Raw genomic sequence first — 139,642 nt, forward strand, 5'->3', positions numbered from 1 at the left:
GATGGACCCCTGGCCAGTTCCCTGTCCATTCCTGCCTGTTCCCGCCCCTTCCTCTCGGATGCCTGCCAATCAAGGGTTGCCCTCCCTGATTCCCGCCCTATGCATGGAGGGCCCCTGTGGGCTGGTGTCTACATGTGTGAACACCCGTGGACATGGTATGTGTGTGTGTGTGTGTGTGTGTGTGTGTGTGTCACATGTGATGTGTGTCGCTGGGGTGGCAGAGAAAAGCCAGCGAGGCCCATAGGGCGGCCTCACCGCCGCTCCCCGTCGTCTGCCAGTCCCTCTGTGGTCCACTATCTTTTCATAAGTGTGCGTTCGCTTTGCTGTTTTGGAGACACAAGTCAAATGGAAGAGCCATTGCCCAGCTCACCCGCAGGCTGCTGTCCCCAGCACGAGGGAGCCGCGTGGGGGGCAGAGTGGATGGAGAGAGTGCTGTGCGTGACTGGGCACGATTGATGGGTGTGTGCCTGGTGGGTAGTGTGTGTGTGTGTTTTGGGTTGTTTTTTTTTTTTTTTTTTAACAATAAAGTAACTTTTTCTACTGTTCGTTTCGGTGTCATTGAGCCTGTTTCATGCTGGGTAGGGGGAATGGCGTGAGGGTCCAGTCTCTTACGAGATCAAGTTCATAGAATCTGGGAGTTGGAAAGGATCCGAGAGATCGAAGTGAAAACAGCCCCCGTGGGGGCCGGGAAGGGGGCTTAGGGGTGGAGTGCTGGCCTAGCATGCATGAAGCCCTGGGTTCAACTCCTTCGTCCCACATAAAAAGAAAAAGCCGAAGTAGCACTGTGGCTCAAGTGGTAGAGCGCTAGCCTTGAGCAAAAGAAGCTCAGGGACCATGCCCAGACTCTTCAAGTACTGGAACTGGCAAAAAAAAAAAAAAAAAAAAAAGAACAGCCTCATCTATGTGGGCCAGATACAATCAAGAGACTTCAATGGGGCCCAGGATACACAGAGTTCAAACCTCAGTACCGGCACGCATGCACACGCATGTGTATACACACACACACACACACACACACACACACCTTCCTTAGATTCTTTAGTTTGCTTTCTGCCATTCCTGGGGCTTGAACTCAGGGCCTTTGCTCAAAGCTAGAGCTCTACCACTTGAGCCAACAGCTCTACTTTCAGCTTTTCTTTTTTTGTGATTAATTAAGCATGTCACGGACACTCTTGCCCGGTCTGGCTTCAAACCACGATCCTCAGATCTCAGCCTCCTGAGTAGCTAGGATGACAGGTGTGAGCCACCAGCACCCAGCTCTTAAAATAGTTTTATTCAATTTGAAATGACATTCACTCGTGGACGAAATGATCTGTGGCTTGCTAATATTTTTCCTAACACATAGGAAAACACCTAACTTCAGATTTTCTTTTTCTTTTTAATGGAAAGGTCCATAAAAGAGAAGGAAGGGTTCACTCCTAGCTTCTACTCTTTATCCCTCCCCCCTTCCCCAAGCCTGAACTTCCAAAGGAGACCACCAGATGGCGCGCAAAGAACAAGAACTGACTTGGGGAGCCCAGAGAGCCCACTGAGGTTCCCAGGGAAATTCTCTTTCCCACAAACCACGGGGCAGCTGGTTCCACACATCCGGAATATGACACAGCAGGCAGATTTTACAGTTCACACAACCTCCTCTCCATCCCCGGTCTCCACCTCTACAGCACCAAGCACACCACCGTTCCCACACATTATTCTCTCTGCGTGGCATGAGCCCTGGGAGGCCCAGCCCTGAGCTGACTGCAGCCTGCTACCTCCCGAGTGAAGACCAGAAACTTCCTCAGGAACCAGGCTTTGGGGTTTTCTGAAGATTCCCCAGCAAGAGTACAAGGTCCAATCAAGGGAAATCCTTGGTGAAATGGACACCAGATTCCAAAGGAATACAATGACATTAACGGCTCGCCAGGCCAGACCGCGGCGCCAAGGAGACGGCACTGAGTTGAGTAAGCTGGCCAGTTTCAGGGACAGGTAAGTCCCAGGGGCTGTGCCAATCTAGCCTGACCTAGAACAAGTGCCAAACACAGGGTCCCTTGGTACCCACAGAGGAGTGGCCCAGGATCTGAAGAGGACACCAAAATCCCAGATGTTCTAATCCTACATGCAAGCTACACACACATTTTTTTTTGGGGGGGGGGTCGGTCATGGGGCTTGAACTCAGGGCCGTAGGTGTTGTCCCTGAGCTCTTTTGCTTGGGCCACAGTGCCACTTCTGGTTTTCGGGTGGCTCATTGGAGATAAGAGTCTCACAGACTTTCCTGCTTGGGCTGGGCTTTGAACCACGATCCTCAGATCTCAGCCTCCTCAGTAGCTAGGATGACGGGTGTGAGCCACCAGTGCCCAGCATAAATAATCTACACTAATTTCCAATCATCTGTAGATGACTTATAAGGCCTATGAGAGCATCGCTTTGGTTTAGGGGATCATGACAAAGGGGGTAAATGTCTGCATGTTCAACACAGATGTGGATAATGGAAGACAGACGTCATCGTGTCTCTCCAACACATAGGAGGCTAAAGAGAAAAGCAGCCAGTACACATTGCTGAGGAAGGAGTTGTAAATGCTGTCTAAACCAGCCGAGGAAGGGTCTAGAAAGGAGCAAGCAGCCATCTGAGATGAGATTTTTTATTTTTATTTTTTAAGTGAGCCGCAGGCCTTCCCTAGGCCTTCCAGCTAGGCTGAGATGAATGGCTTGGTCCGCTGGAGGAGGCAGGTTTACTAGGGTTTGTGCTTTAGGGGCTAAGGATCCTTCCAGGATTTCTTCTGTACTTCCGGGCTGCCATGATATAACCAGCTCTGTCCCTGACACACTCTCTGCCACAAAGGACCCTGAATCATTGCATGGTTTCTATTAGCGATCCAGTCACCATGATGATCAAACTCTTTTTTTTTTTTTTTTTTCTGGCCAGTACTGGGCCTTGGACTCAGGGCCTGAGCACTGTCCCTGGCTTCCTTTTGCTCAAGGCTAGCACTCTGCCACTTGAGCCGCAGCGCCACCTCTGGCCGTTTTCTGTATATGTGGTGCTGGGGAATCGAACCCAGGGCCTCATGTATATGAGGCAAGCTCTCTTGCCACTAGGCCATATCCCCAGCCCCGATCAAACTCATTTTAACCTAAGATCCAGTAAAGAGATCTGAGTAACATTTTTAGTCTGTGTTTGTTGTTCTTTGGTTGGTTGGGGGTTTTTTATTGTTTGTTTTTTGTGCCAGTCCTGGGGCTTGGGCTCCGAATCTGGCCACTATCCTTAAGTTTTCTGTTTGTTTTCTTTTGCTCAAGGCTAGTACTCTACTATTTGAGCCACAGCTCCACTTCTGGCTTTTTTGGTGGCTCATTGGAGATAAAAGAGTCTCAGCGACTTTCCTGTCCGGACTGGCTTTGAACTGTGATCCTTGGATCTTTGCCTCCTGAGTCACTAGGACGACAAGTGTAAGCCACCAGCGTCCAGCAACATGATTATTAAAAAAAAAAAAGGGGGGGGAGGGTGGTGACGTACAAGAACAAAGACACAGACTGCAACCTGTCAAAAATAAAAATTAAACTTCATTTATTGAAAGGGAAAATTTTTGACACGCGATCCGCGCGCACGGCCCCACGTGGTATCTGCTACAAGCCGTGGTGGTGCACCTCACGTCTGTACACACACCAAGATGGAAAGGCCAGCCCGCCCGGGCATGGAACCGAACCTGTGTGGCTGCCGGGACCTGCCGCTGACATTTACAGCACCTGACCCTGCTCCCTCAAAGCAAACCGCATCTCTACCATCATCATACCACCAGCCACCTCCTGCCCTTGCTTCTCCATCTGCTCACCCAGACTGCCGACCAGAACCATGGATCGCTTGTGACCAGGCCCAAATCAATAGTACCCAAGAAGAGGGGGCAGTCTCGATCCCTTTCTTCTCCCCTAGTGACCTGTCATGTACTTTGGAAAACGCCATTCCAATAGAGCAGACTTTGGGCCACCCTTCTGACCACGTCTCCTGTCCCCTTGTACCATCTTGTCTCCTGAGGGGCAGGCAACGTGTCCCCTTCTAGGACCGAGTGACCAGCTACTGAAGGGAGGGGGAACTGAAATCCCTGCACACAGAGCCCCAGCTGTGGGCAGGGGATGACAGCAGTATAACAAAATAAGACGTAAACTGACGTGTTTATACTTTCTGAGCTAAGTCCACGTGTAGTGTTCAACAATGATTTTGTAAGCAAGAGGCAGCCGCAAGAAGAGGAGCTAGACTAATCCGGCGAGAGGGAAGGAATGCCATTCGTGGATGGCGGAGTGAACAGTCAGAGCCTGCATCCGAGAGTGGGGAGTGGGGGCATTGCACAAGGGGACCCGGAAGCCTGCACCCCACAGTGGCACACGCAGGAGAGGCACATGAGCTCTGGGTGCTTCCTCCAGCCCGGCAAGTGTAAGGCCCTGACGTCCCATCCCCAGGACTGACGGACAGAAACACACCAAGGAAAACCCACCAAAGCCACACCTCCGAGCCCACAGGCACCTGGAGCCTAGGTGGAGAAGTATGGCGGCAGCGGCCCCTGGTTTTGCCTGTGGTGTGTCCAGCAGATCCTTGGCCCTGTCGCTCTGCCATCCATTTTTTGTTTTTGTTTTTGTTTCCATCGGGGTATTTTTTCTTTGCTTTCTCTTTGGCCAGGGCTCTTGTGGGTCCACCTGGGATTTCTAAAGGGCCCTACAGTCAGGCTGCATAACCCAGGAGCCCGAGGAGGCCAAACACATCGGCCACGCCAAAGCGGCCTTCGGAAACCCCAACGCCGTCACCCTAGCTACTCAAGAGGCTGAGATCGGAGGGTCACAGTTCACAGCCGACCCACACAGGAAAATCTGGGGGACTCTTACCTCCAAATTGCCAACACACACACACACACACACACACACACACACACACACACACACACAGAAAGCCAGAAGTGGAGGTGTGACTCAAGCGGTTGAGCACCAGCCTTGAGTGACAGAGCTTGGGGCAGCGCCAAGGCCCTAAATTCAAGCCCTAGTACCAGCACACAGACACAGACACAGACACACATACCCTAAAGCTCAAGCCGGCTCCCTATACAGCACTTCCTGGGGGCTGGGGGCTTCAAAGCACCAGTGTATCACCTGCAAAGGATGGGTCAGTGTTCTGCCTCAGGACTGCCCCCCAGCGGTCACCTGCAGGACTGCACTCGGCAGCCCCGAGCACACAGCAGCTGTGGACAGGACCCTGACCCGCCTCCTCCACAAAGCAACGCTCGCTCAGGATGCCGCCTGACCGGCCACACCCGCGGCTGGACCGCCGGACCTGCCTGCCGGGCCCGGAAAGACGGGGTGTGCCAGTGTCGGAGCCCACTTTGGTCATTTCTAAGTCATGGAGAGGGCGGCACTTGTGCTGATCCCGGCTGAAAGCCAGGTCACATGAGCACCTCAGACACCCCACCCCACTCCCCCAAACGCAGAAGGGACCGGGGCAGCCCTATTCCCCTGGGGGAGACCCGGCTAATGACCCCTCCGCCTTGGAAGTCATTTGCACTCGGCTGCCTTTAGAACGGAAGAGAAAGAGAAGGCTGGCTGAGCCATGTCGGGGGGGGGCAGGAAGGGAAGGGGGGGCGGGGTGCTCACAGCTTTGGAGAAGCACAGAAAGCAAAAACCCTGATCGATCCTGGCGGCCTCCCTCCCACGGCACTCGAGGTGAGTGACCGGTGTGACGGGGGCACGATGACCCCGGTCACGCGGCACGAGCAGTGCTGTCGGATGCCCTCGGAGACCCTCCCGACACACAGGGAGGGAAGAGCCGTAGCCCCCCACCTCCCCACGGAGGAGCAGCCCCACGGGAGATCAGATCGTGGTGGTACAGGAGGCTGGCTGGGGGAGGGGGAGGGGGAGGGGGCGCAGTTAGTGTTCAATGGCTTCTGCCAAGTCCAGCCTCTGTCCTCCCGACTGCAGGCGGCCCGGCACCTGCAGAGTCCGGTACTACGTGCGGTGACATCGCGGCTCGGCACGCGGCCACACGGGCGGCGTCTACCACCACCGCTCCAAGTTAGTGATCGTGGCCGCCTCTTCTTTTGCCAGCGACACCGAAGCGCAAAGCGGTCACTCCTAAGCCTGCCTTGATGGGACGCTGTGCCCTGGCCCCTGCCCTTCCCCACCCCAAGTCACCCAGTCCTGCCGAAGACCTGGGCGCTGGGCCGGGAACCGGAAGAGCAATATGGGGTGCCTCCCTGGGTGGAAGAGAAGTCCTGGGGTAGAGCAAAAGAAAAGAGATCACCCTGATTGTCAGCCAGCGACTGTGAATGAAGCCTACAGCCGCGATATAAATACACCAACCGACGGTGCGTCCTGCGACTCAGAGCGGAAGGAACGGGGAACACAGACAGGGAACGGGGAACACAGACAGGCCAGGGACCCGCGTGGGGGAACATGGACGGAGGACAGTGGGCGTGGCCTGGTGTGTGGTGTCACAGCAAGCCAGAGAGTGTTGTGGGAGAGAGGGAGTGAGGAGGGGGGAGGAGGGGGGAGACTGCTTTGTAAACCACTAGGTAGGTCCCGACACCCTGAGGGCTGAGTAGTTGGAGGAACATTGAGGTCCAACCTGGGGGGGGGGGGGTGGGGAGGGGGAGTTGAGAAAGAAGCCTGGCTTGAGAAAGAAGGGGGACACCCCCCACTTATTTAATCCAGGCCTGGCCCGGGGACGGGAGCGAAGTGTGAGTGGCGGGAAGCCCCCTTAAATAAAGCCCGCCTTAAATAAAGTGATTTAGTGCAGAATAAATCTGACGGGGCGGGGCGGGGCGGAGGGGGAGGATAGGGGGAGGCAGAGATAAAGCCACCAGGGGAAGCAAGCGCTGTCCCTTGGGTCTGCGACCTGCCCCGGCCCCAACCTCAGCCTCACCTGGCCTGCGGTACCCACCCCCCGCCCCCACAGTGTCCCCTTCTCTCCCAGAGGCTGGCCGCACGTGAGGCTCTGGGGGGGGGCAGGGAGGGGGGGACCCTGCAGGTGCTGGCGATGTCTCCCAGATTCCTACGCAGAGGCGTGGGTGGCGTGGAGGGAGACGGGGGCGTTGGTCGGCTGGATCAGCTCGTAGAGGGCCTGGTAGGTGCCCACCGCGAAGCCCACGAGGCCCAGGGCGCTGATGAGGGCGTCCTTGGCGACCAGCAGGGGGTTCATGCCCTCCGCCCAGTACGTGGTGATCTCCAGCAGGGGCGGGATGATGAGGGCCAGCGCGCTGCTGCTCACCGAGCCCACCAGGGAGATGACCAGGTCCAGGCGCGGGATGAGGATGGCCAGCACGCCTGCGGGGAGAGGGGAGCGGGGTGGGCCTGGTCAAGCCCGCCCGGACCTGGGCGAGGGCCGAGGCCCAGCCTGCCCACCTTCCGGGATGGAGAGCTTGAGGGAAAATGGAAATCGTCTCTCCCTTCCCTTCCCTTGCTTTCCCTTCTCTCCTTTCCTCCCTCCCTCCATTCCTTCCTTTCCTTTGTTCCTTCTCTCCCTCCCTCCCTCCTTGACAGATGCCCCTTCTCCCTTCCTTCCCTTCCTCCCGTCTGCATGTTCTCTGGCAGGGCAGATGATGAGATGGGCCTCGCCTCACCGTCCTCCTGCCCCTGCCTCCCTGCGTGCTAGGGTTGGACAGGCTTGACTGAGGTCTCCCTGCGCTACATCCCAGGGCCATCAGGGGTGTGCGCCCTAGGAGGAAGGGTGTAAGAGCAAGTGCTCATTGCCTGGCTACCCAGGGTACTAGCAATTCAAAACCTCAGTCTTCCCCTACGCTACGATGATAAGCCCACGACACACAGAGTGTCTGCGAGCTAGCCTCTGACCCGGAACAGTGGGCTGTCTCAGGAAATGCCCCCCCCCCCGGCCTTCATACAGAACACCAGGCCCCATGGGGACTGGCCCCGTGGGCTCCCCGCGCCCAGGGTCCCCACCTATGTGGTCTTCCCACCGTGCAAGCAGCGGCCCGCACGCCGCTATGGTCTAGGTGAAGGCTGAGTGTGAGCTCTGGGTTCACATTTTACACTCCAATCCGGTGCCGTTCACCAGTCAGGAGACACAATAGGAGTACTACGATCACACAGGGTGGTGATCCCAGGATACGGAGGCACAAAGGCCACCCACCTGCGGGTGGACTGTGTGGCTCCCACCGCAGGGTTCTCTGGACAACCGGGCAGGAGACAGCGCTCCGCGCTCACCCTCACCCCAATGACTCCTGGGGTTCCCTCTCCACAGAGGAGGTAGCATTCTGAACTTGGGTATTTTGGAAAGTGGATGGCACCACATGGTGTGCAGATGAATTTCGAATCCAATACACTCCTCCTTCCTGGCTAGGGGTTCCAGAGTCTCACCAGCCACCCGCTGGGGGAGACTCCACCCCCTGATTACTGTCACCATGGAAACCAGGCCCAGAGGGGCCAAAGGCTGGGAGAAAGCCAGGAGGAAATGAGGACCTGGGAGAGATCGGAGGAAGGAGAAAACACAGCAGGACTCCTGGGGGGGGGGGCTGAGGGGGAGGGGGGAAGGGCGAAGAGGGATGGAGGGACCGAAGGGGTCAGCAGAAAGCAGGGGCCAAGGCCACTCCAGACTCTTCTCATCTGGCAGGCAGGGAACCCCATAAAACATGCCACAAACATGCTGAAAGCTGGCTCTCAGGAGCTGGGGGGCCAGGGGCGGAGCCGCTTACCCTCTCAGAGACTGTCTTGTTGACCTGGGAAATAAGGCACCTCTTCAGATGAGATGATCTCTAAGGTCTGGCATACCTAACCGGACGTTTTAAGACACTGCTCCGCCCAGATTTAAGAATGGATCCTGGGCTCCACCCCGCTGTGTTCTGCCCATGGGCCCCCCCTAGAAAGAAGCCGCAGTGGGTACAACTGCAGATAACCAATTCCATCGAAGATCTCAACGCCCAGGCAGGAACATCTGTAAGATTCTTACCTCCAATTAACCACCAAAATGCCAGAAGTGGAGGTGTGGCTCAAGTGGTAGAGTGCTAGCCTTGAGAGAAAACAAAAAAGCTCAAGGACAGTGCCCAGGCCCTAAGATCAAACCCTGGGACTGGCAACAACAACAACAACAAATCAAATGCCATATCAATCAACCTGGGTCATTTCTAAGAAGACCAGAGCAGCAAGAACAAAGCAAACTGACAAGGAGCCTGCAGGCAGCCCCTGCGGACCTGTCCAATGACTTCAAAGTCTCTAGGAAGCGAGGACGCGGAGAGCTTTCAGAGACGAAGGGGCTGCCTTTTTTTAAATAGGATGACGAAGGTGCCAGATGCTAAGCCACGATCACAGAAGGGAAAGGCAGACGCATGCACTTGAAGATCAAAAACAGCTAGAGCGCTCTCTCTCTCTCTCTCTCTCTCTCTCTCTCTCTCTCTCTCTCTCTCTCTCTCTCTCTCTCTCTCTCTCTCTCTCGCTCAGTAGAAGCAAGGTGAGACCCACCCCCGCGGAGCCTGGAGAAAAAGTATCCGGAGAGAACAGAAGAGGTCTCTAAGGATAGCACAGGTCCTCCAATCGGGGAGCCAGGCTTTAAAGGCAGCCCTGTTTATTTTTTTTCTAGTGGATCCACTTAGTTTTTTGGGGGGTGGGTGTGGGGAATAAAAGCAAATTATTTCAATCATTCTCACAACTTTCTTTCTTCTGACACCCTGCAGATTGACAAACAGGAGAGCTGATGACACCATAAGCCACTGCACGTGGATCCTGTCCTCATTATTGTTTTGTTTTGTTTTGTTTTTTTGCCAGTCCTGGGCCTTGGACTCAGGGCCTCAGCACTGTCCCTGGCTTCTTTTTGCTCAAGGCTAGCACTCTGCCACTTGAGCCACAGCGCCGCCACTTCTGGCCATTTTCTGTATATGTGGTGCTGGGGAATCGAACCCAGGGCCTCATGTATACAAGGCAAGCTCTCTTGCCACTAGGCCATATCCCCAGCCCCTCCTGTCCTCAGTATTAAGCTCATCTGTCCACAGAGAATACACACACACACACACACACACACACACACACACACACACACACGATTCAAACCCTCAGGGGCTGCTGGCAAAGGGCAGGCAGCCCACACTCATTAAAGCAATGGATCAAGAAAGTAGGAGACGGTGTGTTCTCCCCTTTGCAATCACTCACTCCCCAAATTAGCTGCCCTGACGGCTCTTCCCTAAACTCTGCCCAAAGAAGAGCCACAGGTAGAAGAAGCCAAGGGTCCCATTGCCTGCCGAGGGCTCTCTAGAGCTGGTGAACCCGAGCTGTCTCATCCTCTCTCCTGCCAGCCCCACCCTGCCAGAAGAGCTAAATGGGGAGGATTGCTGTGTGAGATTCAATCAGAAGGGCAAGGTCATCTCCTTAGTTCTAGGAGACTCGGGAGATGCAAAATGAGAAAGCAGCAGGCAGCCCTCCGGGGTCTACTACAGACAGACAGACGCTGGTCGGGTCCTGTTTCTTAGGTGGGTAAAAAGATTACCTTAGGGACTGGGAAGGTGGCTTAGGGGTAGAGTGCTTGACTAGCATGCATGAAGCCCTGGGCTCAACTCCCCAATACCACAAAAACAGAAAGAGCTGCAAGTGGCGCTATGGCTCAAGTGGTGCTAGCCTTGAGCAAAAGAAGCTCAGGGACAGGGCCCAGGCCCTGAGCTCAAGCCCCAGGACTGACAAAAAAAGAATAACTTTGGCATGGTGGCTCAAGTCTACAGTCCTATGTGGAGACGGTTCGAAGCCAGCTCCAGGCATCAAATTTCAAAAGACTCCATCTCAACCAATGGCCAGGTACAGGCGTGTGTGCCCATCTACCCTTGTCTGCAATGGAGATGCATAAGTAAGAAGATTCAGTCCAATCTGGTCTATGCAGACAGAAAGACCCTATCCTAGTCAGGTGCTGGTGGCTCCCACCTATAATCTTAGCTATTCAAGAGACTCAGATCTGAGAATCGAGGTTCAAAGCCAGCCAGACTAGGAAAGGCTCTGAGACTCTCATCTCCCATTAACCATCAGAAAAGCTGGAAAAGGAGCCGTGGCTCAAAGTGGTAGAGGACTAGCCTTGAGGAAGAAAAGAAAAGAAAAGAAAAACACTCAGAGAGAACACCCTGGCCCTGTGTTCAAGCCCACAAATGACAGAAGAACAAAAAACTAAGACCTTATCTTGAAGATAACCAACAGAAAAAGATGTTGGGGATGTGGCTCAAGTGGGAGAATGCCTGCCTTGAAAGAATGAGAGGAAGAGAGAGAGAGAGAGAGAACGAGAGAGAGCCTTTCGTTTGCCTGCCTTGCGCTGACAGCCAACACGTCATTTCTGCCTCCGACAAGAAGCAACATTCAACCCATTCATCTTGAAAATACTCTACTCTGTTCTAATTCGAAGTCCTATGAGCCAGGCACGGTGTTGGGGACACGCAGCTCTTCAGCATTCTACAGCACATCCATCAACTACTGTCCTCACTCCCGGGGTCCTGTAGAGTACAGCCAAAGCTGTCCACGCGGGGTGTAGCAATCCCTGGGTGTGCCTCAGCTCTAAAGCTGTGGTCATGTGGTTCCTCGTCTGCCGAGAGCACAGGTGGCCTCTCCAGCTCTGTCTCTCTCTCTCTCTCCCTCTCTCCTACAAGCGCCAGGGACTGGGTATCCTCCGATGGTGGAGGGAAATAAAAGGCCTTCGATACTCACAGGTGAGGCAAACCAGCATGGTGCGCACAAACAGGTCGACGGGTAAGCGGCAGTGATCGGGCACCCGGGACACGAAGAAGGGAATGATGATCTCCGCCGGGACGTAGAACTGCAGCGCGTAGGTGAAGAAGATGCCGAAGGAGTAGAGCAGCTTGACAGATTGGTACAGCCTGCGGAGGAGACCAGGACGGCTCTGTCCCCCGATCGGCCGGCTCGGGACCCTTGCAGACACCTGGCCAGGCCAGACCCTGTGACCTCCAACCCAGCAATTTCACGTCTAAGTGCTCAGCTCGTACGCACATGTGTGCACGGACACAGACACGGAAGCCCCGAATAGGTTAGGACTGGAAACAATGGGAATGTTAACCAGCGGGCAAACGGGTGATCTAGTGCATGGCGCTCAAAGTGGTAGCACGCTAGCCTTGAGCACAAAAGCTCAGGGACAGCCCCCAGCCCCCAAGTTCAAGCCCCAGAACTGGCACACAATGATGTAACGGGAATGGTGGGGTGCGGTGGGTGGGGAGGGAATTCGCGATTCTCGGTACTGGGGGGGCTCGAGATTTCCCAAAGGGAAATGTCTTCACAGATAATGGCTCGATGCGTGAAATCAATGTAAAGCTTCACAGATCGGAATCACGCAGCGTGTGAGGGATGAGGAGCTCAAGAGAGGAGGAGAGGAGGGTCCTCGTTCTGCCACCACCCCATACCTCCATCCCCACACTCCCCACATACCAGCAGTTGGGCAGGTTGAGGGTAAGGCTGCCTTGGATGTTGGCACCGAACTGCAGGTACCCCAGAGACCCCAAGCTGATGTAGAGGGTGGTGACAATGGCCATCCCCACGAACAAGAGGAGTGGGAATTTCTGGGGGTCCTTCATTTTGTTTTCAAGGGGCAGAACCTGCGAACAGGAAGAGAAGAGGAGGCAGAGCACAGAAGATGAATCACAATGGTAATAAGAACAACAGGCACTCAAAACATTAACTATCCGGAACAAAAAGTTCATCCTCAGACTCCCCAGAATGCATTTCCCTCTACTGGAGAGGATAAATAAATACATCAAAGTCATTCCATCAGCATCTGGAAAGGACTAGAAGGGACTCCAGAGCTGACCGTCTAAGTGAGAGTTCTGAGACATGGAAGGGAAGGTGAGGCACGATGAGACCAGGGGAAGGGGAGGAGAGGGGAAGGGAGGGGAGGGCAGGGGAGGGGAGGGGAGGAGAGGGGATGACCGTAAGGCCTTTGTAATCATAAGCTGCCACTGTTAGCTCAGGAGAACCAGAGCCAGGCCAGTCCAGGCAGCCAAGTCTACGAGACTCCATGTTCACAGGAACAAGCTAGGTATGGCGGTCCATAACCTGTCACCCTTAGCTCAAAACAATAACCTGCACACACACAAAAAGAACAGGATGGAGGCACGGACCAGTGGTAGAGCCCCCACCTAAGCAAGGAGGAGGTTTAGCTCAAAAACACTCACCCCTAAACCCGCCCCCCCCCCCCAAGAAAAACATCGGTGCTGGCAGCTTCCATGGCATTCCGCAGCACTTAGCATGAAGTCGGACGGTGGGGACGGGGAGGGTCCCAGGGGATACGGGGCAAGCAGCACAGATTCCCAGGGGGACACTGCGGGCCCAAGCCATCAAGCCACTTACCATTCCGATGCTTTCAAAGGAGAAAATGGCCGTGCCAAAGAACAGAGGGTAGGTCTTCCACGATGCCACCAAAGGCAGGTGGCTGGGGTCTGGGATCCTCTGAAAAAGAGAAATAAAGAAAAGCCAAAGGTAAACAGAGAGTCGAGATCAAACACTCCTCCCCACCCCACCCCAATCAAAGAGGTTACACCTTTTCTGAAATCCAAGATTCCTAAAGGGAGAAAGCCTGGCCAGTGATGGTGATTTGGGAACCTATATAACCTTTTCTCTTTAGGCTGAGAAGACTTCATTTGCTCAGGGGAAGTCTAGCCCAAGGCGCCAAATGTTATCCTGAGAGTGGGTGGTTACAAAGCGAGGCTGTGTTTTGTTCTGCTCCGCTGGGAGACTCCCCATCCTCCAGAAGCAATAACCGAAATCCACATCCACTCTACATAGGAGCCCCTTCCTGGCATTCTTAATGGATGTTTCTAAACTGGCGTAATTATTGTGTTGCTTTACTTTCCAGTCACCGTGACGAAACACCTGAGACTAGCCAGGTAAGATGAGGAAAGGTGTACTGTGGCTCGTGGTTTCGTAGCACCCTGTCCATGGTCGGGTGACGGCATGCTGTGGGGCCTATGTCTAGTGCAAGATGGCGAGGCACGCCTGTAACCGAGAACGGCTCACCTCACGCCACTCATGGCAGACAGGAAGCAATGCCGCCCCCCCGAGGGCCCGCCTCCAATGACATCACTTCCTTCCACTAGGCCTGAAGGTTCCACCACCTACTCAGGAGCCGCTAGGAGATGGTGAGCAGACCTTTAACAAGAGGTCCTTTGCAGGATGTTTACCTAAACCAAGTCACAAAAGTGACATTTAGATATGCAGGGAGCACGCTCTGAGAGTGTGACAGAATCATGTGGAGCGAGGGCTGGGGATATGGCCTAGTGGCAAAAAAGTGCTCGCCTTGTACACATGAAGCCCTGGGTTCGATTCCTCAGCACCACATATATAGAAAACAGCCAGAAGTGGCGCTGTGGCTCAAGTGGCAGAGTGCTAGCCTTGAGCAAAAACAAGCCAGGGACAGTGCTCAGGCCCTGAGTCCAAGCCCCAGGACTGGCAAAAAAAAAAACACCCAAAAAAAACAGAATCATGTGGAGCAAAGCAAAGGTCTAGTGCTAATCTCTGCAGCAGGCTTTTCTTTGGAAGATTTCAAAACAATGATATGATAAACTCTTGAGGATTAAAGAAAAAGAAAACAACTCCCCCCCCCCCAGATCCTGCTAAGAAATCACATAGATTTGTTTATAAGAAACATTTCAAGCCAGGCACCGGTGGCTCACGCCTATCATCCTAGATACTCAGGAGGCTGAGATCTGAGGATTGCAGTTTGAAGCCAGTCCCCATAAGAAAGTCGTGAGGCTCTTATCTCCAATTAACTACCCCCCAGAAAAAGCTGGAAGTAGGACTGTGGCTCAAGTGATTGAGCACATGGAAACTCAAGAATAGCTTGAGTTTAAGCCCTAGGACCAGCACCGTCAACATCAACAAAATCTCTAATCTGGGCCCGTCTATGCTTCATTCATTTCACTTACTTCCCTGATATCTCTCCAGGGCATGAGAGGCCCGGAGCCCATACCTGAACGATGAACTGGTATATCATCACCAGGCTGACCAGCATGCTGACGTTGGCCAGCAGGGAGAAGATGGTGAGGGCCCGGAGGTGGCGGATGAAAACCAGGAGCACCAGGAAGGGCAGGAAGGAGAGCATGTAGAGCCGCGAGTCCATGGTGGGGGTGAGGACCACGGTCTCGTTGTGGTGGCAGTTATTGGTGGTGCCGTTGGCGGCTTCTATCACCTAGAAACGAGGGCAAGGAAAGGAACAAGCTCTGAACAAAGCCGCGAGCTGAAGTCCCCTGCTGGAAGAGGATCCCGAGTGAAGGCTCAGGTGGGGGGGGGGAGGGGAGGGGGCATCTGCATGGCTATCATGAGCAACCCAACTGTCTGAGCTAGGCTCGATCGTGTGTGTGTGTGTGTGTGTGTGTGTGTGTGTGTGTGTGTACACCAGTTCTGGAGTTTGAACTCGGGGCCTAAGTTCTGTCCCTGAGCCTTTTTCTTTTCTTTTCTTTTCTTTTTTGCTCTATAACTTTGAGCCACAGCTCCATTTCTGGCTTTTTTTTTTTTTTTTTTTTTTTTTTGTCTAGTGGTTCACTGCAGATAAGACTCTCATGGACTTTCCTGCCTGGGCTGGCTTTGAACTGAGGTCTTGGCCTCATGAGTAGGTTGGATGGCAGGTGTGAGCTACCAGTGTCTAGCCATCCTGAGGTTTACGGACACCCCAGATCTTCAGGTGACAACTAAACAAGATTGTTTACAGGAAGAGTAAAACCTAAACTTGGCTATTGACAAAAATTGGCTTGGGAGGAACCCATTCGTTTAGTGGCATATTCTCCCCCGCCTCTTCTCTCTTTGAACCAGATCCTACCTGTTTAAAGTTGTCAGCCAGGAACACGAAGTAGACACAGCAGAACCCCAGCTGAGTGACAATCAGGAAGAAGTCTACGACGTGCCTGTGGGGGAGGATGGACGCGAGCATCGGTACAGGAAAAGCAAGACTGCTGTTCAGCCCACCCCGGCTTCAAACCCCAATCGTCAGATCTCAGCCTCCTGAGTAGCTAGGATTACAGGCCCATCAGCACCCAGCAAGCGTAGAGCTTTGATGTGGTTCACTTAATTTTTAAAAGGCGAGGGGGTGGGGGGGAGCTGGGTGCTCACAACTGTAAGTAACCCTGGCAACTCAGGAGGCTGAGATCTGAGGATGGCCATTTGAAGCCAGCCTGAGCAAGGAAGTGCAAGTTCATGACATTCTTATCTCCAATGAACCACCAGGCAACCAGAAGTGGTGCTGGGGCTCAGCCCTTCAAATTCCTCCCTTGTGGCAGGACACCTGTCCCATCTCTCCTGACATTCAAGGCCCAGAAAGTGGAGGGTACCCACAATTCAAGGCCGCACAGCTTGACACCAGCAGGGCTGACCCCAATGCCACTCTCCCTCCCCCCACAACCCTGCCCCACGTGCCCCCCCCCCCCCAGTTGCAGGAATCACAGGACACCAGTCAGTTACCTCCCCCAGTGGGCGTGGCTCCGGACCCAGGCGCTGGGGTTGGCTTCCAGTCCATACATCACGGTGTCGCCATAGTCCATGTAGGGTTTGTTCAGCCTGCGAGAGGGTGGTACACGGGAGGGCAGAGCGGGTGGGTTAGACACTCCAAATGACAGCCGCTGGTACCCAGGAAGACCCTTTTGCCTGTCATCCCAGCTACTCAGGAGGCTGAGATCTGAGGATCAAGGTTCAAAGCCAGCCTAGGGCAGGATAATCTGAGAGATTCTTATCTCCAAGTTACTACCACCAAAACAACAACAAAAGCTGGAAGTGGAGCTGCGGTTCAATGGTAGAGCGCTATAGTCTTGAGCACAAAAGCTCAGGGACAGGGCTCATGGCCCTAAGTTCATGCCCCAGGACTAGTGCATGCACGCGCATACACACACACACACACACTCACACACACACAGAATGGGGCCACATCCACTGGACTTGAGTAAACAACCCACGACATTAAACACACCAGGGGGAGGCGGCTTGGGGGGACTCTCACCTGCGGCAGAAGTGGTGAGCACATTTCACCAGGATGCTCATGCAATGCACAGCCACAACGCTGATCACCAGCAGGCTGAGGGGACCCAACTGGAAAGAGAAAGGGTGGGGGGGAGCGGGTACAATCAAGACTGGGCTCACAGGAGATGCGATCTGCCAATGATCACATGTTACCCCGGCATGGCTAGAGGAGGCAGAACATGGGGGGGGGTGGGAAGGGGGCAACATGGGAGGAAAATGCGCTGGTGGGAATCAGTTCAGAGTGATGGGCTCCTGGCCACACCTACCCCAGAGTTCATCTTGCAGACAAGACCAGCTCGGGAGAGGTCTGTGTTAAGCGAGCTGCACAGGGACAGAACGGAAGCTCCCCCCACCCCCCGGCTCTGTGGGCTAAAGGGTGCAGGTGGGGGGGGAGAAAGGCAACCTAAGCACGAGCCCCCATGGGGGTGAGTAGGGGGGCTGAGGACAGACAATCCCCACCTTTGAAACCGACAATCTGCACAAGGTGAATCATGAAAAGGAGCTAGATAGATAGACGCTTCTCAGGGTTGGCCACTGAGGATGGGGCTGGGGACTGCAGAAAGCGAGCAGACACACTAAGTTCAGATTATGGACAGAAACTGCCCGAGTCACAGAGAGCCTCTTCTCTCCTCTCTCCCAGTGGATCGCCATGTCGACAGGGGTCTCTGCTGACGGGCTGAATGCCCGGATGTAGTCTAGGCGCCTGGTCTGGGCCCTGGCCACACAGAGGGGCTCCAGTCAAGGGCCGTGGATGAATCGTGCCTGAATATTTGCTTTTCTTGGCTGAGTTTAAAGACAAGGACTCAAGCCAGGCTCACATCCATCATCCTAGCTACTCAGGAGGCTGAGATTTGAGCATCGTGGTTTTGAAGTCAGCCCAGGAGGGAAAAAAATCTCGATCATCATTCTCTCGATCATCAAGGAACCAGCAAAAAGCTGGAAGTAAGGGTGTAGCTCAAGGGGCAGAGTACCGGCCTTGAGCAAATACAAGCTAAGGGACAGTGCCCAGGACTTGAGTTGGAGCCCCAGTACCGGAACAAGGCAAAACATAGATACAACCAAAACTACCTTGTCCTCCCTCTTCCCTCCAGTGGCACGGGCGCTTACCAAGATGCCGGCGTTCTTCACTGCTAAGGGCAGCCCCAGGAGCCCCGTGCCGATGTTGCCTTTCAGGAGGTGGATCAAGGTCTGTAGCAATCTGAATAGGGACGGGCGAGCAGGATAGGTCAGCTGGACACAGAGGGACACAGCTGGCACCTGCTCAACCCTTCCCACTGCTAGGCACCAACACAAGGCTGCATGTCCTCGCTACCCCGACCCTGGATACACACACACACACACACACACACACACACACACACACACACACACACACACACACACACACACCACCAAACCCGCAATAACAGTCATGATAGAAATGAGGCTCCTCCGGATAGAGACTCAGCTCTGGAACTCAGTCATGTCTCAGAGGACATAAGGGAGGCCCGACGTGGTTATAAAGAAGGTGCTTATTAAGAAAAAGCCTGGGAGAAGTGAAGGAGGGGGGCACCCCCACCAGGGGGCAGCGGTTGGTGACAAGACCCCCGTGAGGAACCGGGGTACACTGGGGAGCCCCTTTGGGCTTAGCAGCCACCTGGGCGTGGGGACGGCAGGGCAGGCAGGGCAGACAAGGCAGGTACAGGGTGTCTCTCTCTCCTCCGGGGGGAAAAGGGGAGATGGGAAAGACACCAGGAACGGGCTCGTCTCCCTACTTCCTAATCTCTTCTGACCTCTTAAAGAACAGGCAACAGTTCAAACTCAACACCACTTAGCCCTAAGTCACTCAGGCCTCTGGCACGATCTAGAATTCTGCAGAGAATCTAACTTCTTCAAAAGTGAGGGCCGCATGCTTTTTCTTTCTTCAACCTGCCATTCAGAAGAACCCAAAGATTTCATTTTTATTTTTAATTAGTTTTTATTTTGTGCCAGTTCTGGGGCTTGAACTCAGGGCCTACCTAGGTGCTATCCTCTGAGCTCGTTTGCCGCTCAAGGTGAGTGCTCTACTTGAGCCCCAGCTCCACTTCTAGCTTTTTGTGGTGGTCAACTGGAGACAAGAGTCTTACCGACTTTTCCTGCCTGGGCTGGCTGCGAACCATGACTCTCAGATCTCAGACTCCTGAGTAGCTAGGAATACAGGCATGAGCCACCAGTGCCTAGCAATACATCTCCTTGTTACCCATTAAGGCCATTAGTAAGGGCTGTGTACACTCCTGTGCAAAGACATCTCACATTAACCTCTCTCCCCTTCTGCCATTAGGCAGAAAATCTCCTATTTCCCAGCTGGCCTCCATATTTCCAGGAAGGATCAAGGAATGCCTCTGGCTCTCATGCAAGGAGCCCACAGCGGAGGGTCTGCATTATCAATGGACAGTAGCCAAGAGACAAAGGGCCTATTCAATATGTTCTTGGCAAATGTTTAATCCACTGACATGCAAAGGTTAAGTGCTGTTCCAGACCCTCTGCCTGACCAAGGCCTTCTTCAAAACATTTCTGAGCCTGGCTTCTGTGGATCCTCTGGTTCTAGCTCCCCATCACCCCCCCACCAAGGGTGATCCTCACCCTCTCTTTCTCAGGGCTGCGGGTTCACCTGTGAAGTGAGAGAACTGGGCCGGATCAAGGTGGGAACCCTGGTCATTCAACTCAGAAATGCCAGGCTTCCGGCCCAGAGGCCACAACGATTCTTCCCAATAGATCACCCTAAGCTGAGAGCACCCAACACAAATCCAGTGCAGGGGGCCGTAGGTCACAACCAAAGCGGGGGTGACCTTTCCCAGGGGAAGGAGAGAGCCCAGACAACCCCCCATAGTTCCATCTGCCCCTGGGGTCAAGTACATTTGGTTTCAGGACCTCCTTCTTCTCTGATAAATCAAGGAACACCCCCCCCAAACCACCATAAACCTTCGCCTGTGGATTCTATCTGCAGCTATGCATCTGATTTTACACATATATAAAATTTAAAAATAGGGGCTGGGGATATAGCCTAGTGGCAAGAGTGCCTGCCTCGGATACACGAGGCCCTAGGTTCGATTCCCCAGCACCACATATACAGAAAACGGCCAGAAGCGGCGCTGTGGCTCAAGTGGCAGAGTGCTAGCCTTGAGCGGGAAGAAGCCAGGGACAGTGCTCAGGCCCTGAGTCCAAGGCCCACGACTGGCCAAAAAAAAAAAAAAAAAAAAAAAAAAAAAAAATTAAAAAAATATATACATATACATGTATATATATGTGTGTATGTGTATGTGTGTGTGTATATGTATATATATATATATATATATATATATATTTTTTTTGCCAGTCCTAGAGCTTGAACTCAGGACCTGGGCACTGTCCCTGAGCTTCTTTTGCTCAAGGCTAGCACTCCATCACTTTGAGCAACAGCTCCATTTGCAGCTTTTTTTGATAGCTCCTTGAGGAGAAGAGTCTCACACACTTTCCTGGCCCAGCTGGCTTTGAACCATGATCCTCAGATCTCGATCTCCTAAGTAGCTAGGATTACAGGTGTGAGCCACTAGCTCCTGACATGGCATATTTTTTTCACAAAAAAGCAAATCCATCTTTCCAGAGAAGGAAATGGGAGGGAGAAGGGGTGGTACTGTCTTACTTTGTGAATAAAGAGTCTTCTTGGATGCCTTGAATAACAGAAGATGGTGCGTGCCTGAGTCTGCGTTCAGTATCTATGACACACTGTCATGTTCATGGACATGAAGAAAAATCTGTTGGCTTTTAGACACCCAGTTTGAGAAGGAAGGGTCCTAGAGGCTACAGATTCAGTTATGGTCCTTTTTCTTGGACACTACTCCAAAATGAAGTGCAAGATTGTTTCTTCAGAGTCAGTTACAACTATAGAATCCAAAACTTTTCATATTCCTTTTTTTTTTTTTTTTTTTTTACAGTCCTGGGGCTTGAACTCAGGGCCTGGGCACTGTCCCTGAGTTGCTTTTGCTCAAGGCTAGCACTCTAATCACTTGAGCCACAGCGCCACTTCTGGCTTTTTCTGTGTATGTGGTACTGAGGAATTGAACCCAGGGCTTCATGCATGCTAGGCAAGCACTCTAACACTAAGCCACATTCCCAGACAACTTTCTATATTCTATCTCATTAAAAACTATTGGTGCTGGCCAGGCCCCAGTGGCTCATGCCTAGTAATTCTAGTTACTCAGGAGGCAGAGCTTTATGGGTCTCAGTTCAAATCCAGCTCAGACAAACCTTGAGATTCCTATCTCCAATTAGCCAGCAAAAAAAAAGCCAGAAATGGAGACAGGGTTTGAGTGGTAGAGTGCCATCTATGAGTAGAATAAGCTATAAGAGCACAAGGCCCTGAGTTCAAGCCCTGGTGCCAGTACACACACACACACACACACACACACACACACACACACACACACACACACCCCATACCACCAACAATATATCAGTGAGCATGCAACTTTGAATACAACTTCCTAACATACTTTGGTTACTTGGACATCTTTATTAGTCCTATGAATTATGAAACTCTTCTAAACATGAGTACCTTTCAGTATATAACATTGAGAATTCATAAACATTAATGTCATCACAAAGCCCATTAGCAAAGTTTATATGCAGAGGAAAACAGCCAAGTTCACAACACTAGACATATTGGATTTGGGTTTTCTTCTGTCTAATTTTGTTTGAAAGCTCAATATTTTTATGTGGGTAGCAAATACTGATGTTTGTCTTAAGTGCTTATTGGTTTGTTTCCGTCATATTCAAAGAACATGCCAGGTACTAAGGTTTGAAGAGCCAATTGCTCACACCTGTCATCTTACCTTCTCAGGAGGTTGCGATCTGAGGATCATGGTTCAAAGCCAGCCTGAGCAGGAGAGTCTGTGAGACTCTTATTTCCAGTGAAACACACACACACACACACACACACACACACACACACACAATCCAGAAGTGGAGCTGTGGCTCAAGTGGTAGAGCGGTAGCCTTGAGCCAAAAAGCTCAGGCCATGAGTTCAAACCCCAAGACTGGCACTGATTTTTTTTTTTTTTAAAGGGGAAGAAAGGAAGGATTTCCCTATAAGGAGATGACTTCTTTCTGGAAGAATCTCCAGCAGGAGTGTAGTACCTTCTGCCTGGGGTCATCAATGGGGAGGGGAGTTCCGGTTAGAGGAAAAGAGGGGAGGTGGTACCCACTGTTGCCTTTTATTAAAATTGCTGCCGCCAAGGCAGGGGATTTCCAGCAGAGCACGCCGCCGGAGAGGAACACGCTTAGCAGGCAAGCAGAAACGAGCGTGTGGTGGCACGGGGCTAGTCCTGTAGATGAACCTGGGGTCACCCCAGGTCACAAGACGAAGATGTCCAGGCCGGAAGAGAAAGCCCCTCAAGGGGTGGCTCTGGGACAGGGCTCCATAGTCCCAGGAGATGGCTTAGGCCTCGGACCCAAAGGTGGGCTCTGGGAGTCCCACCCAACCCACCAGGGCACTTGGGCAGGGGGACGGCTGAGCCCCCAGAGGCTGGGAGAGCCACGGCGGTGCTGAGAAACGTCACAGGCTGGGACTGGGGCACCCCCCCACCCCCCCACCCCCCCACCCCCGCCGCACCATCCCGGCTGCTGGGCCTGACCAAAGCCAAGAATAAGGAAGGACCCAACCGTGGCAGGTTCGCCTCTGGAGGGCAGAGGATCCAGGGCTACTCACGTGGTGCTGTTTCTCTCCCCGAAACGCTGGTAGGAGCCGGAGGAGAAGTTGCTCAGCCCTTCCGAGGGGCTTTCCTCGGGGCTCACGTCCGTGGAGCTGTAGTCGTGGTAATCTTCATTCCGAAGTCTCTGCGTGGACATGGTGGTGGCTGGGGGGAGAGGGTCAGAATTAAGATCTCCGCTGGCTGGGGCCTTCAACTCCATGGCTAGGGGTGGGCTCGGGGAGGGAAGCGGTGGCTGTCTCGGCCGCCCGCGGTGCCTGCCCTGGCAGGACGGGATACGAGGACGCCTGGTATCCGAGGGAGATAAATGCAAGAGGTGCAAAGTACACCAGGCAGACTGGGCATGCTCGGCCTCGGCCTCTCCTCCCGCCTGCTCCCCAGGGGCGCCACTCGTAAATGTCTAAATTTGTCCCCATGTACCTGAGCAAAACAGAGAGGAGGCAGGGGCAGGGCAGGGTGGGGACACTGCCTCCCGGAAGTCCTCCGGGATTCCTTGGGTGACTTCCCGGACGGAGCCTCCTTTCCCCAGAGCCAGCCTTCCAGGAGGGAGACCATTTCTCTCCTCAGCCTTCATTAGAGAACCTATGGCTCTCAAGAAATCCCCTCCGCATGGGGCTGGGAAGGTGGCTTTGCGGTAGAGCGCTTGCCTTGCACGCATGGAGCCCTGGGTTCGAATCCTCAGTACCACGTACACAGAAAAGGCTGGAAATGGCGCTGTGGCTCAAGTGGTAGAGCGCTAGCCTTGAGCAGAAAAGCTTAGGGACAGAGCCCAGGCCCTGAGCCACAGAATCACACTCCTCTGTACAAGAACCCCACTCCCCAAGCAGGCGGGAACCCTGCAGGGGTCACCGTCCCTTCCCGCTTCTCCCAGAGGGCCCAGAGGTGTCCAAGGAATCCGAGGAAGGAGGGACACGCTACACAGAGACGCCACGAAGGAACCTGGAAGGCTGGGTGCCCTCCCGCCTCGCCCTCAGCAGAAGGGCAGAGTGGCTCCTTGGAGCCTTTGTCTCCAAAGCTGCCTGGGCCCGCAGGAAAACTTGGCTCCCGCGTTGGGTTTTTCTCGTTAACCCGTCTTGTCAACAGTGACCTTCACGCCATGAAGGGGACAGGCGGGTGTCACACCTTTTCTGCTCCCACCCCCCACCCCCTTCTTGGACTTTTGTAGATCTGTTCCTGTTTAAAGAGGATGAGTAGAGAAACTTCTGGCTACGTGGCGGTGGGAGGTGATGGGTACCCCCCTCCCCTATTGCTTCCTCCAGCAAAGAGAAGAAAGACGAGGGCGTCTCTGAGGAGCCTAATAAGGGGGTGCCCTCTGGGAGTGGATCTTGGAAGCCTTCACAGGCCTCCGCCACCCCTGGCTTCAAAGGGGGGGGGGGGGCCCGACTGGTGACAGCTGGAAATGTCTGGTGAACGCAGGCCGGGTGCTGTGAGCAGGTATTAAAATAAGGTCCATTCCCTGCCCTCTGAGAATACTGCCATTTAAAAACAAGGAATAAAAATCCTCTGACCCGGGGGCAGATCGGTACCAGCCCTGCCCGCACGCGGCCTGACACCAGCCGGAGTCTGAGGTGCTCTCTCGGGAAGCTGGGGAGCAGACCACAGATCGCCAACAGCCACCCCCCAACACCTGCGTCAGAGGATGGCTCTGGGCCAAGGGCACCCACGGGCCTCGTCCCTCGGGACTCCCCAACTTTGATTACACCCCCCACCACCACCAAGATCAGATATGTTCCCACCAACAGTGCTGGGCCAAGGACTCCAAACAGTCCACGGACCTGTCTTAGTCCATTCGCCGTGCAAGGGCACAGCACCAGCATCTGCTTTATGTATACTGTTAAAAAAACAAAGCCAGAGCGGCCGGGAAGATGGCCTAGTGGTAGAGTGCTTGCCTAGCACACATGAAGCCCTGGGTTCAAGTCCTCGGTCCCACATTAAAAGCAAAAGGTGAAAGTGGCGCTGTGGATCAAGTGGTAGAGTGCTAGCCTTGAGCAAAAAGAAGCTTAGAGACAGTGCCCAGGCCCTGTGTTCAAGCCCCAGGACTGGCGCGCACGCGCACACACGCGCACACACGCGCGCACACACACAGCAGCAGCAGCAGCAATCTATAGCACCAAGGTCAAGTAAATAACTATGAGATAGTGGGAGACACGGCTTAGCAACTACTAAGGTGGCTCACACCTGTAATCCCAGCTACTCAGGAGGGTGAGAGATGGAGAATACTGGTTTGAGGCCAGCTTGGGCTGAAAAATCCACGAGACTCTATCTGCGAGAGAACCAGCAAAAGGCCAGGTTGGAGACCTGGCTCAGGTGACAGAGCAGGTTCAACATGACTGACAAGCTGGAGCTACAAAGCTGTCATTACAGGCTGGCTTGCAGGTTGGGCTTGTTTTGGAGAAGCTTCAAAGGTTGGCCAAACCTAAGATCAGACAGAAGATGAAGGGACGTAGAGTTGGGGCCAGACATAAGGGAAACGCATCTATCAAAGACAGCGTGTCCCCAAGGACTAGTGGCTCACACCTGCCATCCTAGCTACTCAAGAGGCTGAGGTCTGAGGACCAGGGTTCAAATCCAGCCTGGATAGGAAAGTCCATGAGACTCTTATCACCAATCAACCACCAGAAAACCAGAAGTGGAGGTGTGGTTCATGTGGTAGAGCACCAGCCTTGAGCGAAAAAGCTAAGGCATCAGTGCCCAGGCTCTGAGTTCGAGCCCAACCACCACCAAGCATCCAGGCAGATTGGCTCAGCTACCTTCCCACACAGGAGACAGGTCCCCTTCTCCTGTCTCTAAACACGCCTGCCTGGACGAAGCCTGTAATCCAAGATCGTTGCAGCACGGACCAGTTCTGGCCCGTGGGAGATTTTAATGGGCTCTATTAACTGGGGAAATGAGTGTTGAAATATGTGAAAGTTGAAGCCCAGCTCGTCCTTCCGGTTCTGGAAGGCAGGGGAGGAGTTTACAAGATTCTGTGTGGTCCCCTCGGCATTGGTTCAGGTTCCCCTGACACTGAGACGCCCCTTCTCCCTCCCCCACCAGAAAAAAAGAGTGTGCTCTTATGCAAAGTCTGTGTCTGGTAGGGGGAAAAAAAATTTAAAAACTTAACATCTTCAAGAGTACAGCCAACCAGAATGACATTCAAACGGCACCTGTGGGTCTCTCCTTGATCTCCTTCCTTCTTTGTGCCTATATAAATTGTGTTGATCCAACTCCCCCATCCAGAGATGATGAGGGTTGAATACCTAAGCATATGGATGGTTAATCTCTAAAATATGTTGGTTTTCCATGGCACGCACACACACACACACACGGACACACACACACGGACAGGTGGACTGGAATGTGGCTTAGCCATAGAGTGCTTGCCTAGCATGCATGAAGCCCTGGGTTCGATTCCTCAGTACCACATACACAGAAAAAGCCAGAAGGGATCCTGTGGCTCAAGTGAACAGAGGAGGCCATTTCCTGCAAGGGACACTGTAGAGAAAACGAAGTAAGTTCTGTTATAAATTGAATTAAAAATATTTTTTTTTGGTTTTGTGTCAGTCCTGTGGCTTGAACTCGGGGCCTGGGCACTGTCCCTGAGCCTTTCCTTTTTTTCTTTTGCTCAAGGTGAGTGCTCTACCACTGAGCCACAGTGCTACCTCTGGCTTTTGGGTGGCTCACTGGAGATACAAGTCTCATGAACTTTCCTGCCGGAGCTGGCTTTGAATCATAATCCTCAGATCTCAGCCTCCTGAGTAGCTGGGATGACAGGCGTGAGCCATGGATGCCTGGCTTTGCCTGACTTCAACTTCTCAAGACATGAAGGAGGTCTCGGACTGGGCTGCTCTCAGCGATCTCCAGGAAGGAAAGGGTTACAGGACTCCATCCGGGGCTCCAGCAACCCAGACTCAGGCCAGAGTTAAGTCTCAGACTGGACCGGCTAAGGCACAGCTGCTGAGCCTAGAAACAAACTCACACCTCACCGCCACTCACAAAGATCACCATGTCTGAGGGCAGGCGTGGACCCACCAAAGACCCCACCAAAGGCCCCACTCAGGCTTCTCATTTAGAGAAAGGACAACCAGGGCCCCAGCCCTCGGGCCGCCCTGTCCATCCAGACCTTGGCCGGCTGAAGATCTGAAATTATAATCCAGTGAATCACAACAGGGCTCTATCAATCCACGAACTGCCCGCCCGGCCTAAAATGTCCACACCAAAACCCACCTCCAGAGTCTGGGGTGGGCAGAATTTAAGGGACTGGGAGTATTGTACATGATTTAAAAGAAAAATAATTTCAAAGTACCCATCTTGGTGGAGGTGGGCAGCTCTGGCCAAATTCACCATCTGAGAGATGTCCCCAGATCCCAGCCTGGCCCTACATGGCTAGGAAGATAAGCTGAGTAAATAGGAGGCATGGTGCCTGGCCCACAGTGGTCCCTCATTAAGGAAGCAGGTGTGACTGTTGCTATGGAGACGTTCCCAGATGAAGAGCAGTCAGTAGGAGAGCAGCCGCTGAACCCTAACCCTAGAGAAGCCTGCTACAGGCAGACACGATGCAGGACTTTCTTGATCTCATCCTCTGGTCAGCTAAGCCAAGTCCCTATCTTGAAAATGGTGGTTTCAAGGAAGACCACGAGCACCCTCAAGGAGCCCAGAGTCAGGGGCAATAGCTCATACCTGTAATCCCAGCTACCAAGGAGGGAAAGAGGCAAAAGATCTGGAGGATGGTGGTTCAAGGTCAACCCTAGCAAAAAAAAAAAAAAAAAAAACACAAAAGTTCACGAGACACCATCTCAATCAACAAGCCAGGCATGGTGGCACTCAGGAGGCTGTAAAGTAGGAGGACTGAGAACTGAGGCTGGCCCAGAGACCCTATTCAGAAAAATAACTGGTAAAACAGTTAAATCTGCCTCGCAAGCAAGAAGAAGAAGGAGGAGGAGAAGAAGGAGAAGGAGAAGGAAGAGGAGGAGGAGGAAGAGGAGGAGGAGGAGGAGAAGGAGGAAGAGGAAAAGGAGGAGGAGGAGGAGGAGGAGGAGGAGGAGGAGGAGGAGGAGGAGGAGGAGGAGGAGGAGGAGAAGAGAGAAGTACAGAGGTGCCTCTTCTATAAGGCAAGGTCACTAAGAAGGTCATTGGGTCCAGGATCCCAAGAGAAATGAGGTGAGGGGAGCAAAGGAGGGAATGGTGGTTTCTATCCGGGTATGGGGGGGTTCCACCCTGGGATTCCACCATGAAGCAAGGCTGGTTTTTCATGCTCAAGCCAGGAAAGCCAGGCCAGGGAGGGAGCTGTAGAATCCCAGCTCCAAGGCCAGGCTGTGGTAAAGAGACGCAATACATGAGATTCCTCTATGGGAAGAAGAAAAGCTGCTCCTCCCATTGTCAGTCAGACGCTTCTAGAAGGAGTTATGAGCATGAGGCCAGCAGAGCTAAGGACAGAAGAGAGCAGGGCCAAGCCAAAGAAGTGCAGCATCAGGCATCAAAAGCAAAGCATCATCCCGGGGCCGGGGGCTCACGCCTGTCATCCCAGCTACTCAGGAGGCTGAGACCTGAGGATCACAGTTCAAAGCCAGTCCAGTCAAGAAAAGTCCATGACACTCAAATCTCCAATGAACCAGCAAAAAGCCAACAGTGGTGCTGTTGGCTCAAGTGTTGGATGCTAACTCTGAGCACAAAAGCTCAAGGGACATGGCCCAGTCCTTGTGCTCAAGCTCCAGAACTGGCATAGATTAGATAGATGATTCGATAGACAGATAACAGACCAGGATGCAAGAAGCAGGGAAAGTATGTTAGCCATTCCGTGAGCCCTATTATCTATACACTGAGAACCCTACACTCAGGTGAGGCTGGATAGCCCCTAAGGTGGCCCAGCAAGTGGCTGGCAGGTGGAAAACAAAATCTCTCCATTCCCAGGTCCCAGTTTGCTCCGCTGGACAGCGCTCTGCCTTTAGACAGCAAAGCCTCCAATGATGACAACATCCCCTCCCTTTCCCAGTTTTCCCCACACGCAAGACAAATGACAGAGAAAAGGAAAAACAATAAAGCGAAGGGCTGTCTTTCCATTCTTCAAGTCCATGCCTGGGCTTGCGTGAGATATTCTCTCTCTCTCTCTCTCTCTCTCTCTCTCTCTCTCTCTCTCTCTCTCTCTCTCTCTCTCTCTCTCTCTCTCTCTCTCCCTCTGTCTCTCTGTCTCTCTGTCTCTCTCTGTCTCTGTCTCTCTCTCTCCCTCCTCCCCCCCTCCTCGCTCCAATTCCGAGTTCTTATTTTCAGATGACTTCCACCAAAAGCAGCAGAACGGTTAGAAAACCCAGCCAGGCGACAGAGATGATGAGTGTGCAGAAAAAATCCTGAACCAAGGAAACCACACCCAGACCCCAGAGAGGGGAGAGGACCCCGGAGGGAGGGGAGGGAGGGGGGAAGGAGGGAAAGAAGGAGGGAGGTAGGGAGGGAGAGAGCACCTCCACTCCTTTCTCACGGTCAGGTTCCCCGCAGGTGGACCCCAACACACTCGGGGCCACTTGGACTCTGGTCGCAGGTCGGCTCACAGGTGACCCTCCCCCCTGCCCCAGGCTCCTTCCCTGCCTCAGTTTCCCCGGCTGTGCGAGGACGGAGCTGCGAGCAGATGATTCCTTCCCCCCCCCACCTGGGGGTTCTGGCCATGGTGTGACCCCCAAACGTCATCATCCACCAACCCCAGGGCCCGGCTCCCGCCAGGGGCGGACGACACCAGGCCCCCGAGCCCCGACCTGCCGGGCGGGGAGGCCCGGGCTGTCTGTCTGGGGGAGCAGGTGGGGGGTCCCCCACCCCCCCCCCCCGGAGCTCACCGCACGGGGAGACCCCGGCGCGAGCGGCCTCCCGCAGCCCGGCGGCCCCGGGGCCTCCCGCAGCTGCTGCCCGGGGGCGGGAGGGGGGAGGGGGCCGAGCGGGGTCGCGAACCCGCAGCCCCACACCCCCACCCCCGGGGAGGTCAGCGCATCTGCCCAGCCCGGGAACCCTGGGGACAGGTCGGCCCGGACTCACCGCGAAGCTCCGGCTGCGGTCCCGGCCCCGGCTGCGGCTCAGCCCACCCTTCCCGCCTCAGCGGCGACCCCTCGCCATCCTTTTGGGGCTGCCTGAGCCCCCCGGGCGGCCGCTTCCGGGCCCTGTCACGTGACGCCGGCGCCCGACCGCCAAGCCCGGGTCACGTGGCGCTGAGCTCCGCCCCCTCCCTCCCTCCCGGCGCCGCCCCCCCCCCTCGCTGGCCGGGCCGCGGTGCCGCCGCGCCACCTGCCGGCCGATGGCGGCCACTGCAGGGAGCTTTGTATTTTCCCCCCTCAGGAAATGAGTTTTGTAGGCTTGTGCAATCTCCCCCATTTCAGTGGGCATGTTTTACATTTTTTAAACAATGGACATGTCTCTGTTTTATTTTATTCTCTTAAAGAGTAGTTGGGCCACGAGGTCCCAATGTCACGTTCGCAAGCCCTCATCGATGATTGTTTTGGAAAAGAGACAATAGCTTTGAACTTTTTTTTAGGATGGCTATTGTAAAGGTGATGTATGGAAGGGATACAGGTACACAAATCAGGTAAAGAGTGCATTTCCTACATCACTTTGACAATAAATAAGAAAAAAATTAAAAAATTAAAAAATTGTCAAAAAAAAGTGCATTTCCTTTTTTTTCTGTCGGTTGTGGGGCTTGAACTCTGGGCCTGGGTGCTGTCCTTAAGCCTCCTGGTGCTCAAGGCTAGTGCTCTATCACTTGAGCCACAGCGCCACTTCTTAGAGTACATTTCTTTTTGAACAATATCGCCCCTTCCCCCTCCTCCTCCTCTCTCTCTCTCCCAGTTTTCCCCTCCTATCCTCATTTACAAGCCATGTAGTTCATTTTCAACATACTGTTTAGTGACATACCATTGCTGCAATCTTTGAAATTTTTAAATGATTTCTTTTTGTTTTAGTGCAGAGCAACATTCTGGCAGGTTTGAGGTGCTTCAATTAGCCAGGCTTCCCTCTTTCTGTCTGCCCCATTTTCCTTTTCAAAATTGTGCAACAAATAGATTTCATGTCAGGAGAAAGAAGACCGTTATTCCTGAACGTAAAGGGGAAGCAACCAAAGAGGAAGAGGGAGCAAGAGGGGAGACAAGGGCAGGGGTGAAAACAAAGCATAATTAAACACATTAAATTTGTTTAAAATTTTTAAAAAAGAGGAGGGAAGAAACCATAATAGAGGCGGTGAATATGACTCAAGCACATTATATACATGTATGGAAATGTCACACATCACTAACATCAAATGTCACATACCCCCTCTGTGCAAGACATATATGCTAATAAAAATAATCCTTTATTATCAATGATAAAGAAGTCGACTCTTTGAGAGATCACAAGAAATATAGTATACATAGTATATCATATATTGCATATAGATACATATAGGTGTGTGTGCGTGCGTGTGTGTGTGTGTAACTTGACACAGAGGCAGATGCTGGGTGCCAGTGGCTCACACCCGTCATCCTAGCTACTCAGGAGGCTGAGATCTGAGGATCGCAGTTTGAAGCCAGCCTGGGCAGGGAAGTCTGTGGAGCTCTTATCTCCGAAGAACCACCAGAAAACCAGAAGTGGAGCTGTGGCTCAAAGTGGTAGAGTGCTAGCTTTGAGTAAAAGAGCTCAGGGACAGTGCCCAGGCCCTGAGTTCAAGCCCCATGACTAACTCTCTCTCTCTCTCTCTCTCACACACACACACACACACAAACACACACACACACACACATTTCTTAACTATATCCAACTCACAAATATATAAATCACAAACAGAATCGCACAGGGGACCTGAAAGAATCCCAGGGGAAGGAGGAAGCCTGGAGAAATCTATCTTGAGTCTATCTCCTAGTTAGCAGTGAGATTATTTCAGGAAAGCTTTGGCTTATATAGTAAGCCCGCAAAGAGATGTTCGCTTTCAGAGATGAAACGATATGGGTTATGGCTTGAATACATGCTATCATTTGGGGGGAGGAGTAAAATCTTGGTCTGGCTCTTCTGTACAGGAGCAAGGATAATGACAGGTTCCAGGAAGTTCCCCGGACCTTCCTTAACTACAGAGTTTCCATCTGAACACCAGGAGTTCACCCCAACGCAAGTCACGCCCTCTTCGTGTCTTGCCCAGGAAAATGCCACTGGGAATTAGACAGTCCCTGTCTCTTCTTCCTTGCCACAGGAGATTCTTTTCCTCTGCCCCAGAGCCTCAGTTCAAAGAGGCAGCGACGGTTCCATCTCTTTTCGGCTTGAGAGAAGGCAGCTCTTGGAAGGAATCTCACAGCCCAGGCCGGTGAGAACTTGGGAAGGATGTAGGGAGGGGTGTACATGCATTTTTTTGGAAGCAGAAATAAGGTATTGGTTAGCAAAAAGAAAAAAAATTCTGGATTTGGGCTCTGGTTTCGACACTGTCACTTTCTACTATATGACCTTAGCCAGATTCCTTTATTAAAAAAAATAATAAAAGCTTTAAGTTGGGTGGCTCTCATGCCTGTCATCCTAGCTACTCAGGAGGCTGAGATCGGAGGACCCCGGTTCAAATCCAGCCCAGGCAGGAAAGTCTGTGAGACTCTGATCTCCAATGAACCAGCAAAAAGCTGGGAATGGGGCTGGGAATGGGGCTGGGAATGGGGATTATTGGTAGAACGCTTGCCTAGCGTGCATGAAGCCCTGGGTTCTACTTGTTGGTACCATATAAACAAGAAAAAAAATAAAAATAAGTAAGCAAAACTGATTTTTCTAAAAGCTGGAAATGGAGCTGTGGCTCAAGTGGTAGAGCAGTGCCTTGAGCACAAAAGCTAAGTGAGAGAGCACCCGGCTCTGAGTTCAAGCCCTAGTGCCACACACACACACACACACACACACACACACACGCCTTAGTTACTTCATTTATAGCACTAAATGAGAAAACATGCGGGGGGGATACAATGTCTACCCCTTAGCCAAGTGTTATCTGTGGAATTGAAACACCGTTTTTATTTATGTGGTACTGAGGAATCGAACCCAGGGCCTCCGGCATGCCAGGCACATACTCTGCTGGCACTAAAGCCACATTCCCAGCCCAGTAAATTAAATAAGACATCCCTGGTACAGTGGCTGTTCCTGTCACCGCCAGTGGGTGGCAGCAGTGAGGCCCTAACTCCCTCGCCCCGCCCCTTCTCCCTCTCCTCCCCTCCCCTTGGCTCTCTGGGCGGGAGGGGCGTGGCCTCCTGGAAAGTGGGCGTGGCTTTGCTCAGTCCCCCGCCAGAGCAAGTTGGGCAGCAGAAGGCGGCTGCAGGGGCCTTGAGCTTTTACACCTGCGCCCAACACCTTTCCCACTCGCCTCCCCCCACCTCAGGCCTGCTTGACACCCCGAGTTCGTCCTTTCCGAAGCAATCATGCCTGTGACAGAGAATGCCCGGGGTCCCCAGGAAGCTGCTGCCTTCACCCTGGACCATGTGTCATCTCCCCAAAGCACCAAGAAAGACTCCAAGTTCTTGAATGGAAACTCCGCAGAACCATCCGGGGTGGAGAGGAGCAAAGGAATAACGTGAGTGCTGCTTCCTGCCTCCCCCATTTCTGCCTTTCCAGCGTGCAAGCAGACATCTGGGCACTGACCCAGGATACGGTGGGTGGGTAGCCAAACCCTCCCTCCACCCCACTGCACAGAAGAGAAAAAGCAAGGGTGCAAAAGCTGCACTGTGGGGCTGTGTCCAATGAGAACATATTTAGTGAGTGCACACCCTGGGGCTTAAACCCAGGGTCAAGGCACTGTCCCTGGGCCTTTTTTCTTGCTCAAGGCTAGCTGTCTACCACCTGAGCCACAGCTCTATGTCTGGCTTTTGCGGTGGTTCATTGGCGATAAGTCTCATGTACTTTCTTGTCTGAGCTGGCTTTGAACTACTATCCTCAGATCTCAGCCTCCTGATTGGCTAGGATGACAGGCGTAAGCCATCAGTGCTGGCCTAAGCCTATTGATATAAAGGACAGAGGCTGTTTATCTTCTTGGATGACAAGGTGGGACTTAAGCTTGAAATCATAATGGCTTCCTACATAACTAAGCTTTACCCTCTCCCCGCTGGAAGCCCAGCCTCTTCCATTTGAGAACTGTACAGTACTTGGAAGATTTTCATTCCTTCGGTGGGGAAACCAGGGGGTCTGAGTGCAGGGGGAAACCTTGCTCCTTCTTCGTCTAGTTTCCTTGTATGCAGATCAGGGAAAGCAACTGCCCCTGTGAACACAGGAAGGCACTGGAGTAAGCCCAAGATAAACACGAAGCAAGCCACGCGCCGATGTCTCATACCTGTCATCCTAGCTACTCAGAATGTTGAGATCTGAAGATCGTGGCTCAAAGCCAACCTGGGCAGGAAAGTCTCTGAGACTCTTATTACCAAGGAGGGGAATGGAGCGAGATATGGACTCAAAATGGAAGAAACCTAACCTGGAGAAAAGAAAAAAAGAAAAAGCTCAGAGGAAGCACTCACGCCCCAGGACTGGCATAAAAATAAAAGACTGGAGAGTTGGAACAGGGAGCAGTTCCAGGAAGAAAAAGAGCCCGCACAGGCTGGCATTGTGACATTGTCCAGTCTCCTCAGAACCTGTCCTAAGGGATCATGGGAGGGTGAGGGCGAAGCACCCAGGCCATTGGCTGGACAGTAGAGGGAAATTTCTCAACCAGAGGCCATTAGGAGACCCAGCTGGCTCTGCTATCCTGAATAGACACATGGTTTGGTCGGCCATGTTGAAGTCAAGCCAGGGAGAGCCAGAGGGACTTGTGGCTTGGGAAGAAGTCATATGACGCACCAGAAAGCCACGATTCCCTGAAGTCAGTGCCCTGGGCCTCAATTTCCCCTCCTCTCCCTCCCTTTTATTTTCATGCCAGTCAGTCCTAGGACTTGAACTCAGGGCCCTGGTGCTGTCTCTCAGCTTCCTGGCTCCAGGCTAGCGCTCTACCACTTTGAGCCACTGCACCACTTCTGGGTCTTTTGGTGGTTCATTGGAGATGAAGAGTCTCACGGACTTTCTCGCCCGGGCTGGCTTCGAACTGTGATCCTCAGATCTCATCCTGATGGCAAGCGTGAGCTACCAGGGCCCTGGCCCCACCCTGGATAGAAATTCTCTGTGCCAGTGTCTTCTGGGTAAAAGGAAAAGATTGCTTCCCTCAGGGGGGCCCCACAGAAGATGGGTGCACAACCACCCCCACCCCACCCCCCACACACAGGTGAAGGCTAGTGATGCTGGTGACAGCCCAAGGTCACCACGACCTTGGGACTGGAACCCAGGTCTCCCGGCTTCCCCAGTTCAGAACCCTGCACCATTGGCCACACTAACCTGTTGACTGAACGGTGGAGCCCTAAATTCTGATTTCCCAAGTTCTTTACTTAGAAACTCCCTAAGTGACCCGTTGACCCTTTTCAAGTTGCAAAATGAGCCCCTCACTAGTACGGGGTGTGGTGCTGGGTCAGCAATGTTGACACCCACCCACAGGGAGAGGGAAAGACGCTCAGAGACTCAGCGCTGCCTTTAACCCTTGACACATCGATGGACAGGGACGATGGATTGAACGGGGCTTGACACAGAGATACGGCGATTCTTTCAAAAGAACTTTTTTTGCACCTGAGGTGATATACCTACTTGAGCTTTTTCTTTTTTTTTTTCTTTTTTTTGCCAGTCCTGGGGTTTGAGCTCAGGGCCTGGGCACTGCCTCTGAGCCTTTTTGCTTGAAGCTAATGCTCTACTCTTGAGTCACAGCTCCATGTGTGTCTTTCTAGTGTTTGATTGGAGATAAGAGTCTCACAGGCTTTCCTTCCGAAGCTGGCTTTGAACTGTGATCCTCAGATCTCAGCCTCCTGAGTAGCCAGGATGACAGGTGTGAGCCACTGGTATCTGCTTAGAAGCTGACTTTTCATCCCTTTCAAGTCTAGGATCCTTCCAGCGTTGCTCTGTTGCTTTTCAGATAGACTCCTGATTGGAAAGGATCTTCTGAATATAGAAAAACAAACAACAACAACAAAAACAACCTAATACTAAACCAGGCTCTGGTGGCCCATGCCTGTCATCCTAGCTACTCAGGAGGCTGAGATCTGAGGATCACAGTTCAAAATCAGCTAGGGTAAGAAGGTCCATGAGACTCTTAGCTCCAATGAACCACCAAAAAGCCAGAAGTAGAGCTGTGGTTCAAGCGGTAGAACTCCAGGCTTAAACAGGAAAAAAAAATAACCCTCAGGGACCAGCCCCAGGACTAGCACCCAAAACAAAACCACAAAACCACCTAGTACTCACGTGGAATCCAGGTACCCAAAGGAGCAGATGGTCTCGCGATTGTCCAACTGAGCGAGGTCCTTCCTCAACCGTCCTCTGATGACTGGCACCTGGGAGGCTCAGCCTTCCGCGCTCACCTTCATGGCTGCCTTAGAGAGCGCAGGGTTTTTATTTGTTCTTTGCTTTGGATTTGCTAAGGGCAGGTGTGTCATTCCCCAGATTTGACATTCTGGGCTCAGAAAGAAAAAAAAACAACAAACCAACCCTACCCTCTAGAGACCAATCCTCAAGTAACCTAAGCCACCTGACGTGTTTACCCACAAGCCCAATGACTCCTGTCTGCCCTTCTCCCTCGCCTTAGAGTTCATTTCTGTTGCCGGCCCGAGTCTGTGACCTTGGCCTAGGCACCGCCACCTCTCTGAGCCTCAGTTTCCTCGGCTGATGAAGTACCACCCTCCCTGGGCCTCAGTTCCCCCGTCTACAAACGAAAGGACGATGCTTAGCACATAGGACTACTTCATAGTCACCATCCAGCAGACAAAATGAGATCATAATACACAAACACAGCAGGGCAGCTCCCATGGAGAGTGCTGCCGTGCTCTGGGCTGAGCGTTAGCTGCTAAAATTGGCACGGTTCTGGGACGAGTCGGTTGCGTGCTTGGCAGGTGACCTGGTACGCGAGGCAAGCGTGCAGGATCTGTGTCCTTGCGTATCTGTATATCCTTCTATATTCTTGTACGCCCTTGTATATTCTTCTATGCCTGATATCCTTGTATATTCTTGTAGATCTGTATATCCTTGTGTATCTGGATATCTTTGTGCACTCTTGTATATATGTATATGCTTTATATCTTTGTATATGTGTATATCCTTGTAAACACTTGTAGATCTATATATCCTTGTGTATCTGTATATGCTTGTATATCCTTGTGTATTTGTACATGGCATACCCATGCATATTCTTGCATATCTGTTTATCCTTGTATATCTTATGTATTTTTGTGTATTTGTATATACTGTCATATCCATAGATATCTGTATATCATTGTATAGCCTTACATATCTGTATATCTTTATATATTCTTGTATATCTATATATCCTCATATGTCTGTATATCTTTGTGCATTCTTTTTTTTTTTTTGCCAGGCCTGGGGCTTGAACTCAGGGCCTGAGCACTGTCCCTGAGCTTCTTTTGCTCAAGGTTAGCACTCTACCATTTAAGCCCCAGCACCACTTCCGGCTTTTTCTGTGTATGTGGTGCTGAGGAATCGAACCCAGGGCTTCGTGCATGCAAGGCGAGCACTCTACCCCTAAGCCACATCCCCCCACCCTCTTTGTACAATCTTACCTATCTGTACCTCCTTGTACGTCCGTATATCCTTGTGTATCTGTATATTCTTATCTACCTGCATACCCTTGTATACCCTCACCTATCTGTTTATCCTTGTGTATCTGGATTCTGCATGCAGGTGGGGTCAGGAGCCCCGCCCCCCTCCCCTTCACATCAAGCCCGGTGTGAGCACGGGGGAGGGCGTAACGACGGACTCACCTCACCTCCGTACACCCCTCTCCTCACGTCACCTTCCTCTCCTCCAGAGGGTTCCAGACGTTGGTTCACCTGGTAAAAGGCAACATGGGCACGGGGATCCTGGGCCTGCCGCTGGCTGTGAAGAATGCAGGGATTCTGGTAAGCGGGAGGGAAGGCTGACCAAACCTGCAGGACCCAGGCGGTGGGGAGAGGCTCTGACCATTCACAAAAGACTCTAATAGCAGAAGCAGACTAGGGCTGGGAAGGTGGCCTAGTGGTAGAGTGCTCGCCTTGCATGCATGAAGCCCTGGGTTCGATTCCTCAGCACCACATACACAGAAAAAGCTAGAAGTGGCGCTGTGGCTCAAATGGTAGAGTGCTAGCCTTGAGCAAAAAAAAAAAAAGCAGCTCAGGGACAGTGCCCAGGCCCTGAGTTCAAGCCCAAGTACTGGCACAAAAGAAAAAAAAAGATGAAGACAAAGAAGCAGCAGTCTAGCTGGGTACCGGTGACTGTCCATTGGAGTATCTATTGTGGAACCTTTACTAGCCCCGAGTCGCACCCTTTGAAAGCTGTTAGCTTTCAACCATGAAGAACAAGACTCTTAATGGGCGCTGGTGGCTCACGCCTGTCATCCTAGCTACTCAGGAGGCTGAGATCTGAGGATCATGGTTCAAAGCCAGCCTGGGTTGAGAAGTCCCCGTGAGGTTCTTATCTCTAATTAACTACTCAAAAACTAGAAGTGGTGCTGTGGCTTAAGCGGTAGAGTGCTAGCCTTAAGCACAAAGAGCCTCAGGGACAGCGCCCAGGCCCTGAGTTCAAGCCCCACAACCGACAAAAAAGAAAAGCAGCCTTTCTGACTTTGCTAGGGGGATTAGTAGTTGTGTGTGTGTGTGTGTACCAATACTGGGCTTGAACTTCGGTCCTCATGGTTTCACTTGAGCCACATCCCCACTTTGTTTTTGTTTGGGGGGGGGGCATTAATTGACAATGAGTCACATGGACTTTCCTGTCCAAGCTGACTTCAAACTACAATCCTCAGACTTCACAGCCTCCTGAGTAACTGAGATTACAGCTACTGGGGCCCAACTTCTGCTAGAGATTCTATTTGAAACAAACAAACACAAGCAACCCCCCCTCACGGATCCAGCTAGCAGTGGCTGGCGCGTGCACCTGCTAGGAAGTGCGTGGTATTTGAACCGTGGCTCCCTCCTCACAATGCTGGTCCACAATTCACAGTCCTCTCTCTGGCTTGTCCCTGCCTCGCTCTCTGCAGGTGGGCCCGCTCAGTTTGTTGGTGATGGGGTTCGTGGCCTGCCACTGTATGCACATCCTGGTCACATGTGCCCGCCATTTCTGCCACAGGTGAGGACAAAATGGCTCCCGGAGAACATAGGTTTCTCAGGATCATTCCAGAAGTGTACTATGGGGAAGAAGAGCGTGCATTTTCATTTTGTTGGCTTATCTAGAAAATTGGATGGCGGGGGGGAAAGAAAGAAAGAAAGAATCCTCGCCCTATCGTCTCTCAGTTAATGTTTGGAGCCTCCAATGAGATCACTGGGCGTGGAAAGCGCCTCACCTATTCAAGGTGCTCATTACTACTATATATATTTTTCAGTACTATTCCTGTGGCTTGAACTCAGGGCCTGGGCACTGTCCCTGTGCATTTGGCTCAAGGCTACAGCTCCACGTGCAGCTTGTTAGTGGCTCATTGGAAAGAAAGAGTCTCACAGGCTTACCCACCCCTGCTGGCTTTGAACTGTGATCCTCCGATGTCAGCTTTCTGGGATGGACCACGAGTATCCGGCATTACTGTAGCTAGGTAGTATCTGAGTCTCTCAGTAGATAAGGAAAACAGAGCACCATGGAATTATATATGGCCCGAGTGGCTTTGAAGCACGAAGTCAAATGGAGGTTCGGGTCCCCAAGTTCCTGCGCTCTGTCTCTTGGTTGTTTATGTTTTTTTTTTTCACGATGGGATCTTCATGCAGCTCCTTCGTTCAGCTCTGTATGCGCTTTCTCCTGCAGGTTTAACAAGCCCTTTATGGATTATGGTGACACTGTGATGCATGGACTGGAAGCCAGCCCCAGCCCCTGGCTCCAAAGCCACGCCCACTGGGGGAGGTACCTTGTTCTTGCTTTGTGGGATGAGGGATGAGAAAACTGGCCTAAGGTGGTGGATCACTCCTGGAATCCCAGCTGCTACTCGGGAGGCTGAGATCTGAGAATCACAGTTGAATCCAGCCCAGGCCCCAAAGTCAAAGAGATTCTCATCTCCAGTTGACCGTGGAAAAAGCCAGAAGTGGAGCTGTGGTTCAAGGGGTAGAGAGTTAGCGTTGAGCAAAAAAAGCTCAAGGACAGCACCCAGGTCCTGAGTTCGATCTCCAGGACTGGTGCACATGCACGTGTGTGTGCGTACACACACACACACACACACACACAGAGATAAAATTAGTAAGCAAAGTTTCCCAGGCCTTAACAGGCAGCCTAGAGGATATATCCTAATTTATTATGTTCAATAGAGAATTACTCATAAAACAGCTCCTTAAAGCAGCACTGGCGGCCTGTGCCTGTAATCCCAGCTCTCCAGGAGGCTGAGATTCAGAGGATCCATGGTTCAAGGCCACACTGAGAGGAAAATCCCAAGCGGCTCCATCTCTAAGTAGCCAACCAATCAAAAAGCTGGACTGGAGGCGTGGTTCAGGGGGTAGAGTGCCAGTCGTGAGCAAGAAAGCCAAAGCTGTTCTTGGTTTCAGTTCTTTCCACCGGGGTCCCACCTTCAACCTCTCAGCAGAAGTGGGGACAATGGGCTCCCTTCTCCCCCACACTGGGCTCTGTTCAGCTTCTCCGGTTTCCCTCCTCCCATTCAGGCCCATTCTTTCGCATTTGCTATGGGCTGCTTTGTGTCTGCTAAATGCTGGAGTTGTGCAGAGCTCGGACACAGCCTCCTTGTCCGCCTGCCCACGCTGCTCCCTCTCTGACCTCGATCCACATTCTTCGGCCTTTCTCTGTTCCTTGCAACCCAGCCCTGCAGAACCTAATAGGGAGCTGCCATCTTGATGACTCCAATGGAAATCCAGCACCGAGCCTCAGCTCTGCGGCCCCTTCCTTCCCCTCTCCCCCTGTAACCGCCATCTTCCTGGGGATCTCCCATTCCAAAAAAGCCCACAGGTCACCTAGGTCATCGCCCTACCCTTCCCCCATCCCTGACCGGGATGCCGAGCATGGAAAGTTCCAGCTCCCCTGGTGTCTTTGCCAAGGCTTTCATTCTGGCGTCCTAAGAGTCACAATTCGGAGCAGATGCCATCTTTCAGCTCTATTAGTGCAAAAAACAAATCTCTACATTGTGTGTGTGTGTGTGTGTGTGTGTGTGTGAATGTGCGTGCGTGGGCGCTGCCAGGCGCCTGTCCTGGGGCTTGAACTCAGAGCCGAGGCACTGTCCCTGAGTATTTGTGCTCAAGGCTGGCGCTCTACCACTTGAGCCACAACTCCACTTCTGGTTTTCTGGTGATTCATTGGAGATCAGAGTCTCATGGACTTTCCTGCCTGGGCTGGCGTCGAACCGCGATCCTCAGATCTCAGCCTCCTGAGTAGCTACGGTGACAGGCGTGAGCTAGTAGCATCTTTTATATCTTTTATAACAGAGTGTTTTCTGCTCCCTCTCTACCCCTCTCCTCCTCCCCCCCTCCTCCTCCCCCTCTTCTCCTCCCCCCTCCTCCTCCTTCTCCTCTTACTCCTCTTCTCTCTCCTCCTCCTCCTCCTCCTCTTCCTCCTCCTCCTCCTCCTCCTCCTCCTCCTCCTCCTCCTCCTCCTCCTCCTCCTCCTCCTCCTCCTCCTCCTCCTCCTCCCACCCCCTGGCTCTCTTCTAGGCACGTGGTGAGCTTCTTTCTGGTTGTCACTCAGCTGGGCTTCTGCTGTGTGTACATTGTGTTTCTGGCTGATAATTTAAAGCAGGTAGGACCTCCTGGGGAAGGTGGGTGGAGGAGGCCGGGAGAGGTCAGTTTTCCTCTGCTGGTTTCTGCCTAACTCCGTGCCTCTGAAACCACAGAAGAAAAGCCAGACATTATCAAACCACACAGATGTGCCAAGTGTCTCTGCCATGATGTTGGCCACGATTCCTTTTTTGCCCAGTAAGCCAGCACCAGTGGCTCACACCTATAATCCCAGCTACTCAGGAGACGGAGATCTAAGGATCACAGTTCAAAGCCAGCCAGGGCAGGAAAGTGCATGGGGCTGCAATCAACCACCAGAAAACCAGAAGTGGCGCTGTGGGCTCCAAGCAGTAGAGCGCTGCTAGCCTTGCGCGGAAGCAGCTCAGGGACAGCGCCCAGGCCCTGAGTTCAAGCCCCACGAGTGACAATCACATGAAACGACAGAGAAAGCCAGGCAGCTCGCGGGACAGGAGGCAGAGCTGGGAGGAGGGCGCCGTGTTTCTTCGGACGTGGCTTTGAGCCCCGGTGCCCTTTCCCCCACGCTCCTGCAGGTGGTGGAGGCTGCCAACAGCACCACCAGTAACTGCCACCACAACGAGACCGTGGTCCTCGCCCCCTCCATGGACTCGCGGCTCTACATGCTCTCCTTCCTGCCCTTCCTGGTGCTCCTGGTTTTCATCCGCCACCTCCGGGCCCTCACCATCTTCTCCCTGCTGGCCAACGTCAGCATGCTGGTCAGCCTGTTCATCATCGTCCAATACATCGCCCAGGTTGGTACATCCGCCCCGATGCCGCCCTCGGGGGTGAAGCCCAATGAGCAGGGCTTTGAACTCATGGCCTGGGCCTTGCCCCTAAGCTTTGAAAATCACTCAAGACTAGCACCCTACCACGGTGAGCCACACTCCACTTCCAGTTTTCTGGTGGTTCATGGGAGATACGAGGCTCACCGACTTTCCTTGCCCAGGCTGGTTTTTAAACTGCCATCTTCCCATCTCAGCCTCCTGAGGAGCTGGGATTACAGGCGTGTGCTACCAGCTCGGGGTGACAATGCCTCTCCTAGAACTGCTTCATCGTGTTTCTCCTCCAGGGGATTCCGGACCCCAGGCGGCTGCCTCTAGCAGCCAGCTGGAAAACCTACCCTCTCTTCTTTGGAACGGCCATTTTTTCCTTTGAAAGCATCGGTGTGGTAAGGTTTGGCGGAGGGAAGGGCTTCTCCTGTGATTTACCTTGTGGGGAAAAAGGGGTGAACTCTGAGCTTCTGGGGTCCCCTTAGACATGGCCTTGGCCCTGCTGGAGACGTGTTGGTACTGAGGCTTAAACTCAGAGCTTCATGCTCTGAGCATTTTTGTTTTGCTCAAGGCAGGCGCTCTACCACTTGAGCCACAGCCCCACTTCCAGCTTTGTGGCGTCTCATTGGAGATCAGAGTCTCATGGACTTTACTGCCTGAGCTGGCTTTGAACTGTGATCCTGCGATCTCAGCCTCCTGAGTAGCTAGGATGATAGGTGTGAGCCACGGGCACCCAGCACCATTCATTTCCCTTTTCAAGGCTTACTACTATTCCAGGTCCATCCTCTGGGTGGACCTTGGGCAAGCCTTCTCCCCATTGGCTGTTGTGAACCATACAGCTGTGAGCAGTGTCCATCAGCCCAATTCTTCAGTTCTGGGGTAGGGGGTGGGGGTGAGGAGTCATGTTCTGACGGGGCGTGGCGTTTCCTGCGTGTTCACGGAAGTCTCTCCTTTCCACCGGGCTGTGCCTGTAGGTTCTTCCTCTAGAAAACAAGATGGCGGACCCCCGCCACTTCCCAGCCATCCTGTCCCTGGGACTGTCCATCGTGACTGCCCTCTACATGGCCATCGGGGCTCTGGGCTACCTTCGTTTTGGAGAGGACATCAAGGCCAGCATCACCCTTAATCTGCCCAACTGCTGGTACCTGCGTGGGCTTCGTGGGTGGCGGGGATTGAGGGGTGGCTGGACTCGCCCTGGGAAGCCAAGACCACCGAGACACCCTCCCCAAGGCAGAAGGCGCCATTGGAACCCTGGGAGCCTCCCACGCTGAGTTAGGACTGAATCATCTTTTTGTGGTTGATGCTCCTCTTGGGGCTCTCCAAAGGTCTTCCTCCATCGTAGCCAATGGAGGTCCGAGGGTCCAGGGCCCCCGTGGGGAGGCAGCGATCGGGAGTGGCATGGCTTGGGAAATGTCCATCTTGCAGGCTGTACCAGTCAGTGAAGCTGCTGTACCTCGTGGGCATCCTGTGCACCTACGCCCTGCAGTTCTACGTCCCCGCCGACGTCATCATCCCCGCCGCCCTCTCCCACGTGCCCAAGGGCTGGGCACTGCCGGTGGATCTGCTCATCCGCCTCGCCATGGTCGGCCTGACTTGTGAGTGCAAAGCCCCACCCCATCCCCCGCCCGTCCCCCCATGGCTGCCATTCACCTTGAGACCATCTAGGCCTCCAGGGTCATTTTTCCTCCCCCCCCCCAAGAACGAAAAGGTATCTGGGTGCTGGTGGCTCGCTCCTGTCATCCTAGTGACTCAGGAAGCTGCAGTCTGAGGATCCCGGTTCAAAGTCAGCCTGGGCAGGAAAGTCCATGAGACGTTTCATCTCCAACAGATCCCCCCTCCCCCTAAAAATAAAAGCTAGAAGTGAGGCCGCAGCTCAAGCAGTAAAGTAATAAAAATTTCAAAAGCTCAGGGATGGGCTGGGAATGTGGCCTAGTGGTAGAGTGCTTGCCTAGCATACATGAAGCCCTGGGTTTGATTCCTCGGCACCACCTACACAGAAAAAGCCAGAAGTGGCGCTGAGGCCTTGAGCAAAAAGCAGCTCAGGGACAGAGCCCAGGCCCTGAGTTCGAGCCCCAGGACTGGCTAAGTAAAGAACAGCTCAGCCAAGCCTGGGGTGCTCTCTCCGCCCTGTCCCCCTCTCCCCGCAGGCGTGCTGGCCGTCCTGGTCCCGCGCCTGGACCTGGTCATCTCCCTGGTGGGCTCGGTGAGCAGCAGCGCGCTGGCCCTCATCATCCCGCCCCTGCTGGAGATCACCACGTACTGGGCGGAGGGCATGAACCCCCTGCTGGTCGCCAAGGACGCCCTCATCAGCATCCTGGGCCTGGTGGGCTTCGTGGTGGGCACCTACCAGGCCCTGGATGAGCTGCTGGAGTCGAGAGGATCTCTCCACTTCCCCAACGCCACCATGTTCACTCAGTGAGAAGGAGCCGGTCCCCCCTCCGATCCCACCAGCCTACCAGCGCCAGGCTCACCTGTGTGCTTCTCTGTCATGCGCAGTGGCTTCTGTGTGGCTGTTTTACTTGTCATGTTTTCAAAACAAACAAACAAATGGAAACAAGTGAGGACTTGCCCCTCTCCGAGATGTAAATGGTCATTTTAAAATTTAAAAAAAAAATAACTAAAACAACTTTTTCTTTGTCTCTCTTTATTCCTTTTTTTTCCCCTTCCCATCACAAGCTTTCTACCCACATTGAGAACTCCCCACACGAATGTTCTGTGTTCTATCCAACCTTTTTAAAATTTTAATGCCAATCCTACTGCTTGGTCTCAGGGCCTGGGTGCTGTCTCTGAGCTTTTCCCCTCTAGGCTGGCTCTCTACCAATGGAGATGGAGCCACAGCTCCACTTCCAGCTTTTTTGCCGGTGAGTTGGAGATAAGAGCCTCATGGGCTTTCCTGCCTGGGCTGGCTTGGAACCACAATCTTCAGATCTCAGCCTCCAGAGTGGCTAGGCTGACAGGCAGGCTTTTCTTGGTCCTTCCCACCGTGAGCTTTGCCATCCGGAGTGGAGCTATTCTAGCAGTTGCCACCAGGGGGCGCCCAAGGTGCATCATCAAGTGGCAGACGTTGGTGCCAGCTAGCTAGGGCTGACAGATTCTGGGAGATCAAATGTGTTCCCCTTCCTTCCCCGTTCTTTGGCCAGTTCGAGGACTCCCGGGGGAGAGAAAGGGGTGGACATAATGCCAGCGTATACAACTCTAGCACCGGGGCTGGGAATATGGCCTAGTGGCAAGAGTGCTTACCTTGTATACGTGAAGCCCTGGGTTCAATTCCTCAGCACCACATATATAGAAAAGGCCATGCTGTGGCTCAAGTGGCAGAGTGCTAGCCTTGAGCAAAAAGAAGCCAGGGACAGTGCTCAGGCCCTGAGTTCAAGACTCAGGACTGGCCACAAAACAAAAACAAAAACAACTCCAGCACCGAGATAAATGGGAGCCAAGATAAGCCCTGTGAGCGCGTTTCGACTCTCAGGAAGGAGGCCTTCGTGCTAAAGGGCGGTACGCTTTCCAAATCACTGGATCAAAGTGTAGCCCGGCTCAGAGATCCCAGCCTCAGACCACACACACACACACACACACACACACACACACACACACACGCATAGTTGTGTGCCCTTAGATCTTGCCCTCTGAAATCTGTTTTCTTTCTCCCTTGGCAGTATTGACAAGATGTTGTACCACTTGAGCCACGGCACCAGTCCTCTGCTGTGCTGGTTATTGGCATCCATCTCCTTGCTAGAGTTCAGCATACCTTGCTTGATGCTGAAGACCAGCCTCAAGTGTGATCCTCCTATGTGTGTGTCTCTGGGGGATGATCACCGCTTTCTCCATGGCAGGGATGCGACATATGAACCACGCCATTCATTGGTTGAGATGGAGTCCATGGAACTTGTACGCCCAGGTTGGCTTTGAACTTATTGCCGCCATCTCTACCTCCCAAGTAACTAGGATTATGAACCTGAATATTTGTGCCTGGCTCTGTCTCTGAAATCTTGCCACAATATTCTTGATTACTCAAGCCTAAAGCAAATTCATGTGTGTGTCTGTGTCTGTGTCTGTGTCTGTGTGTGTATGTGCGTGTGTGTGTGTGTGTGTGTGTGTGTGCACGTGCCATCCCTGGAGCATGAACTCAGGGCTGAGGAGTTATCCCTTAGCTTTTGTCCATTCAGAGCAGATATTGTACGGCCTGAGCCACAGCTCTACTTCCAGCTTTTTGCTAGTTAATTGGAGATAAATGTCTCACCAATTTTCCTGCCCAGGCTGGCTTCGAACCATGATCCTCCCATCTCAGCCTCCTCAGTTGCTAGGATGACAGGTGTGAGCCACTGGTACCTGCTAAGTTTCTTATAGTAAACTGGAAAAATGTCCGTAAATTCCGCTTCATAATGTGAGCTTATAGCTCTTCCATGTCAAGAGGCTACATCTATTTTCACCCCTAGGAGTCTGTTATAATCTTGTAACACACACACACACACACACACACACACACACACACACAAGAATATGGAGGAGGACGGTGTGTAGGTCTGGAACTGTCACAATGAAACACCTTCATCTGACCAATTACCTATGTCAGCCTACGCGTGGTAAAGACCTCCTAATTCATCTCCCGGCTGTGACCCCCCAAGGAAGAGGCCAGCGGGGCCCTGTGCAGATGTGAATCAAACTCTTCTCTGCTCAAACCCCAAGGGCATCACAACGGTCTACAAACTCCCCCCACCCAAAGCCATTCATCTCCCACCAGCTCTCCAATTAATGTCTTAATAACGTCTCGGGTGTGGCTGTATCATATATCATTCAAACCAGAATACCTCCAATTATGAAAAGAAGCAGATTCTGGGTGCCAGTGGCTCAGGCCTGTCATCCTAGCTACTCAGGAGGCTGAGCTCTGAAGATCATGGTTTGAAGCCAGCCCAGGCAGAAGAGAGACTCTTATCTCCAATAAACCACTCCAAGTGGTAGAGCGCTAGCCTGGAGCACAAAGAGGCTCAGGGACAGCACCCAGGTCCTGAGCTCAAGCCCATAACCACCACCAACAACAACAACAACAAAAAGTAGAAAAGAAGTTTAATTTCTAGGATTGAAGGAAGAGGAAAAAAAGGAGGATGTAATTGGGCTCAAGGTTTCAAACATTTTAGCCCATGGTGAAAACCATGATTTGGGACCTGTGTTCAAGTTTTGGACACAGAGTAAAGCTGCTCACCTTCTGCCCACCAGGGAGCAGACAGGAAGGAAGGGCAGAGCTCCCTTCCAAAGTCCCGCCTCCCTCCCAGTGACCTCACTTCCTTCTACCAGGCCCAAGCTCTGAAAAGGTTCTCCCAGCTCTCAAGAGTTTGCCTTTGGACCAAGCCTTTCATAGATCAGCCTTTGGAGGGATATAATAGCACCCAACTTCACTTTTTTTCTTTCTCTCTAGAAATGAGCACCAGTGAACATCTTTCTCCACCTATGTCTTTCTGCTGGGTCTGTTTCCCTGTAGCCCTAAGAGTTTCTGAATATCATGTGAAGAAAACTGTGGCAGGATTTCCACCCTGGTGTAATGTCAGCCTGGAGAACAATTCCTAGCACACATGAGGTGCTAAATAAATCTTTGGGGGGGTGGGGAAGGGGTAGAGAGACAAGCGATTTCCCTCCCGTTTGTCTATACACTCACTGCTTCCCAAGTAGGCGGTCGTCCGTCTTCTCTTCCGAGCCGGTGGCTTTCGATCAGGATCTGAGTGCCACTCTGTCCTGCCTGTATCCAGCAGAGGGAAGCGCTGGTGACAGGCCCCGCACACAGCCACTCCTGTGTCCTGATCATCCTGTTATTGGCTAGCCAGCCTCCATTGTGAGGTAGCTCTGGCTTCCTCCTTGCCCAGAGCCAGTGAGCCCTGAACCTGGAGGATACTTGCTTTCTCCCAGTCAAGACTGGTCTAACTGGGAGCCGATCGCCCAGGGGAGGCCTGGCCAGGTGTCCAAGCCATTGCAAAAGGGGAAACCGAGGCTGATCCTGAGATGAAACGGTCCTGAAGGCTCCGGGAGCCAGGTGAGCTACCCACCCCCAGTGTTTCCTGCCCATCCCCCCCCACCCCCACCCCCAAGTCACATGGTTTGGGCTCCAGCCAGGCAACAGACGCCCTCAAAGAGCAGGAGCTGTGTAGCATCATAGGATGGACACGATGGCTTCCTCCACACCCAACGTGTCCTGCATTGTGCTAGGCTGCCCCGCTGCGCCTCGGCCCCCTGCCCGCCATGCTGAAGTCACTGCTGAGCAAGGATTACCACCATGGCTTGGCCCCGGGCGGCGGGTCTCAGAGCCCCTCAGAAAGCAGCAGAAGCCGCAGCAGCAGCAGCAGCAGCAATGACACCCAGGACAAGGCGGCTCTCTCCGAGGAAACAGACACGCTGTCGTAAGTGGCTCCCGGACCTTCGGGTTCCCTGCTGTTTGGGGGGCGGGGGGGGGGGGACTCCATATCAGGCCCTGACTTCTCTCTCTCTCTCAAGGTCCTCATGCTCACTGAGGAAAGAGGAGCCTTCAAAGCCGGGTGGCCGGGCGCCAATGGCTCACACCTGTCATCCTAGCTACTCAGGAGGCTGAGATCTTGAGGATGGCGGTTCGAAGCCAGCCTGGGCAGGAAAAAGTCCGTGGGACTCGTTTCTCTAAAACAACTTTCCCCCTACCTCTCCAATCACAGGATGATGCAAACCCTGATCCACCTGTTGAAAAGTAATATTGGCACAGGGCTCCTGGGCCTGCCCCTGGCCATGAAAAATGCCGGCTTGTTGGTAAGAAGCCTCTACATTGGCTCATTTGAGGGGTGGCGGGGGGGGGGGGTGTCTCTAAGACCTTTGCACTCTTGCAGATCAGATCAGGAGCTGGGAGCGGGGAGCTGGGAGAAATATGTCCATTGGGCACCGGTAGCTCACGCCTGTCATCCTAGCTACTCAGGAGGCTGAGATCTGAGGATCGAGGGTCGAAGCCAGCCCAGGCAGGAAAACTGGTGAAACTGTTACCTCCAATCAACTTTTAAATAGCCCTAGCGGCGCTGTGGCTCAAGTGGTAGAATGAGTGCTAACCTTGAGCAAAAGATGCTCAGGCACAGAACCCAGGCCCTGAGTTCAAGCCCCGGTACACACACACACACACACACACACACACACACACACGTCTGTCAATCACCTGGAGCTGAGGGCCTTTCCTCATAAAGCCTCTGCACAAACAATGTAATTCAAGGCCCCAAGGTTCCACCTCACCCCTCCTCATTCATCCACAGGAAGCCAGGCCTGATAGTTCACACCTGCAAACCCAGCTAGGCCCCCCCACCCCCCTCCCCCCTGCCCCTGCCCCAGGCAGGAAGATCATTAGGAAAACTATAAGGATTCTTAAGGGCAGCCTTGATAAAATTAGTGAGATCCTATCCCAACAACAAAATACACATCCAAAGGAAGCCAAGCGGATATGGCCTAGTGGCAAGAGAGCTTGCCTCGTATACATGAGGCCCTGGGTTCGATTCCCCAGCACCACATATACAGAAAACAGCCAGAAGTGGCACTGTGGCTCAAGTGGCAGAGTGCTAGCCTTGAGCAAAAGGAAGCCAGGGACAGTGCTCAGGCCCTGAGTCCAAGGCCCAGGACTGGCCAAAAAACAAAACAAAACAAAGGAAGCCAAGCACCTGGTAGCTCAGGCCTCTCATCCTAGCTACTCAGGAGGCTGAGAGCTGAGGGTGATGCTTTGAAACCAGTCCAGGCAGACAAATCTGGGAGACTCTTATCTCCAATTACCCAGCACACACACACACACACACACACACACACACACACACACACAAAGCCACAAGTGGAGTTGTGACTCAAACGGTAGAGTGCCAGCCTTGAGAGAAAGAAAGAAAGGAAGGAAGGAAGGAAGGAAGGAAGGAAGGAAGAAAACAAGCAAGAGCATGAGGCCCTGAGTTCAAACTCCACTACTAGCACAAGAAATACTGAGAGAGGTGGGGGGGGAGACAGACAGAGAAGGAGGAAGGGAAGGAAAAGAGAAAGAAAGAGAAAGAAGGAGGAAGGAAGGGAGGGATGGAGGGAGAGAGAGAAAGAAAGGAAGAAAGAGAGACAGAGGGAAAGAAAGAAAGAAAAAGAAAGAAGGAAGAAAGAAAGAGGGAAAGAGAGAGAAGGAAAAAGAAAAGGGAAAGGGCAGGGGAAATGAAAGGAAAAGGGAAAGGGAAAGGGAAAGGGAGAGGAGGGAGAGGGGGAGGGAGAGGGAAAGGCAGGACAGAAGCCCTGGGCATGTGCTCTCCGCGCAGCGCCAGGGCAGCGTGGGCCTCTCTCTGGCTCTCCCTGGCTCTCCTCCCGTCCTCTCTCCAGGTGGGGCCCATCAGCCTGCTGGCCATCGGGGTCCTCACAGTGCACTGCATGGTCATCCTGCTGAACTGCTCCCACCACATCACTCAGAGGTCAGAGTCCTGCCGCCCCAGCACCCCGGCACTGGCCATCAGTCAGCCATGGGAGGGCTGTTAACACGTTTGTTTGATTTGTTTTTGACCATTGACCCAATAACAGGGGCCCTTTCTCTGGGCCTCCAGCCCTACTGCTCTGGATCTTACAGAGGGATCAGAAAGAATCTCAAGACCCTGTGTAGACCTGCAGGGAGCCGGCTAGGCGATCTTGTCAGGCTCCTGCTTTCGCTGAGCCTAACAGAACATCAGCCAGGGGCTGGTGACGCGGGCCTCTATAATCCTAGCTACTCAGGAGGCTGAGATCCAAGATGGCAGTTCAAAGCCAGCCCAGGGAAGGAAAATCCATGAGACTCTGATCTCCAATGAACCACCAGAATAAAATAAACTGGAAGTGGCTCTGTGGTAGAGCACTTAGCCTTGAGCAAAAGAGCTCAGGGATAGTGCCCAGGCCCTGAGTTCAAGCCCCATGACTAACCAAAGAAAAGAAGGAAAGAAAAGGAAGTAACATAATACTTTCTGCTAACACACACACACACACACACACACACACACACACACACACACGCACACGCACGACAAGTCAAGTCCAGCATAGATTAACAAAACCGTCTACATTACAACTTGGTTGTCCTATTCCTCTAGACTGCAGAAGACGTTTGTGAACTACGGAGAGGCCATGATGTACAGCCTGGAATCCTGCCCCAGCCCGTGGCTCAGGACGCACTCTATGTGGGGAAGGTAGAGGTCATCGTGGCATTGGTCACCATGACAACAGCATAATTCCCCCACTCCTCGCCTGTCCGGCCATCCCTTCTTGCACACACTTTAAATGCAAACGTTCTTTCCAGAAATTCTCAAACCGCAGAGGGAATCCTTCAACAAGCTCTTTACTCAAGAGGTCACCATTGACAGGTGCAAGAGGATCATACCTGTAATTCCAGCTACTGAGGATCTGAGGATCATGGTTCGAAGCCAGCCTGGGTAGACAAATCAGAGACTCTGATCTCTCAAGTAACCAGCAAAGAACTCACTGGAAGTAGAGCTGTGGCTCAGGTGGTAGAGCGCCAGCTTTGAGCCATAAAGCAGAGGGCGAGCGCCCAGGCTCTGAGTTCAAACACCAGGACTTGCAAGCGTGTACACACGTGCATACACACACACATATAGACACACACACACAATCACTGAAGTCTAATGGATAAATATTACTTTAGATTTTTTTCATTTACTCGTTTTCATATCAACATATATATTCAGATGAGCATATGTAATTTCCTTTATATATATTTTTTTCTTCTTTCTTTTTGGTGTTGGTCCTAGGGCTTGAACTCAGCTCCTGGAGACTGTTCCTGAGCTTTATTTCTTCAAGGCTAGCACTCTACCACTTCAGCCACAGCTCTACTTCCAGGTTTTGGTAGTTAATTGGAGATAAGAGTCTCACCGACTTTCCCACCCACTTCATCTGGCTTTGAACCACGATCCTCAGATCTCAGCCTCCTGAATAGCTAGGATGACAGGCGTGAGCCACTGGCACCGGCCTTTTGTTTTCTTCTTATACATTCCTTTCCTAATGTGGCTGTATGACATAGCACTTGATCATTTCCCACATGGTGAATGTCAAGCTTGTTTCTTTGCTTGATCAAAAGTTAATACAGGTGAGAAATGCAATTATATTACATGTACATTATGTAAAAATTGAACTATGTAACTTCAGGGTAGGGATGGGAGAGGGAGAATGGGAGAGAATAAAGGAAAAGGGTGATATTGATCAAGATGCATTATACTCATAACCTGACTTAGGGAATTGTAACCTCTTTGTACAACTACTTCAATAATAATAATAATAATAATAATAGAGCCAGGCACTGGTAGCTCATGCCTGGAAGCCTAGTTACTCAGAGGCTGAGATCTGAGGGTTGAGGCTCAAAGTCAACCAAAAAGCCAGAAGTAGAGCTGTGGCACAAGTGGTAGAGATCTAGCCAAAAAAATTAAAAGCTCAAGCACAGTGCCCAGGCCCTAAGTTCAAGCCCCAGAGCTAGCACTAGAAGCAAAAATACAAATAAAATAGTATTGAGGTTTGTTTTCCCCGTCTCTGCCTCTTGTTCCTCAGGTATGCAGTCAGCTTCATGTTAATCGTCACGCAGCTGGGCTTTTGCAGCGTTTATTTTATGTTCATGGCAGACAATTTACAACAGGTAAGGAGGCCTCTTCTTGGCAGATGGGGGATAAGGCAGAGCAGGGTCTCCGTCTAGGGTCTCACTAGCAAAGGCAAAGCATTTGAATCGTGGGAGGGGAGGTGGCCTTGTTTGTTTCTCACAGTCTAAATGGGAATTCAAGCTGGGAAAGTGGCTTAGTGGTAGAGTGCTTGCCTAGCATGCATGAAGCTCTGAGTTCGATTCCTCAGTAACCACATACACAGAAAAAGCCAGAAGTGGTGCTGTGTGGTTCAAATGGTAGGGCGCTAGCCTTGAGCAAAAAAAGCTCAGGGACAGTGCCCAAACCCTGAGTTCAAGCCCCAGGACTGGCAAAAAACAAACAAACAAACAAAAACTCAAAGCAAACCCAATGTAATAGCTCATGCCTGTCATCCTAGCTACTCAGAAGGCTGAGATCTGAGGATCGCAGTTCAAAGCCAGCCCAGGCAGGAAAGTCCATGAATCTTTTATCTCCAGTTAACTACAGAAGTGGAGCTGTAGCTCAAGCGTGAGCCTCCAGTGCCTGGCTTGCATCTCATTTTCACTACAAGTCTACCCCATGCAATATTTGGGATATACTTATACGAAAAGGCTGCCCGTTGATTCGCGGGGCTTGCAAGGGAAGCGGGCACCCCGCACTGTTGAGCTCCCTTGCGTCTCTTTGCTCTCCCTAGATGGTGGAGGAAGCCCAGACCACCTCCAACACCTGCCAGCCCAGGAAGGTCCAGGCACTGAGCCCCATCCTGGACATCCGCTTCTACATGCTGACCATCCTGCCTTTCCTGGTGCTGATGGTGCTTATCCAGAACCTCCGGGTGCTATCCATCTTCTCCACGCTGGCCAGCGCCACCACCCTGGGAAGCATGGCTCTGATCTTTGAGTATATCATCCAGGTCTGTGGGCCCGAGCCCACGGAAGCAAGGGCAGTGGGGGGGGGGGGGAAGGGAAGTACAAGGCCTCTGGAACCCCGGGAGAGGAAAATGAACACCCCCACTCTGAGCAGACCCTGCCAAGATGGCATCTAGGAACAAAAAGCTCCTTCAAACCAGGCACTGGTGGCTCACGCCTGTCACCCTAGCTACTCAGGAGACTGAGATCTGAGGATCGCAGTTCAAAGCCAGCCCAGGCAGGAAAGTCCATGAGATTCTTATTTCCCGTTAACCACCAAAAGGCTGGAAGTGGAGCTGTGGCTCAAGTGGTTGAGCACCAGCTTTGAAGTGAAAAAAAAAAAACCAACAACAACACACAACTAAGGGAGAGTGTCACAGGCATTGAGTTCAAATCCCAGCATGAACACAGGCGCACACACACACACACACACACACACACACACACGCCATTCATCATTACCAACATCTTTATCATTCTCATCATCATCACGGATAGGTTGAGTCACACTGACTCATTCCTTCTGTGTTTTGAGCCTTATGCAGAGCTGGGGATGTAGTAAGTGACAACATCCATGTATGCAAATAAATAGGATGTCTGCTCCCGCAAAGACGGCAATCACCCAGGGAGATTAACGCTGATTCAGTACCCCACAAAAATGGTAGCAATGGCAGGACACGTGCATAGGCGATGAAGAATTGGAGCTAGGTGATGCCACGTAGTTCACTTACAGGGCCTTCATCACAGTTCTGCTTTGGAAGAACTATGTTGACTGCCAATTTATGGATAACAAATTGATCCGGGGGCTGGGAATGTGGCTTCGTGGTAGAGTGCTTGCCTAGCATGCCATGAAGCCCTGGGTTCGATTCCTCAGCACCACATATACAGAAAACAGCCAGAAGTGGCGCTGTGGCTCAAGTTGGCAGAGTGCTAGCCTTGAGCAAAAAGAAGCTTAGGGACAGTGCCCAGGCCCTGATTGTCACAAAAATAAATGAGTGAATTAATTTTTATAAAATTAAGAATGGGTCTTAAGGTGCTCCACACACTGATGGGTCACCTCGGAGCCCAGGTGGGGTTTGGTATGACCTTGACAGGTGACCTTTCCTGTGCCTCTTCCAGGGCATCCCGCACCCTGGGACTCTACCACTGGTGGCCAACTGGAAGACCTTCTTGCTGTTCTTCGGAGCGGCCATCTTTGCCTTTGAAGGCGTGGGCATGGTGAGCTGAGCTGCGCCCATGAGCAGAGCCCCGGTGGCTGGCCGGGTTTCTTGATGTCTACTGTGCGGTCTTTCCTTCCTTCCCTCCCTCCTTTCTCCCTCCTTTCTTTCTCTCCCATCTTTCCTTCTTCCTTTTTTTCCTTCCCTCCGTTCCCTCTTTTTTCCTTTCTTCCTTCCTTCTTTTCTTCTCTCCTTTCTTCTTCTTTCCTCTCTTCCTTTCTTCCCTTTTATTTCTCCTTCCTTCCTTTGTTTCTTTTTTCTTTCCTTCCTTCTTCTCTTTCTTTCTTTTTTCTTTTTTGACAGTCCTGGGGCTTGAACTCAGGGCCTGAGCACTTGAGCACTGACCCTGGCTTCTTTTTGCTCAAGACTAGCACTCTACCACTTAAGCCACAGCACCACTTCCAGCCTTTTCTGTGTATGTGGTACTGAGGATTCGAACCCAGGGCTTCATGCATGCTCAGCAAGCACTCTATCACTAAGCCACATTCCCAGCCCCCTTTCCTTTCTTTCTCCCGTTTTCTTTTCTTTTCTTTCATTATTTATGTTTTTGGTGTTGGTACTGAGACTTCAACTCAGACCCTGGGCACTGTCCCTTAGCTTTTTCATGCAAGGCTGACACTCTACCCCTTGAGCCACAGCTCCACTTCCAGTCCTTTGCTATCTCATTAGCACTAAGAGTCTCAGACTTTCCCTGCCCAGGTTGGCTTGAAAATTTGATTGTCAAGAGCTTGGCCTTCTGAGTAGCTGGGATTACAGGTATGAGCCACCGGTGCCCAGAAGATACAGCATTTCTAAGAAAACCAAGGGTTTGTAGGAAACACAGGCAGGTACCTCTCATGGTGTGGGGAGAGCTGGCATTCAGGGCACCTCCTGCCCCTCACCCACCCTAACCCTTGAGGACTGAGGGAAATTTTACTCCGTAGAATGGTCCAGAAATAGAGAATGGGAGAAGCTGGTGGCACACGCCTGTAACCCTAGCTACTCAGGAGGCTGAGACCCAAAGATCACAGTTTGAAGCCAGCTTGGGCAGAAAAGTCCAGGAGACTCTTTATCTCCAGTTCACCGCCAGAAAAAGAACAAAGCTAGAAGTGGCGCTGTGGCTCAAGTGGTAGAGTACTAGCCTTGAGCAAAAGGAAGCCAGGGACAGTGCTCAGGCCCCGAGTTCAAGCCCCAGGACTGGCAAAAAAATAAAAATATAAATAACTAAATAAAGCTAGGGACAGCACCCAGGTCTTGAATTCAAGTCCCAGGACTGGCACAGAAAATGAGGAAAAGAAGAGAAGATGTTACGCGTGGCCTCATGGAAAGGCCTCTTCCTGACTCAGTTTACCCAGAGAACACAGCGTTAGGGATGGGGGGGGGAGAGCCGCATATTTATCATGGATCACGTGTTCGTTTTCTCGCTCTCATTTTTCCCCCTCCAGGTTCTGCCTCTCAAAAACCAGATGAAGAATCCGCAGAAGTTCTCCTTGGTTCTCTACCTGGGCATGTCCCTTGTCATCTTGCTCTACATCTGCCTGGGGACACTGGGCTATATGAAGTTTGGCCCGGACACAAGGGCCAGCATCACTCTCAACTTACCCAACTGCTGGTATGTCCCTGCCAGCCTGGGATGGGGGAGAGGAGGGGAGGGCAGAGACAGAGAACGTGAGATCCCAGCCTTACATTACCACTTGAGCCACAGCCCCACTTCCGGCCTTTTCTGCTTATGTGGTACCGAGGAATCGAACCCAGGGCTTCAGGCATGCTAGGCAAGCACTCTACCACTAAGCCACATTCCCCAACCCATCTGGCAGGCTCCAGGAAAGCATTTTAAGGCTGACAGGTTATGTGCATGGCCAGTACCTGCTGCTCTGACCAGGGCTGAGCTGGTACAGAGCAACAGGGGCACCAGTTAAGCAGGCGTGTAAGGTGCACACTCAAAGCTAATGGGCTTTGCCTCTGGGCTCTTACCTCACCTGGGACAGGTCTCCTCACATCCACCTTGTGTAAAAATGAAGAATAATACTAACGCCTGTTTGCATCAGTCAGAAATGGCTACATCCCAGCCGGGCACTGAGGCTCACCCCTGTCATCCTAGCTACTCAGGAGGCTGAGATCTGAGGATCCAGGTTCAAAGCCAGCCTGGGCAGGAAAGTCCATGAGACTGTTAATGTCCAACAAACCACTAAAAGCTGGAAGTAGAGCTTGTGGCTCAAATGGTAGAGGGCTGCATTTGAGCCAAAAAGCTCAGAGCATCCAGGACCTAAGTTCAAGACCCTGGTCCTGGCACGGCAAGAAAAAGTATTACTAATCCCAAAGCCACACCTCCTTGCTTACTTCTCTGCGCAAACCTCCTTCCATGAAGGCATGGCTGAGCTCACAGGGATGGGGCAGCATTTCCAGGAGGACACAGTGAGTCGCACCCTTTTCAGGAAACCCACAAGGCTTCCACCAGAAAAGGCGGGCGCCCTCCCTCCTCCGGAGCCAGCTCGCAGGGCGAGGCTGAGCCTTGCAGCACCGACACCCACCACAGCCTCTCCCTCGCAGACAGGTGGAGTAAGACGGGAAAGATGAGCCGGGCACCGGCGGCTCGGGGCTGTAATCGCAGCTATTCCGGAGGCTGAGATCTGAGGATCACTGTTCAAAGCCAGCCCGGGCAGCAAAGTCCATGAGACATTTCTTTCCAAGGAATCACCAAAAAAGCCAGAAGTAGAATTGTGACTCGAGTGGTAGAGAGCCAGCCTTGAGCACAAAAGCTAAGCCCCAGGACTAGCACAATATATTAGCACTTTAATACATATATTATATAGTATTACATATAAGTAATATATAGTATTACATATAAGTAAATATATATTATTTATAAATAATATATATTAGATTAGATGTCCTATACTAATATATTGTATAATATTGTATATCATATAATGTTATATAATATTCCAATCTTATTATAATATTGTACAATATATGTAATGATATATTGATATAAAATATATAGCAATTATTTATATATGTTTATATTGTATGTATGTTATACATATACACATGAATACATATATTATATGCATGTATATATTATATACATATTGTATACATGTATGTATATTATACACATGTATATGATATAGTGCATGCATATTATAACATATTATATCATATACATGTATGTAATAATACATATATACGTGTGTATAATATACATGTATATAATACACATATTATATACATGCATGTATTATAGACATTACATATACATGTGTATGACATATACATGTATATAATAGATATATATATTATATGTATTATATAATATGTTACATATATAACATATTATGTTATATTGTATAGACATGTTATATATGTGTATATAATATATGAATATGTATATATTATATACATGTGTGTTATATATGTGTATAATATAATCTATTATATGTAGAATATATTTATTACACTATATAAATATTATACGTGTATTTATGTATATAATATTTTATATATAAGCTTGGGAAATCAGTCCTAGGCTGTTGTTCTGCGTCCCTGCAGCCTCGGGCTTGCTGCTGAGTGGCGCGTTCCCTTTAGAAAATTCCAGTGCTATGACACTGGTCAGACCTCCCCAGCCTGACCCGCCTCCGCTACACCCGGGAAACGACCAGCTGACATCAAGGATGTGGAATGTCTTTGAAGCTGTGTCTTATTTTACACAAGTAATGTGTCAGCCTGCTACGGCTGTCTTATTCCGGGCTACATGAGCTTCCTCTAGCCTCCTCCAATGGAGCCCGCTCCTTCCTGACTTCACACTAGAAAGCCTAAGTGGTATCGATTTGCCCTCACCAGAGGGGGCCCTACTTGCCATGAAGTTCTGCAAGGAAACGCTAATATAAAAAATAATAATTGTCCCTTCTAATAATACCAGGCTGGGTGCAGTGTCTCATCTCTGTAATCCCAGCTGCTTGGGAGGCAGAGATGGGGAGGATCGTGGTTGGAGGCAAGCCAGAGCAAAAAGTTTGTGAGACGCCATCTCAACCAGTAAGCGCAGTGTGGTTAGTGCATGCCTGTCCTTGAGACCCCATCGGGGGTTAAGTAGAAGGAACACAGTCTGAGACCAATCCTGAAGGGTCGGGGAGGGAACCACAAGGCCCTCTCTCTCTCTAGAAGACAAGTATCGGAGGCAAAAGAGTGTGGCAGTGTGGCCCAAGGGTTAGAGCACCTGCTTAGCAAGTGTGAGGTTGAGTTCAAACATTAATACATTAATGCTGTGTGCATGAGGGAGAGACACAGCAGAGAGAGAGACAGACAGACAGACAGAGACAGGAGAAAAACATCAGCAACTCAAGAAAATAAAATCAAGAGTGTTAACAAATAGTTCACCATAGGCAAAATTTTTCAAGCAGCCCCTTTTTAATATTTGAAAGTATACTTAAGGGCTGGGAATATGGCCTAGTGGCAAGAGTGCTTGCCTCGTATACATGAAGCCCTGGGTTCGATTCCCCAGCACCACATATATAGAAAAGGCCAGAAGTGGCGCTGTGGCTCAAGTGGCAGAGTGCTAGCCTTGAGCACAGAGAGACTCAGGGACAGTGCTCAGACCCTGAGTCCAAGGCCCAGGACTGGCAAAAGAAAGAAAGAAAGAAAGGAAGAAAGAAAGAAAGAAAGAAAGAAAGAGAGAGAGAGAGAGAGAAAGAAAGAGGAAGGAAGGAAGGAAGGAAGGAAGGAAGGAAGGAAGGAAGGAAGGAAGGAAGGAAGGAAGGAAGGAAGGAAGGAAGGAAGGAAGGAAATGAAAGTATACTTAAAAAGTAGAAATTATCCAAGTACTGGTGGCTCACGCCTGTCATCCTAGCTACTCAGGAGGCTGAGATCTGAGGGTCATAGTTCAAAGCCAGCCTGGGCAGGAAAGTCCATGAGACTCTTCAGTTAACCACCAGAAAACTGGAAGTGGCACTGTGGCTCAAAGTGGTAGAGCACTAGCCTTTAGCAAAGAAGTTCAGGGACAAAGCTTAGGCCCTGAGTTCAAGCCCCGGGACACACACACACAGACACACACACACACACACACAGTCTCATCAACTGTAACCAGGATTACAGGCATGAGCCACTGATGCCTGGCTGCATTTGGAACTGTGAAATTGATCTATGCAGGTAGGACCTTTAAAAACAAACAAATTGAGAGAAGAAAGAAGCATAATGGAGTCCTGGGTTCCATCGTACCACCTTAGCATGGGCTCCCGTGGGCTTCCGGCCCCGGAATCCCCGTGGCCCAGGACAGAGCCAGTTTCCACCCGGCCCCTCGGCCAGCACCTCTGGTCCCTCTCCCTGTCTGCCCTCAGGCTCTACCAGTCGGTGAAACTGATGTACTCCGTGGGCATCTTCTTCACCTACGTGCTCCAGTTTCACGTCCCGGCTGAAATCATCATCCCCTTCGCCCTTTCTCACGTGTCCGAGAGCTGGGCGCTGTTTGTCGACCTCACAGTCCGCACTGCCCTGGTCTGCCTCACCTGTGAGTTAGCCAGAAGATACTCCTTGCCCGGAACCAGGGAGCTGCTCCCCGGGGGGGGGGGGGGCGGGTGGGACCCAGGGACCCCCCCCCCGCCCCAAACACCCTATCATTTTTCAATCAACTACTCAGGAGGATGGGATTTGTGGGTACAGGTTGGAGGCCAGTCTGAGTGTTAAAAGTCTATGAGATTCTTATTTTGCTTTTTTCTTTTTGCCAGTCCTGGGGCTTGAACTCAGGACCTAGACACTGTCCCTGAGCCTTTCTGTGCTCAAAGCTAGCACTCTACCACAGAGCCACTTCCAGCCTTTCCTGTGTATGTGGTGCTGAGGACTCGAACCCAGGGCTTCATGCACGCTAGGCAAGCACTCTACCCCTAAGCCACATTCCCAGCCCTTATCTATGAGATTCTTATCTCCAATGAACCAAAAAGCTGGAAGTGGAGGTGGGGCTCACGTGGTTAAGAGTTGTCAGCCTTGGGTATAAAGAAAAGCCACATCAAAGCCAGGTGCCCATGGTTCACACCTGTCATCCTAGCTACTCAGGAGGCTGAGATCTGAGGATCGTGGTTCCAAGGCAGCTGGGGGAAGACAAACGTGGGAGATTCTTATCTCCGATGAACCACCAAAAGGACTGAAGCGGAGCTGTGGCTCAAAGGGATAGAGCACCTTCCACATGTGTTATCCTAGCTCCCGCCATGCCAACCACAACCCCAACGATACAGCCAAGACTCCCAGCCAGCTTGCCTTATTCCGTGTCTCTGACAAAGCTGGCTTTGTGGAATGGGCCAAGAAGCCTTGTGTCTGGGTTTGAATCTAGTTGCTTTCTGGAGAGACTTGCCATAGCTCCCAGAGATGTCTCTGACATAATGTGAGAGAGGGCGGTGGGAAAACCCTACATCCCGAAGCCCATGATGGAATTCTGGCTCATCCTATCTCGGAAGATCATGCTGACCTGTCCCAACTCGATCTCAATCTTTTTTTTTTTTTAATTTTATTTTATTTTGGTCCTGGGGCTTGAACTCGAGGCCTGGGTGCCATCCTTAGCTCTCTGTGTTCAAGGCTAGCATGCTACCACTTTAAGCCGCAGCTCCACTTCCAGTTTTCATTGGAGAGAAATGTCCCAGGGACTTTCCTGCCTGGGCTGGCTTTGAACTAGGATCCTCAGATCTCAGCCTCCTGAGTAACTAGGAAGACAGACATGAGGCACTGGCTTGATTTCAGCTCTTCTAAGAGTTGTGGCCTAGAATCTGCATCCCTTTGGGAAGATGGTGGCTTCTGAGCAGATTGACGCGTGTGGGGTAATCTTATCGAGAGCTACAGCCGAAAGCCATTGTGTGCCAGCCCGAGCAAGCGCCCTGCGGGTCACCACGAGCAGGCCCGGAAGGCTTCACTCACCCGGCACAGTATGATGAAGCCATGTCCGATGACTTTGGGGAAGCAGTACAATAAAGGAACACCTCGGACGCCCCTGAGCTCCAGGATGAACCCCCATCACACTCCTGCCCCGCTGGACACCCCGAGGCCCGAGCTGCCCAGTTCTAGATGGAGCCCCTGGACTGATCAGCTCATGGGATGCTCTGTCATGCCTGGCTTCCCCCTTCAAGCCTGTCAGCCCCACGGGCGCTGCTGGTGGAATTCCACTCGGCAACGACGAGGCCAGAACCTGCCTGTCCCCACCCTGTGAAAATGATCTCAAGAGAAGCTTCTCATGCTACTATTACCCCCAGGATGTGAGGGGGAAGCCTTAAAGATTCTTTCGAAAGAAAGAAAAAGGTGGCTGGGGATGTGGCTTAGTGGTAGAGTGCTCGCCTCGCATGCATGAAGCCCTGGGTTCGATTCCCCAGCACCCCATATATAGAAAAAGCTGGAAGTGGCGCTGTGGCTCAAGTGGCAGAGTGCTAGCCTTGAGCCACAGAGAGGCTCAGGGACAGTGCCCAGGCCCTGAGTTCAAGCCCCAGGACTGGCAGAAAAAGAAAAAGAAAAATGGAAACGAGGGTGTGGTTCAAGATGCCCCAGTTCTGACAAGCCAGGTGGTGAAAAGGAAATCCAAACTCTCTCTGGGATCCGTGAAAGCCAGCCGAGAAAAAGTGTGACATCACCGGCAGGTCATTATTCAACCATGTGCTCCCCGAGAATAAAGATGTGCCAGGGTCTGCTTCAGAGGCCTCATTGTAGCCGCTGCCAAGTCTGCCCAGCCTCACACGGTGTGCCACACCAAGAGCAGGCCGGTGATTGGCATGGGAACCGGGCAGCAGTCTCGTGCCTTGCAGGGGAGAAGGATGGCTGGCTTCCACACCGCCCGGCAGCGCTTTCCATGAAGAGAGCAGGAGCCTCCAGTGTCATCCATCCGTGTGCGGCCGGCATGAGAGTCTCCCCGTTTTCTCTGCCCTGGCCTGGCTTTGCACCTCCATCCTCAGATCTCAGCCTCCTGAGTAGCTAGGGTGACAGGCGCGGGCCACCGGTGTCTGCCCAGCAAGGGCAGGCTGTCTGCTTGCCGGAAGCGGTGATTTTCTCATGCTCACCCCCCTCTCTCCCTCCCCTCGCGCAGGCGTGCTGGCCGTCCTGGTCCCGCGCCTGGACCTGGTCATCTCCCTGGTGGGCTCGGTGAGCAGCAGCGCGCTGGCCCTCATCATCCCGCCCCTGCTGGAGATCACCACCTTCTACTCCGAGGACATCAGCATCATCACCATCGCCAAGGACGTCCTCATCAGCATCCTGGGCCTTTTGGGGTGTATATTTGGGACCTACCAAGCCCTCTACGAGTTGGCCCAACCCAACTTCTTTTCCGGAGCCAACTTTACTGGCGTCCACGCATAATTATCTATTTATAATTCTACCGGACCCCTGTCCCCGCCCATCCCACATGCGATTTCCAATTGGATGCTATATATATATATATATACATACATACATACATCAAACTCTGGCCTCTATCTATAATGAATGCTTCCTTTGTCTTTCCCAAGGAGGAATGACACAAGGAGCCTGTTAAGTTGCACCTGTTTGGATTTATGTTATTGTTGTTGGTGAGCTCAGGGCCTGGGCGCTATCCCTGAACTCTTTCAGCTCAAGGCTAGCGCTCTACCACTTTGAGCCACAGCTCCACTTCTGGTTTTCTAGTGGTTTATTGGAGATAAGAGTCTCTCAGGACTTTCCTGCCTCGGCTGGCTTCGAACCATGATCCTCAGATCTCAGCCTCCTGAGTAGCTAGGATGACAGGCGTGAGCCACGGGTGCCCATCTACCTTTCTGGGTTTTAGATCTCTTTTGTATCTCTCCACCAAAATCTTCATACAGTCAGTCATTCATGCCATGAGCTTCACATAAAAGAAAGAAGGGGTGCCACTGGCCCCAACATCCCCGCCAAGGGATACGTGTGAGAGAAACTGCTGCCTTTATGGCAGGTGCTGACCTAAACTGTGCTGTACCACATTTAGAAAAGTCTCTCTTGGCTCACATCTATAATCCTGGTACAAAGCCAGGATCTGGGCGATGGATGACTCGGGGGAGAGAAGCCCAGATAATGGCAGCTCAAGATAAGAGCAGGAGAGCTGTATCCTAGCCTCATCTTGGGTCTCCCCTGTCCCCTCCCCCCAAGGCGTTTCTCCCAATAGCACAAAGGACCAGGAACGGAAGCTGAGTTAGAAAGATTTATTGCCATGTGAAGTTTCAAGGTGGGGGTGGGGGGGAGGGGGAGACAGACAAATCCAGGAAAGCCTGACGTCACCTCCATCCTCTCTTTAACTGGCATCCTGCTTGCACAAAACAGCTTCTGGGGATCCCTCCCCTTAGCACCATTCCCTTTGTGTTGTCTAGGGCTCAGAGGCTGGCAGGCAGCTCGAAGCTCTGAGAAAGCATTTAAGCTCTCTTGTTGGGGCCTGGTCCCCATGGAGGCAGAATATGTGCCAGGGAAGTTATCTGAGACTAGTAAAGCCTTTTTTTGACCTGCCCTAAGTGTACAAAACACAAAAAGATAGTAATTGCCAATTACTTTTTGTTAAAGATTTCATATAAAAAATGTGGGAAATTGGCCTTTCTATAGGGGAAAAAAAAAGCTTTTTTTGAGGACAACTTTGTTATTCTCAAAACGGCAGCCAAAATGGCAGCCGGAAGGGATGGATGGACAGACTAGACGCACCAGGAAAAATCACATCCTCACCTTGACAATGACCTTGAGCACCGGACACAGGGCACAGGTGATTTTATTTGTTTATTTGGGGATGGGGGAGGGATATTTATCCTGGCTATGAGATATGCAGTGTTTAGCACGGAAGAGCGAGTGGAGGCCAGAGGCCGGAGGCCGCTCACTTCTGTCTCTTTCGTGGTTCTGTTGGCACACTTGTGTTAGTAAAAAGCATTCAAGTCCCCTGGCGTCACCCTAAATATTAATCTCACAAAAGAGGGGACACCAGTGCCTGGCCCATCTCCCCAGGGCACCTGAGTGGATGTTGGTTAGGTAAAGCTAGAAAAGAATACAAAACTAATCACACAAGTTTTGTGTTTTGGGTTGTTTTTTTTTTGCTGGTACTGGGGCTTGAACTCAGGGTCTGGGCACTGTCCCTGAGCTTCTTTTGCTCAAGGCTAGTAGTCTACCACGTGAGCCACAGCACCATTTCTGGATTTTGCCTCTTTTTTTTTTTTCTCAGTAGTTAGTTAGAGATAAGAGACACATGGACTTTCCTGCCTGGGCTGGTTTCAAACGGTGATCCTCAGATCTCAGCCTCCTGACTAGCTAGAATTGCAGGCATGAGACCACCGGTGCCCGGCTTAGACTAGAACTTTTTTTTTTTTTAATATTAATATACTTGTTTTGTTCTTTGTGTGGGTAACTGGGGTTTGAACTCAGAGCCTGGGTGTTTGTCTTTGAGCTTTTTCACTCCAAGACTAGAGCTCTACCACTTGAACCACACCTCCACTTCTGGCTTTTTGATGGCTCATGGGAGAGTCTTCCTAAGTGTTCCTGGTTTTGAGATGCAATCTGCAGATCTCAGCTTCCTGAGGAGCTAAGGATTTATAGGCATGAGCCACCAGCACTGGGTGGGGGGGACGGGGGGAAAGTTAATACTTTTATGCAGCTGTGAGTCAGGGCAAAAGGAACAAAAGTCACAAGGAATTTTTAGGAAGCCTGATAGGAGTCATTGCGAATTTAAGGTCTCCAAAGTTCTGGATTCCTGGCCCTTGATGGCTTGAGGAAAAAAAAAAAAGAAGCTCTTAAGAGAGCAAATCTGGGCTGGGAATGTGGCTTAGGGGTAGAGTGCTTGCCTAGCATGCACGAAGCCCTGGGTTCGATTCCTCAGCACCACATACACAGAAAAAGCTGGAAGTGGTGCTGTGGCTCAAGTGGCAGAGTGCTAGCCTTGAGCAAAATGAAGCCAGGGATAGTGCTCAAGACCTGAGTTCAAACCCCAGGAGTGAGAGAGAGAGAGAGAGAGAGAGAGAGAGAGAGAGAGAGAGAGAGAGAGAGAGAGCGCACACACAAGTCTGTGGTGTGAGGGGTCATGGAGAGGAATGACAAGCAGCTCAGCTGTGCCCAAAGGTCCTAAGGAAGGAAGGCCACCCCTTCCTGTGAGCAGGGCCACTTGCCCCGTCCTTGAAGGTGACAGTTAAATGGCACGAAGGGAAGAGGGGAGACCCAGTCGAGAGCACGCAGTTCGCACCCCTTCCTCCGTGCTGTGGCGGGCTCCGTGTTATTTGCCCTTCAGGGACACGGCGATCTTGATGCAGGCCAGACGCTTCCCGCCGCTGCTCAGGATGCTCTGGACCCGGTAGTTCCCCGAACTGAGCCAGCTGGGCAGCTCCAGGTCAGGCAGCGTGAAAGAAGTAGTGGGCAGCGAGTAGGTGCCCTAGGGGGAATAAAAATGGGTGCGAGGTCGAGGGGAGAGGGTCTCCTGGAACCAGAGCCCTACATCTCCACGGCCCCCTCTGATTCCCAGAGGGGCCATGAAGGTGAATGGCCACAGCTAAAGCGCTAGGTGCCCACTTTATAGATGGAGACGCTGAGGCAGACAGAGACCTATCAGCAGGAGGGTAACAATGCGAAGACCCTCTCTCCAGTCCCTCCGGGCCCTTCCTAGTGTACTTATTTTTGGCCGGTTATGGGGCTTGAACTCAGGGCCTGAGCACTGTCCCCAAGCTTTTCAGCTCAAGGCTAGCGCTCTAGCACTTTGGGCCACAGCGCCACTTCCCGTTTTCGGGTGGTTCACTGGAGATAAGAGTCTCACGGAGTTTCCTGCCTGGGCTGGCTGGCTTTGAACCTCAATCCTCAGATCTCAGCTTCCCGAGTAGCTAGGATGGCAGGCATGAGATGCCAGTTCCCAGCTAGTACTTACTTCTTTAAAGGGGCAATGGCAGGGAAGGCCATAGGCATACAGGGGCTCCGGGCAGGACTGTCCGGGGGGAATGTAATCATCAAGCATGTCGCAGACGTTGTCATAGGTACAGCTGCCCAGCTGCTCCACGCAGGGGATCTTCACCCAGAAACCGGCCAGCTCCTTCTCCACAGTTAATTCCACCTGGGAAGAAAGGATTTGGTGAGGAAGGATTTGGGAAAAAAAAAAATGGTTAAGAGAATGAATTCCTCCAATATACATCCATGTCCCCCTTCACATTCTTGCACACCCCTTTCCACTCCAGGCATGCCTGTCTAAAAAGGCCAGCGACAATCAGTTACTGAATGCACAGGTCTCATCTTGAGATGACAACACTGTAGCACAGGCCCCAGTGCTAGCCTTTCCTGTGCCCCTGGCAGGCATTAATAATCGAATGTGGAGTTCCTCTCCCCTCTCCCAACAATATGCAATCTTGCAAGCCTTCTGGTTGCCACTACCCATCAATCAGAAAGTACTGCAATCACACTAACTGGCTAATGGTGATAGTGTTGCCCAAGTTTCTCCCCGACCCTGCCCGCCAGTACTAGGATTTGAATTCTGGGCCTTATGCTACCACTTGAACCACACTCCCATTCTTTCTTTATTTATTTTTTTTAATTTTCCTTTAGTTATTTTTCAGATAGGTTTTTGTGGGTTGGTTTGGGGGGGGGGGCGGGTACCAGTCCTGGGGCTTGAACTCAGGACCTGTGCGCTGTCCCAAGCCACAGCGCCACTTCTGGTTTTCTGGTGATTCAGTGGAGATAAGTCTTACAGACTTTTCTGCTCGGGCTGGCTTAGAACCAGGATCCTCAGCTCTCAGCCTCCTGAGTAGCTAGGATGACAGGCGTGAACCACCAGCACCCAGCTGGTCAAAGCTATTTAAATGCTGCTCGGAAGCCAGGAAAAGCAGGCCAGGAGGTGGAAGAGCAGTTTCTCAGTTGCTGCACACAGCGTGGACTTCCTAGAAACACCATGCATGGCATGGGCTGGCGTGGACACCCGGGAGTCCGCAAACAGCACAGGAAATGGTGTTCAGACAACACAGGCAGACAAACAAGCCAGTGTCCACTCAGCCACGCATCGGAGGCAAATTCTGTCTTAGTGCCCAGGCTCAAGGACACAGAGCTGAGCTGGCACCCTACCATTGAGGACCAAGTAAACAAAGGCAGTGGCCCAGCCCGGATACAAAGTGCTGCTTACACAGTCCAACTTCTGTTTGCACCTGCAGACAGAGCTAACTCGAGCACCCTGGGACCGTCCCATGGGAATCACTCAACGTTATTGCTCAAGATGCCTAAGAGACAAGGGCTGTGATTGGGTCAAGTTGAGGCTTGTCCCAGAGACAGGTTCCCCAATCTCTGTGTGTGTGTGTGTGTGTGTGTGTGTGTGTGTGTGTGTGTGTGTGTGTGTGTGTGTGTGTCCGTCCAGGGCTGGACTCTGTCCCTGAGCTTTTGTGCTCAAGGCTAGCTGCTTTATGACTTGGAGTCACAGCTCCACTGCCAGCTTTTGGGTGATTCATTAGAGATACAGAGTTGCATGGACTTTTCTTCTTCCCTGGTTGGTTTTGAACTGTGATCCTCAGATCTCAGCCTTCTGAGTGCCTAGGATTATAGGCATGGGCCATCCATACCCGGCCCAAATCTAGAAGCTTAAAAAACAAAAATCAAGACACAACTAGTTGCAAGAGATCTGAGGCTAGGAATTGATCACAGAACATGGAAAAGCATCCTAGAAAGGCGGTGATTCCTACTAGAGAGTAAAAGACTCCAGTAAATGGGTTTCCTACCGGGGCAGCAGAGATCAGGAAGATCAAAGTTCACAGCCGGCCCAGGCAAAAAGTAAGACAGTGCCCATTCCACCCCCATCTCAACAAACAATTCCAGTGCGGTGGTGCCCATCTGTGAACTCGAGGCCAGTAAACTCCATGGCTAGTTCTAGGCAAAAGTGCGAGACCCTGTCTGAAAAACAACTAAAGCACCACAGGGCAGGAGGCAGGCACGGCAAGTGTGGGACCCTGAGTTCAAGCCCCGGCACCATCACCACCACCAAAAATAAACTTGCCAAGAACCAGAGCTGTGAGATCCTGATAGTCACTGGGCCTCCCCACCCCAGCGGCCCGCGGTGCTCACCTTCTGAGGGGAGCTGAGGGGGACCTGGGTCTTCCCCTCCACGCTCACGGTCACGTTCCCAGGCACCTCGATGGGGTCCGGCTCCAGCGTCAGGCTCCGAATCACCGCAGGGTCCTTCCCTTCGTCACAATTATCCCACGAAAAGCTGCCCAGCTCGGAGAGCTAGACGGTCAGGAAAAAGGAGAAGCTGATCCAAGGGGACCATCTCAGGCCGGAAGAAAGGAGATGAAACAAAGCTAAGTGGACGGCGCCCGGGCTGTGAGTTGAAGCCCCAGTAATGGGACACACACGGACACACACAGACACACAGACACACACACACACAGACACACACACACACACACACACAAACTATGGTTGGAGTACCCTTCACCTTGAATCCAGGCCCAATCCAGAGCCAAAACAGGCACGAGAAGATCCTGGAGGGAGGGCTTACTTCCCCCTCCATCTCATACTTTATGTCCCCCCCCCCACCTGGGTCATGGCTGCTTCTGTTCTTTTCTGTGTGTGTGCCCGTCCTGGGGCTTGAACTCATCAGGGCCTGGGCACTGTCCCTGAGCTTCTTTTGCTCAAGGCTAGTGCTCTACCACTGGAACCACATCTCCCCTTCTGGCTTTTGGGTGGTTCATTGGAGATTAAAAAAAAAAAAAACAACCTCACGGACTTTCCTGCCCAGGCTGTCTTTGAACCTGGATCGTCATCGGATCTCAGCCTACCGTAGCTGGGACGACAGGCGTGAGCCACCAAACCTGGCGCGACATGGTCAGTGGAGGTATTCGTTCATACTTCCCCTCCGGAGTTGTTACCAGGGAGACGGCATACATGCATGTCACGCTCGTAACACCCCGTACCAGACACGAGGCATGAGCTGGCCCCGTAAGTCACAGCCATGAGACACCCCATCTCCACTTCCTGCCATTAGTTCCAGAAGATTCTTTATATGCCTGGTAAACCTTCCCAGTCCTTGAGCTCCCTGCAATGGGTCTCCTGTCCTTAGGAATGAAACGTCACGCCATGACTAACGAAGGCAGGCCCAGGTAAGGTAGCTGGGTATTCATTCCACAAATATTTATGGAGCCATGATTGCAGGCCCTGGGCTCAGAGCTGTCCCTAGAAGTAAACAGTCGGATTCGGTGGCTGCCCAGCCTCGTGAGGTCTTTTTCAGTAAATATCCGTGATCTCAGTGGCAGAGAGGAAATGAATGGAAGCTGCCTGTGGAAGCAACTAGGGTTCAGAGATGCTGGGGATGGGGCTCATCCTGTGTGAATGCAGACAGCACAAGCAAAGGTCCTGAGGCAGAAGACTGAGGTGGCCTCTACAAGCCAGGCACTGGTGGCTCATGCCTGTCATCCCAGCTATTCAGGAGGCTGAGATCTGAGGAGCGTGGTTCAAAGGCTGCCAGGGCAGGAATGTCTGCAAGACTCTTATCTTTAATGAACCACTAGAAAAACCAGAAATGGCGCTGTGGCTCCAAGTGGTGGAGCACTAGCACCCAGGTCCAGAGTTCAAGCCCCATGGCCAACAACAACAACAAAGAAAAAGAAAAAAGAATGTTTAGAGCTGACATTTTACACCTGTAGTCCTAGCTACTCAGGAAACTTAAGTTCTGAAGATCACAGTTCAAAGCCAGCCCAGGCAGACAGGTAGGAGGATCTCCCTCAATTCTAAAGCAGCCGGATTCACACTGAAGGGCTGACTCTGGGCTCAGGGAAGTTTCTAGAATACCCTTGGTTGGTTTCCCACAGCTGGGGGTCACCCTCCTGGCACAAAGTACTTGCCATTCCTAGCCTGCCTTGTAGGTAGAGGCAGTAGAGGGCACAGTCGAAAGGTAGGGCCTCAGGAAACAGCTACAAATTACAGGCATAGGATAAAAATCCTACCACTGCTGTTCTCACTAGCTGAGACTACAAGCACCTTAACCCCTTGAGGTTCAATTTCCTCCTCCACGAAAGGGGTGTAATTACATGTGTGGCAGGGCTACCCCAGGGGCATGAAGTTTGTTGGCAGAAAGCACAAAGGTTTAACTCAAGACTGGCAAGCTCAGGCTATCATCCCAGCTGCTCAGGAGGCTGAGATCTGAAGATCCTGATTCAAAACCAGCCTAGGCAGGGAAGTCTGTGAGACTTTTTATCTCTAATAAACCAACATGCCCCACCCCCCTTAGCTATGCCTTGAAACTGAAAGGGGACATGAATGAGAAACTCATAGGGTTTGAACTCAGGACTTGGGAATGGGCACTGTCCCTGAGCTTCTTCTTTTACTCAGGGCTAGCTCTCTATCATTTGAGCCACAGTGCCACTCCAGCTTTTTTTTTTTTTTTTGGTAGTTAATTGAAATAAGTGTCTTGGACTTTTTTGCCCAGGCTGGCTTCAAACCACAATCCTCAGATCTCTGCCTCTTGAGTAGCTAAGATGACAGTGAGCCACAGGTGCCCAGCTGCTTTCATAGTTTTCATAAATAATACATTAATTATACCAGACACCAACCAGAGAAATTCGGTGAGGAACTAAGAGTTCCAATGGGAACTTTGTGGCTTTGTTGCACATCTAAAATTATTACAAAATTAAAAGCTTACTTTAAAAGAAAAAAAAAAAGCTAGTGGCTCACACCTGTAATCCTAGCTACTCCAATTGAGATCTGAAGATGGAAGTTAGACGCCAGCCTGGGCAGGAAGACCGTTAGGACTGTGATCTCTAATTAACCACCAAAAAGCGGAAGTGGAGTTGGGACTCTAGTGGTAGAGGGTCAGCCTTGAATGAAAGAGCTAAGGGACAGTTCCCAGACCCTGAATTCAAGCACCAGGACCAGCACACACCTGAAAACAACAACATGAAGCACACTGCACAACATACGGTATGTGTTCAATAAATAAAAGCCACCGTTCTGCAAAGAATCTAAGACCTGGCCCACCTCAGCATCACAAGGCTAGAAGAGAAAGTGAAAGTCAGGGTCCTTGAGGCTCAAAACACCCACCCTCATCCCCATCCTCACCCCTGCTGGAAAGAAAATAATAACAGATAAAGATCAAAAGGCTACCAGCCCTGTAATCTTGGATGAAACCTGAAGGGCTAGCCCTGTGATCTTGAGTGAGATAGGAAGACTCTGGCTGCTGGGCCCCTCCAGACCTGAGACCTGCCAATCCGAGACCCTCCTGCTTGGGAAGGTACCAGTAACCAAGGCATGCAGGCCCCCCAAGAGACAGGAACTGGTTCCAGGTACTAAGCTGGGCTGCTCCAGCAAACAGTCCCAGACAACCAGCATTCTCAAATGCTCCACCCGACCAGGGACAAGGTGCTTTGCCTCTGGCAAAAGAGGCCAAATACATCCCTACAATTCAAAGGTGGGGTAGTAGGTGAGGCCAAAGCCTCAGGCTTTCCATCCCTGCTCTTGTTTGAGATTTTTTTTTTGGTTTTGGAGCTTTCTCTGTTCTGCACGGATAAACAAATGTTACAGGGATCTAGCCACCAAAGCTCCCTGCCCACTTCCCCCTACACCACCGGGCTCCCACTCTCGGACAAAGCTGGGGGGTGGGAGGGGAAAATGGGGGAGAGGAATCTGCAGGTCTGTTCACTTCCTGCCAGAGATGAGTCTGATCCCCAGCTACACAGCCAAAGAGGCAATGGAACTGGACTTAAAGAGTCCCCGCATGCCAGAACTTCTCTTTTCTCCCTGGCTGCGCTTGTGGCCTGGAATGCAGGAGATCTGAAGGGAGAAGCCTGGAAAATGGGGGAGGGGGGTGGCGAGGGGGTAGAGGGGCTGGAGGTGGGGGCAGCAGCAGAGGTAAGGAGATGGTCAGGTGTGCACCCTTTGACCTAAATAGGGCTCTCAACCCCCCTCCGCCCCCAAGAAGAGCTCAGAGAGTTCAAATCAGAAAAAAAAAAATAAATAATAATACTTTAAGAAAAAAAATTAAGATGAGGTGCTAGGCCTTCTCATTTGGGGAGCTGGGAAGCGGGATGGAGTGCAAAGATCAGGAGAGCAGGGCTCCACCTCCCGCGCTGGGGACAGTGCTTCTGCAGGCAGAGTCGCTCTTTTGGAAATCAACCTCTCCAAAACAGGCTGCAGAAGCACCCCAAAATCAGACAGCGGTGACCCCCACTTCCCACCCCGATCCGCCCCCCCCCCCCCGCCATGGGAGGTCCGGGAGGTTGCAGACGGCCTTCCCCAGGAGGGCCCCACTCACCCGGCTCGGGCGGAGGCGCGCCGGGGCCGTAGGGCCGGCGAGGAGCAAGCCCAGGACGGCTACCAGGATCGGAGTCGGGATCGGGGCGCGCATGGTGGCGGGGAAGGTGCACCCGGAATTCAGTACCAGAACCTGGGCCCGGGTGCCTTTAAGAGCCGGCCCGGATTGTTTATGCAAAGTATGGTGCTGATATGCAAATCAGAGGTCAGCCATTGGCCAGCGCGCGGGCGCTGAGCTCCGCCCCACCCGGCGCCAGATTTCTTTGGGGGCGGGGGGAAGGAGGAGCGGTCGGTCCTGGGTCCGTTCCCCGGATCTTCCTGGTTGCACCCCCCTCTTCCCGACGCGGATGTCAACAGCCTCTTTCCCGGCCAGGAAAAAACAGGAGATGGAGGCAAAGGGGAGCCGAGTGTGAGGGGGGAAAAGGGCGCTTAGCAAGGGAGGGGCGGAGCCTAGAGCACGGAAGGGCGGGGGCTGAGTGCTGGGTGGGCGGGGCCTAGGGCGGGACGGGGCGGGGCGATGAAGAGGGCGGGGCCGAGCCCTGCGAGAGGCGGGGCCGAGCTCTGCCAGAGGCGATCTGAGAGCCAGATGGACCAGCTTGCGAATGGGAAGGGGCGTGTCTCCTGGTAGGGGGCGTGGCTTTCCCTCGGGGGCGTGGCTGTGGGCGGGGCGCAGCGCAAGGGAACCGCGAAGCTGTGGTTTCTAAATTCTTGCTTGGTGACCGTCACTCCAGGAGCCCGGGTATAGTTTTTCAACCCCAAGCCTTTAGCAAAAATGTCATCCTCTCCATCAGTATGCGTCCCCATACCTGGGCTGGGAGTCACTACGGCTTTTTTAAGCAATCGTCATATTAAGTCAAGCGCTGCAGGGCGTTGCTGGGGACCTCTGGGAAGAAATCAGTGTTGTTCTCTGCGTGGAGGAAACCCATCCGTGGCGAAGCTTGGCTTTGCCACCGTGACACACACAGCCCGGAAGGGATGGGGAGCTTAGGTACCCCGTCACCCAAGGGCTGTTAGGTTACTACATAGTTGAAGGTTGCTTTAAAAATGTATGTATATGCACCTATATATATATGTGTGTGTATATAATATATGTGTATCTAATACAACACAGATGTCCATGGAGTGGAAATGTATAGATATAGATACATCCATGGAGTGTCAATTCCACAGGAATCACTAATGAAGACTCAATGCCTGACACAATAATATTTTGTTGAGCCTGGTGCTAGTCGCTTAGTTCTGTAATTCTCTTTTTTTTTTTTTGGCCAGTCCTGGGCCGTGAACTCAGGGCCTGAGCATTGTCCCTGGCTTCTTTTTTGCTCAAGGCTAGCACTCTACCACTTGAGCCACAGCACCACTTCTGGCCATTTTCTGTATATGTGGTGCTGAGGAATCGAACCCAGGGCCTCATGTATACAAGGCAAGCACTCTTGCCACTAGGCCATATTCCCAGCCCCTAGTTCTGTAATTCTGGCTACTCAGAAGGCTGTGATCTGAGGATTACAATTCAAAGCCAGACAGGACAGGAAAATCCTATCTCCAATTAACTACCAAAACCCTGGAAGTAGAACGGTGGCTCAAGTGGTAGAGAGCTGATCTTGAACAACAACAACAAAATAAAGCTAAGGTGTAGTGCCTAGGCCCTGACCTCAAGGCTCAGTACCAGCAAAAAATAAAGTAAAATAAAAATGAAATTTTTAAGAAGATGGAAGGAGGCGGCGCTGGTGGTTCACACCTATAATCCTAGCTACTCAGGAGACTGAGATCTGAAGACTGAGGTTCAAAGCCAGCCCAGGCAGGAAAGCCCATGAGACTCTTATGTCTGATGAACCACCAGAAAACCAGAAGTGGAGCTATGTATGGCGCAAAGTGGTTAAGCACTAGCCTTGAGCTGAAGAGCCTAGGGAAAGTGCCCAGGCCTGAGTTCAAGCCCCACAACTGGAGGGGGTGAAGAAAATGGAAGGATGAACAGGACAGAGGCCTGGCCATCATGGGGGTAACTCAAGTCTCTCTGGTCTCTCCTTCCTTATTTACCAATCAAGGATTTAAGATGATGATGGTGGTGGTGGTGGTGGTAGTGGTGATGGTGATGATGATGAATGATGATGTGATAAGCTACTCATTCATTCACCTACAGATTCAACAACTGGATAAGATCAAGGCCCTGTCCTCGTCCCCAAAAGACTAGAGATTTAGTGAAGAACAATCAGAAAGGAAAGCAACAGCCAAGGTGGAGCTGGAAGAGTGTCTCTAGTGCTAGAATTCCAACCTAGCAAGCATGAGGCCCTGAATTCAAACCCCAGAACTGAAAAAAACAACCCCACCAAATAAGATGATACTACCAAGTAATACTTCTAGGGATTAAATTTTAAGTTAGAGTAATGAAGGGAGGGTCCCTCCCTCCCTCCTCTCTCTCTCTCTCTCTCTCTCTCTCTCTCTCTCTCTCTCTCTCTCTCTCTCTCTGAGCCTGGTTAAAAACTCTCTGGAGAGGTAGACTTTGACCATCCTTTTATAGCTTCTTTTTCCCCCAGAGCTGAGGACCAAACTTGGGGCCTTGCGCTCCACGGGCAGGCCCTGTTCCACTGAGCTAAATCCCCAGCCCTTTGACCATCCTTGAATTGAAAAACATTTGGGGGAAGAGGCCAAAGTGAAATCAAAACAGGGTCAAGCCCAGACAGAACATGGTCTCCAGCCAGGATGAAACAAAGCAATCCTATAGGGACCTTCTTAAAAAATCATAATAAAAGCAAGTATAGCTCCAAGCTAGTCCCTAGTGGCTCCAGGGACAGTGCCCAGGCCCTGAGTTCAAGCCCCAGGACTGGCAAAAATTTTAAACAAAAAAAAATGAGGAAGTAAGAAGGACAGAAAAGGAAAAGATGAAATAAGAAGTGGACACTAAATCTTTAGCAATAAAAAGGAGACCCACCAATCAACCAGAAAACCATCTTCAAAGACTTCAATTCTCCTTCTTTAACCTGAAGCCAACCTCCATACAGAGGAGGGTAGCACAGCACAAGATGGGCTGATACCGTCTTCTTGTTGCCTATCTATGCCATGAGCTTTTTTTTCCTCTGCCTTTTTCCTGTGTATATGATACTGAGGACTTGAACCCAGGGCTTCATGCTTGCTAGGCGAGCACTCTACCACTGAGCCACGTTCCCAGCCCTCGTGGGGCCTTTTGATGGAGAAGTGTCAAGGGTCCACGCTAGAGGTACGTAGGCCAACCATTATGTGGCAGGGTGAGATAAAGACAGAGATCGCTATTTCCTCCTAGGAAAGTGGCTGAGAACTTTCCCCTATCTTTTCTGTTTTCTGAAATAACACAGCAAGACCAGAGCTTCAGGTCTTCTCAGCTAGGACAACAAGGTACAGTTTTGTCCTTCCTAGTTCTCAGGCCTTCTGGCCCTTTCTTCTGCCTGGTTGACAAGCTGACTGGACTCTAGAGTGGCTTAAGACCCTGCCTAGATTCAGCAGTCTTTAATTTGGTCAAGAGTCTCACTCTGGTATTGCCCAACAGGAGCTGGCTAAATCGAACAGGCTGATCAGAAGCTTGTTTTGCAGGGTACCAGTGGCTCATGCCTGGAATTGTAGCTTAACTCAAAGAGGCTGAGGATCTGAGGATCGGCAGGGCGGGGAATGCCCAAAGTGGAGCTGTGGCTCAAATGGTACAGCACTAACCTTGAGTGAAAAGCTAAGTGGCAGCACCCAGGCTCTGAGTTCAAGTCCCGGTACCAGCACACACACACCACACACACACACACACACACACACACACACACACACACAATGTGAGAATATTATTCCTCAGGTAGTTCATCAGTCATAACCCCCTCCCATATACCTTTCATAATTTCCAAAGCATTCTATAACCTGCTTTACTTTTTTTTTTTTTGTCAGTCATGGGGCTTGAACCCAGGGTCCTGGGTTCCTGGATTCAAGCTTTTTCGCTCAGGGCTTAGTGCTCTACCACTTTGAGCCTCAACTCCCTTTCCAGTTTGGGAGTGGTTCATAAGAATCTCACAGAGACTTCTCTGCCCAGGCTGGCTTAACATCACAATCCTCAGAGCTCGGCCTCCTCAGTAGCTAGGACCACAGGTGTGAGCCACCGGCTCCCGGCTCAACCTGCTTTATTCACTCGTTCAGTGAACACCTACATGCCAGGCAGAGCAAATGCCCGTGTCCCAGGCTTTGGGAAACAAAGCAGCATCTGCACTGGGGACATCCGGGCTCTCATTCTGTCAGCTCTCACTGGGTGCCTGCAGACCCCTGCAGCAATGCATTTCACCAGCAGGAGGCGCTGCTGCCCAACTTGGGTTCACTGCTGACCAGCTCAGGCCAAGCAGAGATAAACCTCAGATAGATATTCTCTCTCTCTCTCTCTCTCTCTCTCTCTCTCTCTCTCTCTCTCTCTCTCTCTCTCTCTCTCTCTCTCTCTCTCTCTCTCTCTCCTTCCTTCCCTCCTTCCCTTCTTTGTGCCAGACCTGGAACTTTAACTCAGGGCTTGAGCACCATCCCTAAGCCTTTTTCCTCAGGGCTAGCACACTTGAGCCACAGCTCCACTTCTGGCTTTTTTTTTTTTCTCTTTTTCTTTTTTTGGTGCTTCATTGGAGACAAGAGCCTCACAAACTTTTTCTGCTATGCTGGCTTCGAACCATGATCCTCAGATCTCAGCCTCCTGATTAGCTAGGGTGACACCAGCTCCTGGCTGTGATTTTTTTTTCCTTAATAGAAGTCGATAATCCACATTAATGTGTACTCCCCATATATTAAGGGCAACTGATTTAAATCTTTATGAAGACATTGCATGTGCTACAAGTGAGTCTATAGGACAGGTGTACCCTAAAACTTCTGGTGGGTTAAACACCAACCTCCCCCTCCCCCCACCCCCCCACCCCCCCACCCCCAGCGAAAGACCAGGGCTTTTTACATCAGTGTTCTAAACATCTTCATTTTACTTGTGGGGGAAACTGAGGTCCAAAGGGAAAGAGGAATTTGCCCAGGTTTCCTGGAGCAGTGCCAAAGGTCACCTCTGGTCCTGGGCCTTGTCAGTCACTGAAGTCCCTTCTGGTAGGGACTGTCATAGCTCAGGTAGGACCCAGCTCCAAGCAGTGAAGGGGAGCCCGACTGCGTTGAGGAGGAGGTGGCCAGATCCCAAGGGCGGGCAGGGAGCGGAGTTTATTTTTAGCGGCCTGGCGTGTGTCGCTCTCAGCCTTATTTAGACATCAGCCACAGGGTGAGCAGAAGGCTGTAGTGGGGGGGGGGGCGGGGGAGGCTCCTCTCACATCCCAGCCGCCCCTCCCCATCGTGCTTTCTGGGGGGCTCCTTGGTGGCTGTAAATAGCCAGCCCTGGCTTGCTATGGGTGTTGTCCTGCCCCACGGATGGCTTGCTTCTCCTCCTCCTCCTCCTCCCTCCTATCCCCTCCTTCTTCTTCTGGGTGCCAGTGCTGGGGTTTGAACTCAGGGCCTCACACTCTCAAAGCCACAATTCTACTTCCAGCTTTCTGCTGGTTAATTAAGGGGTTCAGAGTCAGGTTTTTGTCTGTCGGGCCTGGCTTCCAGTCACGAGCCTTCCCTCTCAGCCTCCATTTTGCCAGACACTAGTGGCTCGTGTCTGAAACTCTAGCAAAATGGATCTTTTCTTTTATTCCCCCGCCCCAAGGGCTTTTATAAATATGGTACAGAGGGTAACGCATAACTCACTGGTGGAGAAGATAAAAATGGGATAAAAGTATGGCACCAGTGGCTCACGCCTATAATCCCAGCTACTCCGGAGGCTGAGACCTGAGGATATGGTTCAAAGTCATGTCAGGGAAGGAAAGTTCGTGAGATTCTTAGCTCCAATTAACTACCACAACGCTGGAAATGACACTGTGGCTTAAAATAGAACACTACCTTTGAGCATAAAAGCTCAGGGAGAGTGCCCAGGTCCTGAGTTCAAGCCCTAGGACCAGCACAAAAAGCACGATGTATATAATCATAAAAGCTTAGCATATCAAAATAGACCTCTATCACCAATAAAGATGGTAATTAAAGCTAAATCCTTTGTTATACTACGGATCCGAAATCTGTGTGTACACTGTTGAGAAGTAGGATTTAGGAAAGTCATGGGTTCATGACATTATCAATAAATTGATCCATGGATGGGTTTGCAATTTAACAGACTATTAGAAGGTGATTAATAGCTGAGGGAGTTTGGCTGGGAATGTGGCTTAGTGGTAGAATGCTTGCCTTGCATGCCTGAAGCCCTGGGTTCAATTCCTCAGTACCACATACTCAGAAAAAGCCAGAAGTGGCGCTGTGGCTCAAGTGGCAGAGTGCTAGCCTTGAGCAAAAAGAAGCCAGGGACAGTGCTTAGGCCTTGAGTTCAAGCTCCAGGACTGGCAAAATATAAAAAATAAAACGCCCTTGGACCTCTCTCCTTCCAGCATATTCTCTCTCTCTCTCTTTCTCTCTCTCTCTCTCTCTCTCTCTCTCTCTCTCTCTATTGTTCCACCACACCCTTCTGTCATGATGTTCTGACTCACCACAACTCAAGAAACAATGCAACAATCAGCCTGCCAATGATGGACTCAAACCATGAGCCAAAATAAAGCTTTCTTCCTTGAAGTTGATTTTTCACAACTATTTTGTCACAGTGAGAAAAGACAAACAAACATAGACCTCTAGCCCAGAAAGCAATGGCTCACACCTCTAACCCTAGCTACTCAGGAGGCTGAGAATGGAAGATCGAGGTTCAAAGCCAAGCTGGGCAGGAAAGTCCAGAGAGATTCTAATCTCCAATGAACCACCAGAAAACCAGAAGTGGCGCTGTGGCTCCAGTGATAGAGCCCTAACCTTGACCAAAAGAAGCTCGGAGACAGCGTCCAGGCCCTGAGTTCAAGCTCCAGGACTGACAAATTAATAAACAAACAAACTTTCTGGAGCCTATTAGATGCAGGGCCAAGTCAGACATGTGATTAGTCCAGGATTCCAATGCAGGTCCTAGGGTGGTGTCTGTGGCTCAGGCAAAGGAAAAGAGAGGAAAGAAAAAGAGAAAAAGATCTGTTGAGGCTTCCCCCCACCCCCCTGCCCTCCGGTCCTGAGGCTTGAACTCAGGGCCTGGGCATTGTCCCTGAGCTTTTGTGTTCAATCTGAGCTTTTTCACTCAAGGCCAGCACTCAACCACTAAAAGCCACAGCTCCACTTCCAGTTTTTAGGTGGTTCATTGGAGATAAGAGTCTTACAGACTTTCCTGCCCAGGCTGGCTTCGAACCCTGATCCTCAGATCTCAATCTCCTTAGTAGTTAGGATGACAGATGTGAGCCACCAGTGCCTGGCATAACTACTCTTCTTTATCCATTCATCTATCCATAGACTTTCAGGTTGTTTTTCATATCTTGGCTATTATGGCCAGTGCTTTGGTGCACGTTGGGAGCAACTAGTTGTTTTCATTTTTTTTTTTTTTTTTTTTTTGGCCAGTCCTGGGGCTTGGACTCAGGGCCTGAGCACTGTCCCTGGCTTCTTTTTGCTCAAGGCTAGCACTCTGCCACTTGAGCCACAGCGCCACTTCTGGCCATTTTCTGTATATGTGGTGCTGGGGAATCGAACCCAGGGCCTCATGTATATGAGGCAGGCTCTCTTGCCACTAGGCCATATCCCCAGCCCCTTCATTTTTTTTTTAAGTACTGGGATTTGAATCCAGGGCCTCACACTTGCTAAACAGGTTGCTTTACTACTTAAGCCGCACTTGTACCCCAATTTCCAGTTGGTTATGTTTGGAGACAGGGTCTGGATTTCTGCTAGGGAGGCCAGGGGCTAGCTAGCTGGACTTCAATCCTTCTCACAAACTTTTCTTGCCCAAGCTGGTCTCAAACCAGGATCTCTCTGATCTCTACCTCCTCTCAGATAGCTAGGATTATAGACTTGAGTCATCTTGCCCAACCCTCTTTTCAATTATTTTAGCATCCGTACCCAGGAGTGGGGTTACCAAATCATATCGTAGTTCTATTTTTAGTGTTTTGAGGAACCTGCATACTATTTCCTATTTTACATTCCTACTAACAGTACCCAAGAATGCTAGTACCCAATGCAGTATCCAAGGATGCTAGTGGCTCATGCCTATAATCCTAGCTACTCTGGAGGCTGAGATCTGAGGATTGTGGTTCAAAGCCAGCCCAGGCAGGAAAACCCGTGAGACTCTGATCTGCAATGAACCACCAGGAAGCCGGAAGTGGAGCTGTGGCTCAGAGTGGTAGAGCGCTAGCCTTGAGCAGAAAGAGCTCGGGGACTGCGCCCAGGCTTTGACTTCAAGCCCCAATACTGACACAAAACGGTTCTGAGAGCTGAGACTATAGCTCCGTGGTAGGACAGCTTCCTCGCATGTTAGCATGTGCAAGGCCTTGCGTCTGATCTCCAGTACCCTCACCAAAACAAACAAAAAAGCAAAAGGACCAGTTTAACCGGCATGGCTGCACATGCCTATAGTCTCAGCAACTCAAGAGGCTGAGGTAGAAAGATCCAGAATTCAATGCCAGCCTGAGCTACCTGGTAAGACTCTGTTTCAAAGCCTTCCCCCCCCAAAAAAAAACCAAACAGATCTAGAACATTCTCTCTTCCCCAGCAGGCACCCTCAGCATTTCTCCAGTGCTCCTGACTAGTATTTATATTTTATTTATCTATTTATTTTTGCCAGTCGTGGGCCTTGAACTCAGGGCCTGAACACTGTCCCTGAGCTTCATTTTGCTCAAGGTTAGCACTCTACCACTTGAGCAACAGCGCCACTTCTGGCTTTTTTTTCCTATAAATGTGGTACCAAGGAATCGAACCCGGGTCTTCACGTATACGAGACAAGCGTTCTACCACTAGGCCATATTCCCAGCCCCTGACTAGTATTTTAACTCTGCTTGCATACCTCCCACGGTGGGACACTCACTTGCTGTCCAGCTAGACTTTTGGAACTTGAACCCACTTTGAAAGACTGTCCTTTCTCCCCAGCAGCTAAACCCCTCATATCTGCATCCAAGGACTGTGGGCTCCGGGTTTGCCATCCCCAGAAGCCTCAACGGTGCCACCTGCCTCCCTCCAACACTCCTGACTTGTGGTCCCATGAGGTAGGAAGAGGAAAGCCAGGAGCCACAGGCATTAAGATGTGCCTCAAGCCCATCATCCTAACTATGCGGGAGGCTGAGACCTGAAGATTGAGATTCACAAACCAGCCCGGGGCTGGAAAAGTCCATGCGATTCTTATCTCCAGTGAACCACCCAAAAGCCAAGAAGTGGAGCTGTAGCTCAAATAGTAGAGCATTAGCCTTGATTGAGCACAAAAGGTCTGGGATGGCACCCAGGACCTGCGTTCAAGCCCCAGGACTGGCACAAAAGAAAGCAGGGAGGGGCATGGGGGGGAGCAAAAACACAGGGTTTGATCTCCAAGCTCTCCATCTCTGTAGGCTGCTATCCCCACCCCATGCAGCTGTTTCTTTAAGAAGGGGAGGGGGGGCCCAGCCTGGACCCAGCTACTGTCCTTGGAGCTTATCCAGGGCCCTGATTTAAAAGGTATCTCTACGTGATTTAAAAATAAAATAAAAATAAAAACCCAAACGTGTTGTCACCCAAGGCCCTGGTAACCACAACACTGAGAATAGAGGAGGAAACTGCTCCCTGCCTACCCACACCCTACACCCTGCCCTGGGCCTGGAGCCCCACCGTAATTACTAGATTAGATCAGGCTCGGAGCTCGGCCAGGAGGTCAGGGTCCCAACTGGATATGAGTGTCTTTGGGATCCTCAGCGCGCATGCGTCCTCCTGGATCTTTCCAGAAGGTGAGGGCTGATTGCCTCCATGCTCCTCTGGAGCGCCCCTCCCCCTTCACCTTGGAGAAACCTCATCTGACCTTGAGCGATAATAGCAGGTACCTGCTACATAGTCTAACCACCTGCCCAGGCCTCCCACCTAGGTCATGTGGCCCTCCTTTCCTTCATTTGCCAGCCCCCCAGCCACACAGAGCCACTAGGACCCCTTAAAAATGTCCTGTTGGCTGGGGCGCTGGTGGCTCACGCCTGTCATCCCAGCTACTGGGGAGGCTGAGATCTGAACATCACAGTTCAAAGCCAGCCCAGGCAGGAAAGTCCGTGAGACTCTTATCTCCAATGAACCACAGGAAAACCAGAAGTGGCACTGTGGCTCTAAGTGGTAGAGCACCCGCCTTGAGCAAAAAGAAGCTCAGGGACTGCGCCCAGGCCCTGAGTTCAAGACCCAGGACCACCAAAAAGGAAGGAAAGAAAATGTCCTGAGGCACTAGCCTGAATGCTCTTCTCCTGAGATCCATGAGAAAGAACCCCTCCTTCATCTGTAGAGCCCAGCCTCACCTGTCATCCCCTGCCAAGGTCGCTGGCGCCTTCGCCCTTCGCCATCTGTACCAGAATTAGTCACACTTCCTGCTCCTATAGTACTTTTCCATCTTCCCTGATGCATCATCTGCCTACCTGGTCCAGATACAATGTAATCACCGCCAAATATTTTGTTTAGTGGAGAGAGAAAGAGCAAGGGAGCATGCTATTCCCATTTAAATACAACAATGTTGCAGCTTCTGTTGAACAAACTTGGGATGTCAGAACTCAAGGTGCTGGTGGGTCACACCTGTCATTCTAAGCCACTCAGGAGGCTGAGATCTGAGGATCAAGGTTCAAAGCCCACCTGGGCAGGCAAGTCTGTGAGATGCTTATGCTTATCACCAATGAACCACCAGAAAACAGGAAGTGGCACCGTGGCTCAAAGTGGTACTGCGCTAGCCTTGAGCACAAAAGCTCAGAGTTCAAGCCCTAGGACTGGGATATACACACAATGCAAGTGGTACATTCTGGCAACGTGAGCCGCTCGTTGCCTCTCATGCTCCTCTGCGGTAGCAGACCCCAGTATTTCTTTCAGGACAGATGTGTGCACTGTAGCCTTCTGCCATCTTACTTTGACCTTCTCATCAAAGGACCCAACATTGCAGACACATGAGTTTTTGTTTTGTTTTGCGTGCACACACACAGAATAATAGAGTAAATGTGACCAAAATACACCGCACACATGCATAGAAACGTCAGGATGAAACAAACCCCCTACTGTGTACAATTTACTATGAACCATTTATTTTTTAATGGAAGGACCCAGCTCTGGTCAATTTATAGCCATGTTCCACACAGTTTTTGTATGTGGGGGTACTTGGCACTGGCCCCCAGATCTATTACACTTTCTGATCCTACTGTCCTGTCCTATGTATTTCCCTTTTACTTTTAAACCTTGGTGGTTGTTGTTCTTGTTCTTGTTTTGGTTCCCTCTAGGTTCCACAAATGAAAGAAAACACAAGACACTTGGCTTTGTGGGACTGGTTTATTTGACTTAACATGAGGATCTCTAGTACCATTCATTTTTTTTCTAGCAAATGTTGTAATTGCACTCTTGTTAACAGCTGCATAACATTCCATTGTGTATACATCAATAGACCACATTTCCTTTATCCATTTATGGGCACCTAGGTGGATTTCATCATTGCTTACTGTTACTAGTGTTATTTTCTTCTTCTTTATTTTTTTTCCAGTACTGAGGCTTGAACTCAGGGCCTGAGCACTGTCCCTGGCTTCTTTTTACTCAAGGCTAGCACTCTACCACTTGAGCCACAGCACCACTTCCAGCGTTTTCTCTGTATGTGGTACTAAGGAATCAAACGTAGGGCTTCATGCATGCTAGGCAAGCACTCTACCTCTAAGCCACCTTTCCAGCTCATTAGTAGTATTATTTTCTTGATGACTGTGAGAACGAATCTCAATATCATTGAGATTTATGTTTTTCTTAGTGCCTAACAAGCATTTTATTTTTCAGGCGTGTATGGGTCATTCGTACTTCTTCACTTGCAAAATGATTCAAAATGTTCACTGCGAGGGGCCCTGACCTGCCTGAAGTTCTATGCAAAATGTTTTATACAGGAGGAAATTATTCTTTTTCCTGACAGATAATCTCTGCAGAATTCTTTCCCATCTTTCCTCACAGAGCCTCCTCATCCATTTTTTCCCTCTTTGTACACAACCAGGACACAGCACAAATTCCTGGCAGCCTAACTTCCAACCCGTTCCACCCTTCCTTCTCCTAGCTCATCATCTCTTCTCTCTCACAATTACTCCTCCTTGCTGTTCCGCTTCCCGGTAGGTAGAGACTGAGAGGCAGTGGTTTCCCCGTGGCAGGAAGTAGTCTACTCAGGCTGCCTAACCCCTAAAGGGAAGTGACACCGAGGGGGGTGGTATTAGTCAAGTGTTGTTAGTGGCAGACGACAGAAGCCAGACATAGGATTCCAGCCCAATCTGAGATTCTGGAATTCCTTTAGCATGAATGTTCTTTAGTGTTTAATTATTCCTCCAGGAAGTCCTCCCTGCCCATCCCCATCCTCTCTAAGTCTCTTCTCTCCATTTCTTTATTTCTTTATTTTTGTGCTGGTCTTGTGGTTTGAACTCAGGGCCTGAGTGCTGCCTCTGAGATTTTTGTTGTTGTTGTTTGGCACAAGGCTGGTGTTCTATCACTTGAGCCACAGCTCTACTTCTGGCTCTGTGTGTGTGTGTGTGTGTGTGTGTGTGTGTGTGTGTGTGTGTGTATTTCATTGGAGATCAGAGTCTCACGGACTTTCCTGCCTGGGCTGGCTTGGAACCTCGATACTCAGAGTACTCCTGAGTATCTGGGTTTCCAGGTGTGAGCAATGGGGTCCTGCTCTAAGTGATGTATTGAAGATAAATATGGTCCTAAGTACCAGAGCCCAAATAGAACCTTCTCGGGAGCTGAATGTCAGCCCCTGAGGTACCCACGACCAACCATACCAAGTGCAGTTGTTACGGCCTCTGTGCTGTGCTGGTTCCAGAAAACGAAAAGTCCAGCTCGTGACTCAGTCTGTCTGTCCATGACGATGTCCTAAGGGCCGACAGCTCTATGTGGTAGGAATAAGTGGCCTCATGTCGGACCTAGGAAAAGGACCTTTTATCTCTCCTCACCAGTGATTGAGCCTTGAATGGAAAAAGCCAAGCAAGTGGGGGAGGCCCTGAGTTCAAACCCCACGTCTGACACTAAAAAAATAAAATTACTGGCTGGGAGTGTGGCTTAGTGGTAGAGTGCTTGCCTAGCCTGCACAAAGCCCTGGGTTCGATGCCCCAGCACCACATATACAGAAAACGGCCAGAAGTGGCCCTGTGGCTCAAGTGGCAGAGTGCTAGCCTTGAGCGGGAAGAAGCCAGGGACAGTGCTCAGGCCCTGAGTTTAAGCCCCAGGACTGGCAAAAAAACAAACAAACAAATAAAAACCTGAGGAAATAATGCCTTCTTTGCAAGGAGATGGCAAGAAAAAGAAACAAGATCATCAATTAAAAAAAAATAGCCACCCAGAAACAACCTGTCAACAAGCAAATGACTTTTTTTTTTTTGCATGTGTACCAAATTTTTTTTTTAATTTTGTCAGTTGTGGGGCTCGAACTCAGGGCCTGGGTGAGTGGTTCATGGAAGATAGAAAGGTCTCCGGGGACTTCTCCTGCCTGGGGCTGGCTTTGAACCACGGTCCTCAGGGCTCACCCTCTCCTGAGTAGCTGGGATGACAAGCCTAATCATGATTTCTACTCTTTTCCTCTCCCTGCGTCTTGGGCTCTGGGGGTGGGGGGTGGGGGGCTGGGGAGAAGCAAATGTTGGGCCTATGCATCTTTTTTTCTTGTCTTTTCCTGCAGTCCCCTCGGGCTGCTGCAGGCGTCGGGCCCCGGGGTAGGGGGGGGGGGGGGGGTGCGGGGGTGGGGGGGCAGGCGGGCGGGGAGGGCCGCAGGTTTTCCCGTAGGCGCCGCTCTTCGGGTATTTACGGCCGGCGGCCGCCCCGGCTCCAGGCTCCGGGCTCCGGCTCCGCGGCGCGCGCGCGCCGCTTCCAGGTTCAGTTTCAGGGTCCCGCGGGCGCCCCGGTCCTGGGGGCTGGGGGCGGGAGGAAGGGGTCCCCCCCAGGGCCTCAGCACTTTCTGGGGGACCCCTGGAGCTCCTCCTCCCCGCCAGGAAGAGGATGGGCAGCGGACACAGCGGACTGAACTGCTGTCACCCCCAAAAAAAGGTAAAAGAAGAGAGAAACCCGGCCCCGGGGCGGGCGGCGGAGAAGTTTGGTTGTAGAAAACATGGGGGTGCGGAAGCGCCCCGCGGGGGGGTGGGGTGGGAACCGGGCGCCCCTGGGTGCCTCTGGCAGGCTGGGGACACCCCACACACATACACCCCCGGGATGCAGCTGGGTGGGGGGGCCTGTGCCTCCCACTCCCTGCCCCCCCCCCCCCCCCCCCGCAGCTCAGGGCGCAGGCTGGGCTCTGTAGCTGACTCCTGAGGCCTTGGGGCCTGCCCCCCCTCCTCCTCTTCCTCCTCTTCCTCTTCCTCCTCCTCCTCCCCCCCTCCTCCTCCCCCTCCTCCTTGGCAGGTGCAGGCCAGGCTGTGGATCTGGGTGGGGGGGGGGGGGGGTTGGAGGGGGGCCCTTGGACCAGACACTTCCTCGCTCCCTCTGATTGAATGGCTTTTCCACCCGGTTAGGGACAGGGATAATAATTTCTTAGGGTCACCCCGACTTCAGGCTGTGACCCTTGGTTTGGCATTGACTTTTGGGACTTGTGGGAAAGGCCAGGCCTTTAAAGTGGGACACCCTGCCCCACCCCCACCTTCCCTGCCATGCACCCCCAACTCCCCAGCCCCCCCCCTTAGGCCACAGGGGCGTCCTAACCTGTGGGCTGCCCTTGGGGTCATTGGGAGGGGCCTAGAGGGAGAAGATGAGGCCTTCTGCTGCCCTCCCTTCCCTTCTTGTCCCCCCCCCCCTTTACCCCAAGGGGCCTCAGAGCTGGGTTAGGGCCCCTGGGACTCTGCTCAGGTTTCTTGCACTGGGATCTTCGGCCCCTTGAGGTCTGACCAGCCCAATGGAAGGTCAGATCCTAGAACCCCAAAGCCCACCAGGAGCCACAGAGAAGTGGGGGAGAGGGATCCCCAAGTGTCAGCCTTCCCTCCCTCTACAGTCTGCCCAGCCACCACTCCAACCTCAGCCAGATGCACCTGCACCCCTAACTATGGGCCATCGGCTTTGAGACCCCCAAAGCCTAACTCTGTATTCAGAGTCCTCTCTCTCTCTCTCTCTCTCTCTCTCTCTCTCTCACACACACACACACACACACACACACACACACACACACACACACACACATACCAGCTTGGCTTGTGCAGTGGAAAACGTTTGGGGGGGGGGGGCTCAACACAAACTCCAAACTGGAGGGGCCCCACTCCCCTTTTTCCCTGACTGATTAGTTCAGGGAGAAAAGTTCCAGTGGCTTTTAAAAAACGTATTTATTTATATCTTTATTGCTTTGTTGGTTGGGAGGCTTCAAATTCAGGGCCTGGGCTCTGTCCCTGAGCTTTTTCATTCAAAGCTAGGGCTCTAACACCTGAGCCACAGCACCACTTCCAGTTTTCCAGTGGTTCATTGGAGATAAGAGTCTCACAGACTTTCCTGCCCTGGCTGGCATCGAACCAAGATGCTCAGATCCCAGCCTCCTGAGTAGCTAGGATTACAGATGTGAGCCACCAGCACCCAGCTTATATATATATATATATATATATATATATATATATATATATATATATGATCTCTTTTCTTTTTGGTGGTCCTGACTATTTGAAGTCAGGGTCTCAATTATGTCAGGCAAGCCCCCTACCTCTTGAGCTACACCCCACAGCCCTCCCTTTTGTCGTTGTTGTTTTCTTTTTTACCCTGCAATAATGTCTCACAAACTTGGCCCAGGCTAGCCTCCAACTTGAAATCTTCCTGTCTCTACCTCCTCCACAGTAGCTGGGATTACAGGCATGTATCACTACATCTAGCTTCTGTTGCTTCTTCTTCATGGCTACAACACCCTTTGGCACAGAGGCCTTCACTCTGGTTATGTCAGAACAGCCTGGCCCCATGCGGGGCTTGCTGGCTTGCTGGGCTCCATGGCTTGTGCTCCTGATATCAGGCCCGGGGTGTCTGTGTTCACCTTCTAGGCTGCCTCTTGCCTAAGTGTATGCGTGTGTATGTGTTGTGCGAGTGTACACTTGTGCATGCATGCATGCATGTGTACCAGCACTTGCTCTTCAACTCCAGACCAAGATTGGTGCTCTTTCACTTCCGCTTCTGGATTTTTGGTGATGAATTGGATGTAAAGAAGTCCTGCCTGGGCTAGCTTTGAACCAGGATCCTCAGATCTCAGCCTCCTGAGTAGCTGGGATTACAGGTGTGAGCCACTGGTGCCTGGTTTCTAAGCCCTTCTTGATGGAGACCGTGGCTAGTGTGGCCACACCACAGAGGAGGCCAGATGGGTGGGGGGAGTCAGTCCTACCAGGGCCATTCATGAGTAGTTCCAGCGGGCAGGAAAATGGAAGGAAATGAGGCCGGCCTACGCATGTACATGTGGAATATTCTGACGTATAACCCTTCTTAAGGACACGGGCCATAAACTGAATGTATTAATTCTTGTGCCAGTCCTGGGGCTTGAACATGGGGCCTGGGTGCTGTCCCTTCGCTTTTCCACTCGAGCCTGGTGCTCTACCACTTGGACCACGTCTCCAGGTCTTGCTTTTTCCTGGTTCATTAGAACTCAGAGTTTCACGGGCTTTCCTGGCTCAGTGTTTGTTGAGTGTATGGATTCTCTTATTCACTCGGCAGACATTTGTACCTGGACCACACCAGGCTCTGGGCTTGAGCACAAGTTCTCTTTCAACTGAATTCCATCACAGCAAGAACTGTGACCTTGTAACTGTGACCTTGGACATGGCTTGACCACCTGTGTGCATCTGGGTGTTGTGCTCATTGTCTGTTCTTTTGCGGTGGGCCATACTGGGATGTGAACGCAGGGCCTCATACTGGCTAGGCAGATGCTCTGCGGCTTGAGCCGCATCTCCTGCCTCTTTTTTTACTCTATTTTTTTTTCCAGATAGGGTTTTGAGCCTGAGGGCTAGCCTCAGACCTCAGTCCTCCTACCTGCACATCCTGAGTAGCTGGGACTGGATGCCTGTACCACCACATTCTTGTTAATTGAGGGTGGGAGAATGTCTCATTCACTTCCAGTCCAAGTTAGCCTAGAACCACGATTTTCTTGCTAGCCTTGCTTCCCTAAGGAAGCCAGGATTCCAGGTGTGAGCTGCCTCACCCAGCCTGTCCCGATTCCTTTACATGATAGGCAGATGAACTCCTGGATCCGAGAGTTGTGCTGTGTTCATTCCTGGATGCAGGTGGTAGAGGCCGGAAGAGCCTAATCGGCCAGTGGCAGTGGATGTCACTGCCCGGATGGTGGCCAGGGAAAGCCACAGGGACGTGGGATGATGGACATCCGTGTCCTACACAGCAACCTTGAACTCTGTTGTTCCAGAAGGCAGCCGTGTGGGAGGAGGCTAAGGGAGCCCGATTCTGTCTTCTCGTGAGAAAGCGTTGGCCAGCAAAGGACCTGGGAGGTGGGGGAGAGACTTCTTAGCTGTGGAAGGTCAGATGACCTTTTCTTTATTTTAATGCCAGTCCTGGAGCTTGAACTCAGGCCTTGGGCAATGTCCCTGAGCCTTGTTTTGTTGTTGTTGTTGTTTTGCTTCAGCCACAGTATCATTCCATTTTTTTGCTGCTTCATTGGAGATAAGATTCTCATGGACTTTCCTGTCCAGGCTGGCTTTGAATAGCCATCTTCAGATCTCAGCCTCCTAAGTAGCTAGGATTATAGATGTGAGCCATGGTGCCCAGCCCGATGCCATTTTTATATTTTATTTATTTACTTATTTTTATTTTTTGGCCAGTCCTCAGGGCTGGTCACTGTCCCTGAGCTTCTCTTGCTCAAGGCTAGCATTCTACCACTTGAGCCACAGCATCATTTCTGGCCTTTTCTGTGTAGGTGGTACTAAGGAATTGAACCCAGGGCTTAATGCATGCTAGGCAAGCACTCTGCCACTAAGCCATGTTCCCAGAGTAGTACAAGGGAATCTAGCCAAAGACAGAATTAGCAAGTCTTTCTGATTCCTTTGGAGAGATTTAATTCTTAGGATGACTGGGTTTGAAGACAAAATTTCCAAATTTCTGTCAAGAAATTGAAAAAAAAAGTCACTTCTAATCTCACTATGAAGACATAGTCACTGTGTCTGTGTCGGTGGAAATCTTTCTCCTGCTTTTCTTACTACATGTGGCTATTTTTATAAACCTGGACAGGGAATGGATTGTGGATGTATACCTTTGAGTTAATGTACTACTCTGCTAGGTCATTTTCCCATGTTTAATGGTCTATCGAAACTAGACTTTTTTTTTTTTTGTCAGTTGTGGGGCTTGAACTCAGGCAATACTATTTTGAGGAGTCCTAATCCAATGAGTGGCATCCTTAGATGAAAGAGGAAGAAAGCCAATAGATAAAGAGAAACTGAGGTAGGAGCGACGAATCTACAAGCCATCCCATATGGCTGCTTTTCCCCATGATTTTGTGTACATTTAGCTTCTTGTCTTGGTTGATGAAGATCTATCTTGTGTTATTTGCTATTTGTTTGTTCTTTTGTTTTGTGCTGGTCCTGAGTCTTGAACTCAGGGCCTGGGTGTTGTCCCTTTTGCTCAAGGCTAGGACTCTACCACTTGAGCCACGGCGCCACTTCTGCCTCAGGATCTACTTCCACCTCAGGATCCTCCCCCTCGGCCTTCCTAAACCAAAGCCGTCCTTGCCTGTCCCCTGTACAAGGCTGCTCCATGACAAGAGCTGACAGCTGAGCGCCCAGCCTCCGGCAAACCTGCGTGATTGAATAGAGGGAGAATGAGAAGGAGAGATGACCTCATTTCCTCATTTCCTCCTTCCCTCATTTCAAAACCAGAGGGGCTCTTAGGTTTCCCCTTGCCCAATGCCTTGCCATGGAGAAGAGGAAACAGAAGCCCAGAGAGGGGAGGGTGTTCACCCAAAGTCACACAGCAAGTGAGTGACAAACCAGCGACTACTCCATTCTGGATGCTCGGCCCCCCACATCAGCCACTGACAATATTCTCTCTCTCTCTCTCTCTCTCTCTCTCTCCCTCTCTCTCTTTCTCTCTCTCTCTCTCTCTCTCTCTCTCTACCGGCCCTGGGGCTTGAGCTCAGGGCCTGGGCACTGTCCCTGAGCTTCTTTTGCTCAAGGCTAGCACTCTATCACTTGAGCCACAGCGCCACTTCCAGCTTTTTCTGTGTATGTGGTACTAAGGAATCGAACCCAGGGCTTCACGCATGCTAGGCAACGCTCTACAACTAAGACATATTCCCAGCCCGACACAGTTTTCTGCCCAGTTCCTTTGGGGTCCCTCTGCCTTCTGGCTGACCCAAATGAAGAGATGGTGTGTAGTGCTCATGCCAGCTCTCGAGCCTTCTGAATTGTCCTGAACTGAAACACAGAAAGGTGAGCTCTAAAGAAAAAGAAAATAGGAAAGCCTGAGGAGGCTGAGATCTGAGGATCGCGGTTCGAAGCCAGCCCAGACAGGAAAGTCCATGCAACTCTGAGTTTGTGTGTGCCATTCCTAGGGCTTGTACTCAGGGCCTCGACACTGTCCCCGAGGTTTTGTCCTTGAAGCTACCCAGGTCCTGAGTTCTACCCCTTGTATTGGCATAAAAAAAAAAAAGGAAGAAAGGAAGAGAGAAAGGAGTCGGTGGCTCACATTTGTAATCCTATCATGAGGCCGAGAGCTGAGGATCCCAATTGAAAGCCAGCCTGGGAAGAAAAGTCCATGAGACTCTTATCTCCAATTAACCACCAGAAAACTGGAAGTGGAGCTGTGGCTCAAAGTGGTAGAGCACTAGCCTTGAGCAAAAGAAGCTCAGGGACAGTGCCCAAGCCCTGAGTTCAAGCCCTATGACCGACATTAGAAAGAAAGGAAGGAAAGAAGAGAGGAAGCAAGGAAGGAAGCAAGCAAACAAAACAAGAAAGAAAGAGGGGATGATGAGAAGAGGGAAGAAAGAAGAAAAGGAAAGAAATAAGAAGATAGAAAATCACACTGACAAGCATTTCTGAGGCCTAGCATTTGAGCAATAAGCCCTGCTCTGGAGGCCTGGGGCTCTGTGGGGTTCTGTGCATGGACTGGCTGGGCAGATGTGGCTTGGGGATGGGGTGTTTGAGGACAGTGGTCCCCCCACCCCACCCCAGGTGCCTTTCATCCATCAGCTGTTGGCTGCCTGCTTGCCTGATGCTCCAATAGGCGTGCCCCAGAGACCACATCCGCTCCAGATGTGCAGGTGTTCAGAGAACCGTGGTCTCCCCACCCCCTTGGGCAGGCTGGGAACCAGGGTGACCCTCTATTGTGTAATACATTCGTAAAGGGTGTGAGCCAATCAAATTCAGGCATTCCTTAGGCCAAACAAGTTCTGCCCCTCTTACAGACTGGGGAAGTTGAGGCCTGTATTTCCAGTACTCTTGATAATCTGTTTCTCTTGTATCTCAGGTATGACTACTAAAAATGTTCTCAACCACAGATGGAAGGCCAGGCCCTGTCTTTCTTCCTGTTCTCCCTCCCTCCCCCCACCCCACCCCAACTCTGCCCTCTCCCCCCCAAAGCCTCCTCCTTTGGGCCTCCACCCCCATCTCCTTCCTGCCTCTCCCTCAGCCAATGGGTTCGGCCTGTGATTGCTCAGTTCCTAACACTATTGGTGTGGGGCCCAGCCCTGGCCAAGCCCAGACAGCAGGCAGGCGCCTCCGGTTCTGCAGTTCTGCGGTTCTGCACAGCAGATGACCTGAATCCCCAGGGACGCAGTCACCCCTGCCCTGCAAGCCCAGCCCCTGGGGTGAATCTGCTGTGCGCATGTGCCTGAGGGCAATGGAAAGAACCACTCCTCCTTCGTGCTTCGCTGGGAACCTGCACATTTCTCAGGACTTGGTTCTTGGCTTTTGAGACCTCTGGTCCATCTCTGCCTTCAATATTTTTGGCTGATACCTAGGATTTGAATTCAGGACCTTACCCTGGCCAAGAAGATGCTTTACCACTTGAATTACACCCCCAACCCCCTTTTTTTAATTTTTGCTTTAGCTATTATTTTCTTTCCAATAAGAATATCCAGACCAGCCGGTACCACGATCCTCCTATTTATGTTTCCGTTGTAGTTGGAATGGCAGGTTTAGCAATGACCCACTAGCTTTTTAGTGGAGATGGCGTCTCCCTTTTTGCCTCCACTGGCAAATCCTCTGGACCCCTGCTTCCTGAACAGCTGGGATTACAGGCATGAGCCATTATACTCCGTTCAACCTCCTGATTTTCTATCTAGAAAGAAAGAGGTGGTATTGGAAATAAACTTGGCCGGGGTGGGGGGGGTGGTCGCGTAACCTTTTCCTCAGCCAAGGTGAGTAGGTAGAAATATTTTGGCTTGTAAGACAAAGGAGGGAATGAGGGAGGAGGTAACAAACAGTATAAGAAATGTATCCAATGCCTAACATATGAAACTGTAACCTCTCTGTACATCAGTTTGACAATAAAAATTAAAAAAAAAAAAAAGACAAAGGAGGAGCTGGGTGAATTCTCCAGGGCCTTTTGATAACTCAGCTCCTTAATGGAAGCAAGAATAATGACTATGCCAAGCACCTCCAAAATACACACAGCCTTGAAGGCCCACAGATGGCACGGCAGTGATGTCTTGAAAGAAGGATCCTTCAACACGCACACACACACACACACACACACACACACACACACACACACACACACCCCACTTCCATTCTAGAAAGATTCCCAAAGTGAGGAACTGCTGGACAGCTTCTCTCCACCATGTTGAGCCAGAGCACCACTTCCAGTTTTCTGGTGGTTCGTTGGAGATAACAGTCTTGCAGCCTTTCCTGCCCGGGCTGGCTTTGGACCATGATTCTCAGATCTCAGCCTCCCGAGTAGCTAGGATGACAGACATAAGCCACCTGCACCCGGCTCCATGTCTACTTTTTGGCAGCTGGGCCTGGTCACCTTCCAGAGCTCTCCAACTGAAACTCATAGCTGGGCCTCGGGATTCTTAGGTGTTTTATCCGGTTGCAGGGACTCTGAGGAGAAAGGCTGAAGAGACCCCCCAGCTTCACAGAGGGGGAAACTGAGATCCAGAGATGGGAAATGACTTTACCAAAAGTCACGCAGAGAAGCTGGAACCCAGGTTGCTCAGGCCTGGCTGCCTGCCACCCCTGCAGCTTGCTGGTTCCTAAGTTTCCGGTGACTCAGGAAGCTGCTTACCCTCTTCAGAGCTCTGGCCGGATGCCCCGCCCCAGCCTTCAGTCCACCCCCCCACCTCATCCCACCCTGTTTGGCTGTGTGTGTGTGTGTGTGTGTGTGTGCGCTCGCACATGCGCCAGTCTTGGGGCTTGAACTCAGGGCCCAAGCACCCTCCCTGAGCTTTTTGTGCTCAAGGCTAGTGTGCTACCCCTTGAGCCACAGCGCCATTTCCAGCATTTCTGGTGGTTCATTGGCGATCAGAGGCGCACAGACTTTCCAGTCCGGGCTGGCTTCCAATGGTGATCCTCAGGTCTCAGCTTCCTGAGTTACTAGGCTTGTAACCATGCCCGAAACCTCTCCGAGCCTCAGTTTCCTCACTTGTAATAACCAGAGGGCCTCACAGCGCTCCAGAGAGGAGCTCAAACCCTTTGGAATTCATCCAGTAAAATGACTAGATTCCCACTGACAACTCACAGAGGAGGAAACAGACTCTGGGGGGGTGGGGGGGTGGGGGGAGACAGGCAGTGGCAAAGGCTGGAATGCAGGCCTTCTTGCTCCTTTAAAAACATTACCCAGATTCAACAGGTCCCATGAGGGCAAGAGACAAGCATCTGCATTTATCTGGCTCCTTCCTCCAGCCCAGGGTGGAGAGGCTGGCTGCTGTTGCTTCCTTGATAGCCTCCCCCCTCCTCCCTCCTAGCCACTGAGACGATTTGGAGCACCAGAGCCTGGAAGAGGCTCCGAGCTTCTTTCACTCCACCACAGACTTACATATGCCAAGCTCTGGTCCCTAGCACTGGGGTGAGGGGGGGGGGGGGCGCGGAGATCAGATTATTCTAGAAGACTTTTTGTTGGTGGTGGTGGTTGTGGGGCTTGAACTCAGCCTGGACCCTGTCCCTGAGTTCTTTTGCTCAAGGCTAGCACTCTACCACATTGAGTCATGGCACTACTTCCGGTCTTCTGGTGGTTTCTTGGAGGTAAGAGTCTCACAGACTTTCTTACCAGGGCTGGCTTTGAACCACGATCCTCAGCTCTCAGCCTCCCGAGTAGCTAGGATGGCAGGCATGAGCCACCGGCACCCAGCTTTCCACCTCTCATCTTTAAGCTGAATACATTCACATTTCCCCAGATGTTCCTGAGGATGAAAACATGTAGGAAGGAGTGTCTGGTGCATGCTGGGTACCAGTCTCCTGGGCAGCTCCCTTGCATCATATGGAAGTCACCCTGTCACAGAGGCCAAGCCCAGAAAGTACTAGCATAAATTGCCTCAGTACCCTGTGACACTGAAGGGAATCTGGATAGAAGCTGGGGTAACCACTGAAGGAGGCATGGTGACTGAATTAGGGGTTTAGACATCTTAGGACAATGAATGGGAGAAGGGGAGGCACAGAAGACCCAGCCATATCTAAGGTGGAAAGAGGTGGACAAGGAGAACCCATGGATGGAAGCTGGAACCAGACTGCCGGGAGCTAGCATCGAACTCCTAGCAAAGGATTCCTGCTCCAGAGACACTCTCTGGGCACAAGGGACCACTTCAGGCAGTGACAGAGGCAGGGCCTCCCATAGCTCGTGCCTTGCCCTTGAAGAATCTCACTGTGGCATCGCCCTAACCCACTGGCCTCTCACCTTTGAACCCTCACCTCATGGTTGTCTCCTTTCTTTCAGAGACACCAAGAAGTCAGTCAGCCTCCCCATCCAGAGCCACAGGAACTGGGTCCCCTCCACAAGGATGCAGGTAAGTCTACCAACCCCTCGAATGCCTCCACTGACCAGAAGGACCCATCCCATAATGAGCAACACTGATAGTGCTACTAAAAGAGCTCAGGAAAGCCAGGTGCCCGTGACTCACACTTGTAATCCTAGCTACTCAGAATGCTGAGATCTGAGGATCATGGTTCGATGCCAGCCCAAGCAGGAAAGTCGATGAGAGTTTTACTTCCAATGAACTACCAGAAAACTGAAAGTGGATCTGTAGCTCAGAGTGGTAGAGCCCTAGACTTGAACAAAAAAGCTCAGGGACAGTGCCCAGGTCTTAGTTCAAGCCCCAGGACTGGCAAACAAACAAACAAAAAACCCCACAATGGTTTTCTCCAAAGGTCTGGTGCTCTACTGGAGAAGAAAAATGGAGCTTTGTTCTGGGTGCTCCTGAGCTGAGCTCAAGGGCCTTGAGGCTGGAGCAGCTTGCAGACCAAATGCAGCCCAATCTCAAAAGAATGGTTATACACTGGCCGCTTGCCAGCCCTCAGCACTACCTGATGATAGAATGAACGCCCTGGCCCTTAGGTGTTCAGTTACAGCTGAGAGGCCACGAGTTGATAGCAGAGATGAAGTTCAAGTGCCAGATACGCAAACCGGACTAGAATCATGACGTTCGCCCATCTGTTGTATTACAGAGGACATCAAAGAGACAGATCCTAGGAATCCACTACAGGTCACTCTGCAAGTGGGGGTAAAGAATCTGTATTTTTTTTTGTAAGGTTATAAGTATTTTTATGTATGTGTGCGAGTTAATTGGAGATAAGACTTTTCTGCCCAGGCTGGCTTTGAGCCATGATCCTCAGATCTCAGCCTTCTGAATAATTAGGATTACAGATGTGTGCTACCAGCACCTGTTTTTGCATTCTTATCTCCAGCCACAACTGTCCAGCTGTGTGTGTCTGAGCAAGTCCAACAGCACCAGGAGGACATAACCAGAATTCTCCAGCAACATGAAGAAGAGAAGGCAAAATGGGCTCAACAGGTAAGGCCTGGCAATTTCTGTCCAGCAATTTCCCTCTGAGAATTCCAGAGGAGATCTGACTTTGAATTTTGTTGTAAGCATCTCTAACCCCTTTTTCCAAGAAGAAGAGAATTCTTTTTCTAATTTTGTGTCAGTCCTGGGGCTTGAACTTAGGGCCTAGGCACAATCCCTGAGCTTCTTTTTGCTCAAGGCTAGCACTCTACCACTTGAGCCACAGCATCACTTCCAGCTTTTTCTGTGTATGTGGTGTTGAGGAAACGAACCCAGGGCTTCATGCATGCTAGGCAAGCACTCTACCACTAGGCCACATCCCTAGCCAAGAAGGGAGTTCTGTGTGTGTGTGTGTGTGTGTGTGTGTGTGTGTGTGTGTGTGTATCAAGGCTCAAAGCCAGCCCAGGCAGGAAAGTCTATGAGACTCTTATCTCCAGTGAATCAGCGGAAAGCTGGAAGTGGGGGTGTGGCTCAATGGTAGAATGCCAGCATTGAGGGCTAACGCTGAAGGCCCCCAAGTCTTCTTCCACCTAAATATGCCTCTGAAGCCTTTTCTGACCCCCCGAAATCAGGAAAAGTCTGCCTTGACTGAAGTCTGCTTCCCTCCCTGGCCATCTTTCCCATCATGGAAAGGAGGATGGGGGTGAGGCAGAGCCCTTTACAACAGAGTGTGGTTAGCAGCTGCCAGGTACTGTGCAAATCTCCTAAGTCTTCCTCCTGGTCTGAACCCTTTAGGTGGAGAAGGAGAGGGAGCTAGAACTTCAAGAGAGACTGGATGAGCAGCGAAGCACCCTGGAGGGAAAGCATGAAGAGGCCCTGCAAGGTGAGGGTAGACTGCTCTGCAGGGGAAGCCCCGCCTCCTGTCCTACCTGCTGTGGGTACCCGCTCATGTGAGCTATCTTGTGACCCTCTTCTCCCCCTAGAAGAAGTCAGCTTCGCTAAACCTGGAGTGTATGTACAGAGTCCTTAGTGCTAGAAGGATGATAGCATTTTCCTTTGGCGCATGACTGTATGAATGAATGAATGAATGAATGAATGACATGGTCTTGCTACACAGCCCAAGCTGTCCTTGAACCTGCTTCAGCATCCTGAGTGCTGGGATTACAGGTACGTGTGACATCATGTGGTAGCATGATTTGCTTTATCTTGTTTGAGAGGTTTCACCCCCCCCCAGGAGTGCATTCATCATTTCAGAAATTTAGATATGACCTTAGAAATAGGAAGTCTGCTATAATTTGTATTTATACCATACTCCTTTTTTTTTTTTTTTTTGCCAGTCCTGGGGCTTGAACTCAGGGCCTGAGCACTGACCCTGGCTTCTTTCTGCTCAAGGCTAGCACTCTACCACTTGAGCCACAGCGCCACTTCTGGCTTTTTCTATGTATGTGGTACTGAGGAATCGAACTCAGGGCTTCATGCATGCTAGGCAAGCACTCTACCACTAAGCCACATTCTCAGCCTCGTAACTCCAATTTTTAAGTACATTTTCTCCATCACTTCTCAAAAACAAGCAATTTGAAAGACTTAACTTTAAACTATGTATTACCAGTGGATACTTACTAGTGGCGCATGCCTGTTATCCTAGCTACTCAGGAGGCTGAGATCTGCTGATCCACAGCCAGGGCAGAAAAGTCTCCATGAGACTCTAACCTCTAATTCAGCGTTTGAAAAATAGAATGGCACTGTAGCTCTTCCTCCTCCTTTTCTTCTCCTTCTTTAAATACTAGAGTCTGAGCTCAAGACCTCATGGTTTAAAGGCAAGCATTTTGCTGGTTAATTGGAGGAGGAGTCTAGTAAACTTTTCTGCCCCAGCTGGCTTTGAAACTTGATTCTCCAGACTTAGCCTCCTGAGCAGCAAGGGTTACAGGAATGAGCCACTAGTGCTGGGTTTGGCTTTGAACTCTTGACCTTCCTAGCCTCACAGGTATGCACTACCACACCTGCCTCTTTGTGGTTTGGGTTTGCATTTCCCTAATGACTGGATTGTTGAGCAGCTTTTTTTTTTTTTTTTTACAACTTTGTTGGATGGTTGTATACCTTCTTTTGAGAAGGGATAGATAGATGATAGGTAGGTAGGTAGACAGACAGACAGACACATACACACACACAGAGCAATAATATTTAAATTGGCCTTGAACATGCTATGTTGATTTTTCCCTCTCATCATTTGATTGATCATTCCTCAGAAATCAGTTTTCTTAAAACAAAACAAAACAAAACAACACAGCTGTAGCCAGAGCTGGTGGCTCATGCCTGTAAACCTAACTACTCAGGAGGATGAGATCTGAGGCCCACACAGTTCAAAGCCAGCCCAGACAGGAAAAATCCATGAGACTCTAAACTACTCAGAAAAGGCCCAAAGTGGCACTGAGTCTCAAGTGGAAGAACCCTAGCCTTGAGCAAAATAAGCCCAGGGACAAAAAACAAACAAAACAAAAACCCCACAACTATGATTATGATTGTTTTGTGTAAGATTTCTGTCAGGCAATGAAAAAGACTAACATCCTGTTCTTTTTATTTAAATTTTATCAAACTTGTATCCAAGTATGTAGCTACAAGCTTGCTAATAAAATCAAGCCACACTTGACTTTTTCTTGTTTGTTTTTTTGTGTCTAAACATTTACATTTTAGCTATTGTAAATAGCACATTAGATTAATTCCTTGAAACAGAGTAATTGGAGCAGAGGTCTGAACTATTAGAACCTTGAGACATATTGCCACATGAGTACAAAACATTTTGTAACAGAACTGAAATCTTTGCTGGGAATTTGAAAGGCTGTATTTTAATTACTAATACATCCTGTTGAAAACTCCTGTGGCTCATGCCTGTAGTCCCTAGCTACTCAGGAGGTTGAGATCTGAGGATCAGGGTTCAAAACCAGCCCAAGCAAGAAAGTCCATGAGACTCTTATCTCTAATGAACCACCAAAAAGCAGAAGTGTGTGTTAAATAGGTGAATGAAATCATAGCTTGGGGGCTGGGGATATGGCCTAGTGGCCTCAGTGCCTGCCTCGTAGTCATGAGGCCCTGGGTTCAATTCCCCAGCACCACATATACAGAAAATGGCCAGAAGTGGCGCTGTGGCTCAAGTGGCAGAGTGCTAGCCTTGAGCAAAAAGAAGCCAGGGACAGTGCTCAGGCCTGAGTCCAAGGCCCAGGACTGGCAAAAAAAAAAAATGAAATCATAGCATGGAGTAACCTTCATTATCTTTATCTTTTCTAGTTTTGTTTTGATTTTTCTACATTTTGATCATTCCACAGGGAAATTGATTTCCTATGTACAGTCCCAACAATTTCCACCTGCAGCACAGTCAGGATCTAAAACAGTTCACTGTGCCTCCAAACTGTCACTGCCCTTCCTTAGTCCTTCTCCTTGTCACACCCATCTATGGTGACCCCTCCCCCCCATGTCCTCTTTTCTTTTAAAGCTTTGTCTTCTGGGAACTATTATATAAATGAAATAATATAATATGACTATTTGTTTTTGCTAGTACTAGGGTTTGAACTCATGGCCCTATGGCCAGTGCTCTACTGCTTGAGCCATGTCTCCAGACTGACATTTTGCTGGTCATTTTGGAGATGGAATCTCACAGACTTTTCTGCCTAGGCTGGCTTCTAACCATGATCCTCTGGAATTCAGGCTTCTGAATAAGTAGAATTACAGGCTTAAGCCACCGGCCCCTGGCTTATCAATATGACTTTTTAGATTGGCTGTTTCTCATCATGATGCATCTGAGATTTAAGTTGTTGTCTAGTGCAGTGATGAATTCTATTTCATTTCCAAGTTATGTGTCATTGTTTACCACTTGCTTATTGCAGTATGCTGGTATGGTTCTCGGCCTGAGGTGATTAGGAACAGGGCTACATAGTCTAGTTGGTAATGTATAGGTTTTGATGTGGACATTAGTGTTCATTTCTCTGGGATAAACACATAGCACAGGATATGTCATGCAATAAATGCATGGATAGCTTCTTGAAAAACAACTAAATCATTTTCCAGAGTGGCTACTGCCTAACATCAGCAAAGATAAATCTCTTTACTCTGCCAATTTTGTTTTGTTTTTGTAGTTGTTGGTGTGTGTGTGTGTGTGTGTGTGTGTGTGTGTATTGCTCCTGGAGCTTGACCTCCGGGCCTGGGCACTGTCCCTGAGCTTTTTTTTTTTTTTTTTTTTTTTTTTGCTCAAGGCTAGTGCTTAACCACTTGAGCCACAGCACCACTTCCAGCTTTTTGCTGGTCAATTGGAAATAAGAGTCTCACAGATTTTCCTGCCTGAGCTGACTTTGAACTGCAATCCTCAGATCTTAGCCTCCTGAGTGGCTAGACTTACACCAGTGTCTGGCTCCATGAGCTAGTGTGTGTATATGTGTGTGTGTGTGTGTGTGTGTGTGTGTATGTGTGTGTGGTATCACTTTTTCCCTGGCTGGCTTCGGATTATGATCCTTCTACCTCCATTTTCTAAATATCTGGGATGACAGGCCTCAACCACCACACTTAGTGCTTGAAATGGAGGTTTCACTTTTTTTTTTTTTTTTGACTTGATCTTGAACCTTGATTCTCTCCATCTCCACCTCCGGTGAAGCTGGGACTACAGACATGTGCCACAACACTCAGCTAATGCCTAGTAATTTTTTTTTTTTTGGCACAGCCCCTAAGCAAACCTAGGAGATAAAAAGATGGATAACTCTGTGTCTGACTCTTGGCCCTTAAGGGCCCCAGGCAATCAGCTGTTCCTTTTCTAGTCCTTAGGGGGCTTTCTAGAAGGCTTGGGAGGAGAGAACCTAAGCTTATGGAGGTCTCCTTTCCCCCACAGTCCTCCGGGCCTCCTATGAGAAGGAGAAAGAAGCCTTTACCCACTCCTTCCGGGAGGCCAAAGCTGCCCTTCAGGTGAGAAAGGCCAGGCCCATGGCAGTCTGGTGCGGGTAGGGAAGAATGGAAGGGAAGCCAGGTCAAGCTGATGTCCTCTGGGTATGAGGGGCCTTGCAGGTGTGCATGCCTCTTGACGTGGGGACCCCATGTGAGCTTGTGAGGACATGAGCTTTGCCATCAAGCTTGTCCTGCAGTTCCGAGGACTGCTGGCAGATGCCCAGTGCTTCATGGAGCCTTAAGGGTTTGCTTAACATTGCTCAGCAGAGGATTGGAGGGCAGGGGTGAATGTGAATGGGGCCTGACAGATGGGCTCGAAATCTTAGGACAGGCAGGGTCTGCTGGGCAGATGAGTGCACTTTGTACAAAAAGCATGATGGAATCTAGGTGCCGGTAGCTCACGCCTGTCATCCTGGCTACTCAGGAGAGGCTGAGATCTGAGGATCACTATTCAAAACCAGCCTGGGTAGAAAAGTCTGTAAGACTTATTTTCAATGAACCAGCAGAAAGTCAGAAATGGAAGTGTGGCTCAAGGGGTAGAGCACTACCTTCGAGTGGAAAAGCATGGGGGCTCCTGAAATCAAACCCCGGTACCAGTACAAAACAACAAAACAAAACAAAATGCACCTTGCATTTATTTGGGCAGTGACATGATGTTTGGCCACTGCTGATGGCAGATGCTGGGGAAGTTTGTTGTGCCTGGCATGGAAGGGCTTTGGCAGGCTAACACTGGCCTTTGAGCACCAGGACCCCGTCCCCCATGTAAGGGCAAACCTACATGGTCATGAAGGGTAGAGAAAACACACTGAAGTGTGTCTTTCTGTGGGACATAGTGCCATCCACCTTGATGAACCAGGTTCTGACTCCTTTCCCCCTGTTCCCTTCTCCAGGACACCATAGCCAGACTGACCTCACAGCTGGAGGCCTTTCAGGCCAAGATGAAGAAGGTAGAGGAGTCCATTCTAAGCCGGGACTATAAGAAGCACATCCAGGTAGGGGTCAAAGAACCTGCAGGCCTTTCCTTCTGGAAACTCCTGGGAAGTCAGGCCCTCCTTGAAGTTAAGGTTTACACTTGGCATTCTGGCCTTCCCAGGGGCCACAAAGCAAGAAGGTCCCCATTCCGTTGAGGAGGGTAATGGGTTAGGTAAGGCTCCAAAAGAGGGTTCAGACAGAAACTGAATATAAATAGCAAACCTACAGCTTAGCTTGCACTAAGCAGCTGAAGTGAAGAGGCCAGGGCCCACTCAAAGGATCTGAGAAAAGAAAGCCTGGTGACTGGCCATGGTGGCTCAGGCCTGTAAGCCTAGCTACTCAGGAGGCTGAGATCTGAGGATCACAGTTGGAAACCAGCCCAGACAGGAAAGTCTGTGAGATGGTGACACTCTTATCTCCAAAGGAACCAGCAAAAAAAAAAAAAAAAAAGCCAAAACTGGAGCCATGTTTCAAATGGTAGAGCACCAGCCTTGAATGAAAAAACTAAGGGACAGCCCCCAGGCCCTGAATGTAAGCCAGCATGTGTGTGTGTGTGTGTGTGTGTACACACACACCCCAAACAAAACAATGATAAAACATTAACCACAATGGTGAAGGCTAGTGAGGAAGGTGACTTGTATGCACCCAACACTATGAAAGGACAGTCAGCCACGTCCTTGCCTACCTGCCGGTCTCATGAGGTCCTCCCTCTGTGTCCCCATCTTAGGATCATGGGAGCCCCAGCCCATTCTGGGAACAAGAAGTGGAGAGCTTGCACTTTGTCATCGAGATGAAGAATGAGCGGATTCATGAGCTAGACAGACAGCTGATGCTCATGGAAACAGTGGTCGGTGGCTGGGAGTGAGTGGCTGGGGGGGCGTGGCCAGGGGGAGTGAGTGGCTGGGGGCGTGGCCAGGGGAGTGAGTGGCTGGGGGCGTGGCCAGGGGAGTGAGTGGCTGGGGGCGTGGCCAGGGGGATGAGCATCTCCTTTGTAAAATATGCAGAGGGGGCCTGAGCATCCCGACCTCATCTGTGGGTCAGGCAGTAAGTAAGCCACCTCTGGGTCCAGAGCTCCCCTTGGCTGCCTGCTATGCTGAGGCTGGAAACCTGGTCCCCGCTAACCCACTAACCCAGGGCAGCCCGGCAGGTGTCACAGGAGAGGCAGGGAGTGAGGAAAGGTGAGGTTGGAAGACCAGGCAGATTGGGGGGGGAGGGGGTCTGAAGGCATTGAGGACCTGGTGACTCTTATCTCCAGGAGAACAAAGGTCTCAGCACCCAAGGGCGGAATCCAAACAGCTTGTGTCACTGTGGATGGAGTCTCCCTGCCTCCTGTGTGCCACAGAACCTCAAAACTATCTCCAGTGTGCCCCATAAGGGTCTTGGGGTTGGTTTTTGTTTGTTTGTTTCTTGGGCTTTTTGTGTTTGGGCCTTCCTTCTTTCCTTCCCTCCTTTCCTCTCTCCCTCCCTCCCTCCCTCTCTCTTTCTTTTTTGTAAGTTGTGAGCCTTGAACTCAGGGCCTGGGAGCTATCCCTGAGATTTTGTGCTCAAGGCTAGTGCTCTACCACTTAGAGCCAAAGCTCCACTTCCAGTTTTCTGGTGGCTAATTGGAGAGAAGAGTCTCATTGACTTTCCTGCCCTGAGCTGGCTTCAATCCTCAGATCTCAGACTCCTGAGTAGCTAGGATTACAGGCATGAGTGCCAGCACGTGGCTCGCACACTGTCTCTCTGTCTCTGTCTGTCTGTCTGTCTGTCTGTCTCTCTCTCTCTCTCTCTCTCTCTCTCTCTCTCTCTCTCTCTGATGTTACTAGGGCTTGGCTTTTTCATTAAGGATTTATGCCCTACCACTTGAACCACAGTTTGACCACTGGCTTTTTTGTTGGTTAGTTAAAGATAAGAAGCCAAAGGATGGGCTGGGAATATGGCCTAGTGGCAAGAGTGCTTGCCTCCTACACATGAAGCTCTCGGTTCGATTCCCCAGCACCACATATATGGAAAACGGCCAGAAGGGGCGCTGTGGTTCAGGTGGCAGAGTGCTAGCCTTGAGCAGGAAGAAGCCAGGGACAGTGCTCAGGCCCTGAGTCCAAGGCCCAGGACTGGCCAAAAAAAAAAAACCAAACAAGAAGCCAAAGGATTTTTCTGCTCTAGTTGGCTTTAAATCACAATTCTCAGATCTCAGCCTCCTGAGGAGGCTAGGATTACAGGCATGAGCCACCAGCACCTTTAAAAAGAAAACATTCTCGGACTGGGGATATGGCCCAGTGGCAAGAGAGCTTGCCTCGTATACATGAGGCCCTGGGTTCGATTCCCCAGCACCACATATACAGAAAACGGCCACAAGTGGCGCTGTGGCTCAAGTGGCAGAGTGCTAGCCTTGAGCTAAAGGAAGCCAGGGACAGTGCTCAGGCCCTGAGTCCAAGGCCCAGGACTGGCCAAAAAAAAAAAAAAAAAAAAAAACATTCTCCTGTAACAAAATGAAATGTTTGCAGCCATAATAACTCTTTCATTTACTTTTTAGCTTATCTGAATTCTCCATTACATGTAACATCTAGTCTAGGAGGAATCTATGTTCAGGGCCCACAGATACAAGAGAGATAGAGCACACACGGTACCATGGAGGTTGAATAGCTTTCCGAGTTCATTCTGGTTTGTTACAGAAAGAAAAAAATCTGATGTTAGAGGAAAAAATCACGACTCTACAGCAAGAGAATGAAGACCTCCATGTCCGAGCTCGGAACCAGGCAATGGTGTCAAGGTAGCTGCCCCTCCAAACCTCCTCCCCCCCTCCTCCCCACCCCGTCGTCCTCCTCCCCCCTCCTCTGTTGCCAAAATCTCTAGCTGGGGGCATCTCAGAAGAGCCAGAGAGATAGCAGGAGGGGCCGGGCCTGTTTACGACCTCACTTGAGGAAGAAATTGCCCAACAAACCGGATCTCCTGGCTCATACCTGTAATCCCAGCTAATTAGGAGGCTGAGATAGGAAGATCTTGGATTGAATCCAGCCTGTGAGATTCTTATCTCCAATTAATCACCAAAAAAAAGCTGGAAGCAGAACTGTGGCCCAAGTGGTAGAGCGCTATCCTTAAGCCAAAAAAAAAAAAAGCTCAGGGACCATACCCCAGGTTCTGAGTTCAAGCCCCAGGAAACTCAAAGCTGAACTTGCTGCATAGAATGAATCTGGCCTAGGCCTTCTGTCCATGGGAGCTCATAGCATGTAGCAGACAGAGGTTAATTTTTTTTTTTTCTCATGGAGTCTGCCTAATGATTCCCATTATTCTCTGCTAGTGTGTTTTACAAACAGGGTGGCTAGAATTCCATGAAAGACAATAACTTACCCCAGATTACACAGCTAAGGCAATGGGGTAGAGAGTTGGAGCCACCAAGAGCTAACTGCCCTGAAAGAGTTCGTGCCCGGCCCATGGTGTGAATGGCCTTTGGCATCCCAGCCAAAGGGTGGGGAAGACTCTGGAGAAATCTCAGGAAGGGCTTTCAGGGGGACCCACGCACACCCATCCCTCACACCCAGTATGCAACCCCAAGCTTGTTTATACCCACAGGCAACTCTCAGAAGATCTCCTTCTAGCCCGCCAGGCCCTAGAGGAGGAGGCACGGATAAGGCAACAACTACAGCAAGAGAAGGAAGAGCTGGTGTACCGGGTTCTGGGGGCTGACGCCTCATCTACCTACCCGCTGGCCTCTGTCACTCCCACAGAAATCTCCTTCCTGGCCACATAGCAAGCAGGACATGAGCCCGCCATGATGCCTGTGGCCATGCTGCTTCCTTCCAGAGACTGTGGAGAAGACAGCAGGGCCTCTCAGGTTTCTTCTCAGGAAGGAACAGGAGGCAGGGGAGTCTGGAAATAAGCATACCCAAGGAGCCTTGGGGATCTGGGGTCATAAAAACATCCTTTGGGGGAGCTTTGGAGACCCTAAAGAGTGTTGCTCATCCAGTTGGCTGAGGGAATGAGCAAGGAGAGTCTTTTCCTCTCAGACCCTGCTCGCTGCCCAAATCAGACCACTCTGAGGTCACCCCACACCTGACAAAGAGGCGGCCACCCCAGCTCCAGCTTGTCAGTTTTGCTGTCTATGCACCTGCTTGTCAGTTTCCTCCAGGTGTTTCCACATCTGCTCTGGCTCTCAGCCTCAGTTTACCCCTGCTCTAAGACAGTTGAGGTTGACTGTCCAATGACTCAAGTCACTCCAGGACCTTCTGAAGGTCAGACTGGGAGTTAAAGGGGGATTCCACATCCTGGGGGTCAGAAGGGAAAGGTGAGTAGTTGAGAGGAGGTCCCTTGCAGGTTTGGGGGCTGGCTGGCAGGCACCCTGTAACCACTCCTGATGCCAGAATGGTCAGCTCACCGGCAGTAGCTAAGCCCCCACTGCCTTCGCCAGGCCTATATCAGCCCTCAGCCTTCTGATTCCTCCAGTCTTCGTGACAGCTGGATCCAGGGATCAGGTTAATGAGACTGTCAACAGGCTGAGCTGAAATCTCATTTTTGTGCAGATTAGGAGAGCAGAGCACAGACTCTGCCAAGTCAGGACCGGAGCCTCCTCTGCCCTCCAGGGCTTTTGCTGCTTCTGATTTTCTTCCAGGCCCTGGGAAGGTCCATCTGACCTAGCTTTTATCTACCTTCCTCTACCTGCCAGCCTATCCTCTAGTCTCTCTTCTACCCCTATTCTGTGCCTTCTCCTCCTCCAGCCACCTGACCCAGGGCCCTGGACCCTGGGCTCACACAGGGCTCTCAGCCTCTCCCCATCGGTGAATAGGGATGGTGGCAGTGACTGACCTCTCAGTCTGTGGATTTCACATCCTTCTCAGGAACTTCAGGTCTGCTGGAGACTGTAATTACCCTACTGTAACCTCTGCCCATAGCATTGTCATCCATGGTGGCTCACGCCTGTCATCCTAGCTACTCAGGAAGCTGAGATCTGAGGATCAAGGTTCACAGCCAGCCTAAGAGGAAAGTCCTGGAGATTCTTATGTCCAATTAACCAGCAAAAAATACAAATAGAAATGTGGCTCACGTGGTAGAATGCCAGCCTTGAGCAAAAGAGCTCAGGGACAGCACCCAGGCCCTGAGTTTCAAGCCTTAGTAACACACACACACACACACACACACACACACACACACTTACACTGATTTATGACTTGCTGGGCTTCTCCAGATCCTTAAAATGCTAATGTGCTTTGCAGATTTTCAAATACAGAACAAGTACCTAGCATCTTCCAAACTTTCTTGGCCAAGCTGCTACTCTCCCACCCATACTCCACCATTAAAGCACTTCAGGCTACAGAGTGAAGTTTAGACAGCATCCTTTTCATTGAGAAAGGTAGAGCTGGCAAAGGGGCAGCTGTAGCAGACTGGGGTTTCCTTCATGTACCCTGTGGTGGGTGGGAAGGAGATAAACTGTGGTCATATCCTTACTTGCTATGGACTTAGAAGAACAAGTGGTGTCTTACATATGTGGTGTCTTATTTTCCCGAAAGAGGGAAGGAGGTGGGTTTTCAGTGAAGACCACAGCTACTGATGCAGTATAGGGGTTCTGGTCCATCTCTCCGCTGATTAAAGATTAAAAGGCAGGAAAGCCGAGCACCAGTGACTTTCTTACACTTGTGATGCTAGCTACTTGGGAGGCTGAGATCTGAGGATGCCAGGAGACTCATATCTCTAATGGACCATCAGAAAGACTGAAGTGGAGCTATGGCTCAAGTGGTAGAGCACTAGCCTGAACCAAAGAAGCTCAAGGGCAGAGCCCAGGCCCTGAGTTCAAGCCCCAGGATCAGCATACACACACACACACACACACACACAGCAGGGAAGCTTTTAAAGCTGACAGCAAGTTTATTTGAGAGCAAAAGGGTAGACTCTATGGAGTGGCCCGGAGCTGAGGTTCAATGGAGTCCCCTGGGAGGGGACTTTCAGGGTTTTGTGCTGATTGATGATGACCCATGGTGTAACACCATAGCTATTTTCCTTGATTGTGCCAGAACCCAGGGCATTATGGGACGTTGTGCTGGAGTAGGAACCTAGGGCATTATGGGAAGGTGTGTTGGAGTGGGACCTTATTACAGGAAGTAGCATTGGTGCGGGAACCCAAGGCACTATGGGAAGAAGCAGCATTGGCGCGGAAACCCAGGGCATTATGGGAAGGTGTGTTGGAGTGGGAACCCAGGGCATTATGGGAAGAAGCAGCATTGGCGCAGGAACCCAAAAAGCAGCGATGAAGTGGGAACCAAGGGCACTGTGGGAAGATGTGTTGGCGAGGGAACCCAGGGCATTATGGGAAGAACTAGCTTTGGTGCCGGAACACAGGGCATTATGGGAAGAAGCGGCATTGGCGCGAGAACACGGGGCATTATGGGAAGAAGCGGCATTGTAGCCAGAACGCAGGGCATTATGGGAAGGAGTGTTGAAGCGGGAGCCCAGGGCATTATGGGAAGGAGTGTTGAAGCGGGAACCTAGAGCATTATAGGAAGAAGCACCTTTGAAGGGGGAGCGCGGGGCCATGATGGACCATAGTTTATCTGTCACAGGTATGTCCGCCATTTTTTAATCCCTTTTACATAACTTAAGAAGCCTCAGTCTCCCTCCCTGGGAGCAGGAGTCTTGAAGAAACCCTGAGCCCTGGGCTCCTCGTTGGGTCCCTACCTTGCAGCTGGGGACTGGGGTTAGGGTAATGGCCGGAGGGAACAGTGGTCTTCAAATGGAGCAAGGCCGAGATGGAGATGAGGGTGAAACGCAGTGGTGAGGTCGGGGTACAGGGGACCAGGGAGCAGGTGTTTTGTGCTGGAGAAGGTGAGATGCTTAGCTACAATAATCCAGAGCTTCCCCACCTAAAGCCTGAAGGAGCTACTGAGGGATACGGGAGGCCCGAGGCCGTTGGGTCACACGGACATGTGCGGTGGCAGACCCTGTGCCCTGAAGGTTGGTGGCCTGGCAAGTATAGAAACCAGAGTCCCCGGCCCGAGTCTCTTCCACGTACAAGGTGCTCTCCGCTTCCTGCTGTACCTGGCCCTCCCTGTGGACCACATCAACCCGCTCGCTGATGTAGGGGGGTCGGCCCTGCTGCATGGAACCAAAAAAGCACTGTCAGTGGGCTCAGGTGCCATCTCTCAGGCACCAGTCAACAGACAAGAGGTACTCAGCGTCCTTTCAGGAAAAGGGATGCACTTCGTGTCAGACCCACCTTCAAGCTTCACAAGTCCTTAGAGAGAAACTGGGACCCCTTCCCATACTCAAGAACCTTGGCTCACACCTTTAATCCTAGCTTTTCTGGAGACTGAGATCTGAGAATTCAGGTTCAAAGCCAGCCAGGGCAGATAAATCCAAGTAATTCTTACCTCTAATTAACCAGGAGGTGTGGCTCAAGCCAGTCTTGAGTGAAAAAGTCAAGTGAGAACCTGAGGCCCTAAGTTCAAGTCCTAGTATTGGTGCACACACACAAAGAAGCTCCAAGCCGAGCACTGGTGGCTCATGCCTGTAATCCTAGCTACTCAGAAGGCTGAGATCGGAGTGAGGTTCAAAGCCAGCCCCATCAGGAAAGTCTGTGAGATTTTTATCTCCAATTGACCACCAGAGAACCAGAAGTGGTGCTGTGGCTCAAAGTGATAGAGTGCTAGCCTCGAGCAAAAAAGCTCAGGGATAGCACCTAGGCCCTGAGTTCAAGCCCCAATGACCAACAAAGAATAAGGAAAAGAGGCTGGGGATATAGCCTAGTGGCAAGAGTGCCTGCCTCATATACACGAGGCCCTAGGTTCGATTCCCCAGCACCACATATACAGAAAATGGCCAGAAGCGGCGCTGTGGCTCAAGTGGCAGAGTGCTAGCCTTGAGCGGGAAGAAGCCAGGGACAGTGCTCAGGCCCTGAGTCCAAGGCCCAGGACTGGCCAAAAAAAAAAAAAAAAGAATAAGGAAAAGAAAGGGCTTGGAATGTGGCTTCGTGGTATAGAGTGCTTGCCTAGCATGTACGAAGCTCTGGGTTCAATTACTCAGTACCACAGAAAAACCCAGAAGTGGCTCTGTGGCTTAAGTGGTAGAGTACTAGCCTTGAGCACAGAGAGGCTCAGGGACAGAGCCTAAGCCCTGAGTGCAAGCCCCAGTACAGGCAAAAAAAAGGAGAAGAGGAGGAGGAGGAGAACAGCATTTCCTGGTTTGTGGGAATGTCATTAAAGTCCTACATCCTCACAGGAATTTAAGTATGGGATGCTTGGGAAAGGCATAAACAGGAGATGGGAAGCAAATTGTGGGTGTTCAGTGAACATGCAGATTTTGACTCCCACATGGATGGAGATTATTATAGCAGTGTTTCCCCAAGAATATATTTTTGAGTAGTGGAGCAGGGTGGGAGAGACCCTCCCAGTATTCTGCCACTCTCAGGCACACGCTAGGGGAAAAGGAAGCTTAGCAAACACACCATCTCAGTATGTATCTCTGTGTTCCTCATTTTTATGACAAGTGGGAGACTGATCCTCCACACTTTCTGCCTCTACAGCCTCATCTTTCTGATGTCTTCACTGGGCCATTTCTAGGTCAGTCACTGCATGGATGCACTTGGGGAGTTCATGATGCACTTGGCTTGCTCGCAGAAAGCAGAAGCCATGTCTCCTTTGGACTCATTTTAGTTTCATTACCTACTTCAATGGCTCATGGTGGGTGCTCCATAATTATTGTTGAATAAATTCACAAAGGATACATTTATACATTCCTGTCAGAGCCCTGAAAAGTAGCTCTATTTCACAGATGAGAAAACTGAAAGCAAAGTAAAAAAACAAAAACAAACAAAAAGACAGAGAAGTAGTGTCAGAGGGGGGGACTACAAGTTACATTCAACAGATTCCCAGTCAACTAGTGGATTTATTCTGCAATGATCGCTCTTAGCTTTTATCCCAATTCTCCATTCCCACTTCACTCTAATCCCTACCACCATATATACATATACACCCAGTCTCTTGTTGCCCCCTGCTTACCTTCTGTCCAGGATATTCCCAGCTCAAGTCCACAGCGATCTCTGGCTCACTCAGAACTGTGCAGGTCACACTGAAGTTCTCTCCTAGTTTGACTGATGTTGCTGAAGCTTGAACGGTGGGTTTGGGGGAGGAAGATGGGTCTATCATGGATAAGAGGAGAGAGATGGGGACAGACATATGACAGTTTGTCAGGATGGTTAAATAGATGACAAGGAGATGGATGAAGAGATGGATTCATGGGTGATATGATCGAACAGAATTAAACAAATGGATTATATCTTTTAATTGGGGAATAGTTGAGATGGTTAAACTGATCGAGGATGTTCGAATGCTTATAAAGGAAGGATGGGAAACTTTTTTTTTCTGGCGAGACCAATTTGGCATATGATGTTAGCTGGTATTGACATTTATGTTACTATGAAAATTCCTAGATTTATTGAATTTCAAGTCCTACCTCCAGTTGCTTTTGTCAAGGCCTGGTCAGATGATTTCTCTACCTTTACAAGGTCCACAGGCTGGACATCCTCCCACCACCCACTCCCAAAAGAATTAACGGAGGGCTGGGAACGTGGCTTAGTAGTAGAGTGCTTGCCTAGCATGCATGAAGTCCTGGGTTTGATTCCTCAGCACCACACAAACAGAAAAAGGCAGAAGTGGAGCTGTGACTCAAGTGGTAGAGTTCTAGCCTTGAGCAAATGACGCTCAGGGACAGTGCTTGGGCCCTAAGATCAAGCCCCAGGAATGGGGGGGGGGGAAGAAGAAGAAGAGTTAATAGAGCCTAGATGAATGGATAGTTGCCTGAGGGAAGATGAATGAATGAATGTCTTGATTGGCATGGATGGTTTGCTTTGACTGAGAATAGGTAGATGGAAAGGTTGAATTAATGCAGGCTAGCTTGATGGCTGACGGGCTGGCTGTTGTATGAAACCGCCAAGATCTGTATAATGGTTCATTACATAGAGTATGATTAAATCCATTGAGTTGATTCACAAACCCCTGATCCAAGGTACCCAGAGGAAGCATCCCTCTCCATATCCTCCCCTTCCTGACACCCCTTCCCTCAGAGCCCCCGGCCCACGCACAGTTGATGTAGATCAGCATGTACTTGGTAGAGATTTGTCTCAGGCCGCCAAGGCTAGCCAAGCAGAAGAGGGAGCCAGCCAAAGAAGCTTGGGGCCGGTGGATGGTGAAGCCTTTCTTCACATCAAAGGAGATATCTGTCCCATCCACTGGGACCTCTTCAGGGGGGAACTCCCGATGCAAGGTCACCTGGGCCAGAGGGTTGGTCACCTGACAGGGAAGCAGAGCTGGCTGATGGGTACGTAGCTGCACCACCTGATAGTAATCCTCAGTTGGCACAAAGAGCTCCTCTGGGTCTGGAAATGAGGGAGAGAATAGAATTAAGCTCCCCATAGACTGGAGGCTTCCTGATGCTCTAGCGCCACCCAGGTTACTTATGGAGGACCTGAAAACTGTCTTTCTCTGTCCACCTCATTCTCCAAGCTCTTGTCTTTTCTTCTTCATCTTCTGGATGTTTTTGTTGAAGTTGTTGTTTGTTTTTGGTGCCAGCCCTGGGGCGTGAACTTAGGGCCTGGGCACTGTCCTTGAGCTTTTGTGCTCAAGGTTAGTGCTCTACCACTTTAAACTACAGTGCTACTTCTGGTTTTCTGGTGGTTAATTGGAGACAAGAGTCTCACGGACTTTCCTGTCCAGGCTACCTATGAACCACAATCCTGAGATCTACCTTCTGAGTAGATAGGATTATAGGCATGAGCCATTTACCATGCCTGGCACTCTTTTTTCTGTGTCATAAGGGGTGCTAAGCTAGGAGTACTGAAGACAAGCCTACTAGCTGCTTCTTCCACTTCTGTCTTTAGCTTGCTCTGTGTGTGTGTGTGTATGTGTGTGTTTGTGTGTGTATCTGTGTCTCTCTGTGTGCCCATGCGTGTAGGTACTAGGGCTTGAACTCAGGGCCTGGGCCCTATCCCCTAGCTTTTTGGCAAAAGGCCGGCACTCTGCCACTTGACCTACAGGTCCACACAGCTTTTTGCTGATTAGAGATGTCTGTCAGATTTGTCTGCTCAGGCTGACTTCAAACCATGATCCTTAGCTCTCAGCTTTCTGAGCAATTACGATTACAGATGGGAACTACCAGCTAGGCTGACAAAGTTTGCTTGCTTTCTGTTGATCTTGAGAGAATTCTTTTGCTGAAGGGCTCCTGGCTTTAGCTTAGTGGCTTGGCCCTTGTTAATTACATGGTGGTTACATACATCCCTTTTCCTAAGCACTTTAAGACATCCTGTTAGAAGCCCCTTGAATTTTAATTACATCCTGTTATTTAAGCAACATGCCTTTGCACTTTCTGAATCTGAGCTCATCCAGTGGGAAAAGAGGGGCAGGGCTTGCTGGTTAGGGTTTAGAAAGGGAGCAGCCTGCTTGCTCTGTGTGCTTGCTTGCCAGATTTTTGGTTGTTGGTGCACCCTTCTGCAGAAGTACACTTTCCCTTGCCAAGTTCCTTTCCAGTGGGTATCCATATTCTTGTGAGACACCCCAACATCCCAAACTATTTTTAACACCATGAGTCTAAACCTTAAGAGAGTTATGTTTGGAAGACTTTCAGGGAGGTGGGTTCTTGGAGACCCTGATTCCAGAGTACCTGTGAAGAAGATGAAAGTCTTTGCCAGGTGTTCCTGGCCTTCTGCACACCAGTTGTCCTGGCAGTCCCGAGCCCAGCAGCTGTATTCTCCTGTGTCTGCTCCAGTGGAATTCACCAGCAGCAGCTGGCTGTGCTGACTAAAATGCTTGATTCTGAAAGACAGTGGGGCAGGGGCAGACATAGCAGGAGATGGGGACATTCTGAGACATCTAGTGGGCGGCATTTGGTCTGACAGTCCTGCACAAGCTCAGCTCACTGTCCTTCATCACCTGACCCACCCAATCTTCCCCCACTTGTCCCTAAGCTTGTTAAAAATTTGTGTTGGCCCCACCTGCTGTCATGATTGGCTCTCCTAATCCCACTGGCCCCATGTACAACTTTTGTTGTTGGTGGTGGTAGTTGTGGGACTTGAACTCAGGGCCTGGGCACTGTCCATGAGCTCTTTTTGCTCAAAGCTAGTGCTCTACCAGTTGAGCCACAGCACCAGTTCCAGTTTTCTTTTTCTTTTTTGCCAGTCCTGGGCCTTGGACTCAGGGCCTGAGCACTGTCTCTGTCTTCTTTTTGCTCAAGGCTAGCACTCTACCACTTGAGCCACAGTGCCTCTTCTGGCCATTTTCTATATATGTGGTGCTGGGGAATTGAACCCAGGGCTTCATGTATATGAGGCAAGCACTCTTACCACTAGGCCATATTCCCAGCCCTTAGTTCCAGTTTTCTGCTGATTAATTGGAGATAAGAGTCTCATGGACTTTCTTGCCTGGGCTGGCTGAACTTGGATCCTCAGATCTCAGTAGCTAAGAATATAGGTGTGACCCACCAGCACCCACACACAACTTCGAATTGGTCCATCTGTCTTCCATTGACCTTTATGGCAATACAGATTGATCTTCCAGGTGCCTTTGTGCCCTTGGCACCTTCCTTGTGTACCCTTGTTCAGGTCACAAAGTGTTTGTACATGCCCAAAGAAGCAGAATCCCAGGAAACCCCACCTCAGGAGGCTGAAGTGCAGCCAGGCACAGTGGGTCCCAGCTGCCATCCTAGCCATATGAGAGGCCAAGGCTCCCCATCTCAACAGAAAAGGCTGGGCATGATGGTGTGCACCTGTCATCCCAGCTAGACTGACATGCCTAAAGTCAACAGATCGCCATCTAGGCAGTGTGCAGCCCAGCTGGGAAGTAAACCACTTTATATCTGATAGGTCTTTGAACCCATTTTACTGTGTGTTTTTTTGTTTTGAAGGCAGGGATTTACCTATAGTTGTACCCTAGCAGATGCCCAGTATGGGATGTGAGCCATGGTGAGCTCTAGAAACAGATGTCAGTGTGCTCATAAACTACTCCCTGGAAATCTATGACTCACAGACACCTGGACCTTTTACAGTTTTCCCAGAATCTGGGCTGGGAATGTGGCTCAGTGGTAGAGTGCTTGCCTAGCATGCATGGTGCCCTGGGTTCCATTCCTCAGTACCACATAAATAGCAAAAGCCAGAAGTGGTGCTGTGGCTCAAGTGGTAGAGTGCTAGCCTTGAGCAAAAGAAGCTCAGGGACAGTGCTCAAGCCCTGAGTTCAAGCCCCAGGCCTGGCAAAAAAAAAAAATGTTTCCCCAGAATCCCCCATGTTATACCTGAGGCGCCCCTCGGCCTCCTCCTCCTCCAGGTACTGGGGCATCCTCCAGCGCACTGCCTGCCCCCGGCAGCGCAGCTCCAGGGGCTCCCCAGCCCGCACACTCAGAGAGTCCCCCACCCTCTGGAATCGGCCTTTCCCTACCACCTGCATCAGGATGGAGGGGTGTGGGGAACTTGGGGCCGTGGGAACTGAAGCTGTTGAAAGGGTCTTCAACTTCCTTGGCTCCTGGCTGTGGATGGAAGGGGGTTTTCTTTGGCCTGGAGTTCCTGAAGGCTTCTCCTCACTGAAAGTGGTTGCTTTGAGGCCTTTCTTTTGTTGAGCCTTTGGGCTTCTGCTGGGCTCCTGGGTTTCAGCTGTGGATTGGAAGGGTAGGTATGGTTTCCTAAGGTGTTTTATGTTTAATTTAAAAAAATATTATGAAGGTGATGTATAGAGATGTTACATAAGTCAGGTAATGAGTACGTTTCTTTTTGGACAGTGTCACCCCTTCCTTCACTCTCTCCCAGTTTTTCCTTCCACACACCACCCCCCCAAGACAAATTGTATAGTTCTTTTTTTTTTTTTTTTAATTTGCTAGTCGTGGGGCTTGGACTCAGGGCCTGAGCACTGTCCTTGGCTTCTTTTTGCTCAGAGCTAACACTCTACCACTTGAGCCACCACGCCACTTCCAGCTTTTTCTGTTTATGTGGTGCTGAGGAAGTGAGCCCGGGGTTTCATGCATGCTAGGCAAGCACTCTACCACTAAGCCACATTCCCCGCCTTGTATAGTTCATTTTTAACGTAGCGTCTACTGAGTACCACTGCTGCACTTGGCCACCCTTTGTTCCTCCATTTCTATGCCAGGTTTTGTTTCTGGGTTTTTGTTGTTGTTTGTTTGTTAGGTTGGGTTTTTTTCTGTCAGTAGTAAGGCTTGAACTCAGGGTCTGGATGCTGTCCCTGAGCTCTTTTTGCTCAAGGCTACCACTCTACCATGTGAACCACAGTGCTACTTCAGCTTTTTCTGAGTAGTTTATTGGAGACAAGAGTCTCACAGATTTTTCTGCCTGAGCTAGCTTCGAACTGTGATCCTCAGATCTCAGCCTCCTGAGTAGTTAAGATTACATGTGTGAACCACCAGCACCCGGCTTTTCTTGTTTTTTGTCTTTCCTCTTTCACAAACTTGCTGGGTGACAAGAACCCACTAATTTCCACTATCTTCTCCTAGCAATGAGAACAAGAACACTTGCCTTGCTGGTAACTGTTAAAGATTATAAGTGAGATGATAATATACATGAAGCATGTAGAACTCAGTGCCTGCTATATAGTAAAAGTTAAATAGTTTATCATAATAGTATATTAGCTCTTAAGTTGGGTGCTGATGGATCACACCTAGCTACTCAGGAGGCTGAGATACTGCAGATCTTGGTGAGAAGCCAGACAAAAAAGATTATGAGACTCCATCTCTAAAATAATAGAGAAAGCTAGGCTAGAGGCCCAGCTCAGGTGATGGTAAACCAGTGGAACAAGCATAAAGCCTTGAGTTCAGTCCATACACATTTTTCTTAAACTACCTTACTCTTTCACAGCAAGCATAAGAAAAGGAACATCTGCTGATTTGGCTTTTTGTTGCTCTAATGGATTGGAGCAGCTGGCAGAAAGAACTGTCCAGACTTTGACCACCTTCCTGTTTTGGTCTGGAGTTGAAATCCAACCAGGAGTAGCTTCCAAGACTGGGTCAGTGCTGGCTTGATTCTGACAAGACCCACATCAGGCCCTGATTAGAGGCTGATTATAAATATCCTCATCAGCAGAGGCTCCACTCCTGGGAGCCATTGAAAAATATCTACGCCTAGCTTCAGAGCTCTAAGTGTGTTGAGTCACCTAGGCAAATTTACAGAAGACCTCGAGTTTGACTTCAGAACCTGACAGTGATGGCTGTGATCATAGCTAAAAATTCCTGGGCAGCTGGGTGCCGATGGCTCATGCCTGTAATCCTACCTATTCAGGAACCTGAGATCTGAGGATCATGGTTCAAAGCTAACCCTGGCAGGAAAGTCCATGCAACTCCTATCTCCAATTAACTACCCAAAAAGCTGAAAGTAGCACTGTGGCTACTTTAGAACACTAATCTTGAGGAAAAAAAGCTCAGGGGCAACACCCATAACCTGAAGTCAAACCTCAGGAGTAGCGCGCGTGCACAGGCACACACACACACACACACACACACACACACACATATCCCCTGGTCTCTCAAGGTCCCCACTTATGCTGAGAGAGGTTTAAGTCTAAGATTACCAGTCTTCCACTATCCCTATCCCTCCTCCAACTCCTCTTTCAAACACCTTCCAGTTCTTTTGCTAACCCCCTCTTTTCTTTTTCTTTTTGCCAATCCCGGGGCTTGAACTCTGGGCCTGGACACTGTCCCTGAGCTTCTTTTGCTCAAGGCTAGCACTCTACCACTTGAGCCACAGTGCCACTTCTGCCTTTTTCTGGTGATTAATTTGCAGGTAAGAGTCTCAAGGACTTTCCTGCTGGAGCTGGCTTTGAACTGTGATCCTTATATCTCAACCTCCTGAGTAGCTAGAATTACAAGCATGAGCTACCAGCAACCAGCTTGTTACCCCTTCCTGAGTGCATGTAACTATATGACTACCATTTGTGGATATAGTATCCTTTAATTCTTAAAACCTCCACATGATTTGAGATTTTTTTTTAATTATTCTACTTCACTCCTAAATAAACTGAGTCTTAGACTGGAGCTAGGATTTGTTCAATCAGATTCCAGTCTCTGCAAACCACACCAGGAGTCAGAGATTGCTAGAAAAACAAGAAACTCTGACTTCTAGGTCAGAAAGGCCTATGAGATCTGGAACATTCCATCCTCTTGCATGACTGAGGGAACTGGGCTCAGAGAGGTGCTAGGACAGCATAGCGCAGCAAGGGAAGGAGCTGAGCTTGGAACTCAGCTTCTCGACCTGGTCTCTGTTACGGGTCCCCAGGCTGGTACTGCAGAAAGCTGAGGGAAAGGAGTCTTGGTTTGTGCAAAGATTTGCCAAGATAGAAGATGTCCATACCTGAAGAGACACAGATGAGCAGACCACAGGCCAGGAAGCAGAGAACCCTCGGGTGCATAGTGACTCAGCGTGGGGCAGAGAGACCGCTGCAGCAGCAGAGAAGACAGGAGAAAGACTGCAGGCAGCAGTGTGATCAGGGAAGGAGCCAGGGACCCGTGGAATGAGAGGGAGGGGACCTGATTCCAGAGTCCTGAGCCCAAACAAAATTCCTTTCTCTGGGTTCCCCCAGCCAAGGTGAATAGAGCTATTCAGAACCCTGCTCTGGAAAAAACACTGCAGGAGCCAGGATAGGAGGGTTCCAAGGACAGATGGGAAGGGCTGGCATGGAGCGGGAGGGGACATTGAGAGTCAAAGGACAGTCATGAGGGGGCAGCTGAGGACAAAATAGGTGAATGTGTAGCCAGGCATGGGTGGCTCACACCTGTAGTCCTAGCTACTCAGGAGGCTGAGATCTGAGGGTCACGGTTCAAAGCCAGCCCAGGGAAGGAAAGTCCGGTAGTGGCACTGTGGCTCAATGTGGTAGAACAGTAGCCTTAAGCTCTAGCCTTGAGCTGAATTGTTCAGGGCTAGTCCCCAGGCCCAGAGTTCAAGCCCTACAACTGACAGAAAGAGAGAGAGAGAGAGAGAGAAAGAGAGAGAGAGAGAGAGAGAGAGAGAGAGAGAGAGAGAGAGGTGAATGTGGCTAAGTGGGAGGTAGGGCTGAAACTGGCCTTAAACGTTAGGATAGGCTAGGAGCCTCCAAATGCCTGGTAGGCTGCTTTTTGTGTAACCTTATGAACTAAGGATGGCTCAATCTTTTTTTTTTTTTAATGTGCTGGTCCTAGGGCTTGAATTCAGGGCCTCAGGTTGTCCTTTAGCTTTTTCCACCCAAGGCTGGCACTCAACCCCCTTGAACCACAGCCACAGCCCCACTTTGGTGGTTAATTCGGTGGCTTTAAACTGTCATCCTCAGAGCTCAGCCTCCTGAGTTGCTAAGATACATGTGTGAGCCGCTGACATCTGGCTAATCATTTTTAAATGTCTTTTTTAAAGTAATATTTGGTAGCAAGTGAAAACGGTGTGAAATTCAGATTTCAGTATCCATAAATCAAGTGTTATTGGATCATCGCTACACTCCCTTTGTGTTTAAGATGGGGTCTTATTGGCTGGGGATATGGCCTAGTGGCAAGAGTGCCTGCCTCATATACATGAGGCCCTGGGTTCGATTCCCCAGCACCACATATACAGAAAATGGCCAGAAGTGGCGCTGTGGCTCAAGTGGCAGAGTGCTGGCCTTGAGCAAAAAGAAGCCAGGGACAGTGCTCAGGCCCAGAGTCCAAGCCCCAGGGTTGGCTAAAAAAAAGCCGAAGATGGAGTCTTATTATTTAGTTTAAACTAGTTTTGAGTTTGCCCTCCCCCCACTTTAGCCTCTGAAGTGCTGGGATTACAGGCATGAACTAGCACATCCAGCACCATTTTCATTCTGTCCATATTTTCTGTGGCTGCTTTTACACTACAATAGCAAAAACTGCAACAGCAATTAGAACGGAGACCAGAGGGCCTAACTGAGCAGAAGGTCAGTTATTCTCTAGCTCCTCACAGAAAAAGTTGGTTGACTCTTACACTTAAAAGAAAAATGACATCTCTAAAAAGTGAGTACACCTGGCTGAGAGTTGGTGGCTCACATCTGTAATCCTAGCTACTCAAGAGGCTGAGATCTGAGGATCAAGATTCAAATCCAGCCTGAGCAGGAAAGACTGTACCTCCAATCAAGAGCCAGAGGTAGAGCTGTGGCCCAGATGATAGAGTGCCAGCCTTGGGGGAAATATTAACAATACCCAAGCACTGAATCAAGCCCCAGTACACACTCACTCTGTCTGTCTTTCTATCTGCCTGCCTGTCTGTCTATCTCTGTCTCTGTCTCTGTCTCTCTCTCACACACACACATACACACACACATACACACACACATGCACACGCAAGTACACACATACAGGGCACCCATGGGACAGCAGGGACAGCACCCAGGTCCTAAGTTCAAGCCCCCCCCAAAAAAAGCTCAACTTCCATTTAAACAACCAAGTCTTCCTTCTCCTATCCACCCCCGTGACTCATTTATTCTTTTTAAATGGTAGCTCTTGCCACCATTTATTCATTCCTTGTTAAAGGGAGTTGAGATTCAAGTTTTGTTACTGCAAACAAGGTTGCTGTGAGTGAGAGGCAAATAACTACCTTTTCCTTGAAGAAAATATTAGATACATCAAAGAGTGCTATTCACCACAGACACATCACCAGATATCCTTTTCTCCTATCTGTCTGTGGCCTTCATAAACAGGGACATCACATCCCTCCAAATCAGCCGTTTGCCTCTGATTACCCTGCAGAGCTCTGTCTGCATCTTTCCTGTTCCCATAGCCTGGAACATTCCGGCAGAGTTTTGGCTGAAGGAGGATTCCTTTGAAATAACATCAGTAGCCATTCTTGGACAGGGACAGAGAGGCCTTGGTGGGAGGGAAAGGGGTTCTGCAGAGAAGAAGCCTTGCGTCAGGGGAGTAGGAGCCTCGGAGGATGGAGAATTAAGCCTGGGGACCATTTGTAGCTTGGGCACTTGCTAAGTGACCTTATGTAGCCTCCCTTCCTTGGGCCCCAGTGTGCCTACTTGTTAGCATGGCAGCTTTGAGGGCTCTCACATTCTCCGGGGCAGAGTCCTGTAAGGAGGGGACAGATTGAAGAGGCTTCTGGTCTCACATTATCTCCAGTGTTCAGGGAGGTGCTGGGGGCATTGCCAAGCTGCCACTTTGAACTGTAGTTCTAGCTCCCAGTTTCCCAGAGGAAGAGTTTCCCAAGAAGAGTATCGGTATGTCCCAGATAAGAGTCAAGGCCCTGGAGAAAGCCCTGTTATGCTCTTGAGCCCAAGGCTAGACCACGGGCTGTCCAGCTGTTTCTCTCCATCCAGTTGCACTTATCAGTCAGTGATTGTACAGGAACTTGTGTGATCACATCAGGCCCTTCCAGGATGTGAGCATGTGAGCTCAGAAAGCTGGGCCATATTCTGCTCACGCTTGGTCCCTGGTACTGTCCGCACATTGTAGCAAACATTGTTTTTATTTCTATAACTGTGTCAGTGAAGTCTAACAATAATTGCAGGACATGAATGTTTTTATAATGCCTATGTATTATAACTGAGGAAACAGAAACTCAGGCAATAAATAAGTAAATAAATAAATAGTTCCTACTCACTTAGCTAGAATGTGGTAGAATCAGCCGGGCTCTGGTGGCTCATGTCTATAATCCTAGATATTCAGGAGGCTGAGATCTGAGGATCACCACACAGAGCCACGAGACCCTTTTCTCCAATTAATTACCAAAAGAGCTGGAAGTGGAGCTGTGGCTCAAGTGATAGAGGGCTATTGTTGAGCAAAAGAAGCTCAGGGACAGCACCCAGGCTCTGAGTTCAAGCTCAGGACCGGGAATAAAACGAAAAGAACGAGACAAAGAAGAATGTGGTGGAACAAAAAAGCCAGAACTTTTTTATTTTTTAAATTAGTTTATTTAAAGACTGCTTTAAAGCCCTGCCTTTTCTGATTACAGCTGCTTTCTAGTATCGTGTGCTCTCAATGAGTCCTACCCTTTCTGAACTTTTCCCCAGAGGGCAAGGTAAACTCTGGGCATGCAGCTCTGCCTGGAAGATGAGTAAAACACAAGTTCAAAGAAGCCTTCTGCAGATCTACATAGGATGAAATCCTGTAAGAAGAGTGAGTTTGTTTATGAACTCAAGAGACAGCAAGGGGTCAAGGAAACAGTTTGTAGCTGAGTCAGAAAACTTGAGTTCAGCCCAGTGCTTGGTGGCTCATGCCTGTAAGCTAATTAACCAGCAAAACACTGAAAGTGGAGCTCATGTGGTAGAGCACTAGTTTGAGCAGAAAAAGGTAAGAGACAGTGTTCAAGCCTTGAGGTTTAAGCCCCAGTACCACTGTTTTGGTTTTACATTGGGAAAGGAACCTAGGCAGGCTAAGCTTAGGCTCTACCATTGGGCTGTACCTCAACCCTGACTCTGTGAGTTTTCAAGCCTCTCTCTCTGTCTCTCCCCACCTCTCTTTCCCTCTCCCCCTTCCCTCTCTACCTCAAAAGTGACCTTTCTCCCCAAAGCTAGGTATCTTCACATTACTAAGACATCAGAGCACCTGATGTGGAAGGCAGCAATCCTTCTCTTATCGAGGAATGTCAGGAATGTCAGGCCCCGAGAGGGGTTTTCTAGGGGGCATTGTTGTGGAGGAAGAGGGCTATCCTAGTGGATTTAGAACAGTACTTCCTGAGGCTTCTGACATGGGGACCTTTAAGTGGGAACCTCTCTTGGGAAGACACACCTCTGCACACCTCTTCTGTTGGAAGCCAGGCAGAACTGGGACATGGCCAGCAGGTGGCAGTAGGTAGCCATCTGAGCTTCTCCTTGGGCAGCCAGGGAGATGTATTTTCTCCTGTCATCAGAGTTTAAGGCACAGACAGGGAAATGAAATAAGAAAGGTCTGAGTCTGGGAATGTGGCTTAGTGATAGAGTGCCTGCCGAGCATGCATGAAGCCCTGGGTTCAATTCCTCAGTACCACATAAACAGAAAAAGCCAGAAGTGGTGCTGTGGCTCAAGTGGTAGAGTGCTAGCCTTGAGCAAAAGAAGCTCAGGGACAGTGCCCAGGCCCTGAGTTCAAGGAACAAGACTGGAAAAAAAAAGGGGGGGGGGGCTGGATCTCAAGGCCTTGTTCTGGGCTGAGTCAGCACATCATGCCATCTCCCATACAGACACCTGTGAACAGGCCCAACAGAAGGAGCCTGGAAGAGCACCAACATGAAGTCACCTTAACAGTTACTTCCAGGATTTGTTTTCATCAGGAAGTGAGACTGAGAGACAGCTAATTATTTGCCACTCTACAGCTTGTTAATTCCTTCTTTGTTTTTCTTTTCCTTCCTTTATTTATTTATTTACTTACTTGTTTATTTGTGGGAGCGGGGAGGGCTTGAGCTTGGGACCTTGAGCTCTTGCTTGGCTTTTTCCACTTAAGGCTGGCACTCCACCATTTGAGTCTCACCGCCATTTTCAGCTTTTTGCTGGTTGAGATAAGTCTGTTGGACTTGTCTTCCCAGGCTGGCTTTGAACCTTAAATTTAATCCTTAAAATTTAGCCTCCTGAGTAGCTACAATTACAGGTATGAGCTACCCGCGCCTGGCTAGTTGTTTCCCTTTTGCAGTTAAGAAAACACAGCAATGGGCTGGGATGTAGCTCAGTGCCTAGCAAAAGCAACATCCTAGGTTTAATCCCCAGTACCAAAAAAGAAAGCATTAAAAATACAGTTAAAAAGAAAAAGAAAACGCAACATTGTTAAAGCTTCTTCTGTATTTCAAGTTGTCTCATTTCTAGGAAATGAAACAGCTCCAAGAGAATGAGCAGTAACTATATGTTAGATTTATTCTTTTTTATTTTTTTATGCTGGGTGAACTTAGGGTTTGAACTCAGGGCCTGAGCACTATCCTGGAACTCAAGGCTAGTGCTCTACCACTTGGGCCACACCTCCACTTCTGACTTCTGGTATTTTATTAGAAGTAAGAGTCTCATGGAAAAAAAAAAAAAGAGAGTCTCATGGACTTTCCTTCCTGGCTTGGCTTTGAACTGGGCTCCTCCGATCTCAGCCTCCTGAGCAGGTAGGATTACGGGCATGAGCTACTGGCGCCCTGCTAGGAACCTGGTTTTCAATCCTGCCTTAGTCACTTGGGCTGACTTGGGGCATTATTTCTATGAATTTCCATTATTTTTCTTGCAAATTAATACTACTAATAAGCTTGGCATAGTGGTTCATACCTGCAATCCCTGGTGCTAGAGGAGACAGGAGGATTGAAAGTTCAAGGTCAGCCAAGACAAAGTTTGGTAAGACCTTGTCCCAAAAATAAAAAAGAAAACAAAACAAAACGGGGTTTGTGGCTCAGAATGTAGCCTAGTGGTAGACTGCTTGCTTAGCATTCATGAAGCCCTGGGTTCCATTCCTCAGCACCACATAAACAGAAAAAGCCAGAAGTGGCACTGTGGCTCAAGTGGTAGAGTGCTAGCCTTGAGAAAAAGGAAGCCAGGGACAGTGCCCATGCTCTGAGTCCAAGCTACCGGGACTGGCAGGGGAAAAAAGAGGGTGATGGATGGGTGGGAATTAGATTAGTGGAAGAGTACTTGCCTGGAAAGCGCAAGGCCCTGAGTTGGGTCCTTGGCTCTAGGGGAAAAATACAATAAAGAGCTGGGGTGTGGCCTATGTGATAGACTTCGTGACTTCAAAATCAACACCAACAAAACAAAATGAACACTAATAGTCCCTATGCTGTACATTCAATCCCTTTCTTTCTCCAAAAATTGCTCCAGTAATTTTCCACTCCCTTTTCCTGATCCATGTCCAAACCTGCATGTGAGTAGTCTTCACCAGCAGACAAATAAGCTCTGATGTCTTCAGTCATAAGAAAAATCAAACAGGGGCTGGGGATATGGCCTAGTGGCAAGAGTGCTTGCCTCATATACATGAGGCCCTAGGTTCAACTCCCCAGCACCACATATACAGAAAATGGCCAGAAGTGGCGCTGTGGCTCAAGTGGCAGAGTGCTAGCCTTGAGCAAAAAGGAAGCCAGGGACAGTGCTCAGGCCTTGAGTCCAAGCCCAGGACTGGCAAAAAATAAAAAATAAATAAAAAGAAAAAAAGAAAAATCAAACAAAACCTTTTCTTGACTGGTGCTGGTGTCTCAAGCTACTCGGCAGCTGAGATCTGATCATACTAGTTTGAAACCAGCTTAGGCAGGAAAGTCTGCGAGATTCTGATCTCCAATTAACCAGCAAAAAGCCAGAAGTGGAGCTGTGGCTCAAGTGGTAGAGTACCAACCTTGATTGAAATTTTTTTTTAAAAAAAAGGTCCACCCATACACACACACACACACACACACACACACACACACACACACACACCCTTCTCATGACACAAAACCTGCAAGATACTGTTTATTCTTGTTCTCATAACCCAGACTTTAGCAGGCTTCTGTCGCAGCATTCTGCCACTCTGTTCTTCACTGCAAAAGAAATATTGACCTTCACATTGCTCAATCCCACGATGGACTGGGACTGCTAGACCTAAAAGCAGCACTAACACAACTAGCCAGGCTTCCTCCTGGCAGTGTGTGTGTGTGTGTGTGTGTGTGTGTGTGTGTGTGTGTGTGTGTGTTTTCACTTGCCTCCTGCCCTCTCCTGGGATGGTTTCCTCCCAACTGAGAGCCTGCATTGTCCCAGTCACCTTTGCTGGACTCTTTCCTTCTCCCCAACTTGTAGGGTGTTTTTTGCTTCTTTGTTTGGTTTGTTCTGTTTTTGATAGCACTGGGATTTGAGCTCAAATCTTTGTGCTTGCTGAACAGACACTCCATCTACTTGAACCTTACCTCCAGTCCCCCCTCCCCCTTTTTTTCTAGTCCTGGTGCTTGAACTCAGGTCTGGATGCTGTTCCTGAGCCTCTTTGTGCTCAAGACTAGCACTCTGCCACTTGAGCCACAGTGCCACTTGCGGTTTTTGAGTGGTTAATTGGAAATAAGAGTCTCACCGGGACTTTTCTGCCTGGGATAGCTTCAAACCATGATCCTCAGATCTCAGCCTCCTGAGTAGCTAGAATAACAGGTGTGAGTCACCAGCACCTAGCACCTCCAGCCCTTCGGGGAGATAAGGTCTTGCCTTTTGTCTAGGCTGGCATGAACAGCAATCCTGGTCCTTATGCACTCCACAGTAGCTGTGATGACAGGTGTGGGATAATGTGCTCAGTTATTGGTTAAGGTGGGTGTCAAGAACTTTTCAGCCTAGGCTGGCCTCAAACAACAATTGTCCCATTCTCTGCCTCCCAAGTAGTTAGGATTACAGGTGTGAGTCACCAGTGCCTAGCTCTTTTCCCCCAACTCTTAACAGATTATCTCTGGGACTCCAGGTTTACTTATCCAACTGCCTCTTTGACATGACTCTTAGATGTCTACTAGAAACCTTCAACAAGCAGGTCAGAAACTGAACTTCTGATCGTTCTCCCACTTGTACCCACAAATGATAGATCCTTCCTTTCAGAGGAGGAAGTCTTTCCTCTCCCTCCCCCTCTTCTCACACTGGGGATTGAATCCACCAACGGCTTGGCCACTAAGCTGATCTTCAGTTTCTATTCTTCTTTCTAACTTCAGATCCAGTCCTCTGAGAAATCATATTCAGCTGACCTTCAAATATGTCCTATCTCTAAGTACTTCCCACTCCACTGATACCCCTCTGGCTGAGCCACTGGCCTTTCTAGCCTATGGACCTTCTACAAAGCCACATGTAGTACCAAATGAGATATAATCTCAGCACTCAAGAGATCTAGGCAGGAGAATTGAGAGTTTAAGGCCAGCCTGGGCTATTCTAGCACAAAAACAAAAAGAAAAACCTCCACTGGGCGCCGGTGGATCATGCCTGTAATCCTAGTTATTTAGGAGGACAATATCTGGGGATAACAGTTCAAAGCCAGTTGGGGCAGGAAGTTTGTGAGACTCTTATCTCCAGTTAATCACCAGAAAACCAGAAATGGTGCTCTGGCTCATAATTGGTAGAGCACTAGCCTTGAGCTGAAAATCTCAGGGACAGCACCCAGGCCAAGAGTTCAAGCCCCACCACTGACAAGAAAGAAAGAGGGAAGGAGGGAAGGAGGGATGGAGGAAGGAAGGAAAGAAGGAAGGAAGGAAGGAAGGAAGGAAGGGAGGGAGGGAGGGAGGGAATGTGGTTTAGTGGTAGAGTGCTTGCCTAGTAGGCATGAAGCCCTGGGTTTGATTCCTCAGTACCACATACACAGAAAAAGCCAGAAGTGTCACTGTGGCTCAAGCAGTAGAGTGCTAGCCTTGAGCACAAAGAGGCTTAGAAACAGTGCTCAGACCCTGAGTTCAAGCCTCAGGACTGGAAAGACAGAGAAGTGGGGGGGGGAGAGGGAGGGAGGAAGAAAGAAAGAAAGAAAGAAAAAAAGAAAGGAAGGAAGAAAGAAAAAAGGCCTTCAAAAAGATCCTCTTCTTTTTGTTTTGTTTTGCTTTGTGCAAGTCCTGGGGCTTGAACTCAGGGCCTGAGCACTGTCCCTGGCTTCTTTTTGCTCAAGGCCTAGCACTCTACCACTTGAGCCACAGCACCACTTCCTGCTTTTTTCTATATGTATGGTGCTGAGGTATCAAACCCAGGGCTTCATGTATACAAGGCGAGCACTTTTACCACTCGGCCATATTCCCAGCCCCAAAGATCCTCTTCTTTCAACACCAACAATACTATAAAAAAGAAAAACAGAACAAACATTAAGCCTAGAATCCCCACGGACCACATCAGTTTCACCCTAAGTAAATACGTAAGAGAACCAAACACAGAAGTGTTTCCAATCATTCAAACCAATACTGCTCACAAAGGCCAAAGAATTTAAAACACTTGAACTCCAACAACAGATGAAGGGACAAAGAGGGTCATATTGTATGATGGGTTATTATTTAACCTTAAAAAGGAATGAAGTATTGACATGTGTTCCACTATGGATGAACTTCAAATAAGCTGGGTACCGGTGGCTAACAGCCGTAATCCTAGCTACTTGGGAGGCTTAGATCAAGGTTCGAAGCCAGCCTAGGAAGACTTTCCCCTCCAATTAACCATTAAAAAGCCAGAAGAATAGTTGTGGCTAAAGTGCCCGCCTTGAGTGGACAAAACCAAGAGAGAGTGCAAGCCCCTGAGTTCAAGCCCCATTACTAGTGTGTGCACATGTGCACATACATACGCACTGCTAAATGAACAGGGCCAGACACAATGGAAACATATTATATAATCTCATTCACAAAAATATGTAAATATTTCAAAATACTAAAGAGGCAGGAAGCAGTGGCTGCGGGGATGAGGAGTCCAGGGGAGGTGGCAATGACTGCTTATTCCTTCAGGGTTTCCCTCTGCAGTGATGAAAATGTTGGGGCACTGGACAGAACCCAGTGGTTGCACAACGTTGTGACTGTCATGTCTCTCCTTTGCTCAACACCCTGCGACGGGCTGCCAAATGACTCAGAGTAAAAGACAAAGTCCCCATGGGCTTCACAGGTCCTGCACGATTTGACCCCTCTTACCTCTCCTCTCTTCCTGCTCTACCTACCTCTCACTGGCTCTGCTCCAGCCCACCTCTGGAGATCTGGAGACATGGCAGACCTACCTGCTCCTGCTGCCAGGCTCTGACCCAGATGTTCCTTTGCCTGACGCCTTGCTTGCCTCTGCTACCTCTTATTTGAATCTCAGTCTCTCCACAAAACCTCCCATAATGCTGTACTTCCGGCTGCCACTCTTTCCCCTTGCTTTCCCTATTTTTGCCCACAGCACTGGGCATATTTATTTACTATTTATCTATTTCCTCCTCTGCTGGCGGGCAGACTCAATGAGAAAAATAGAGATCTTTGTCTATACAGCTCTCCATGGGCTTTTCTTTTCTTTCTTTTTGCCCAGACTGGCTTGAACCACGATGTTCAGACAGATTTCAGCCTCCTGAGTAGCTAGAATTACAGGAGTGAACCACCCGCGTGGGGCTGGGGGGGGGGGGGGACTGAAAGTTGTTTTCAACGCAGCCCTGGATTATCACTCCTAGTCTCCCTGTCTGCCACCTCCCCAACACTATTCTATGCTCTCCCCAGAACTGAGCATCTGGAGTCTCTGTGGCCCAAGTTCGAATCCCGCTCCACAGCCTTATAGCTGAGGGACCTCAGTCAAGGAATTTCCCCCTGCGGCCTGGGCTGGCTCCTCCTGGAAAGGGGGTAAGTCGTGCCAGTGACCTGATGGGGCTGTTGAGGCATGAAACCTGACCAGGCGGATAAGGTGCTTGGGCCTCAATTTTGGCCAGCGTTGGGCTTTGGAGTTGCAGGAAATCTGGGGGTGGGGGGTTGGGAGTAGAGGGGGACCAGGGTCCAGAAGTGGGGGGAGTCAGGGGCCTCTGAATATCAGCGTGACCTTGGGCCACATCCCCTTTCCTCTCTAGATCTGGGGTCCCCCTGACGCCTCTGGGCACTCGGTGACATTCAAGGATTCCCCAAGCGAAGGCTCCGGGGTGGGGTGGGGAGGGGGCGGGACGGAGGGGGCGGGGCCAGGTGCGGCCGAATCGGATTGGCCTTTGCGCAACACGTGCCCGGCGCCCAGGGTCGGCCCCGCCCCCTCACTGCGCCGTGGCCGCAGCTGCTCAGCTAACGGGGCCGCGACCAGCGAGCACGGCGTCCTGCGCGTCCTGCCCGGTGCGCGTTTGTCCGTCCTTCCGTCCATCCGTCCGCCCGACCGTCCGATCGCCCGCGACAGGACGCTCCACCGCGCGGTGAGTGGGTTCTCGGGGTCCCCTTCCAGGGCTGCAGGGACGCGGCATGAGTTACAGAGGTCTCCACGTCGCCTGATCGGTGCCTTTCCACGCCGGACTTGGGGAGGGGCGCAGTGACCCGGGTGGTCCCGGGAGTGCGGGGTGCAAATCCGGGGCGACGGGCGGAGCGGCTGACCGCGCCCCTGCTGGGGGAAGGGCACCGAGGGGTGGCGCCCCCACCCCCCACCCCCGCTTAGCTGAGGGTGTGGCTCGATTCCCTGGTTGGGGGCTGGGGGCACTGGCCACTGCTTCTGACTGGGGGAGGGGACTAATTTGGGGAGTAGGGACTAAGAAACTTTGAAGGCCCGGGGTTGGGAGCGCTGGACACGGTTCTAAAGACCCTAAGGGATGGGGTGTGGCTGAGGCCAAGTGAAAAGGGAGGGACCCTCTTGTACCCTACGCCGGGGCTCAGCGGTCTCTCCTGCCACTCCGGACCCTTGGTGCGTGAGATATGAATCCCACCTGGCTCTCTGCTTCACCTGAGCCACGAATCTGTGGCTTCCCCAGAGATCACTGATTGCGGGGTCTTTGCAGTAGTTGTAGTTGTACGGAGTTAGAATCCAAACTCCAGCTGCATCACCAACTTGCGGAGTGACCTTGAGGCTACTGGCTTTCCCTCTCTGAGCCTCCATTTCCTTCTCCCAAGTACCCAGCTGTTAACCCCAGCCATTGTTTCTGTGCAGATGGGTTAGTCAGGCGTCAATCCCTTACTACAGGTTTGGGATCTTAGTTACAGGTTTGCAGTGTCTGGGCCTACCCTTGTAGGCCCTGAAAGGAGAAAAGGAAAGGGAAAAGCGGGGTCCTTTGGGAAGACTACTCTGGCTCCCCCACTTCCTCCCTCCCTCCCCTTCCTTTTGTTTAAACTCTGGTGGGTCTTCCAAGACAACTCCAAATTTGGACATATGGCTGCAGGGTTTGTGAAAGGACTCTGGTTTCGCCCAAGAATCTGTCCTTCTTCCTCCCCTCTGTCCCCTCCCCTGCCCCCCAGCACACTCTGAAACCATCCTTCCCAGCCAGACCGGGTGGGTGGCCTAATCAGCTTAGCCCTAACAGATGTGTGTCTTCCACCATTCTAGCCCCTGTGGGCCCTGACTTTCTATCCCACAGGCCTGATCTCCCAGAAGAAGGAAGACTTCCTGGAGTGTGGAAAGCTGGGTTGCAGCTCCTGATAGGCAGGGGGCCTTAGATTGCCCTGTTTCCCCGTAGGCCCCAAGGCAGAGTCTGCTGAGCTGGCTGCAGTCAGTGCTTGCCCACTAGTTCAGCTATTTGAAGGTTTAGACTTCTGGGAGTTGGGTGGGGCTAGGCTGGGCTGGAGGCAGAGGCCCAAGCCTCCATCCCCCTCTGCAGCTGTGGCTGTCTGTCATCCATCTCCCTTGCTTCCTGCCCTTTGTTTCTGCTGCCTTCGGTGTATCCCTGCTGCTTTCGGGCAGGTGCTACATGCAGCTGTTGTTGGGGCAGGATGTATCATGGATGCAGAGGGCTGCCCAAGGAAGGCCAGACCCTAGGGCAAAGTGGGGGTGGGACTCCGCAGTGATGGGCAGCCGCCCAGGGTGGGAATATCTGCACTGCAGCACCCTAGAGGGAGCTTGGGGGTGCCAGGCCTCAGCCCAGCCCCAGCCTCTGCCTGCACCCAATCAGCTGGGTGCCCTGGACACACCTACCCTGCTGGACCCAATTCTTTCTTGGATGGGGGAGATTGGAGCCTAGGCTTAGGTCTGGTTAGCCTCGGGCATGTCCTGGGGAAACCCCAGTGGTGTCCAGCTGCACCCACCCTCTTTAGAAGTCTTCCTGGGTGGGGAACCTGGCTGAGGATGTGGTCTCTGCACTGAGCATGCTCCCTACCCCCACCAACAGGAAATGTGAGAGGGTGGAGGACATCTCAAGATCCTCATCTTAGAGCTCAAAGGCTTGTCATCCAGCTACATTTCCTGGGTCCTTTCCCTCCGTGGCTTAGAAGTCCCCATGGAGCCTGGCTGTGAGAGGGAAGGCTGTCCTTGGGGACAAAGGTTCTGTGAGCCTCAGCTCAGTAAAAGATGAACACAGCCTGCCGCCTGTCTGTAATCTTAGCAACTCTGGAAACTGAGATCTGAGGAGCCTGGTTTCAAAGCCAGCCTGGGCAGAAAAATCCCCCAGCCTCTACTCCAATTAACCAGTAAAAAGCTGGAAGTGGAAGTGTGGCTCAAGTGGTAACGCACCAGCCTTAAGCAAAAAACAAACAAACAAACAAACAAGCCAAGCAAGAGCTTGAGGCCCTGAGGCCCGGAGTTCAAGACCTGTAACCGCGCGCGCACGCGCACACACACACACACGTATGTACGTTAGACTGGTACTTTCCTGAGGTGACAAGATGAGACAGCAGATATGAAAGTGCCTTGTAAATGGTGCTCTGAATAGGGAAGCAGGTACTGCAGTTGTAAACTCAGAAGGGTGTGGTGCTAGAGGAGGCAGGCTACCTGAGCCTTGGGTTAGCCTCTTCGGCTAGCCTGGGGTTCAGGTGCCCTTTAAGGATTTGTCGTAATGCAGTAAGATATTGATGGAGTCCTTACAACTTGCCAGTCCCTGGCTGAACCCTTGGCATGATGAGGCACCATTATTAACCCATTGGGAGGACTGAAGTCTTCCATATGCCTCCTGTGTTCATGCCCTTGTCAGTCTTTCCACTCCCACCGAAACTCTTCAGGGAGGGGGACTTACGTGCTCCTGCGAACATATGCACATGCTGATTCTGGGCCTTTTACTCTGGCTTGGCTTTTTCACTCATGGCTACCGCTTGAGTCACACCTCTACTTCTGGCTTTTTGGTGATCAATTCAAGATAAGGGTCTCCCTGCAGGCTGGCTTCAAGCCCTAATCTCAGCCTCCCTGAATAGCTAGGATTACAGGCATGAGTCACTGGGGCTGAGTGGGGAGGTGCTACCTCTAGCCTTACTTTCTATGTGAACCAGGTAGCTAGAGGTAGAATCTGTATATCCAGAGAACCTTCAGCTTTTATCTCAGTGAGTCTGTCTCCCTGATGGAGTGTGAGCCTCAAGACTTTGCTGGTCCTCTCCCATGTGACCTGAGCTGGGATTCAAACTCAGGTCAGACCATTTCTAATACTGGGGCAGCCAGAAGACCTCCTGGGGCCTTGTCCAGGCTGGGATCAATGGTTCTGGGTCAGAAGAGGGAAGAATGCTCTCTAAGAAACCTGAGTGCCTGGAGCTGGGCATGCCCAGACCCAGGGCCAGGATAGCATTTACCCTGGCTCCATTCATTGAAGCTTCTGGAGGAGAACCATCAGAAAGGGGAAGAGGAGAGGATCTAGTTGGGTTAGTTAGGTTTTGTTTGTTTTTTTTCTCATTTGTTTTTTGTGTATTTGCCAGGAATGGACCCCCAGGGCCTTATACATGCTGGGCAAGCATTCTGTCACCTGGAAGGATCTAGATTTTATCATCCAAAGTGGGGTAGAGTGCACCTTTGGAGGATGACATTCCAGGAGGTACAGATAGAAACAATAAGACACTTTTTTTTGCCAGTCCTGGGGCTTGAATTCAGGACCTGTGCATTGTCCCTAAGCTTCTTTTGCCTCAAGGCTCGCACTCTACCACTTGAGCCACAGTGCCACTTCTGGCTTTTTCTATATATGTGGTGCTGAGGAATTGAACCCAGGGCTTCATGTATACAAGGCAAGCACTCTTGCCACTGAGCCAGGTTCCCAGCCCCCATACTTTTTTTTTTCAATACTGGGGTTTGAACTCAAGGCTTTAAGCCTTCCTTGGCAGGTGCCCCACTACTACAAAACCCCCATTTGCTTTAGTTACTTTGGGGACTATATCTAGGTGACATGCTTATACCACCATGCCCAGATATTGGTTGAGATTGGGGGGTGGGGGTGTCTCATGGACTTTTTGTCGGTATTGACCTTGAACCATGAGCTTCCTAATAATCCATGCCTCTCAAGTGGTTGGAATTCTTTGTCACCAACTTCAGACTCCTATATAACATATACCTTTTAAAAACAAATTTTTGTTTTTGCTTTATGATAGTACTGAGGCTTATTCAGAGACTGTGTGATGTCCCTTAGTTTTTTTTTTGTTTGTTTTTGTTTTTGCTCAAGGCAGATGCTCTACCTCTGCCCTCAACTGGCTTCAATGTGATCTCAGCCTCCTGAGTAGCTAGGATTGCAGGCGTGAACCACTGGCACCCAGCTCCTATATGTACCTTTACCTTTAATACCTTATTTTAAAAAATATATTTTTGTTTGTTGTAATAAATCTTCAGTTTTGTTTTCTTGTTACTAGTGGTTTCTAAGATCCAAAAATAATTGGCTTAGACTGTTGTGTTAGCCTGCCAGCCTTGTGGGGACTCTTTTATTTATTTATTTATTTATTTTATTAATTGAACATAAATTTTTTTACAAGGTGTTGTGCAAAGAGGGTGCAGTTACATAGTAGGGCAGTGTGTACATTTCTTGTGATATCTTACGACCTGTCTTTCTATCCCTTGTCTAGGTCAGGTTGTCATATATGCAATATGCAATGTATCAAGAACATATACAGTATTCACAGACTTGGTCTCTACTGTCTCTCCGTCTCCCTTTGTTAACAGTCATATATCAGGGAGATCATGCCCCTTTGTTTTCTGTGTTCTAGGCTTGTCTCACTCAACATTATTTGTTCGAGTTCTGACCATTTCCCTGCGAATAACAATATTTCACCATTCCTAATTGCTATGTAGTATTCCATTGTGTATAAGTATCATATTTTTTGGATCCATTTGTCTGTGGAGGGGCATCTGGGTTGTTTCCATATTTTGGCTATTGTGAATTGTTGTGGGGACTCTTGTCTGTCTCATTTTCAGAGGGTAACAGCAAAAACATATAGACAATATAACTAACTATTCAATCATTTTCCCCAAAAGGGGCAAAAATCAGGACCCACACCTATATAAAAATAATCTTGTGCGAAAGATTTGTATTCTAAGCATTAGTCAATGATCAACACCAGGCAGATGTCAGTAACCAGCTCTAAACTGATAGGTAGATCCCTTTTATTGAGAGAACTGTCACTAGAAGCAAAACTGGTTTTTCTACTCGCTGGAGAGGGAAGGCTGTGTGCTGGCATTAGAATTACTTTACATACCAGCAGTTAGTTATCTAAAATTTGCTGACCTGTAATAGCCCAAAGACCGTGAAAGGCTGCAATTAGATCGTTTCCAGGGTTTTCCTTTGAGTTGGATTTTTAAAAAATTTTTAAAAAGTGTTGGTTGGCAGTCCTGGAGTTTGAAGTCAAGAGCTTCCTGTTAGGAAAGCAGACATTCTACCCACGGAGCTACACCCCCTCCCAGCTGGATTTTTCCTTTGAAATATGGATTTCTTTTTGCCTACAGTTCAGGAAGGCCAGCAGCCTCCATCCAATAGAGGCTGGAGGAATCCAGTGCTGACCTAAGCCAATCAAGTGAAGGTGGTTTCAGCACTTTGTGGGGTTCCAAGGAAGGGGAAATCACAGCTGGCTTCCTGAAAGAGGAAGCCATTGCATCCTGCACAGAGCAGTGGCTTTTCACCTGACTACAGGTCAGAATCACTCAGAAAAGTATTTAGTAATTACCAAAGCCAGGTCTCATCACAGAACCATTGAATCAATCTCGGAGCCTGGGCACCATTCTTAGCTTTTCACTCAAGGCTGACGCTCAGTCACTTGAGCCACAGCTTCACTTCCAGCTTTCTGCTGGTTAGTTAGAGGTAAGATGCTCAACGTTTTCCTGCCTGGTTTTGAACTGCTATCCTCAGATCCCATCCTCTTGAGTAGTTAGGATTATGTATGTGAGCCCCTAGCACCCAGTTTAGCAAAAGCATTTTTCTTTTTTTGGTGCTGGTCCTATAGCTTGAACTCAGGGTATGGGCACTGTTCCTGAGCTTTTGTGTTCAAAGCTAGTGCTCCATCACTTGAGCCAAAGTTCTACTTCTGGCCTTGGGGTGACTAAGTAGAGATAAGAGTCTCAAGACTTTCTTGTTTGGGCTGGATTTGAACCACAATCCTCAGATCTCAGAACTCCTGAGTTGCTAGGATTACAGGCATAAGCCACCGGCAGCCCAAGAATTTGGTAAGTTGTCTCTTACAATATCTCTGAAAACCTCTGGTGTCCGTAGAGGGGCTTCCCAAAGAGGGAGTGGTAGATATCATCTCCATTTTATAGATGCATCCGTTGAGGCCCAGAGCAGGAACCTGGATTGCCTGGTGCATAGGGTAGGCTGGGAAACGGAATCTCTTCATGTCCCTCTTGGACCTGGCTGTGTAGGAAGCTATTTGGCCTGTGGTTGTGCAGCCAAGCTGTTGGGTGCATTCTGAGCCCTGGCAAGCCACTTTCCTTCCCTGAGGCACCCTCAGATATCTGAGAGGTCGGGGGATGGATCCTTTGGGGGCCTTCCCGTGACTGTAGAATTCAGCCAGTTTGAGACATATGGTCCTAGTTGTTCTGGAAAGACTCCAAGGCCCTCGGAGAGCCAAAAGCAGTTGTAAATGTGCGGTACGATCCGCTCCCAGAGCCCCCCGAGGGGTTGTGGAATGTTCTAGAAGGTTGGCTCTGAACCACAGACAGTCTGAACCCCTCGCTCTGGGGAGAAGCTTGCTTTCCACGTAGGCACTCAAAAGAGGCCCCATTTCTCCAACAGCTGCCTAGGAGCCTCCTCTCCTTGGAGAGGGGCCTTTATCCAGATGGGGCCTGGGCTGCAGCCAGCTGCCATAGTTTCCAGCAACCAGGCCAAAGAAAAATGGCCCCATGGTGCCTGTAGTGCCCTCCCTCCCTGGTGTCAGCGACGCTCGGGGCTTCATTCAGTCCCTCTGATGGCCTTGGAATTTCCTTACCCTCTGGCCCCACCACCCCAGTCCTGGGGAACCCCACGGCTGGCGCCTAGCCCAAACCTGGGGAGGATATTAGCCGCCCCCTCTGTGGGGGGGGGGGGGGCAGTTTCCTGTTGCGAGCTTCACATTTGCAGCGAAGGGCCTCGGTTTCCAGAGCAACTGCAAGGTTTTTCTCAAACTGAGCTGAGCAGAGCTGAGCCAAGTAGAGCAGAGCAGCCCAGCGGAGCTGCCAGGCTGCAGAGGCCGCACAAGACCTCTGTCCTCCGCCTTCTGCCCTTCACTCCCAGCCCCATCTGATAACTGTCCTTTGCTTACCAGTTGGGGGAAATTGTCTTCAGATGATGCAGACACAGCCCCTGAGAATGTGTCCTCTCTGCCCTCCACCAGCCCCATGAAAGTCCCTACATTTGTGCCCCACAGAAGAACATTGACCCCCAAAGGGGGCAATAATCCTAGGGCCACATAGGTAATAAGTGACTGAACAAACGTTCGATCTAGGTCTAGCTGCTCTCTGCTGTGTCATGCATTGCCAAAGAGAGGGCAGGGCTGTTAACTGGGGTTTTTGTTTGTTTGTTTGTTTTTTTGTGTGTGTGTTTGTTTGTTTGTTTTTCTGAGGAGAAGCTACCACCTGAAATTCCCCTCATGGAACAATGGAACTTATAGATGCGTTTGTGCCATTCCGGGCACTTGAACTCAGGGCCTTGCACTCTTGCTTGGGTTTTTTACTTAAGGGTGGGCGATCTACTCAGTTACACTTCTGGCTTTTTGTCCTATCTAGGACAGTCTAATCTTCACAGTATCCTCAGGACCAGAACTCGGGGCCCCAGATCCTGTCACTTCTGTCCCTTCCCTCCCTGGCAACCACACCAAGCTGACACTGCCCCATATGGAACCTCTGACCCTCCATCCCAGGGTTCCACCAGTTGCTCTCCCTGCTCCTTACTGCAGCCTGCCTGTTGCTGCTGGATCTCCAGTGCCTAGTGGGGTGCCTGGCTGGGCATAGATGGTGGGTGATGCTCCCCGGTTCTGGCTGGACTATTGCCCTTAGAGACCGGCTGCTGAGAGCCCAGCAGCTACCTACCTGCAGTGTGGGTAACCCTGGTCTGTGGCTGGCTGTGTGATGACCGGAAGAACCAGTCATGGTACACATTGCGTGGGCTCTGGACCCTGGAAGTGGTTGAATTCGTGTCTTGCTTATTTGACCTTGGACCACACATTGTGTTGCTCAGCCTTCATTTCCATTCCCAGGAAAAGAAGGGGTGTCTAATGCCTAGAAGGACTAGTAGAGGGTGCTGGGTGGTGTTGGTGGGTCCATTATCAGGTCTGAGCCCCCCACCCCACTCCAGTCTAGACATCACCCATTCTG

General features: G+C 50.7%; 6 protein-coding genes across 9 annotated transcripts in view; 4 read left to right on the forward strand and 2 right to left on the reverse strand.

Moving 5' to 3' along the window:
• Window positions 1-6,802: 6,802 nt before the first annotated feature.
• LOC125341814 (proton-coupled amino acid transporter 1) lies at window positions 6,803-29,767 on the reverse strand. The gene is made up of 11 exons (XM_048333896.1): window positions 29,637-29,767; window positions 22,640-22,787; window positions 18,043-18,133; window positions 16,916-17,004; window positions 16,384-16,479; window positions 15,746-15,830; window positions 14,900-15,118; window positions 13,282-13,380; window positions 12,364-12,530; window positions 11,632-11,801; window positions 6,803-7,272 (listed from the first exon to the last, which is right to left on the reverse strand). Exons 2-11 carry the CDS (start codon window positions 22,777-22,779, stop codon window positions 7,001-7,003), a joined length of 1,428 nt encoding a protein of 475 aa, XP_048189853.1. The 5' UTR covers window positions 22,780-22,787; window positions 29,637-29,767; the 3' UTR covers window positions 6,803-7,000.
• A 3,117-nt stretch (window positions 29,768-32,884) lies between these two features.
• Window positions 32,885-44,696, forward strand: Slc36a2 (solute carrier family 36 member 2). Its single transcript, XM_048333895.1, has 10 exons — window positions 32,885-33,156; window positions 37,465-37,555; window positions 38,671-38,759; window positions 39,423-39,518; window positions 41,264-41,348; window positions 41,878-42,096; window positions 42,414-42,512; window positions 43,089-43,255; window positions 43,540-43,709; window positions 44,262-44,696. The coding sequence occupies exons 1-10, from the start codon at window positions 33,005-33,007 to the stop codon at window positions 44,531-44,533; spliced, it is 1,440 nt and encodes a 479-aa protein (XP_048189852.1). The 5' UTR covers window positions 32,885-33,004; the 3' UTR covers window positions 44,534-44,696.
• Window positions 44,697-50,445: 5,749 nt separating this feature from the next.
• LOC125341816 (proton-coupled amino acid transporter 3-like) lies at window positions 50,446-63,132 on the forward strand. Its single transcript, XM_048333897.1, has 8 exons — window positions 50,446-50,534; window positions 51,180-51,275; window positions 52,645-52,729; window positions 53,404-53,622; window positions 54,737-54,835; window positions 56,259-56,425; window positions 60,147-60,316; window positions 62,864-63,132. Exons 1-8 carry the CDS (start codon window positions 50,494-50,496, stop codon window positions 63,130-63,132), a joined length of 1,146 nt encoding a protein of 381 aa, XP_048189854.1. The 5' UTR covers window positions 50,446-50,493.
• A 2,611-nt stretch (window positions 63,133-65,743) lies between these two features.
• Gm2a (ganglioside GM2 activator) lies at window positions 65,744-73,155 on the reverse strand. 2 transcript variants are annotated; one of them, XM_048333899.1, is made up of 5 exons: window positions 72,995-73,155; window positions 68,812-68,973; window positions 66,644-66,826; window positions 65,964-66,157; window positions 65,744-65,927 (listed from the first exon to the last, which is right to left on the reverse strand). In XM_048333899.1, the coding sequence occupies exons 1-4, from the start codon at window positions 73,085-73,087 to the stop codon at window positions 66,002-66,004; spliced, it is 594 nt and encodes a 197-aa protein (XP_048189856.1). In that variant the 5' UTR covers window positions 73,088-73,155; the 3' UTR covers window positions 65,744-65,927; window positions 65,964-66,001. The 2 variants fall into 2 exon arrangements, with proteins under 2 accessions (XP_048189856.1, XP_048189855.1); XM_048333898.1 differs by having other exon boundaries at window positions 65,744-66,157.
• Window positions 73,156-86,873: 13,718 nt separating this feature from the next.
• On the forward strand, window positions 86,874-108,709 carry Ccdc69 (coiled-coil domain containing 69). Of its 2 annotated transcripts, XM_048334164.1 has the most exons (9): window positions 86,875-87,072; window positions 96,847-96,916; window positions 97,815-97,921; window positions 98,648-98,735; window positions 102,723-102,796; window positions 103,666-103,767; window positions 104,475-104,594; window positions 106,402-106,499; window positions 107,300-108,709. In XM_048334164.1, the coding sequence occupies exons 1-9, from the start codon at window positions 87,025-87,027 to the stop codon at window positions 107,475-107,477; spliced, it is 885 nt and encodes a 294-aa protein (XP_048190121.1). In that variant the 5' UTR covers window positions 86,875-87,024; the 3' UTR covers window positions 107,478-108,709. The 2 variants fall into 2 exon arrangements, with proteins under 2 accessions (XP_048190122.1, XP_048190121.1); XM_048334165.1 differs by lacking the exon at window positions 104,475-104,594 and having other exon boundaries at window positions 86,874-87,072.
• Window positions 108,710-131,242: 22,533 nt separating this feature from the next.
• The window catches only part of Anxa6 (annexin A6), a 44,224-nt gene continuing 35,824 nt past the window's right edge, over window positions 131,243-139,642 (forward strand). For both annotated transcript variants that reach the window (XM_048333989.1, XM_048333990.1), the window contains exon 1: window positions 131,243-131,399. The gene's annotated coding sequence lies outside the window, so the exon portion shown is untranslated. The remainder of the gene's footprint in view (window positions 131,400-139,642) is intronic.

This window comes from Perognathus longimembris, chromosome 25 (genome assembly GCF_023159225.1).
Source record: "Perognathus longimembris pacificus isolate PPM17 chromosome 25, ASM2315922v1, whole genome shotgun sequence".
Taxonomy (NCBI): Eukaryota; Metazoa; Chordata; class Mammalia; order Rodentia; family Heteromyidae; genus Perognathus; species Perognathus longimembris.

Coding starts and splice junctions, on each gene's coding strand:
- LOC125341814 (XM_048333896.1), bottom strand. CDS start 22,779: ATGTCCACGCAGAGACTTCGGAATGAAGATTACCACGACTACAGCTCC. Junction 17,005..18,042: donor TGAAGAACGCCGGCATCTTG/GTAAGCGCCCGT, acceptor TTCTCTTTCCAG/TTGGGTCCCCTCAGCCTGCT. Junction 13,381..14,899: donor TATACCAGTTCATCGTTCAG/GTATGGGCTCCG, acceptor TCTCTTTTTCAG/AGGATCCCAGACCCCAGCCA.
- Ccdc69 (XM_048334164.1), top strand. CDS start 87,025: ATGGGCAGCGGACACAGCGGACTGAACTGCTGTCACCCCCAAAAAAAG. Junction 98,736..102,722: donor GCATGAAGAGGCCCTGCAAG/GTGAGGGTAGAC, acceptor TTTCCCCCACAG/TCCTCCGGGCCTCCTATGAG. Junction 106,500..107,299: donor AACCAGGCAATGGTGTCAAG/GTAGCTGCCCCT, acceptor TTATACCCACAG/GCAACTCTCAGAAGATCTCC.
- Slc36a2 (XM_048333895.1), top strand. CDS start 33,005: ATGCCTGTGACAGAGAATGCCCGGGGTCCCCAGGAAGCTGCTGCCTTC. Junction 33,157..37,464: donor GAGAGGAGCAAAGGAATAAC/GTGAGTGCTGCT, acceptor CCTCTCCTCCAG/AGGGTTCCAGACGTTGGTTC. Junction 42,097..42,413: donor TCGTCCAATACATCGCCCAG/GTTGGTACATCC, acceptor TTTCTCCTCCAG/GGGATTCCGGACCCCAGGCG.
- Gm2a (XM_048333899.1), bottom strand. CDS start 73,087: ATGCGCGCCCCGATCCCGACTCCGATCCTGGTAGCCGTCCTGGGCTTG. Junction 68,974..72,994: donor CGCGCCTCCGCCCGAGCCGG/GTGAGTGGGGCC, acceptor CTGACCGTCTAG/CTCTCCGAGCTGGGCAGCTT. Junction 66,158..66,643: donor GCCATTGCCCCTTTAAAGAA/GTAAGTACTAGC, acceptor TATTCCCCCTAG/GGCACCTACTCGCTGCCCAC.
- LOC125341816 (XM_048333897.1), top strand. CDS start 50,494: ATGGTCATCCTGCTGAACTGCTCCCACCACATCACTCAGAG. Junction 52,730..53,403: donor TGGCAGACAATTTACAACAG/GTAAGGAGGCCT, acceptor TGCTCTCCCTAG/ATGGTGGAGGAAGCCCAGAC. Junction 60,317..62,863: donor TGCCCTGGTCTGCCTCACCT/GTGAGTTAGCCA, acceptor CCCCTCGCGCAG/GCGTGCTGGCCGTCCTGGTC.